Source organism: Arachis stenosperma, chromosome 5 (genome assembly GCF_014773155.1).
Source record: "Arachis stenosperma cultivar V10309 chromosome 5, arast.V10309.gnm1.PFL2, whole genome shotgun sequence".
Taxonomy (NCBI): domain Eukaryota; kingdom Viridiplantae; phylum Streptophyta; class Magnoliopsida; order Fabales; family Fabaceae; genus Arachis; species Arachis stenosperma.
In genome coordinates, this window is record NC_080381.1 from 42839607 (window position 1) to 42983785 (window position 144179).

At 38.0% G+C, this 144179-nt stretch overlaps 4 protein-coding genes and 4 non-coding genes across 9 annotated transcripts; 3 read left to right on the plus strand and 5 right to left on the minus strand.

The window, feature by feature from the left end:
- Window positions 1-8875: 8875 nt before the first annotated feature.
- On the minus strand, window positions 8876-56435 carry LOC130980743 (uncharacterized). Its single transcript, XM_057904393.1, has 3 exons — window positions 55581-56435; window positions 11308-12033; window positions 8876-9311 (listed from the first exon to the last, which is right to left on the minus strand). The coding sequence occupies exons 1-3, from the start codon at window positions 56433-56435 to the stop codon at window positions 9159-9161; spliced, it is 1734 nt and encodes a 577-aa protein (XP_057760376.1). The 3' UTR covers window positions 8876-9158.
- LOC130984504 (small nucleolar RNA R71) lies at window positions 18684-18787 on the minus strand. Its single transcript, XR_009088439.1, has one exon. It is a non-coding gene; the product is annotated as a small nucleolar RNA R71 (small nucleolar RNA).
- Window positions 39575-39682, minus strand: LOC130984490 (small nucleolar RNA R71). The gene has a single exon (XR_009088426.1). It is a non-coding gene; the product is annotated as a small nucleolar RNA R71 (small nucleolar RNA).
- LOC130984709 (small nucleolar RNA R71) lies at window positions 46522-46629 on the plus strand. The gene has a single exon (XR_009088624.1). It is a non-coding gene; the product is annotated as a small nucleolar RNA R71 (small nucleolar RNA).
- A 6535-nt stretch (window positions 56436-62970) lies between the features above and the next one.
- On the minus strand, window positions 62971-63074 carry LOC130983560 (small nucleolar RNA R71). The gene has a single exon (XR_009087544.1). It is a non-coding gene; the product is annotated as a small nucleolar RNA R71 (small nucleolar RNA).
- Window positions 63075-68332: 5258 nt separating this feature from the next.
- On the plus strand, window positions 68333-69481 carry LOC130980744 (uncharacterized). Its single transcript, XM_057904394.1, has 2 exons — window positions 68333-68664; window positions 68749-69481. Exons 1-2 carry the CDS (start codon window positions 68333-68335, stop codon window positions 69479-69481), a joined length of 1065 nt encoding a protein of 354 aa, XP_057760377.1.
- A 25001-nt stretch (window positions 69482-94482) lies between these two features.
- On the plus strand, window positions 94483-108251 carry LOC130981849 (uncharacterized). Of its 2 annotated transcripts, XM_057905579.1 has the most exons (26): window positions 94483-95083; window positions 95585-95697; window positions 95807-95933; window positions 96374-96472; window positions 96545-96613; window positions 96711-96845; window positions 96919-96987; window positions 97727-97782; window positions 97902-98061; window positions 99092-99256; window positions 99674-99758; window positions 100026-100259; window positions 100383-100477; window positions 100592-100634; window positions 101507-101658; window positions 103457-103567; window positions 103979-104047; window positions 104161-104304; window positions 104581-104655; window positions 104740-104916; window positions 105051-105136; window positions 106073-106127; window positions 106393-106518; window positions 106629-106742; window positions 107333-107449; window positions 107683-108251. In XM_057905579.1, exons 1-26 carry the CDS (start codon window positions 94979-94981, stop codon window positions 107746-107748), a joined length of 2847 nt encoding a protein of 948 aa, XP_057761562.1. In that variant the 5' UTR covers window positions 94483-94978; the 3' UTR covers window positions 107749-108251. The 2 variants fall into 2 exon arrangements, with proteins under 2 accessions (XP_057761562.1, XP_057761564.1); XM_057905581.1 differs by lacking the exon at window positions 94483-95083 and having other exon boundaries at window positions 95815-95933.
- Window positions 108252-108548: 297 nt separating this feature from the next.
- Window positions 108549-114002, minus strand: LOC130981850 (SEC12-like protein 2). The gene is made up of 10 exons (XM_057905582.1): window positions 113518-114002; window positions 113071-113165; window positions 111136-111286; window positions 110291-110382; window positions 110030-110129; window positions 109829-109904; window positions 109624-109744; window positions 109287-109403; window positions 109128-109192; window positions 108549-108838 (listed from the first exon to the last, which is right to left on the minus strand). Exons 1-10 carry the CDS (start codon window positions 113815-113817, stop codon window positions 108753-108755), a joined length of 1203 nt encoding a protein of 400 aa, XP_057761565.1. The 5' UTR covers window positions 113818-114002; the 3' UTR covers window positions 108549-108752.
- Between the last annotated feature and the right edge of the window lie 30177 nt (window positions 114003-144179).

A 144179-nucleotide genomic window follows, 5' to 3' on the forward strand; every position in this document is an offset into this window, starting at 1 on the left:
AGGTACGGTTCTTGGTCAAAAAGGAAGTTCACAAGTCTTTGAAACTAACACATGGGAAAAGGAAGTGCTGCATGAAAAGATAGCTACATGTACAACCTAATGCACCCAGAATACTTCCAAGAAAGTGAAAAGCAATTCGTCCTTCTCCCTAATTCATATATTTACCATCAAGCCATACTTCACAAATCACCCTAGCCATCCATTTTTCACTTGCATGCACTATAAAGAACCACTTGAGGAACGAGTTCCACACCACCAAATCTCCTTCTTGCACATTTTCTTTCATCATAGCATAACTATCTCTTGCCGAAAACAACCTCACCACACTTCTAACAACACTTTCTTACTTCACCTTGTCAACTTTAGCTTGTCACTTGCCAAAACTAAAGAACCAATGGCAACCTCATCTAGCCACAAAAGAAGAAAGGATAAGGAGCCAATGGAGGAGGAAAGGGAATTTGATGCATGGAAATACAAATCAGTTTTCCATGAGATTCAAGCCGAATGGATGAGACCTAAAAGGGTACTAGCTGAGGTTCCCTTTGACCTTGAAAAGGATGAGTTCCCAGGTGTTTGGGAGAAGATCAAAAAGAGGAAGTGGGAGCTCCTGACTAAGCCAATCACTAAAATCAACATCAACTTGGTGAAGGAGTTCTATGCAAATGCAGTGAGGGAAGACTCAACCAAGAAACCCACATACAAAAGCTATGTGAGAGGGGTGGAAGTTGACTTCAGTCCCAAAGCAATCATGAAAACTCTTGGCCTGAAAAACATACGTTTCAGCCAAGCAAGTTATGAAGAAAGGATGATAGGAGAACCTGACTATACAACTATTGCTGAAGACCTTTGTGCCATCAGAGCTGAATGGGTGAGAAAAACAAGAGGGGCTCCAAGAGTCTTGAGAAGGGGAGACCTAACACCTGAAGCTAAAGGGTGGTATGCAATAGTTAGGAGATCCATCCTACCCACTGCAAACTCTTCAGAAATAGTCCCTAAAAGAGCCATCTTGCTACATTGCATTATGGTGGGAGGGGAGATCAAAGTTCATAAACTCATTGCTGAACAGATACAAGAGTTTAGTGAGAAAAGTGACCATGACTCCTGGCTCCACTTCCCTAGCACCATCATTAGACTATGCATCGATGCCCAAGTACCACTTGAAGATGAAAGACCTAATTGGCTATATCCTGGAATGGCCATAACTGCGTACAGAATGACTCTTGGCCCAATTGCTCCAAGACATACAAAAAGAAGAAATGAAGAAGGGCAACAAGCAGAAGCAGAGCAAGAAGAAGGAGAAGAAGGAGAAGAAGGAGAAGAAGAGCAAGAAGAGCAAGGAATTCCAGGAAGAAGGCAACAAGTTCCCAGAGACCCCATGGATATGAGCAGAATGCAGGAAATCATAGAAGGAATGTCTCAACAATACATGAGGTCTCAGGAGAGACAAGAGGACTTTCACCTAAAAATGATGGATATGCAAAGGAACTTTGAATCAAGATTCCTAGATCTGCAAAGGGAACAGAATTCACAATTACAGGAATCCCTCAGCCACATATGCCAACACCAAGATGCCAATATCTTGGCAATCAAGGAAGCCACCACTTTACAGAATGCAAGATACTCAGTTCAAGCTGATTACAACATCAGTTCTCAAATCAAGCTTAACTACATAGGGGAACATCTACACAAGATGGACCCAGCATTCCCAGCTTTTGATGAGTATTTCAAAGGGAGAAAAGAAGGAGAAATAAACAAGGCAATGGTCCTTGAAAAAGGAGTGGAAGAAACAATGAAAAAGGCTGGATTCTGGAAAAAGCTCATAAGAAAAGACAAGGGAAGTACAAGTGGTCAAAAAGAGGTAAGAAGCAAGAAGAAGCAGGATCCCAAGAATCAAGAAGAACCAAGCAATAAATAAGAGGTGGTCTCGTTCTTTAATAATCAAATGATAGTTTGTGAATTGTCTTTATGAGCTTTCTTTCATTATAAGTCATTTAAGTTTTATGTGAAATTTCTAGTATGTTTGTCTGTTTATTGCTTTGAATAAAGTGAATGCCTAGATGTTTGGATATAACTTCACCTTCTTAAACAAATGCTTGCCATACTTGTTCTGTTTCCAAAAATAAAAGAAAAGTTTGAACAAAAGTAACTTGGCTCAATTAGTGACAAATCAAGTAGAATTAAGTGGTGGTATGCATGCTTGATTGTTTAGTCAGCTCACTGGAAATTGAGTGTAGAATTATCATCTTTGTGTAGAAGTTGAATACTGTCTATGGATCTTGATGAATAAATGTCTTTGGCCATGAAAAAGAAAGAAAAAGAAGAAGAAAAAGCCACTGAAAAAGGGCAACCAAAAAGCAAAAAAATTGAGAAAATAAGCTAGGCACCAATGGTTTGAACTTCTGAGACATATGCCTGTGGTGTTTATGTATTAAGGATCTGCTTGGATGAATAGATTCTGTGGAGTGTTTCAACACTTGGTAACTTGGGTTAACTAACCCGGGATTATCAACCAAAAGTCCATTATCAAGAGCAACCTAAATACAAAACATTTAGTCACACAAAGAGGTGCTGGGCACCAATGTCTCAAGAAGAAATGTGAACTAAAATGCCTGTAGTGGATATGTGTAATGCACTGATAAGAAAAAGAAAATGCCAAAGGCTTGTGCAACACATGACACTGAGCAAACAAGGAGCAAAAGAGCTCTAAGAAAAAGAAAAACAAAGAAAGGAAAAAGTGCCAAGGACATAAGAATAACAAGAGGCCATAGCAGTGTTTGATGGATGCAATGAAAAAGTGATAATCCTACCTGATAAGAATGAAAAAGTGATGCTGCAACTTTCTGAATAAAACCCTTCTGATGAACTTCAAATGCTTTCTGTTTCATACTTTCTTCTCAAATAACTCAGGACTTGCTTAGGGACAAGCAAGTATTAAGTTTGGTGTTGTGATGCCAAGGCATCTTAGGCTAGTTTCACTAGCATTTTTCTGTTAGTTTTAGTTGTTGTATGCATTTTCTTGAGCTTAAAGTAACCAAGAATGGTTAAATGAACAACAAAGCAATGAACCATCCAAACAATATGATTTTGATGCAAATTCCATGAGTTTTTAGTTATATTACTTGAATGCTATGAATGGATGATTTCTCATGAAATTTTGCAAGACTTTGATGCAATTGTTTGGATGATTTCAGGGAAGAAGAGGCTAGGCAAGGAAGCAACAAAATCAATAAAGGAAGCTTGAATATCAAATGTGGAGTTTAAGCTCCAGTTTAAGCCTAAACTGGAGCTTAAACGCCAGAATCATGAGAAAGGAGGAAATGCTGTAACTGGCGTTTAACCTCCAGTTTAACCTTAAACTGGAAGTTAAACGCCAGAATGAGAAAGGCACTAAGAAGCATTTCCACGTTTAACCTCCAGTTTAACCTTAAACTGGAGGTTAAACGCCAGAATGAGAATTGAACCAAAGGAGCATTTCCACGTTTAAGCTCCAGTTTAACCTTAAACTGGAGCTTAAACGTGTTCGACACTTTTTCTCACCAAGGAGCAATTCCACGTTTAACCTCCAGTTTAACCTTAAACTGGAGGTTAAACGTGTTCGACTATTTCTCTCCTCCAGGGTTGCTTTCTCATTTTCCACGTTTAACCTCCAGTTTAACCTTAAACTGGAGGTTAAACGTGTTCGACCCAATTGCTCCTCCAGGGTTGTTTTCTTCATTTCCACGTTTAAGCTTCAGTTTAACCTTAAACTGAAGCTTAAACGTGTTTGACATTTTACACCCCTGGGTTGCTTTCTTCCAATTCCACGTTTAAGTTTCAGTTTAACCTTAAACTGAAACTTAAACTTCAACTTAAACGCCACCTTTTGAAAGGGTTTCTGGGCCAAATATATTGAAGTTTAAGTTAGCATTTGAGCACAGATATTAACTTAAACGTATTATGGTATGAAACCCAATTGAATATCATGGTTTATGGGATTGGGCCGGAAGAATTGATGAGTCTGGAACTTCAATTTGTTGAGTCTTGTGTCATTACTTGTTTATCACTAAGTTTGCTCAATGAATGTTACAGAATTGGATCACAGCCTCATCAGGATTATGGATCATAAACCCAAAGCAAAAGGAAATCAAGAGAAAGCCTCAAAGCCCAAGAAACTCAACAGAAGCTCAATTTAGAAAGTGTATAAATAGGATAGAAGTGAAGTTAGTTGGCACTTTGGACAGGAGGGAACTTTTTGATCATTTGCTAGTTTTCATACTCTTTGTAATTGAATTCAGAGCTATGACTCACTAAACCCCTTTCATTGGGTTAGGGAGCTCTATTGTAATTCAATGAATCAATAATAGTTTTATCTTCTTCTTCAATCTTTTCTCTTGAATTTTGTTAGAAAGCTTCTCGATCTAATTCCATTGGGTAGTTGTCTTGGGAAAGAAACTACCCATAATTGGAATCCTTCGGAACCTTGGGAAAGGAATGATGGATTTATGCTAGAGAAGCTTTCTCACAGTGAATTGGATTGAGGTTTGGATGGATATTGTGACATGTAATCCTACCAAATTGTGATTCATGAAACTGTGTGGTATAATCAGTGATCGAGCATCATCTCTTCTTATGAACATTTAAACCAAGGGATTGGGAATTTGTTTGTTTTTAGAGAGAATTGGTGAGCCAAGGAATTGGGATCCAATCATATAAGATTGCCAAGCAAGATTCAATGAATGCATTGGTTGAGGAAGAGATGAAAATGTTTAGATTCGGCGATTTCAATATCTCCTGACCCCAATGAATTCCCCATCTCTGATCTATCCTTTTCTATTTACATTCTGCAATTTCAATTCATGCAATCACCCCAATTCCCTTTTACTTTCAGCAATTTACTTTCTCGCACCTTAATTCTCGCAATTTAAGTTTATGCAATTTCAATTCCTTGCAATTTACGTTTCCTGCCACATTTACTTTATACAAATTCACATCCAAAAGTTGATTTCGCTCAACTAAACAAACTTTTAATTCGAATTGCTCATTCAACCAATCCTTGTGGGATTTGACCTCACTCTATTGTGAGTTTTTACTTGACGATAATCGGTGCACTTGCCGGAAGGAATTTTGCCGTTCGTGCAATTTCCTAAAATCGTAGCTATCAAGTTCATAGCTAGCATCACCCCTGCTTGAGTTCAGACCTTTCCGTGAGATCGTGCTTTCAGAGTTTCGATCTCTTTGGGGAGGTCGTGCTCAAGCATCCTGACTTTGGCCAATCTTGAGTAGTTTTTCCTTGTGCGAGTCTGGTATTGCCCTTTTTAGTTTGTTGAGAGGACTTTTTAGCCTTCTTCTAACTTTCTTTGTCTTTATTGCTCGGGTTTTTTAGTCATAATCCAACAACTTTTCAGGTAGTGTTCCAATGGGGAATCTTTTTATAGTTTGTTTGGACAACTTTTTAGCACCGTTTTGATTTTGCTTTTGCCTTTTAAGTAGTGTCTTTTTTCAAGACTTCATACCTTTCAGCAAAGCATTCCTAGCCTTCCTCTGGCCGTTGCGGGATGTCTTTGTCCCTTTTGTGGATCTTTGTAGAGTGTTGGTACTTTGTTGTCTGACCTCTTTTTGATCACTTCTTTGTTTTGTCCACTCTCTGCTTGGTCGAGGTGGTCCCTGGGGCTAACTTGTCCGACAAATTTTTAGTGTTCTCGTAGAACCTTTTTAGTTAGTCTGGACAATTTTGATAGCCTTGTCGTGGAGTCGTAGCTTTTTTGGCAGAGTTGTGTCCTTTATAGCGCACGCTTTTTGTCTGTCCGACTTCTCTTGTCGATTCTTCTTAAGTTATTTTTAGTAATCCATTTTTAATCAGACCTCGTCAGGCCTCTTTTTATGGATTACTTTTTATAACTTATGTCGACCTTGTCGTGATCGAGCGATGAATTTGGTTTTCATCGTGCCGGCCTGGTCGTGATCGGGAGGTGATTTTGGTTTTCACCTTGCCGACCCTGTCGTGATCGGACGATGAATTTGGTTTTCATCTTGCCGACCTGTTGCTTTGTACTCAGACGATGAATTTTTGCACTCAGATTAATGCGTCTTGATTGGAAACTTTTTTAGGAAATCTGCAAACTTTTAAACAATAAAATGAAGATATGAATAAGAGTGTGTACATGTTAGTGCTTACCCTTCTAGGTCGGGCAATCTTTTAGACCTCGGCCTGGCGCCCTTCTTAGATTGCAGGCATGCCATGACCTTGGTAGCTCTCGCCCCTCGAGGTTGGACACTTTGTGGTGACCTTTTCCCAATACTTCTGAACAACTTAGTATGGTCCTTTTCAGTTGGCTGCTAGCTTCCCTTCTCCTGACCGACCTTAGGTCCATTCGACGCTTTAGTGCTTCCTCTCTAATCTGAGCTCTTTCTCGGACTTCTGGAAGTAGGTCGATCTCTTCCCTTTGAGTTTGGTATCTTCATTGTAGAGGATCACTCTAGGGGATCCCTCTTCTACCTCCACAGGAATCATTGCCTTCATTCTGTAAGCAAATCGAGACGGTAATTCTCCAGTGGTTGAGTGTGGTGTTGTCCGATATGCCCCGTGGACTTGTGGGAGCTCTTCTGGTGGGGCTATAGGGAAGTTGGCATGCTTCTGGCATGGTGGGCATGTCTTGGATGAGGCTTCTATTATTGCCCCCTGGTTTGGTGCTGGCTAGTTTTGAAAGTGCATCAACTCGGGCATTTTGTTCCCGAGGTATATGTCCGAGGGTTACCTGAAACTAAAAGTCGATCTTGGATGAGATCTGCTGTGGTGGTCGGTGCTGCTATGTCCGACCTGTTTAGAGCTGGTGGCCGGAGCTGTCGTGTCCGACTTGTTGGATCTGGTGGCCGAAGCTGTCGTGTCCGACTTGTTGGATCTGGTGGAGCTGCTGATCCTTCGTCACCGGAGGGTGGTGATACTTGCAAGAGACTCCGATGCTTAAGTTATCACGTGCTTTAGGCAGGTTTTTAGTAGAATCAGAGTATAAGTTATACTTGGGTGCTCCAATGTATTTATAATAGTGTGGAGTGACCTTTCTGGAGATAAGATAATTATCTTATCTTATCTTTGAGTGAAGTCGTCTTATCTTTAAGGGGAACCGCCTTTATCTTTCTAGGGTTTGGCTGCCTTTAGATTGGGCTGTGTCCTGTCGTTTGGGCCTGCTTGGGCCTCTTATGACGATTTAGCCGAACTCTTTGTGAAGAGGTCGGTCATGGGCCAACCTTCTAAGAGGTCGGCCAACCCGATCCTTTATTGCTCGAACCGATGTATGAACACTATCTACATGCAATCTATCTAAATGAATGCAACTACTTGGTCAAAATAAATCAATTTCCAAGAAAACATATATAAACATAAGGGCTAAAGTAATAGCAATCAAATCAAATCTACAATTGAATTGAGTTATCAAAGATTTTTACAAATTTGCAAGAAAAGTGATGATTCTAGGTGAAAATATGTAATTGAGCAATCGAACCCTCACCGGATGTGTATCCGCTCTAATCACTCAAGTGTTTGGGGTTGATTTACTCAATTCTCCCCTAATCTTGCTTTTCATCTAACAATCAACAATTATTTCATTTTTGCATACAAATATCATGAGGTATTTCCACAAGGTTGTAATGGGACTAGGGTCAAAGTAGGATGCATGGTCAAGTGAGCTTGAAATTTGAATCTTTGATTAACTTAAAATTCCTACCTAACCTATGACAACCTATACAATTTAAGTGCTAACCTAACTACCCATTCTTCATTTTTTCACATACTCATGCATTCTCTTTTTTTATCACAACCCATATGCATTGATTTTTATTGAACTTTACTTTAGAGCATTTTCTCCCCTTTTTATTGCATTTGAATCATTGATTAGCCTAAATTATCACCTAACACACACAACCTATACAATTATAATATCAAACTTAGCTACCCATGATCTCACTTTTACCAATACACACACTCATGCATCAAATTCACTCACACATGCATTGATTATTATTGAATTTTCTCATTGAGGTGATTTTGTCCCCTTTTCATTATTTTTTTTTTCTTTTTTTTTTTTTTTGAAACATAATATATATACCAACTCATCAATGCATATGGTTCTTATAATATTACATGAGCATGTATCCAAATTTCCAATATTTTTCAACAAGAATAAAACACCTATCCATCAACCCAAGTTTTCCACATATTCCCCACACTTAAACATCATACACACTCACTAACTTAAGCTACTCAAAGATTCAAATAAAAGACATTTCATTATTTTTCGCTTAAGGTTAATGATGTGGTAAAATAAAGAACAAAAAGGGGGCATTCATAGGCTCAAAGTGGCAAACAAAGGTGAATGAAATAGTAGGCTATTTGGGTTAAGTGAGCTATAATGAAGTAATGGCCTCAATCATATAATTGCATAATCATACATTAAATAATGGATATATAGAATTAAACAAACTAAAGATTGCAATCATAAAGAAGAGCAACACACAAGAATGAAATAAGTGGTCAAATAATGTAACCACACAATAAAGCTCAAAAACTCACAAGTTGTATGTTCTTCAACTCAAAAACCATATTCCACAATGTATAAATCATGCAAGTTTCAATGAAAATGTTTTAACTCAATTCAATTTGAATTTCAATGCCCTTTATAAAAAATAAGTTTCCTGGAAATTTCATTAATTTGACTAATATTTATTCTATATATGTATATAGTGTGATTAGATGAAAAAGGTCAAAAATCCTAAGTTTAATTCCCAATTTCAATCAAACCAAAATAACAAGTGTATAGGAAATCAAACTAGGTGCAATCATCACATCATCCCAAATCACAATCAAGCAAAGAACCAAAAAGAACATATGTACAAGCCAAAATTAAGACCAAAATATCAAAATATGCATAACTACTATATAATACTAAGTTATGTACAAGCAAAATTAGAAAGTGTAATGAACTAAGAAAGTGCAATAAACTAAGTAAAAAGGTTTTCTAAAGATAAAATATATACAAAACAACTAAAAAGTATAAAAAGAAACTAAACTAAAGAGTTCGAAATGAAGCTTGTCACCCAAAATGCACTGCTGAAGTTGCACAACCTCCCCACACTTAAAATGTAACACCGTCCTCGGTGCTCAAGATCATACGGAGCGGAAAGAGTCATCTCTGTGTCACCTCTACTGTCCCAGGCCTCCTCCGGCTCATCACGCTAGGCCTCCTCCTCCTTAGATGCTCGGAGGGAGTGTCAAGCTCAGGCAAAATGTAGGTGCCATCGGAGAGGATGATACTCCTCAAGTGAACAGAAGCTGAAAACTGATTCACCAAACAGCATATATATGAAGTGAACAAATAATGTAAATTTGAATGGAAGCATACATGAGATTCAAGTTAAAAACAAACAGAAGCAACTTCCAATCAAATAAAGGAATCTAAGAAAGCTATCTTGCTTGTTTATCAAAGAATAAAAGAAGGAAGGAGCATTGTTACTATGCACAAAGAGAAAGAAAACAGCTAAAAGTTAATGTTAGTTGAAAAATAAAAAGAAAATTAAAAGTTAAAGTTATGTTAGTAAAAAGGAAAATGGTTAATTGAAAGTGAAAAGAAATGTTAGATGAAAAAGAAAAGCAAAGTTAAAAGTTAGGCAAAGAAAAAGAAAAATTAGTTTAAAAGGAAAAGAAATAGAAAAAAAAAAGTTAGTTGAAAAAGAAATCAAAGCATAAAAGTTATGTAAAAAGAGAGAAAAAGTTAGTAAAAGAAATGGAAGAAAAATCAAAAGTTAGGTGCATAGTCACAAGTTCCTTAATTCCAAAAAGTTTCTAAAGTTTCAAAGCAAGCAAGTTTGTATTCACTTCTCAACAATTCAAAATGTCAAAACAAGTGATGCAAATGTATGTGTAGAGCACATAATCAAATAAGTATTAATCACAAGCAATTTGGCATAAATTGAAATAATGTGGTGTTGACAAAGTTAAAACCTTGATGAACAAGGTAAACAAGGAAAATTTAAACACCAAATTCCAATGATGCATAAAAGTCACAAGTTGAAACAAGAATTGAAAACCTCATCATCTAAGTGACTTAATGTGAATTAAGTATGAATAAAATTAATCAAATCAGCCACATAGATTTAAAAAACTTTAAACTTGTGAGTTTATGCAAAAGAGGCTCAAACTCTCAAAAGAATTTCAAGTTTATGGTCAATTGGGAAAAAAAATTCGCTTGAACTACTCAATGCATAGAAGTAAATTAGCATTGCAAACAAGCAAAGACTGTTAGAAGCATGACCAAAACTTGCAAAGAAGTTCTTGAGGAAATCAGAAATCATGTAGCAAACAAGGGTCTATTTTGACACAGAAATTCGTCAAATAGAACTTGTTTGCTCCAACAACACAGTGCAGTTTAATCGAGCAACCAAATAGGACAGCAACCAAATGGTGACTAACAAAACCCGAAGAAGCTTCCAGCAACCAAGACAGTGAAGCACCTAGCCGGATAATCAATCAATTGAGCTTAGCACAGTTGAAAACTAAAAGCAATGCAATATCAACTCAATCAATTAATATTGAAACAGATTAAGATAAATGCCAGCATCATTTCAGCAGTAAATTGGCATATTTCCCACTTTCAATCAATCAATTCAAACTTCCTATGAATTCATTGACAATTAAACTCAAAAACCAGATGTGAATTCATATGAACTAAGCAAATAAGCCAACATTGATTCAACAACCTAAGCAATTAAGCCATAAACAATCAAGGAACCAGCAGCAATGAGCAAATAATGGCCTAAGATGCAGCCCCAAAACAGCAATAATAAACAATCCAGCAGCAATAACAACTCGAGTTCAGAAATTTATCAAAATCATCACCACTGCAACAGCTATATCTTGGAATTGTTTGTTTCAAAAACCAGCCACCAACAAGAAAAAGCAATAACTAACAACAGGGCAGCATTCTGTTCCTTGAATTTAATAACCATTCCAGAAGCAGCATAAGTTTAACAATTAAGTATAACTGAATCCAACAACCGAGTGCAAATTTACCCAAGAACTCAGCCAACAGCACTCAGCAAAAACAAAGCATAGATAGATAACCAGGCAACAGCATCAAGCAAGCCAGTTACAAACAAAGAAGAATTACTCATTCCCAAACAGCAGCAGTAATCAAAGACACCTAAATCCACTAACCAGTCCAGATTCTCTAACCACCTAATCAACTAAGCATGCATAAACTAACTGAACTAAATTAACAAAAATTAACTAACTAGCTATAGTAAAAAAACGAAATAAAACAGGGGAAAGGCAGAAACCTGGAATGCAGAGAATGAACAGGGCAGAAGGGAAAGGGATGTATGTGTTGCAGCAGTGATGGACGGGGGACGTACGGGGTGACGATAATCAGAGGAGAGGAGAAGGGCTTCATACGAAGGGGAGGGAACAGGGGTGTGGCACGACGGTGTTGAGATCGAAGGAAAGGGGCTCTGATGGTTGCGATAGGTCAAGGGTTCGGACGTGGGAAGGAGGGGCTCTGGCGGCGCTACTGTAGCACGAAGAGGAGGGTCGGGAGCTGGAGGTGATGGTGAAGCAGGGGTTGCGACGGACGATGACGACAGTGAAGAAGATGGAGCTGCGTTGTGGAAAGGGAAGAAATGGGAAAAGAGACTGGGAGAACGAACAGGAAGAAGAAAAGGGGAAAGGGCTGGGGCGGTCGCCGGCGGTTGTGAGCGGCGGTGGGAAGGCGAGGGGAAGAAGAAGAAAGAGAGGAGGAGAAAGCCGCGGTTGCAGAGCGGATGGACAATGATGGAGATTTGAAACAGAAGTAGAGAACTTCGCGGTGGTGATAAGGAAGATGGTGGGTGTTGAAACGGAGAAGGAGAGGATAGGGATGAACGTTGGGGAAGGAGGAGAGGGTACTGAGGAGTCACAAGGTTCTCATCTAAGGGGGGGAATGCGGACGCACCAACCGTGCGGGTGCTCCCAGTAGAAGGGGGTGGACTGGGTGTGCGTACGCACAACGGATCGGAAAATGGGCAACGCTGTGAGCAGAAGCCTTGAATTGAAGTGTGCGTGCGCAAAGTTGACTTTTTTTTTTTTTTTTTAAACAAGAATTCACCCAACAATACAAAATGAATATAAATAAGAAATTAATAAAAATATGCTATTATTTACATTAATTTTAAAATTAATTTAAAATTGTATTTTTTAAATTAAAATTATGGACTATTCAAAGTATTTGTAATATGTACAAATAAAATTCTTTTTAAATTCAATCATCCAAAAACTAATTAAAAATTTGTAAACATACAATTCAAGTAAAAAAAAAAAACAATTTAAACAAGAATACTAACTATTCACATATGTATTTTAAAACAAAAATTTATTAAAGCAAACTAACAACTAAGAGACATATTTACAAATAAAAACAAGTAACCAATCAAAAACAAACTATTCACATATTTACATATTAATAATAGCCAATAATTTAACACTACTGCAATTCTCGACAACGGAGCCAAATTTGACAACGGCCAAATTGCATAGGTTAAGAATTTTATCTTAAAATAGAATTGTCGTTGTAAGTATAGTCCTAACCTGACAATTTGACCATCAATCAAATGAATAGTCACAATCCAAAACAAAATATAAACCGGGAGTTTTAAATCCTGGGTCGTCTTCCCTAGGAGTTGCAAATGAAGTGCATATTATTGGCTACGAGGGATTGGGGGTTGTGATGGCATGAGATTGCAAGAAATATAAAGTGCAATGAAATAAGAAGGCAAGGAAATGTAAATGGCAAGAAAGGTAAATAACAAGAAAGTAACTTAACATGTAAGTAAAAGCAATGCAAATAGAATTTAAATGCCAAAAAGAGCTCTTGGTGAGAATTGGGTAATTAGGGCTTTTTATCCTAATAGTGGACCACAAGTATGGTAATTGTGTGTGAATTAATCCTAATTAGTCAATCTTACATCGAGGATAAGTCAACTAGGCATAATTAATCTCAATCCCTAAGTCCTAAGTCAACACTAAGGGGGTCACTTAGAGTCAAGGGAGACCAAATTAATTAACAACCCACACACAATGTGGAATGGACATCCACCACTCAAGCTCACCCAAACCATTCAATTTCTCAACCAAGAGTGAGAAAAACTATGTAAAAACTCAACCAAGCATTTTATAAAACACTTGGTGAGTATGAAAAGAAAGCATGGTAAATGACAAGGAATAATAAATGCTACAACTATCAAGTAAGGAAAATAAAGATAGCAACTCAATAAAGCAATAAAAGAGGCATGAAACATAAAATTGCATTAAATTTAAATTAAAGTAACAAGAGTGCAAATACATAAAAGTTGCAAAATGGAGAAAATGATAAGATAAAGTAATGAAATTAAGACAATAGAACAATGAAAGATAGAAGAAATTAGATTAAAGCAAGAATTAAAACAAGAAATTACAAAGCAATTAAACTAAAAACCCTAGGTTCTAGAGAAAAGAGGGAGCTTCTCTCTCTAGAAAAACTAAACAAAAACATGTAAAAACCTAAATCTAAGTGCTCCCCCTTTCATTCCTCTTTATTTTGGCCTTAAATATCTTCAGAAAATGAGTTGGACTGGGTTTTGGAGGCCCAGAAATTGCCCCCAACGATTTGTATTAATGACCTCACGTGCATACAGACGTGCGTACACACGACCTACGGTGCGTACACATCCTTGCGCAAAAATTCCATCGTGCGTACGCACGACATTTGGTGCGTACGCATCCTTGCATGAAGTCACCATTGTGCGTACGCACACATCACTGTGCGTACGCATCTTTGCAGCAGCTTTCAAACTCCATTTTCTTCATGATTTCTCCCCTTTTGGATGCTCTTTCTTCACTTCTTCAACCCAAACTTGCCTTGAAAACCTGAAATCACTTGACAAATACATCAAGGCACCAAATAGGATCAAAGTGAATAAAATTTAGCAATAAAGGGGCCTAAAGAGCATGTTTTCACTTTCAAGCACAAATTAGGAAGATATCATGAAACTATACTATTTCAATGGATAAATGCAAGAAAAGCCAATGAAATCCACCTAATTAAAGCAAATAAATACCATAAAATGTGGATTCATCACTCCCACTTAGTTAACCTCTAACTATGAAGAAAAGTCAAGTGGATACAATTAACTTGAGTCCACAAGTCCTAGTCAAATCCTAAGGAAAGACTAGCTTTAGTGGCATTCAAGCCAATAAGCAACTTTCAATTATCAATCAACAAGAGGGTTTGATAACTCAAGTGTCTCCAATTACTCAACTCAAGCCAAGAGGAGAACAATCTAACTCATGAATAAAAGAAACATTTCATCAAACACATAAAAGGCAATAAAAGTAAACATCATAAATTGCAAGAATTAAAGAAAGTTATAACTACAAAGGCAAGAGATCAACAACAAGAAACTAAAGCAAGCATTAAAAGACATGAAAATAATAAATTCATTGAAGGAAATAGAGATCAACAAAAGTGTTCATAAACTAACATTAACAAAATAAAGGAAACAACAAGAGAAGTAAAGTACTAGAACAAGTAAAGATAAAAGAAAAATTAAAGTGAATGAGAGAATTCAAATCTAGATCTAAAAAGAGTAAAACTAAGAATCCTAATCTAGAGAGAGGAGAGAGCCTCTCTCTAGAATTCTACATCTCTCTCTCTCTAAAACTAAAGTCTTTGAATGATCCCCCTTGACCCCTCTTGAATTCTGCATGTAATAGCCTCGTAAATGAGTTGGATCTGGGCTTGGGAAGCTCAGAAATCGCCCCAAGCATTTTCACTTTAAGGAGGTCACGTGCGAGTTGCGACGCGTACGCATGGGTCCCGTGTACGCGTCGTTTGGCATTTTCCTTCTCGCGTGTACGCGTCATGTCACGCGTATGCGTCGCCTTGCGACTTGATATGGGATGAGCGGATAATTTATTAGCTTTTTGGCATTGTTTTTAGGTATTTTTAGTAGGATCTAGCTACTTTTAGGGATGTTTTCATTAGTTTTTATGTAAAATTCACATTTCTGGACTTTACTATGAGTTTGTGTGTTTTTCTGTGATTTCAGGTATTTTCTGGCTGAAATTGAGGGACCTGAGCAAAACTGTGATAAGGAGGCTGACAAAGGACTGTTGATGCTGTTGGATTCTGACCTCCCTGCACTCAAAATGGATTTTTTGGAGCTAAAAAACTCCAAATGGCGCGTTCTCAACGGCGTTGGAAAGTAGACATCAAGAGCTTTCCAGCAATATATAATAGTTTATACTTTATTCGAATCAAGACGACGCAAACTGGCGTTCAACGCCAGTTCCATGCTGCATTCTGGAGTCAAACGCCAAAAACACGTCATAAACCAGAGTTAAACGCCAAAAACACGTTACAACTTGGCGTTTAACTCCAAGAGAAGCCTCTGCACGTGTAAAGCTCAAGCTCAGCCCAAGCACACACCAAGTGGGCCCCGGAAGTGGATTTCTGCATCAATTATTTATTTCTGTAAACCCTAATAACTAGTTTTAGTATAAATAGAACTTTTTACTATTGTACTAGGTGTCTTTTGACAGTATAGTCTCTTGACCATTCGGTCTTTTGATCATTCATGGGGGCTGGTCATTCAGCCATGCCTGGACCTTCATCACTTATGTATTTTCAACGGTGGAATTTCTACACACCATAGATTAAGGGTGTGGAGCTCTACTGTACCTCGAGTTTTAATACAATTACTACTATTTTCTATTCAGTTCAGCTTATTCTTGTTCCAAGATATCCGTTGCACTTCAACCTGATGGATGTGATGATCCATGACACTCATCATCCATCCTTATGAACACGTGATTGACAACCACTTCCGTTCTACCTTAGAACGAGCGCATATCTCTTGGATTCCTTGATCAGAATTTTCGTGGTATAAGCTAGAATTATTGGCGGCCATTCTTGAGAATCCGGAAGGTCTAAACATTGTCTATGATATTCCGAGTAGGATTCAGGGATTGAATGACTGTGACGAGCTTCAAACTCGCAATTGTTGGGCGTGATGACAAACACAAAAGAATCAATGGATTATATTCCGACATGATCGAGAACCGACAGATGATTAGCCGTGCTGTGACAAGAGCATTTGGACCTTTTTCACTGAGAGGATGGGAAGTAGCCATTGACAACGGTGATGCCCTACATACAGCTTGCCATGGAAAGGAGTATGAAGGATTGAAAGTAAGAAAGCAGTATGTTGCAAAGATTCAACAGAGACAAAGCATCTCCATACACTTATCTGAAATTCCCGCCAATGATTTACATAAGTAACTCTACCTTTATTTTATGCTTTATTTATTATTATTTTCGAAAAATCCATAACCATTTATTAATCCGCCTAATTGAGATTTACAAGATGACCATAGCTTGCTTCATACCATCAATTTCCGTGGGATCGATCCTTACTCACGTAAGGTTTATTACTTGGACGACCCAGTGCACTTGCTGGTTAGTTATGCGGAGTTGTGACAAAGTGTGATTCATGTTTGAGAGCGCTACCAAGTTTTTGGTGTCATTGTTGATGATCACAATTTCGTGCACCATGTTTTTGGCACCGTTGCTGGGATTGTTTGAGTTTGGACAACTAACGGTTCATCTTGTTGCTCAGATTAGGTAATTTTCTTTTCAAAAAGTTTTCAAAAATCTTTCAAAAAATTTTCTTCTTTTTTGTTTTTCAAAAAGTATATAATTTTCAAAAAAATTAATAAAATCATAAAAACCAAAAATATTTTGTGTTTCTTGTTTGAGTCTAGTGTCAATGTTTAAGTTTGGTGTTAATTGCATGTTTTTAAAATTTATTCATTTTTTCGAAAAATTCATGCATGGTATTCTTCATGATCTTCAAGTTGTTCTTGGTAAGTCTTCTTGTTTGATCTTCATATTTTCTTGTTTTGTGTCTTTTGTTGTTTTTCATATGCATTTTTGCATTCATAGTGTCTAAGCATGAAAAATTTCTAAGTTTGGTGTCTTGCATGTTTTTCTTTTCTTGAAAATTTTTCAAAAATAAATTTTGATGTTCATCATGATCTTCAAAGTGTTCTTGGTGTTCATCTTAACATTCATAGTGTTCTTGCATGCATCATGTGTTTGATTCATAATTTTTATGTTTTGAGTCATTTAGTTGTTTTTCTCTCTCTTCATTAAAAATTAAAAAAATCAAAAAAATATATTTTCTTTATTTTACTCATAAATTTCGAAATCTTTGGGTTGACTTAGTCAAAAATTTTAAAATAAGTTGTTTCTTGTTAGTCTAGTCAAGATTTTAATTTTAAAAATCTTATCTTTTCAAATTCTTTTTCAAAAATCAAATCTTTTTCATTTTTTTATTATTATTTTCGAAAATTTTTAAAATTGATTTTCAAAATCTTTTTCTTATCTTTATTTCATGATTTTCGAAAACTTTACTAACAATTAATGTGATTGATTCAAAAATTTGAAGTTTGTTACTTTCTTGTTAAGAAAGGTTCAATCTTTAAATTTTAGGATCATATCTTTTAGTTTCTTGTTAGTCAAGTAATCAATTTTAATTTTAAAATCAAATCTTTTTAATTTCTTTTTCAAATCTTTTTCAAAATATCTTTTCAATCTTATCTTTTTAATCATATCTTTTTTAAATCATATCTTTTTCAAAATCAATTTCAAAAATCTTTTCTAACTCCTTATCTTTTCAAAATTGATTTTCAAATTTTTTTCAACTAACTAATTAACTTTTTGTTTATTCCTTATCTTTTTCAAAACCACCTAACCACTTTTCTCTTTCTAATTTTCGAAAATCATCATCCACTTTTTCAAAATTCTTTTAATTAACTAATTGCTTTAAATTTTAATTTTAATTTTATTTCTTCTCTTAATTTTCGAAAATCACTAACTATTTTTCAAAAACAATTTTCGAAAACTCTTCTCTCTCATCTCTTTCTATTTATTCATTCATTTACTAACACTTCTCTTCATATTAAAATTCGAACCCTCTCTTCCTCTGTGTTCGAGATTTTTTTCTTCCCCTTCTTCGATTCTTATTTTCTTCTACTCACATTAAGGAATCTCTCTACTGTGGTAAAGAGGATCCCTATTATTATTTTTTGTTCCCTTCTTTTTCATATGAGCAGGAGAAAGGACAAGAACATTCTTGTTGAAGCAGATCCTGAATCTGAAAGGACTCTGAAGAAGAAGCTAAGAGAAGCTAAAATACAACAATCCAGAGAAAATCTTACAGAAATTTTCGAACAAGAAAAGGATATGGCATCCGAACCCAACAACAATAATGCAAGGAGGATGCTTGGTGACTATACTACACCTACTTCCAAGTTTGATGGAAGAAGCATCTCCATTCCTGCCATTGGAGCCAATAATTTTGAGCTTAAGCCTTAACTAGTTGCTCTAATGCAACAAAACTGCAAGTTCTATGGACTTCCATCTGAAGATCATTATCAATTTTTAACTGAGTTCTTGCAGATCTGTGAGACTGTAAAGACAAATGGAGTTAATCCTGAAGTCTACAGACTCATGCTTTTCCCTTTTGCTGTAAGAGACAGAGCTAGAATATGGTTGGATTCACAACCTAAGGATAGCCTGGACTCCTGGGATAAGCTGGTCACAGCCTTCTTGGATAAATTCTTTCCTCCTCAAAAGCTGAGCAAGCTGAGAGTGGATGTTCAAACCTTCAAACAAAAAGATGGTGAATCCATCTATGAAGCTTGGGAAAGATACAAGCAGCTGACCAAAAGATGTCCATCTGACATGTTTTCAGAATGGACCATATTAGATATATTCTATTATGGCCTATCTGAATTTTCGAAAATGTCATTGGACCATTCTGCAGGTGGATCTATTCACCTAAAGAAAACGCCTGAAGAGGCTCAAGAACTCATTGATATGGTTGCAAACAACCAATTCATGTACACTTCTGAGAGGAATTCCGTGAATAATGGGATACCTCAGAAGAAAGGAGTTCTTGAAATTGATGCTCTGAATGCCATATTGGCTCAGAACAAAGTGTTGACTCAACAGGTCAACATGATCTCTCAAAATCTGAATGGATGGCAACATGCATCCAACAGTACTAAAGAGGCAGCTTCTGAAGAAGCTTATGATACTAAAAACCCTGCCATGGCAGAGGTTAATTACATGGGTGACCCTTATGGAAACACCTATAACTCATCATGGAGAAATCATCCAAATTTCTCATGGAAGGATCAACAAAAGCCTTAACAAGGCTTTAACAATGGTAGACGCAATAGGCTGAGCAATAGCAAGCCTTTCCCATCATCTTTTCAGCAACAGACAGAGAATTCTGAACAAAACACTTCTAATTTAGCCAATCTAGTCTCTGATCTGTCAAAGGCCACTTTCAGTTTCATGAGTGAAACAAGATCATCCATTAGAAATCTGGAGGCACAAGTGGGCCAGCTGAGTAAGAAAGTCATTGAAACTCCTCCCAGTATTCTCCCAAGCAATACAGAAGAGAATCCAAAAGGAGAGTGCAAGGCCATTGATATAATCAATATGGCTTAATGCACAAGGGAGGAGGAGGACGAAAATCCTAGTGAGGAAGACCTCCTGGGACATCCTTCAAGCAAGAGGGAGTTTCCTATTAAGGATCCAAAGGAATCTGAGGCTCATACAGAGACCATAGAGATTCCATTAAATCTCCTTCTGCCATTCATGAGCTCTGAAGACTATTCTTCCTCTGAGGAGGATGAAGATGTGACTGGAGAGCAAGTTGCTCAATATTTAGGAGCTATCATGAAGCTGAATGCCAAGCTGTTTGGTAATGAGACTTGGAAAAGTGAACCTCCCTTGCTCATTAATGAACTAGATACCTGGATTCAGCAAATTTTACCTCAAAAGAGACAAGATCCTGGCAAGTTCTTAATACCTTGTACCATAGGCACCATGACCTTTGAAAAAGCTCTATGTGATCTAGGGTCAGGGATAAATCTTATGCCACTCTCTGTAATAGAGAAGCTGGGGATCATTGAGGTACAACCTGCCTTGTTCTCATTACAATTGGCAGACAAGTCATTGAGACAAGCCTATGGAATAGTAGAGGACGTGTTAGTAAAGGTTGAAGGCCTTTACATCCCTGCTGATTTCATAATCTTAGACACTAGGAAGGAAGAGGATGAATGCATCATCCTTGGAAGACCTTTTCTAGCCACAGCAGGAGCTGTGATAGATGTCAACCGAGGTGAATTAGTCCTTCAATTGAATGGGGACTACCTTGTGTTTAAGGCACAGGGCCATCCCTCTGTGACAAAAGAGAGCAAGCATGAAGAGCTTCTCTCAGTTCAGAGTCAAGAAAAGCCCCCACAGTCAAACTCTAAGTTTGGTGTTGGGAGGCCACAACCAAACTCTAAATTTGGTGTTAAGACCCCATATCCAAACTCTAAGTTTGGTGTTGGGACTATACAACATTGACCTGATCACTTTGTGGCTCCATGAGAGCCACTGTCAAGCTATTGACATTAAAGAAGCGCTTGTTGGGAGGCAACCCAATTTTATTTATCTAATTTTAATTTTATTTTATTTTATTGTTATTTTGTGTTTTATTAGGTACATGATCATGAGGAGTCACGATAAAAATATAAAAATTAAAAATAGAATCAAAAACAGCAGAAGAAAAATCACACCCTAGAGGAAGCACAGGCTGGCGTTCAATGCCAGTAAGGAGCATCTGGCTGGCGTTCAACGCTAGAACAGAGCATGAATCTGGCGCTGAACGCCAGAAACAAGCAACATTCTGGCGTTTGAACGTCAGGAATGTGCCTAGAAGAAAAGCTGGCGCTGAACGCCAGTAACAAGCATGAAACTGGCATTCAACGCCAGAAACATGTTACATATGGGCATTGAACGCCCAGAATGTGCACCACTCGGCGTTTAAACGCTAGATTGGTATGCAAAGGCATTTTACATGCCTATTTGGTGCATGGATGGAATTTCTTGACACCTCAGGACCTGTGGACCCCACAGGATCACCTTAGGATCTGTGGACCCCACAGGATCCCCACCTACCTCGCCCTCTCTCTCTCCATTCATGGTCATCCCTTCTGTTTTTCATTCACCACCTACATCTATCCACTCTTCCCCATACACCACCTACCTTTAAAATTCAAATTCTCTTTCCCACCCAATCCCACCCATATAGCCGAATACACACATCCCTCAATCTCCTCCATATCTTCTTCTTATTCTTCATCTTTTCTTTCTTCTCTTGCTCGAGGGCGAGCAATTTTCTAAGTTTGGTGTGGTAAAAGCATAGCTTTTTGCTTTTCCATAACCATTAATGGCACCTAAGGCCAGAGACATCAAAAAAAAAGGAAAAAAAAAGAAAAAGAAGAAGAGAAAAAAGGGAAGACAAAAAGCTTCCACCTCCAAGTCATGGGAGATGGAAAGATTCATGTAAAGGGTCTATAGCTCAGTGGTAGAACATTTGACTGCAAATCAAGAGATCCCTGAGATACCTCAGGGATAAATTGTCCTCCACACAATTATTGGGAGCAACTAAGGATAGGAACACCAAAATTACTAGGGATCATGCAACAGAAGCAAGGAAGAGACATAAAGGAGCTCAAAAAGCACCATTGGACCTTCAAGAAGGCGCCACCCTCACTCAGGTGGATTCATTCCTTGCTTTTATTTCTTTCTGCTTTTCGGTTTTTATGTTGTGTTTATCTATGTTTTGTGTCTCTACTTCATGATCATTAGTAGTAGTAACTATGTCTTAAAGTTATGAATAATTCCATTAATCTTTCACCTCTCTTAAATGAAAAATGTTTTAATTCAAAAGAACAAGAAGTACATGAATTTTGAATTTGTCCTTGAATTTAATTTAATTATATTGATGTGGTGACAATACTTTTTGTTTTCTGAATGAATGATTGAACAGTGCATAATTTTGATTTTGTTGTTTATGAATGTTAAAACTATTGGCTCTTGAAAGAATGATGAACAAAGAGAAATGTTATTGATGATCTGAAAAATCATGAAATTGATTCTTGAAGCAAGAAAAAGCAGCGAAAAAGAAAGCTTGAAAAGAAAAAGAAAAAGAAAAAGAAAAAGCAAGCAGAAAAAGCCAATAGCCCTTAAAACCAAAAGGCAAGGGTAAAAAGGATCCAAGGCTTTGAGCATCAATGGATAGGAGGGCCCAAGGAAATAAAATCCAGGCCTAAGCGGCTAAATCAAGCTGTCCCTAACCATGTGCTTGTGTCATGAAGGTCCAAGTGAAAAGCTTGAGACTGAGTGGTTAAAGTCGTGATCCAAAGCAAAAAGAGTGTGCTTAAGAGCTCTGGACACCTCTAACTGGGGACTTTAGCAAAGCTGAGTCACAATCTGAAAAGGTTCACCCAGTTATGTGTCTGTGGCATTTGTGTATCCGGTGGTAATACTGGAAAACAAAATGCTTAGGGCCACGGCCAAGACTCATAAGTAGCTGTGTTCAAGAATCAACATGCTTAACTAGGAAAGTCAATAACACTATACGAAATTCTAAGTTCCTAGAGAAGCCAATCATTCTAAACTTCAAAGGAAAAAGTGAGATGCCAAAACTGTTCAGAAGCAAAAAGCTACAAGTCCCGCTCATCTAATTAGAATTAATATTCATTGATATTTTGGAATTTACAGTATATTCTCTTCTTTTTATCCTAATTGATTTTCAGTTGCTTGGGGACAAGCAACAATTTAAGTTTGGTGTTGTGATGAGCGGATAATTTATACGTTTTTTGGCATTGTTTTTAGGTAGTTTTTAGTAAGTTCAAGCTATTTTTAGGGATGTTTTCATTAGTTTTTATGTTAAATTCACATTTCTGGACTTTACCATGAGTTTGTGTGTTTTTCTGTGATTTCAGGTAATTTCTGGCTGAAATTGAGGGACTTGAGCAAAACTCTGAAAAAGGCTGACAAAAGGACTGCTGATGCTGTTGGAATCTGACCTCCCTGCACTCGAAATGGGTTTTCTGGAGCTACAGAACTCCAAATGGCGCGCTCTCAACGGCGTTGGAAAGTAGACATCTAGAGCTTTCCAACAATATATAATAGTTCATACTTTATTCGGAAATTGACGACGTAACTTGGCGTTGAACGCCAAGTACATGCTGCTGTCTGGAGTTAAACGCCAGAAACACCTCATGATCCGGAGTTGAACGCCCAAAACATGTTATAACTTGGAGTTCAACTCCAATAAACGCCTCAGCTCGTGGATAGATCAAGCTCAGCCTAAACATACACCAAGTGGGCACCGGAAGTGGATTTATGCATCAATTACTTACTCATGTAAACCCTAGTAGCTAGTCTAGTATATATAGGACATTTAACTATTGTATTAGACATCTTTTGACATTTTAATCTCTTGACTGTTTAGCCTTTGATTATTCGGTCTTTTGATCATTCAAAGGGGCTGGCCATTCGGCCATGCCTGAACCTTTCACTTATCTATTTTCAACGGTGGAGTTTCTGCACACCATAGATTAAGGGTGTGGAGCTCTGCTGTACCTCAAGTTTCAATACAATTACTGTTACTTTCTATTCAATTCTCTTTTATTCTTATTCCAAGATATACATTGCACAACACTTTGATGAATGTGATGATCCATGACACTCATCATCATTCTCACTTATGAACGCGCGTGACTGACAACCACTTCCATTCTACCTTAGGCCGGGCGCATATCTCTTAGATCCCCCAACAGAATCTTCGTAGTATAAGCTAGAATTGATGGCGGCATTCATGAGAATCCGGAAGGTCTAAACCTTGTCTGTGGTATTCCGAGTAGGATTCCGGGATTGAATGACTGTGACGAGCTTCAAACTCCTAAAGGCTGGGCGTTAGTGACAGACGCAAAAGAATCAAGGGATTCTATTCCAACCTGATTGAGAACCGACAGATGATTAGCCGTGCTGTAACAGAGCATAGGACCATTTTCACTGAGAGGATGGGATGTAGCCATTGACAACGGTGATGCCCTACATACAGCTTGCCATGGAAAGGAGTAAGAAGGATTGGATGAAAGCAATAAGAAAGTAGAGATCCGAGAGGAGCACAGCATCTCCACACACCTATCTGAAATTCCCACTATTGATTTACATAAGTATTTCTATCCCTTTTATTTTCTAGTATTATGATTTTCGAAACCCATAACCATTGAATCTGCCTAACTGAGATTTACAAGGTGACCATAGCTTGTTTCATACCAACAATCTCCGTGGGATCGACCCTTACTCACGTAAGGTATTACTTGGACGACCCAGTGCACTTGCTGGGGATCACAACTTTATTTTTATTTATTATTTTATATATATATATATATATATTTTTGAATTTTGTATTCACTGCTTTTTCTTGCTTCAAGAATCAATTTGATGATTTTTCAGATCCTCAATAACAGTTTCTCCTTTTCCTCATTCTTTCAAGAGCCAACAATTTTAACATTCTTAAAACACAAATTCAAAAGACATATGACTGTTCAAGCATTCATTCAGAAAACAAAAGTATTGTCACCACATCAAACTATTTTAACTAGTTTCAAAGATGAATTCGAAATCCTGTACTTCTTGTTCTTTTGTGATTAAAGCATTTTTCATTTAAGAGAGGTGATGGATTCATAGGACATTCATAGCTTTAAGACATGAACCTTAAATTTTATTAATCATGAATTAAGAACAAGACTAAAAAATAGATATAAGATAAGACTAATAGTAATAGAAAACAAAAATTTAAATAAGCTCCTAATGATAGAGGTTATCACAGAGTTAGGACTCAACAACCTTGATTTTGAGAAGTGGATGCTCCCTCAACTTGAGGGGAGAGCTTTTGGCGTTTCAACTCTTGAAGTTCACGCCCCTGTTTCTCTTGTTCTTTCAGCAATTTGCAAAGCATGCAGTTCTGATTCTGCTATTCTTCCTTAAGTTGTTCCATAGTTTCTTGCAACTTGGTGATAGATGCTTCTAGGCTGGCCCAGTAGTCAATTCAGGAAATTCAGGGAGGAACCTCCTACGCCCTCTTTTTGATAGAATTGTCTTGCATTTGTCCTTCCATTGACTTCTTGGTGATTGGATGTTCAATTGGTATGAATTCATCTACTCCCATCTTCACCCCAGCCTCTTTACAGAGCAAGGAGATCAAGCTTGGGTAAGCCAGTTTGGCTTCAGTGGAATCTTGTTTGCAATTGTGTAGATCTCACAAGCAATCAGATGATGAACCTCCACTTCTCTTCCAAGCATAATGCAATGAATCATCACTGCTCTCTTAATAGTGACCTCAGAACGGTTGCTAGTGGGCAATATGGAATGTCCAATAAAGTCTAGCCAGCCTCTTGCAATTGGTTTGAGGTCTCCCCTCTTGAGTTGGTTTGGGACACCTTTTGAATTGGTTATCCACTTAGTTCCAGGGAGGCAAATGTCCTCTAGAACTTGATCCAACCCCTTATCTACTCTCACCATTCTCCTATTAAAGGATTCAGGATCATCTTGCAGTTGAGGCAATTTGAAGACCTCTCTTATTTTGTCCAGATGGAAGTAGATAACTTTCCCTCTGACCATGGTTCTGTAAGTATGGAAAGCAGTTCCAGTCATTCTCTGCTTATCTGTCAGCCACAGATTTGAGTAGAATTTCTGAACTATATTTCTTCCAACCTTTATCTCAGGATTGGTTAGAACTTCCCATCCTCTGTTTTGAATTTGCTCTTGGATCCCTGGATATTCATCTTCTTTTAGATCGAATTTGACTTCCGGGATCACTGACCTCAGACCCATTATTTTGTGATAATGGTCTTCATGTTCTTTGGTTAAGAATTTCTCTTGATTCCAAAGACTCTTTGGATTATTCTCTTTCTTGCCTCTTAAATTGGTTTGTTTTCCCTTAGGAGCCATGATCTTGATGAATCTTGGCTTAGTGATCACGGAAAAGCACACCAAACTTAGAGGTTTGCTTGTCCTCAAGCAAAAGAAAGGAAAGAGGGGAGATAGGAGGAGAGCAAATTCGAATGGTGGGGAGAAAGAGGTGGCCGAACGTGTATTTATAAGGGAGGGGTAGAGATTTCGAAAATTTTGAAGGAGATTTGAGAAGATATAGAAAGAATTTGAGAAATATTTGAGTTTTTGAAGAAGATTTGGGAAGGATTTGAGAGAGATTTGAAGAATGATCTTAATTTTTGAAAATTTGAAGGTGAATGATGAAAGTTTGAAAAGTGTTTATGTAGAAAATTATGGATCAAAATAGGAAAGTTTGAAAAAATTTTGATTAGAAAGCGAAATCTCTGTCCCCCACCTTTCTGGTGTTAAACGCCCAAATGCTGGCCATTGTGGGCGTTTAACGCCCAGCCAGGTACCCTGGCTGGCGTTAAACGCCAGAATTCCCTTCATCACTGGGTGTTTTGCTAAACGCCCAGGATGCTGCACACCTGGTGTTAAACGCCCAGAATGGTGCCCATTCTGGCGTTTAACGCCCAAAATGGCACCTTTACTAGCGTTAAACGCCCAGAATGGTGCCCATTCTGGCGTCCTTAACATTTTGCGATTCTGATGTCAAATCATACTATATTTCTGTAAAAAAAATGGTCGATATCAAATAGAACCAATATAATATCATGAATAACAATATCTAAACTAAGCTATCAAATCGATTCATCGTCGAGAATGGAATAGTATAACATAGGAAGATCTTTTATCCATACCAAATTTAACGCCCAAAGTACCCTTTACTGGCGTTTTTTCGCCAGCAAGCTCTTTTTCTCTGCTTTTTGCACTGAATCCTTCTGTAACTCTGTGAATTCTTTCAATTTTGATATTTGCCCTTTGAGAATATATATCAAACTTTGATTAAACAAAACAGATAACCTGCTAATGACTGGGTTACCTCCCAGCAAGCGCTTCTTTATTGTCTTTAGCTGGACCTTCACTGAGGATCATTCAAGCCTCAGTTTTGAGCATTCTTGCTCAAAATTGCTTTCAAGATAATGCTTGATCCTCTGTCCATTAACAATGAACTTTTTGTCAGAATCAGTATCCTGAAGCTCAACATATCCATATGGCGACACTCCTGTAATCACATACGGACCCCTCCACCAGGATTTAAGTTTTCCTGGGAACAATCTGAGCCTAGAGTTGAAGAGCAGAACTTTTTATCCTGACTCAAAGACTCTGGATGACAACTTCTTGTCATGCCACTTCTTTGCCTTTTCCTTATAAATCTTTGCATTTTCAAAGGCACTGAGTGTAAATTCATCTAGCTCATTTAGCTGGAGCAATCTTTTTTCACCAGCTAACTTAGCATCCAGGTTTAGGAATCTGGTCGCCCAGTAGGCTTTATGTTCCAGTTCCACGGGCAGATGACAGGCCTTGCCATACACAAGTTGGTATGGAGAGGTTCCTATTGGAGTCTTGAATGCTGTTCTGTATGCCCACAGAGCATCATCCAAGCTCTTTGCCCAATCCTTTCTACGGGCAATTACAGTCCGTTCTAGGATTCTTTTTAGCTCTCTGTTAGAGACTTCAGCTTGCCCATTTGTCTGTGGATGATACGGGGTTGCCACTTTGTGGCTAATTCCATATCGGACCATAGCAGAGTAGAGCTGTTTATTACAGAAATGAGTACCCCCATCACTGATTAGGACTCTGGGAACACCAAATCTGCTGAAGATGTGTTTCTGGAGGAATTTCAACACGGTCTTAGTATCATAGTGGGTGTAGCAATTGCTTCTACCCACTTAGATACATAGTCCACTGCCACCAGAATGTAAGTGTTTGAGTATGATGGTGGGAACGGACCCATGAAGTCAATCCCCCCATACATCAAACAATTCAATCTCTAAGATCCCTTGTTGAGGCATGGCGTATCCGTGAGGTAAGTTACCAGCTCTTTGGCAGCTGTCACAGTTACACACAAACTCTCGGGCATCTCTATAGAGAGTAGGCCAGTAGAAGCCACATTGGAGGACCTTAGTGGCTGTTCGCTCACTTCCAAAATGTCCCCCATATTGTGATTCATGGCAGTGCCATAGGATCCTTTGTGCTTCCTCTCTGGGTACACATCTGCGGATCATTCCGTCTGTACATCTCTTAAAGAGATATGGCTCATCCCATAGGTAGTACTTGGCATCTGAAATTAATTTCTTTCTTTGCACCCTGCTGTACTCTTGGGGTATGAACCTCACAACTTTGTAATTTGCAATATCTGCAAACCATGGAGCTTCCTAAATGGCAAAGAGTTGCTCATCTGGGAAAGTCTCAGAGATCTCAGTAGAAGGAAGGGACGCCCCAGCTACTGGTTCTATTCGGGACAGATGATCAGCTACTTGGTTCTCTGTCCCTTTTCTGTCTCTTATTTCTATATCAAACTCTTGCAGAAGCAACACCCATCTTATGAGCCTGGGTTTTGAATCCTGCTTTGTGAGTAAGTACTTAAGAGCAGCATGGTCAGTGTACACAATCACCTTTGATCCTACTAGATAGGATCTAAACTTGTCAATGGCATAGACCACTGCAAGTAACTCTTTTTCTGTGGTTGTGTAATTCTTCTGTGCATCATTTAGAACACGGCTGGCATAATAAATGACATGCAGAAGCTTGTTATGCCTCTGTCCCAACACTGCACCAATGGCATGGTCACTGACATCACACATTAGTTCGAATGGCAATGTCCAGTCTGGTGCAGAGATGACTAGTGCTGTGACCAGCTTAGCTTTCAGGGTCTCAAATGCCTGCAGACATTGTGTGTCAAACACAAATGGTATGTCAGCAGCTAGCAGGTTGCTCAGAGGTTTTGCAATTTTCAAAAAATTCTTTATAAACCTTCTGTAGAATCCTGCATGCCCCAGAAAGCTTCTGATTGCCTTAACATTGGCAGGTGGTGGTAATTTTTCAATTACCTCTACCTTTGCCTTATCCACCTCTATTCCCTTGCTTGAAATTTTGTGTCCAAGGACAATTCCTTCAGTCACCATAAAGTGACATTTCTCCCAGTTTAAAACCAGGTTAGTCTCTTGGCACCTTTTCAGGACAAGTGCTAGATGGTTAAGACAGGAGCTGAATGAGTCTCCATATACTGAGAAGTCATCCATGAAGACTTTCAGGAATTTCTCCACCATATCAGAGAATATGGATAGCATGCATATCTGAAAGGTTGCAGGAGCATTACACAGACCAAAAGGCATCCTCCTGTAGGCAAACACGCCAGAAGGGCAAGTAAATGTTGTTTTCTCTTGGTCTTGAGGATCTACTACAATTTGGTTGTAACCTGAATAGCCATCCAAAAAGCAGTAATAATCATGACCAGCTAGTCTTTCTAGCATTTGGTCTATGAATGGTAAAGGAAAATGATCCTTTCTGGTGGCTGTATTAAGCCTTCCGTAGTCAATACACATACGCCACCCTGTGACTGTTCTTGTAGGAACCAGTTCATTTTTTTCATTATGAACTACTGTCATGCCTCCCTTCTTGGGGATAACTTGGACAGGGCTCACCCAGGGGCTATCAGAAATAGGATAAATAATCCCAGCCTCTAGTAATTTAGTGACCTCTTTCTGCACCACCTCCTTCATGGCTGGATTTAGCCGCCTTTGTGGTTGGACCACTGGTTTGGCATTATCCTCCAATAGGATCTTGTGCATGCATCTTGCTGGGCTAATGCCCTTAAGATCACTTATGGACTACCCAAGAGCTGTCTTGTGTGTCCTTAGCACTTGAATCAGTGCTTCCTCTTCCTGTGGATTTAAAGCAGAGCTTATGATTACAGGAAAGGTATCACCTTCTCCTAGAAATGCATATTTCAGGGATGGTGGTAATGGTTTGAGCTCGGGTTTGGGAGGTTTCTCCTCTTCCTGAGGGATTTTCATAGGTTCTATTATTCTCTCTGATTTCTCCAAATTAGGCTGAACATCTTTAAAGATGTCCTCTAGCTCTGATTCGAGACTCTCAGTCATATTGATCTCTTCCACCAAAGAGTCAATAATGTCAGCGCCCATGCAGTCATTTGATGTGTCTGGATGCTGCATAGCTTTTACAGTATTCAACTTGAACTCATCCTCATTGACTCTCAAGGTTACTTCCCCTTTTTGTACATCAATGAGAGTTCGTCCAGTTGCTAGGAAAGGTCTTCCTAGAATGAGAGTTGCACTCTTGTGCTCCTCTATTTCCAGCACTACAAAGTCAGTTGGAAAGGTGAATGGCCCAACCTTGACAATCATGTCCTCAATTATGCCTGATGGATATTTAATAGAGCCATCAGCAAGTTGGAGGCATATCCGGGTTGGTTTGACTTCTTCAGTCAACCCAAGCTTTCTGATAGTGGATGCAGGTATTAGATTGATGCTTGCTGCACCATGATAATGAGTAGAGGATTTAGCTCAAAGCTGCTTGCTTTAATGGGAGGTATACAGATGCTACTCCCATATGCAGCTGTAATGGAGTTAGCATATGACCCCAGAGTCCTTCTGGACTGTTCAATTCCACTTAGGTCCATGATGGAGAAAGGGAATATGATATGAATTCACAAGTAAAGTAATTTTTTTAACTAAAAGTGACCGAAAAAAAAAATAAACGGAAATTAAATAAAATTTCGAAAATTAAAAGAAAATAAGATCAAAGCAAAATGAGAACCAAATCAATTAGTTAATTGAAAAGATTTTGGAATTAGCAATTGAAAATATATGATTAAAAATTATTTTGAAAAAGATTTGATTTTTGAAAAGAGGAAAGAGAAAAACAACAAAATGACACCAAACTTAAAATTTTTAGAAAATCAAACACAAATTTTCGAAAATTTTAAAGGAAAAACACAAAGAGGACACCAAACTTAGAATTTTTAAAGAACAAGAGAGGACTAAGAACATGCAAATTTGAAAAATTAAAAGAAAACAAAAGCATGCAATTGACACCAAACTTAAAATATGAAACTAAACTCAAATAAAAGACTCTAAACCAACAAAAACAAAACAGTCCTAATCTAAGCAACAAGATAGACCGTCAGTTGTCCAAACTCAAACAATCCCCGGCAACGGCGCCAAAAACTTGGTGCACGAAATTACAATCACACTTTTGCAATCCCGCACAACTAACCAGCAAGTGCACTGGGTCGTCCAAGTAATACCTTACGTGAGTAAGGGTCGATCCCACGGAGATTGTCGGCTTGAAGCAAGCTATGGTTATCTTGTAACTCTTAGTCAGGATATCAATAATTATCAGGGTTGATTGTAAAAAGCAAAAGAACATGAAATAAGTACTTGTTTTGCAGTAATGGGGAACAGGTTGAGGTTTTGGAGATGCTCTGTCTTCTGAACCTCTGCTTTCTTACTGTCATCTTCTTTAAACACGCAAGGCTCCTTCCATGGCAAGCTGTATGTAGGGTTTCACTGTTGTCAATGGCTACCTCCCATCCTCTCAGTGGAAATGTTCAACGCACCCTGTCATGGCACGGCTATCCATCTGTCGGTTCTCGATCAGGCCAGAATAGAATCCAGTGATTCTTTTGCGTCTGTCACTAACGCCCAGCCCTCAGGAGTTTGAAGCTCATCACAGTCATTCAATCCTTGAATCCTACTCAGAATACCACAGACAAGGTTTAGACCTTCCGGATTCTCTTGAATGCCGCCATCAATTCTAGCTTATACCACGAAGATTCCGATTAAAGAATCCAAGAGATATCTACTCAATCTAAGGTAGAACAGATGTGGTTGTCAGGCACACGTTCATAGTTGAGAATGATGATGAGTGTCATGGATCATCACATTCATCAGGTTTAAGAACAAGTGATATCTTAGAATGGAAGCAAGCATGATTGAATGAAAAACAGTAATAATTGCATTAATCCATCAAGACACAGCAGAGCTCCTCACCCCCAACCATGGGGTTTAGAGACTCATGCTGTAGAAGATACAATGAGAAACGTGTAAAGTGTCATAAGGTGTAGATACAATGTCAAAAGATCCTATTAATAGTGAACTAGTAACCTAGAGTATACATAAATGAGTAAATGACGTAAAAATCCACTTCCGGGGTCCACTTAGTGTGTGCTTGGGCTGAGCATTGAAGCTTTCATGGATAGAGACTTTTTCTGGAGTTAAACGCCAGCTTTTATTCCAGTTTGGGCGTTTAACTCCAATTTTTATGCCAGTTCCGGCGTTAAATGCTGGGAATTCTGAAGCTGATTTGCAACGCCGGTTTGGGCAATCAAATCTCGGGCAAAGTATGAACTATTATACATTGCTGGAAAGCCCAGGATGTCTACTTTCCAATGCCATTGAGAGCGCGCCAATTGGGCTTCTGTAGCTCCAGAAAATCCACTTCGAGTGCAGGGAGGTCAGAATCCAACAGCATCTGCAGTCCTTTTTAGCCTCTGAATCAGATTTTTGCTCAGGACCCTCAATTTCAGCCAGAAAATACTTGAAATCACAGAAAAACACACAAACTCATAGTAAAGTCCAGAAAAGTGAATTTTAACTAAAAACTAATAAAAATATAAAAACTAACTAAAATATACTAAAAACATATTAAAAACAATGCCAAAAAGCGTATAAATTATCCGCTCATCAGAAAGTCAAATGAGCTATATCAATCCTAGTCCATAAGTCCTAACTCTCCACTAATCCAATTAGTGAGAACTAGAGTCAATGGCTCCCAATCATCAATCACTTGGACATTAGTAACTCAAGAGGTCCTAAGTTACCTTTCCAAGCCAAGAGTATAAAATTCTACTCTAAAATCCAACCAAGCATTTCATCAAACACTTGGAAGGCACAAAAGAAAAGCATAGTAAATTGACAACAAGAATTAATTCTAACTACAATTGAATACAAAGAATTAACAACAACAATCAAGGAAATCACAATTATCATGAATTACCTCAAATTGCATTATTGAAAGAAAACAAATGAACAACAATCTATCCAAAAAAAAAATGAAGAATTACAATTATTAAAGCATCTAACTAGAAAGAGGAAGAGGAGAAGATTAAGATTTGATAAAGGAGAAGTGAATTAAAGCATGAATTAAACCTAGATCTAAGAAGAGAGATTAGCCTAAACCTAATCCTAATTCTAGAGAGAAGTGAGAGCTTCTCTCTCTAAAACTAACTCTAAACTAATCCTAATTATGCTATATGATAGATTGATCCTTTTCCCTCAATCCTTGATCCTTTTATTCCTTTCTATCAGTAATTGGCGCCAAAATGGGTTCAGAAACCCTTCCAAATCGCCAGGCACGTGTTGCTTTAATGAAGTCATGTGCGGGCTTCGACACGTGCGCGCACGGTACGCGTGCGCGTCCCTGGCCGATTCTGCAATGTGCGCGCGGGCGCCTTGTGCGCGTGCGCGTGCTTGGCCGAGATCAATTCTTTGTCTTTTGTGCTTCTCTCCACTTGCATGCTTCCTTCCTTGCTCCTTTGATCCATGTCTAGCCTATTTCAACCTGAGATTACTAGCAAACACATCAAGGCATCTTATGGAATCAAAGAGGAATTAGAATTCATCAAAACAAGGCTTAAAAGGCATGTTTTTACACTTAAGCACAAATACGGGAGAGATTACAAAACCATGCTGATTCATAGGCTAAATGCGAGAAAAGGTTATCAAAATACTCTAAATTTAATACAAGATAAACCCTAAAAATGGGGTTTATCAACCTCCCCACACTTAAACCTTAGCATGTCCTCATGCTAAAATAAGAAGGAACTAAGGGGTATGACATTTATTGAATGCAACTAAGCTATATGAACTTATCTAAATGCAACTACCTAAAGCAATTGGAAATGCTTAGTTCAAACAAATCAATTCCCAAGAGACATGCATAAGCACAATAGCTAGGGCAATAGGAGTTAAGTCCCAACCACAATCGTATTGAATTATCAAAAGAAATTCAAGCTTGCAAGAATATAGATAATATGGGTGAACACATGTGATTGAACTTTTGAACCCTCATCAGATGTGTATCCGCTCTATTCACTCAAGTGTTTAAGGGTTAATTCACTCAATTCTCTTCTAATCAAGCTTTCCAAAATTTGATTTTCTTCTAACAATCAACATTTATTCAATGCATGCATACATTCATCATGAGGTCTTTCATTTAGGTTGTAATGGGGTTAGGGTCAAGGTAGGATCATTTATGGTTAAGTGGACTAGAGTTTAGATCTTTGATTAGTATAGACTTTCCCACCTAACTATATAGTGACCTATACAAATTCAAACTATTCTAACTACCCATTCTTCACTTTTTCTTACATGTTCATGCATTCTATTCCTTGATTCATAACACTTATGCATTGATTCCTTTTTATTGACTTCTCTTTGGGGCGTTTTGTCCCCTTTTATTATTATTTTTCTTCTCTTTTCATTTTTTTCTATATTCATTTTTTTCTTTTTTTTTCATTTTATTTTCCTCCTCTTTTTCTTTTCTTTTTATACTTTGTGCAAGGACATCAATTGCATAAGGTCTTATACATTCAATCAAGACATGAATATGTTCCCAATTCCTAAATATGAAAGTGTACTACCCTTTTTATCCCATCCAATATTCCCACGCCTCACCAACTTTGAATAATAAATACTCTCACTAGCCTAGGCTAATCAAAGATCCCAACAAGGACTTTCATTGGTTTTCCGCCTTGGGCTTGTAATGTGCTAAAATGAGAACAAGTTGGTTAAGCATAGGCTCAAAATTGGCTAACAATAGAGAGTAAAAGGTAGTCTATTTGGGTAAGTGGGCTAATGAAATAATGGCCTCAATCATACAAATACATGAATACACAAAATAATGGACATAAAGAGTCAAACAAATCAAGGATCACAATCATAGAAAGAGAACAATTTCACACAAGAATGGAAAATAAGTGGTTATAAAATGTAACCACATCAATAGGCTCAAGTCTCACAAGCTTGTGTTCTTAATTCAATACATGCTTCACAAAATAAGAATTCAAGCAAGTTTCACCAAAAATTTTCTTCAATCAATTGGGTTGGTGCCCTATAATTAAATTTCTTGAAAAATTCTCAATATTTGACTAAGCATTGAAAAATTCAAAAATTTTCCTTAGTTTACCCTTTTCCTTCCTTTTTCACTTAAAACCAATTCCTTTTGCAAAAAGGGTAACTAAGTTTTTGCAATTCAAAATATGGTTTCTAATCACAACCACAAACTAAAAAGAAAGATATGCAAAAATGTATAAAGAAAAATCCCACTGAAAGTATGGAATCTATCATTTAAAACATCTAAAGATATCCAAAAGCATCAAAATATCTAAAATCCAAAATAAGCAGTAAAGGTATCCAAAATGAGCCAAAATAGCAAGAGTATCCAAAATAAACTCGAACTGCATCAAATATATACAAAAGATATGCAAGATAAGATAACTAGGAAAGTGGCCAAAATGTTCACTGGTCCTCTAATGATGCTACCGGTGACCTCCCCACACTTAAGATCGAGCATCATCCTCGATGCTAAACTGGAGGATCAGTGGGAGGTACAACGGTAGGTGCTGAATCTGTCTGAGGCTGTGGGGTCGGCTCCTCATGGGTCTGTGGAGTCTCTGTAGTGTCAGGAGTGGCTGGAGGTGCATCCTGCTGAGTCGGCGCATCCGCATCCTTCTACTGATGATCCTGCTCATCGGAGGCCGGGGAGTCTGGAAGCGGAGGTAACTCAGCGTCGAGGGAGATGAGTGTCTGATCCATCCGATCCAGTCGGTGCCTGACATGGTGCCTCTCGCACTCCAAGAACCGAAACAGACGCTGGACCAGTAGGTAAGTGGGATCAGGTGCTGAATGAGGAGCTGTCGAAGAAGATGGAGCTGCTGCTGTAGAAGAAGACGGGGCTGCTATAGGGGCTGAAGGTCCAGCTGTCCCTACTACTGCTCTAGCCCGAGACCGGTGATGAGCGGATAATTTATACGCTTTTTGGCATTATTTTTAGTGTGTTTTTAGTATATTTGGTTGAGTTTTTAGTATATTTTTATTAGTTTTTAGTTAAAATTCACTTTTCTGGACTTTACTATGAGTTTGTGTGTTTTTCTGTGATTTCATGTATTTTCTGGCTGAAATTGAGGGACCTGAGCAAAAATTTGATTCAGAGACTAAAAAGGACTGCAGATGCTGTTGGATTCTGACCTCCCTGCACGCGAAGTAGATTTTCTGGAGCTACAGAAGCCCAATTGGCGCGCTCTCAACGGCGTTGGAAAGTAGACATCCTGGGCTTTCCAGCAATATATGATAGTCCATACTTTGCCCAAGATTTAATGGCCCAAACCGGCGTTCAAAGTCACCCTCAGAATTCCCAGCGTTAAACGCCGGAACTGGCACCAAAATGGGAGTTAAACGCCCAAACTAGCATAAAAGCTGGCGTTTAACTCCAAGAAGAGTCTCTACACGAAAATGCTTCAATGCTCAGCCCAAGCACACACCAAGTGGGCCCGGAAGTAGATTTTTATGTCATTTACTCATCTCTGTACACCCTAAGCTACTAGTTCTCTATATATAGGACCTTTTACTATTGTATTTTCATCTGTGGATCTTAGATCATCTTTAGGTCTTTGAATCCTTTGATCATGTTCTGGGGGCTGGCCTCACGGCCATGCCTAGACCTTGTTCTTATGTATTTTCAACGGTGGAGTTTCTACACACCATAGATTAAGGTGTGGAGCTCTGCTGTACCTCGAGTATTAATGCAATTACTACTGTTCTTCTATTCAATTCCGCTTGTTCTTATTCTAAGATATTCATTCGCACTCAAGAACTTGATGAATGTGATGATTATGTGACGCTCATCATCATTCTCACTTATGAACAAAGTGACTGACAACCACTTTTGTTCTACAAGCAAACGAGGCTCTAATGTTTATCTCTTGGATTCCTGATACACGACGCATGGTTGATCGCCTGACAACCGAGTGCTCGCCTGACAAATGAGCCAGCCATTCCGTGAGATCAGGGTCTTCGTGTTATAGGCAAGAACTGATGGCGGCATTCAAGAGAATCTGGAAGGTCTAACCTTGTCTGTGGTATTCTGAGTAGGATTCAATGATTGAATGACTGTGACGTGCTTCAAACTCCTGAGGGCGGGGCGTTAGTGACAAATGCAAAAGAATCACTGGATTCTATTCTGGCCTGATCGAGAACCGACAGATGGATAGCCGTGCCGTGACAGGGTGCGTTGAACATTTCCACTGAGAGGATGGGAGGTAGCCACTGACAACGGTGAAACCCTTGCATAAGCTTGCCATGGAAAGGAGTAAGAAGGATTGGATGAAGACAGTAGGAAAGCAGAGAGACGGAAGGGACCAAGCATCTTCATACGCTTATCTGAAGCTCTCACCAATGATATACATAAGTATCTCTATCTTTATCTTTATGTTTTATTCATATATCATCTATATCCATTTAAGTCTGCCTGACTAAGATTTACAAGGTGACCATAGCTTGCTTCATACCAACAATCTCCGTGGGATCGACCCTTACTCGCGTAAGGTTTATTACTTGGACGACCCAGTGCACTTGCTGGTTAGTTGTGCAAAGTTGTGTTTATGCCCTGGTATTGAGCACCAAGTTTTTGGGGCCATTACTAGGGATTATTTGAGTTGTGAAAAGTAGTGATCACAATTTCGCACACTAAGTTTTTGGCGCCGTTGCCGGGGATTGTTTCGTGTATGGACAACTGATGGTTCATTTTGTTGCTTAGATTAGGTGTTTTTCAGAATTCTTAAGAATGAGTTCTAGAGTTTCATGATGATCTGTTGAAGTCTGGCTGGCGGTAAAGCCATGTCTAATCATATTGGACCGAGGTTTCAACTTATCATCACAAGAGCTTGTTGATTTCTATCAATCTTGCTATTGGAGCAATGATCTGCTAAGGCTTGGCTGGCATTTACCATGTCTAGTATTTTGGACCGAAGCTTTCTTTGAAAGCTTGGCTGGTTGTGAAGCCATGTCTAATTCCTGGACCGGAGTCTTAGACTAGCATTGCAATGATTCCTGGAATCCAAATTAAGAATTCTGAAACCTTTATTTTCTATTTTCATATAATTTTCGAAAAAGCACAAAAAAAATTACAAAATCATAAAAACCAAAAATATTTTATGTTTCTTGTTTGAGTCTAGTGTCTAATTTTAAGTTTGGTGTCTTGCATGCATTGTTTATATAATCTTGGTTCTATTTTCAAGTCAATAGTACAGGGAACTGAAGATTCAGAACATGCAGCAGAAGAATTTCACAGAAAAAGCTGGGCGTTCAAAAACGCCCAGTGAAGAAGGACAGACTGGCGTTTAAACGCCAGCCAGGGTGCCTGGTTGGGCGTTTAACGCCTAAAAAGGTAGTGCATTGGGCGTTAAATGCCAGAATGTGCACCATTCTGGGCGTTTAACGCCAGGATGGCACAAGAGGGAAGATTCTGTTTTTAATTCAGATTTTTTTCAAGTTTTCAAAGTTTTTCAAAATCAAATCTTTTTCAAATCAAATCTTTTCAATCAAATATTTTCAAAATCAATTTCTTTCCTTTTTCAAAGATACTTGCTAACAATTAATGATTTGATTGAACATTTCAAGTATGTTGCCTTTTCTGTTGAGAGAGGTTTAATGTTTGAATCATATCTTTTCTTGTTAGGCAAGTCATTAATTTTTAAAATCAAATCTTTTTAAAATTATTTTCAAATCATATCTTTTCAATCACATCTTTTTCAAAATAGTTTTTAATCATATCTTTTTGATTTCTAATTTCAAAATCCTTTTTCAAAAATCACTTGATTTCTTTCCCACTTTTAGTTTTCGAAAATTATCAATCAATTTTTCAAAATGTTCTGAAAATCTTTTTAACTTAATTTTCAAAAAAAAATCTCTTCCCCTCTTCTCACATCCTTCTATTTGTGGAGTACCACTCCTCCTCAATGCACAATTCGAACTCTATCTCACTGAGTTCGAATTCTTCTACCTCTTTCTTCTATTTTTCTGTCCCTCTGACACCTCAAGGAATCTCTATACTGTGACATAGAGGATTCCATATTTTCTTGTTCTCTTCTCTTTCATATGAGCAGGAGCAAAGACAAAAGCATTCTTGTTGAGGCTGATCCTGAACCTGAAAGGACCTTGAAGTGAAAGCTAAGAGAAGCTAAGGCACAACTCTCTGTAGAGGACCTAACAGAAATCTTCAAAGAAGAAGACATGGCAGCCGAAAACAACAACAATGCAAACAATGCAAGGAAGGTGCTGGGTGACTTCACTGCACCTACTCCCGACTTCTATGGGAGAAGCATCGCTATCCCTGCCATTGGAGCAAACAACTTTGAGCTTAAGCCTCAATTAGTTTCTCTAATGCAACAGAATTGCAAGTTCCATGGACTTCCATTGGAAGATCCTCATCAGTTTTTAGCTGAATTCTTGCAAGTCTGTGACACTGTCAAGACTAATGGGGTTGACCCTGAGGTCTACAGACTTATGCTATTCACCTTTGCTGTAAGAGACAGAGCTAGGACATGGTTGGACTTACAACCTAAAGAAAGCCTGGACTCATGGGAAAAGCTAGTCAATGCCTTCTTGGCAAAGTTCTTTCCACCTCAAAAATTGAGTAAGCTTAGAGTGGAAGTCCAAACCATCAGACAGAAGGATGGAGAATCCCTCTATGAAGCTTGGGAAAGATACAAACAATTAATCAGAAAATGTCCTTCTGACATGCTTTCTGAATGGAGCATCATAGGTATTTTCTATGATGGTCTCTCTGAACTATCCAAGATGTCTTTGGATAGCTCTGCTGGAGGATCTCTTCATCTGAAGAAGACGCCTACAGAAGCTCAAGAACTAATTGAAATGGTTGCAAATAACCAATTCATGTACACTTCTGAAAGGAATCCTGTGAACAATGGGACAAATCAGAAGAAAGGAGTTCTTGAGATTGATACTCTGAATGCCATTCTGGCTCAGAATAAGATATTGACTCAACAAGTCAATTTGATTTCTCAAAGTCTGTCTGGAATGCAAAATGCACCAAGCAGTACTAAGGATGCTTCATCTGAGGAAGAAGCTTATGATCCTGAGAACCCTTCAATGGAAGAGGTGAATTACCTGGGAGAACCCTATGGAAACACCTATAATTCTTCATGGAGAAATCACCCAAATTTCTCATGGAAGGATCAACAGAGACCTCAACAAGGTTTCAACAACAATAATAGTGGAAGAAACAGGTTTAGCAATGGCAAGCCTTTTCCATCATCTTCTCAGCAACAGACAGAGAATTCTAAGCAGAACCACTCTGACTTAGTGGTCGGCGAAATTGTGAACTATACTTTTTCACAACTCTCATAATCCCTGGTAATGGCTCCAAAAACTTGGTGCGCTTAATACCATGGCATTACACAACTTCGCACAACTAACCAGCAAGTGCACTGGGTCGTCCAAGTAATAAAACCTTACGTGAGTAAGGGTCGATCCCACGGAGATTGTTAGTAATGAAGCAAGCTATGGTCATCTTGTAAATCTTAGTCAGGCAAACTCAGATATATATGGTGATGAACGAAAATAACATAGAAGATAAAGATAGTGATACTTATGTATATCATTGGTGTATGAGCTTCAGACAAGTGTATGAAGATGCCTTCCCTTCCGTCTCTCTGCTTTCCTACAGCCTTCATCCAATCCTTTCTTACTCCCTTCCATGGCAAGCTCGTATAGGGTCTCACTGTTGTCAGCAGCTACCTCCCATCCTCTCAGTGAAAGCGATTGCATATGTCCTGTCACGGCATAGCGGAATTCATCTGTCGGTTCTCAATCAGGCGCGGAATAGAATCCAGTGATTCTTTTGCGTTATCACTAACGCCCCCGCCCTCAGGGTTTGAAGCACGTCACAGTCATTCAGTCATTGAATCCTACTCAGAACACCACAGACAAGGTTAGACCTTCCGGATTCTCTTGAATGCTGCCATCAGGTCCTGCCTATACCACGAAGACTCCGAAGAATCCAAGATATTCACTAAGCCTCGAATGCTTGTAGAACAAGAATGGTTGTCAATCACCTTGTTCATAGGTGAGAGTGGTGATGGGCGTCAATCATCACCATCATCATGTTGAAGAACAAGTGATATCTTGGTAAAAGAACAAGCGGAATGAATGGAAGAACAATAGTAATTGCATTAATACTCGAGGTACAGCAGAGCTCCACACCCTTAATCTATGGTGTGTAGAAACTCCACCGTTGAAAATACATAAGAACAGGGTCTAGGCATGGCCGAATGGCCAGCCTCCCAGAGGTCTAAGATAGCATAAAACAAAGATAGCTACCAAAGTCTCGATACAAATACAATAGTAAAAGGTCCTACTTATAGATAACTAGTAGCCTAGGTGTACAAAGATGAGTAAATGACATAAAAATCCACTTCCGGGCCCACTTGGTGTGTGCTTGGGCTGAGCAATCAAGGAAATTCGTGTAGAGAACTTTTCTGGAGTTAAACGCCAGCTCCCATGCCAGTTTGGGCGTTTAACTCCAACTTTTATTCCTGTTCCGGCGTTTAACGCTGGAATTCCTGAGGCCGGATTGCTTTGCGGGTTTGGGCCATCAAATCTTGGACAAAGTATGGACTATTATATTGCTGGAAAGCCCTGGATGTCTACTTTCCAACGCCGTTGAGAGCGCGCCAATTGGGCTTCTGTAGCTCCAGAAAATCCACTTCGAGTGCAGGGAGGTCAGAATCCAACAGCATCTGCAGTCCTTTTTGGTCTCTGAATCAGATTTTTGCTCAGGTCCCTCAATTTCAGCCAGAAAATACCTGAAATCACAGAAAAACACACAAACTCATAGTAAAGTCCAGAAAAGTGAATTTTAAATAAAAACTAATAAAAATGTACTAAAATCTAACTAAAAGATATCAAAAACATACTAAAAACAATGCCAAAAAGTATACAAATTATCCGCTCATCACAACACCAAACTTAAATTGTTGCTTGTCCTCAAGCAACTGAAAATCAAATAAGATCAAAAGAAGAGAATATGCAATGAATTCCAAAAACATCTGTGAAGATCAGTATTAACTAGATGAGCGGGGCTTTTAACCTTCTGTCTCTGAACAGTTTTGGCATCTCAATCTATCCCTTGAAATTCAGAATGGTTGGCTTCTTTAGGAACTCAGAGTCCAGATAGTGTTAATGATTCTCCTAGTAAAGTATGATGATTCTTGAACATAGCTATTTATTGAGTCTTGGCTGTGGCCCAAAGCACTCTGTCTTCCAGTATTACCACCGGATACATACATGCCACAGACACATGATTGGGTGAACCTTTTCAGATTGTGACTCAGCTTTGCTAAAGTCCCCAATTAGAGGTGTCCAGGGTTCTTAAGCACACTCTTATTTGCCTTGGATCACAACTTTATTTCTTTTCTTTTTCTTTCTTTTCTTTCTTTTTTTTTCGATTTTTTTTTTTTTTCGGTTTTTTTTTTTCTTTTTTTTTTTTTTTGAATAGCTTTTTCTTGCTTCAAGAATCATTTTATTGATTTTTCAGATCCTCAGTAACATGTCTCCTTTTTCATCATTCTTTCAAGAGCCAACATTCATGAACCACAAATTCAAGATACATATGCACTGTTTACACATACATTCAGAGAACAAAAATATTGCCACCACATCAAAATAATTAAACTATTATAAAATTCAAAATTCATGCAATTCTTCCTTTTTCAATTAAGCACATTTTTATTCAAGAAAGGTGATGGATTCATAGGACATTCATAACTTTAAGGCATAGACACTAAGACACTAATGATCATAAGACACAAACATGGATAACATAAAGCATAAAAATTTCGAAAAACAAGGGAATAAAGAACAAGGAAATCAAGGAATGGGTCCACCTTAGTGATGGCGGCTCTTCCTTGCTTTTGAAGGTCCTATGGAGTGCTTGAGCTCCTCAATGTCTCTTCCTTGTCTTTGTTGCTCCTCCCTCATGATTCTTTGATCTTCTCTAATTTCATGGAGGAGAATGGAGTGTTCTTGATGCTCCACCCTTAGTTGTCCCATGTTGGAACTTAATTCTCCTAGGGAGGTGTTTAGTTGCTCCCAATAGTTTTGTGGAGGAAAGTTCATCCCTTGAGGAATCTCAGGGATTTCTTGATGAGAGGGGTCTCTTGTGTATTCCATCCTTTTCTTGGTGATGGGCTTGTCCTCATCAATGGGGATATCTCCTTCTATGTCAACTCCAACTGAATAACAGAGGTGACAAATGAGGTGAGGAAAGGCTAACCTTGCCACAGTGGAGGTCTTGTCCGCCACCTTATAGAGTTCTTGGGCTATAACCTCATGAACCTCTATTTCCTCTCCAATCATGATACTATGGATCATGATGGCCCGGTCTATGGTAACTTCGGACCGGTTGCTAGTGGGAATGATTGAGCGTTGTATGAACTCTAACCATCCTCTAGCCACGGGTTTGAGGTCATGCCTTCTCAATTGGACCGGCTTTCCTCTTGAATCTTGCTTCCATTGTGCGCCCTCTTCACATATGACTGTGAGGACTTGGTCCAACCTTTGATCAAAGTTGACCCTTCTAGTGAAAGGATGCTCATCTCCTTGCATCATAGGCAAGTTGAACGCCACCCTCACACTCTCCGGACTAAAATCCAAGTATTTCCCCCGAACCATAGTAAGATAATTCTTTGGATTCGGGTTCACACTTTGGTCATGGTTCTTTGTGATCCATGCATTGGCATAGAACTCTTGAACCATCAAGATTCCAACTTGTTGAATGGGGTTGGTGAGAACTTCCCAACCTCTTCTTTGGATCTCATGGCGGATCTCCGGATATTCACCCTTTTTGAGTAAAAAGGGGACTTCGGGGATCACCTTCTTCAAGGCCACAACTTCATAGAAGTGGTCTTGATGCACCTTTGAGAGGAATCTATCCATCTCCCATGACTCGGAGGTGGAAGCTTTTGCTTTCCCTTTCCTCTTTTTAGAGGTTTCTCCGGCCTTTGGTGCCATAATGGTTATGGAAAAACGAAAAAACGCTTTTACCACACCAAACTTAAAATGTTTGCTCGTCCTCGAGCAAAAGAAGAAAGAAAGGAGTAGAAGAAGAAGAAATGAGGAAGAGGGGGAGGGTAGTGTGTTCGGCCAAAGGGGAAGAAGTGGTCTTTAGGTTGTGTGAAAATGAAGGGTTGAAGAAGGGTATTTATAGGAGAGAGGGGGTAAAGGTTCGGCCATTTGAGGGTGGGTTTGGGAGGGAAAGTGGTTTGAATTTGAAGGGTGAGGTTGGTGGGGTTTTATGAAGGATGGATGTGAGTGGTGAAGAGAAAGATGGGATTTGATAGGTGAGGGGTTTTTGGTGAAGAGGTGTTGAGGTGATTGGTGAATGGGGGAAGAAGAGAGAGAGTGATGGTAGGGTCCTGTGGGGTCCACAGATCCTGTAGTGTCAAGGAAAAGTCATCCTTGCACCAAATGGCATCAAAATCCACGTTTTGACCCATTTCTGGCGTTAAACGCCGGGCTGGTGCCCATTCCTGGCGTTTAACGCCAGGTTGTTGCCCTTTACTGGCGTTTAACGCCAGTCTGGTGCCCTTTTCTGGCGTTAAACGCCCAGAAAGGTGCCAGACTGGGCGTTAAACGCCCAACTGCTAGGCTGACTGGCGTTTGAACGCCAGCAGCATCTTCCTCCAGGGTGTGCTGTTTTTCTTCCTGTTTTTCATTTTGTTTTTGCTTTTTTCATTGTTTTTGTGACTTCTTATGATCATCAACCTACAAAAAAGATAAAATAACAAAAGAAAATAATTAATTATAAAACATTGGGTTGCCTCCCAACAAGCGCTTCTTTAGTGTCATTAGCTTGACAGAGGACTCCCATGGAGCCTCAGAAACACTCAGAACCGTGTTGAAACCTCCCAACACCAAACTTAGAGTTTGAATGTGGGGTTTCAACACCAAACTTAGAGTTTGGTTGTGGCCTCCCAACACCAAACTTAGAGTTTGACTGTGGGGCTCTGTTTGGCTCTGTTTTGAGAGAAGCTCTTCATGCTTCCTCTCCATGATGATAGAGGGATATCCTTGGGCCTTAAACACCATGGATTCTTCATTCACTTGAATGATCAACTCTCCTCTATCAACATCAATCACAGCCTTTGCTGTGGCTAGGAATGGTCTGCCAAGGATGATGGATTCATCCATGCACTTCCCAGTCTCTAGGACTATGAAATCAGTAGGAATGTAATGGTCTTCAATCTTCACCAAAACATTCTCTATAAGTCCATGAGCTTGTTTTCTTGAATTGTCTGCCATCTCTAATGAGATTCTTGCAGCTTGCACCTCAAGGATCCCTAATTTCTCCATTACAGAGGGGGGCATGAGGTTTACACTTGACCCTAAGTCACACAAGGCCTTCTTGAAGGTCATGGTGCCTATGGTACAAGGTATAGAAAACTTCCCAGGATCCTGCCTCTTTTGAGGTAGTTTCTGCCTAGACAAGTCATCCAGTTCTTTGGTGAGCAAGGGAGGTTCATCCTCCCAAGTCTCATTTCCAAATAACTTGTCATTTAGTTTCATGATTGCTCCAAGGTATTTAGCAACTTGCTCTTCAGTAACATACTCATCCTCTTCAGAGGAAGAATACTCATCAGAGCTCATGAATGGCAGAAGTAAGTCCAATGGAATCTCTATGGTCTCATTTTGAGCCTCAGATTCCCATGGTTCCTCATTGGGGAACTCACTGGAGGCCAGTGCACGCCCATTGAGGTCTTCCTCAGTGGCGTTCACTGCCTCTCCTTCCTCCCAGAATTCGGCCATGTCTATGGCTTTGCACTCTCCTTTTGGATTTCTTCTGTGTTACTTGGGAGAGTGCTTGGAGGAAGTTCAGTAATTTTCTTGCTCAGCTGACCCACTTGTCCTTCCAAATTCCTAATGGAAGATCTAGTTTCAGTCATGAAACTTTGAGTGGTTTTGATCAGATCAGAGACCATGGTTGCTAAGTCAGAATTATTCTGCTTAGAGCTCTCTGTCTGTTGCTGAGAAGATGATGGAAAAGGCTTGCCATTGCTAAACCTGTTTCTTCCACCATTATTGTTATTGAAACCTTGTTGAGGTCTCTCTTGATTCTTCCATGAGAGATTTGGGTGATTTCTCCATGAAGAATTATAGGTGTTTCCATAGGGTTCTCCTAGGTAATTCACCTCTTCCATGGAAGGGTTCTCAGGATCCTAAGCTTCTTCCTTAGATGAAGCATCCTTAGTACTGTTTGGTGCATTTTGCATTCCAGACAGACTTTGAGAAATCAAATTGACTTGTTGAGTCAATATCTTATTCTGAGCCAATATGGCATTCAGAGTGTCAATCTCAAGAACTCCTTTCTTCTGACTAGTCCCATTGTTCACAGGATTTCTTTCAGAAGTGTACATGAATTGGTTATTTGCAACCATTTCAATCAGTTCTTGAGCTTCAGTAGGCGTCTTCTTCAGATGAAGAGATCCTCCTGCAGAGCTATCCAAGGACATCTTAGATAGTTCAGAGAGACCATCATAGAAAATACCTATGATGCTCCATTCAGAAAGCATGTCAGAAGGACATTTTCTGATTAATTGTTTGTATCTTTCCCAAGCTTCATAGAGGGATTCTCCATCCTTTTGTCTAAAGGTTTGGACTTCCACTCTAAGCTTACTCCATCTTTGTGGTGGAAAGAATTTTGCCAAGAAGGCATTGACTAGCTTTTCCCATGAGTCCAGGCTTTCTTTAGGTTGAGAGTCCAACCATATTCTAGCTCTGTCTCTTACAGCAAAGGGAATAGCATCAGTCTATAGACTTCAGGGTTAACCCCATTAGTCTTGACTGTGTCACAGATTTGCAAGAATTCAGCTAAAAACTGATGAGGATCTTCCATTGGAAGTCCATGGAACTTGCAATTCTGTTGCATTAGAGAAACTAATTGAGGCTTAAGCTCAAAGTTGTTTGCTCCAATGGCAGGGATAGAGATGCTTCTCCCATAAAAATCAGGAGTAGGTGCAGTAAAGTCACCCAGCACCTTCCTTGCATTGTTTGCATTGTTGTTGTTTTCTGCTGCCATGTTTTCTTCCTTGAAGAATTCGGTCAGGTCCTCTAAAGAGAGTTGTGCTTTGGCTTCTCTTAGCTTTCTCTTCAAAGTCCTTTCAGGTTCAGGATCAGCTTCAACAAGAATGCCTTTGTCCTTGCTCCTGCTCATATGAAAGAGAAGGGAACAAGAAAATGTGGAATCCTCTATGTCACAGTATAGAGATTCCTTTAAGTGTCAGAGGAAAAGAGAAATAGAAAGAAGAAGGAGAAGATAAATTCGAACTTTAGTTAGATAAGGTTCGAATTGTGCATTGAGAAGGAGTGGCACTCCATAAATAGAAGGATGTGGGAAGGAGGGAAGTTTATTTTCGAAAATCAAGTGAAAAATTTTGAAGTTATTTTGAAAACATTAATTAATTTTCGAAAATAAAAGTGGAAAAGAAACCAAGTGATTTTTGAAAAAGATTTTGAAATTAGAAATTAAAAAGATTTGATTGAAAACTGTTTTGAAAAAGATGTGGTTAAAAAGATTTAAAAAAATGTGATTGAGAAGATATGATTGAAAACTATTTGAAAAGATATGATTTTAAAAATGAATGACTTGCTTAACAAGAAAAGATATGATTTGAAACATTCAAACCTTTCTCAACAGAAAAGGTAACAATCTTGTGATGTTCAATCAAATCATTAATTGTTAGTAAGTATCTTTTAAAAAGGAAAGAAATTGATTTTGAAAACATTGATTGAAAAGATTTGATTTGAAAAAGATTTGATTTTGAAAAATTTGAAAAAAATTGATTTGAAAACAAATCTTCCCCCTGCACCATCCTGGCGTTAAACGCCCAGAATGGTATACATTCTGGCGTTTAACGCCCAAAATGCACCCTTTTTGGGCGTTAAACGCCCAACCAGGTACCCTGGCTGGCGTTTAAACGCCAGTCTGCCTTCTTCACTGGGCATTTTTGAATGCTCAGCTTTTTCTGTATAATTCCTCTGCAGCATGTTTTGAATCTTCAATTCTTTGTATCATTGACTTGAAAGGACACAAATTAAAAATATTTTTGGATTTTTTGATAATCAAAATGCAAAAGGAATCAATTAACAATGCATGCAAGACACCAAACTTAGCAGTTTGTGTACTACTGACACTAACAACATGAAAATGCATATGAGACACACAAATACTTCAAGTCAATAGAATTCAAAGATCAAAACAAAGAAATATATGCATGGATTCGAAAAATATAACAAAAACATGCATTTGACACTAAACTTAAGATGAGACTCTAGACTCAAACAAGAAATATTTTTGGGATTTTATGGTTTTGCAAATTTTTTTGTATTTTTCGAAAATTAAGTGAAAAAAGTATCAAAATTCTTAATGAGAATTCCAGGAATCAGTGCAATGCTAGTCTAAGGCTCCGGTCCAGGAATTAGACATGGCTTCACAGCCAGCCAAGCTTTCAAAGAAAGCTTCGGTCCAAAACACTAGACATGACCAAGGTCAGCCAAGCCTTAGCAAATCACTGCTCCAACAGCAAGATTGATACGAAATCAACAAGCTCTTGTGGTGATAAGTTGAAACCTCGGTCCAATCAGATTAGACATGGCTTCTCAGCCAGCCAGATTTCAACAAATCATCATGAAACTCTAGAATTCACCTTCAAGAATTTCGAAAAAAAAATACCTAATCTAAGCAACAAGATGAACCGTCAGTTGTCCAGCCTAAACAATCCCGGGCAATAACACCAAAAATTTGATGTTGTTGCCGGATCTTGGCTCTGATGTTACCAAAAGCTTGCTCAAAACATGAACAATCCCCGGCAACGGCGCCAAAAACTTGGTCGGCGAAATTGTGAACTATACTTTTTCACAACTCTCATAATCCCTGGTAATGGCTCCAAAAACTTGGTGCGCTTAATACCATGGCATTACACAACTTCGCACAACTAACCAGCAAGTGCACTGGGTCGTCCAAGTAATAAAACCTTACGTGAGTAAGGGTCGATCCCACGGAGATTGTTAGTAATGAAGCAAGCTATGGTCATCTTGTAAATCTTAGTCAGGCAAACTCAGATATATGGTGATGAACGAAAATAACATAGAAGATAAAGATAGTGATACTTATGTATATCATTGGTGTATGAGCTTCAGACAAGTGTATGAAGATGCCTTCCCTTCCGTCTCTCTGCTTTCCTACAGCCTTCATCCAATCCTTTCTTACTCCCTTCCATGGCAAGCTCGTATAGGGTCTCACTGTTGTCAGCAGCTACCTCCCATCCTCTCAGTGAAAGCGATTGCATATGTCCTGTCACGGCATAGCGGAATTCATCTGTCGGTTCTCAATCAGGCGCGGAATAGAATCCAGTGATTCTTTTGCGTTATCACTAACGCCCCCGCCCTCAGGGTTTGAAGCACGTCACAGTCATTCAGTCATTGAATCCTACTCAGAACACCACAGACAAGGTTAGACCTTCCGGATTCTCTTGAATGCTGCCATCAGGTCCTGCCTATACCACGAAGACTCCGAAGAATCCAGAGATATTCACTAAGCCTCGAATGCTTGTAGAACAAGAATGGTTGTCAATCACCTTGTTCATAGGTGAGAGTGGTGATGGGCGTCAATCATCACCATCATCATGTTGAAGAACAAGTGATATCTTGGTAAAAGAACAAGCGGAATTGAATGGAAGAACAATAGTAATTGCATTAATACTCGAGGTACAGCAGAGCTCCACACCCTTAATCTATGGTGTGTAGAAACTCCACCGTTGAAAATACATAAGAACAGGGTCTAGGCATGGCCGAATGGCCAGCCTCCCAGAGGTCTAAGATAGCATAAAACAAAGATAGCTACCAAAGTCTCGATACAAATACAATAGTAAAAGGTCCTACTTATAGATAACTAGTAGCCTAGGTGTACAAAGATGAGTAAATGACATAAAAATCCACTTCCGGGCCCACTTGGTGTGTGCTTGGGCTGAGCAATCAAGGAAATTCGTGTAGAGAACTTTTCTGGAGTTAAACGCCAGCTCCCATGCCAGTTTGGGCGTTTAACTCCAACTTTTATTCCTGTTCCGGCGTTTAACGCTGGAATTCCTGAGGCCGGATTGCTTTGCGGGTTTGGGCCATCAAATCTTGGACAAAGTATGGACTATTATATATTGCTGGAAAGCCCTGGATGTCTACTTTCCAACGCCGTTGAGAGCGCGCCAATTGGGCTTCTGTAGCTCCAGAAAATCCACTTCGAGTGCAGGGAGGTCAGAATCCAACAGCATCTGCAGTCCTTTTTGGTCTCTGAATCAGATTTTTGCTCAGGTCCCTCAATTTCAGCCAGAAAATACCTGAAATCACAGAAAAACACACAAACTCATAGTAAAGTCCAGAAAAGTGAATTTTAAATAAAAACTAATAAAATGTACTAAAATCTAACTAAAAGATATCAAAAACATACTAAAAACAATGCCAAAAAGTATACAAATTATCCGCTCATCACTTAGCAACCATGGTCTCTGATCTAATCAAAACCACTCAAAGTTTCATGACTGAAACAAGGTCCTCCATTAGGAATTTGGAGGCACAAGTGGGACAGCTGAGCAAGAAAGTTACTGAACTCCCTCCTAGTACTCTTCCAAGCAATACAGAAGAAAATCCAAAAGGAGAGTGCAAGGCCATCAACATGGCCGAATTTGGAGAGGAAGGAGAGGAAGTGAACGCCACTGAGGAAGACTTCAATGGGCGTGCACTAGCCTCCACTGAGTTCCCCAATGAGGAATCATGGGAATCTGAGGCTCAAAATGAGACCATAGAGATTCCATTGGACTTACTTCTGCCATTCATGAGCTCTGATGAGTATTCCTCCTCTGAAGAGGATGAGTATGTCACTGAAGAGCAAGTTGCTAAATACCTTGGAGCAATCATGAAGCTAAATGACAAGTTATTTGGAAATGAGACTTGGGAGAACGAACCTCCTTTGCTCACCAAAGAACTAGAAGACTTGTCTAGGCAGAAATTACCTCAAAAGAGACAAGATCCTAGGAAGTTTTCAATACCTTGTACCATAGGCACCATGACCTTCAAGAAGGCTCTGTGTGACTTAGGGTCAAGTGTAAACCTCATGCCTCTCTCTGTAATGGAGAAGCTAGGGATCTTTGAGGTGCAAGCTGCAAGAATCTCACTAGAGATGGCAGACAATTCAAGAAAACAAGCTTATGGACTTGTAGAGGATGTTTTGGTGAAGATTGAAGACCATTACATCCCTGCTGATTTCATAGTCCTAGAGACTGGGAAGTGCATAGATGAATCCATCATCCTTGGCAGACCCTTCCTAGTCACAGCAAAGGCTGTGATTGATGTTGATAGAGGTGAACTGATCATTCAAGTGAATGAGGAGTCCTTTGTGTTTAAGGCTCAAGGATATCCCTCTGTCACCATGGAGAGGAAGCATGAAGAGCTTCTCTCAAAACAGAGTCAAATAGAGCCCCCACAGTCAAACTCCAAGTTTGGTATTGGGAGGCCATAACCAAACTCTAAGTTTGGTGTTGAACCCCCACATTCAAACTCTAAGTTTGGTGTTGGGAGGTTCCAACATTGCTCTGAGTATCTGTGAGGCTCCATAAGAGCCCTCTGTCAAGCTACTGACATTAAAGAAGCGCTTGTTGGGAGGTAACCCAATGTTATATTTTATCTATTTTTCTTTGTTATTTTATGTTTTCTGTAGGTTGATGATCATGAGAAGTCATAAAATCAATTGAAAAAGCAAAAACAAAATAAAAAAACAGGAAGAAAAACAGCACACCCTGGAGGAAGAACCTACTGGCGTTTAAACGCCAGTAAGGCTAGCAGGTGGGCGTTTAACGCCCAGTCTGGCACCATTCTGGGCGTTTAACGCCAGAAAGGGGCACCAGACTGGCGTTAAACGCCAGGAAAGGGCAAGAACCTGGCGTTAAACGCCAGAAATGGGCACCAGCCCGGCGTTTAACGCCAGAATTGGCTCAAAACGCATTTTTGCATGCCATTTGGTGCAGGGATGACTTTTCCTTGACACCTCAGGATCTGTGGACCCCACAGGATCCCCACCTACCCCACCACCCTCTCTCTTCTTCTCTACCCATTCACCAATCACCTCTACCACTTTTCCCCAAAAACCCCTCACCTATCAAATCCCACTATCCTCTTCACCACTCACATCCCTCCTTCATTTTCACACACCCTAAACACTACTTCTTCCCCCTTTGGCCGCAACATAAGCCTCCTTCATATCCTCCATTTTCTTCTTCTTCTACTCTCTTCTTTCTTCTTTTGCTCGAGGACGAGCAAACCTTTTAAGTTTGGTGTGGTAAAAGCATTGCTTTTTGTTTTTCCATAACCATTTATGGCATCCAAGGCCGGAGAAACCTCTAGAAAGAGGAAAGGGAAGGCAAAAGCTTCTACCTCCGAGTCATGAGAGATGGAGAGATTCATCTCAAGGGTGCATCAAGACCACTTCTATGAAGTTGTGGCCATGAAGAAGGGTCAACTTTGATCAAAAGGTTAGACCAAGTCCTCATAGATATCTGTGAAGAGGACGCCCAATGGAAGAGAAGTTCAAGAGGGAAGCCGATTCAACTGAGAAGGCATGACCTCAAGCCCATCACTAAGAAAAGGATGGAGCAAACAAGAGATCCTCCTCCTCATGAAGATGCCTCAAGGGATGCACTTTCCTCCACAAAACTATTGGGAGCAAATCAACACCTCCCTAGGAGAATTGAGTTCCAACATGGGACAACTAAGGGTGGAGCACCAAGAACACTCCATTCTCCTCCATGAAATTAGAGAAGATCAAAGAATCATGAGAGAGGAGCAACAAAGACAAGGAAGAGACATTGAGGAGCTCAAGCACTCCATAGGATCTTCAAGAGGAAGAACAAGCCGCCATCACTAAGGTGGACCCGTTCTTTAATTTCCTTGTTCTTTTGTTTTTCGAAATTTTCATGCTTATGTTTGTCTATGTTTGTGTCTTATGATCATTAGTGTCTTAGTGTCTATGCCTTAAAGTTATGAATGTCCTATGAATCCATCACCTTTCTTAAAAGAAAACTGTTTTTATCACAAAAGAACAAGAAGTACAGGATTTCAAATTCATCTTTAAAACTAGCTTAATTAGTTTGATGTGGTGACAATACTTTTTGTTTTCTGAATGTATGCTTGAACAGTGCATATGTCTTTTGAATTTGTTGTTCATGAATGTTAAAATTGTTGGCTCTTGAAAGAATGATGAAAAAGGAGACATGTTACTGAGGATCTGAAAAATCATAAAAATGATTCTTGAAACAAGAAAAAGCAGTGAATACAAAAAAAAACGAAAAAAAAAGAAGGAAAAAGAGAAAAAGAGAGAAAAAGAGAGAAAAAGAAATAAATAAAGTGTGATCCAAGGCAAAAAGAGTGTGCTTAAGAACCCTGGACACCTCTAATTGGGGACTCTAGTAAAGCTGAGTCACAATCTGAAAAGGTTCACCCAATTATGTGTCTGTGGCATGTATGTATCCGGTGGTAATACTGGAAGACAGAGTGCTTTGGGCCACGGCCAAGACTCATAAAGTAGCTGTGTTCAAGAATCATCATACTTAACTAGGAGAATCAATAACACTATCTGGATTCTGAGTTCCTAAAGAAGCCAATCATTCTGAATTTCAAAGGATAAAGTGAGATGCCAAAACTGTTCGGAGGCAAAAAGCTACTAGTCCCGCTCATCTAATTTGGAGCTAAGTTTCATTGATAATTTGGAGTCTATAGTATATTCTCTTCTTTTTTATATTATTTGATTTTCAGTTGCTTGGGGACAAGCAACAATTTAAGTTTGGTGTTGTGATGAGCGGATAATTTATACGCTTATTGGCATTGTTTTTAGTGTGTTTTTAGTATATTTAGTTGAGTTTTTAGTATATTTTTATTAGTTTTTAGTTAAAATTCACTTTTCTGGACTTTACTATGAGTTTGTGTGTTTTTCTATGATTTCAGGTATTTTCTGGCTGAAATTGAGGGACCTGAGCAAAAATCTGATTCAGAGACTAAAAAGGACTGCAGATGCTGTTGGATTCTGACCTCCCTGCACGCGAAGTAGATTTTCTGGAGCTACAGAAGCCCAATTGGCGCGCTCTCAACGGCGTTGGAAAGTAGACATCCTGGGCTTTCCAGCAATATATGATAGTCCATACTTTGCCCAATATTTGATGGCCCAAACCGGCGTTCAAAGTCACCCTCAGAATTCCCAGCGTTAAACGCTGGAACTGGCACCAAAATGGGAGTTAAACGCCCAAACTGGCATAAAAGCTGGCGTTTAACTCCAAGAAGAGTCTCTACACGAAAATGCTTCAATGCTCAGCCCAAGCACACACCAAGTGGGCCCGGAAGTGGATTTTTATGTCATTTACTCATCTCTGTACACCCTAGGCTACTAGTTCTCTATATATAGGACCTTTTACTATTGTATTTTCATCTGGGGATCTTAGATCATCTTTAGGTCTTTGAATCCTTTGATCATGTTCTGGGGGCTGGCCTCATGGCCATGCCTAGACCTTGTTCTTATGTATTTTCAACGGTGGAGTTTCTACACACCATAGATTAAGGTGTGGAGCTCTGCTGTACCTCGAGTATTAATGCAATTACTACTGTTCTTCTATTCAATTCCGCTTGTTCTTATTCTAAGATATTCATTCGCACTCAAGAACTTGATGAATGTGATGATTATGTGACGCTCATCATCATTCTCACTTATGAACAAAGTGACTGACAACCACTTTTGTTCTACAAGCAAACGAGGCTCTAATGTTTATCTCTTGGATTCCTGATACACGACGCATAGTTGATCGCCTGACAACCGAGCGCTCGCCTGACAAATGAGCCAGCCATTCCGTGAGATCAGGGTCTTCGTGGTATAGGCAAGAACTGATGGCGGCATTCAAGAGAATCCGGAAGGTCTAACCTTGTCTGTGGTATTCTGAGTAGGATTCAATGATTGAATGACTGTGACGTGCTTCAAACTCCTGAGGGCGGGGCGTTAGTGACAAATGCAAAAGAATCACTGGATTCTATTCTGGCCTGATCGAGAACCGACAGATGGATAGCCGTGCCGTGACAGGGTGCGTTGAACATTTCCACTGAGAGGATGGGAGGTAGCCACTGACAACGGTGAAACCCTTGCATAAGCTTGCCATGGAAAGGAGTAAGAAGGATTGGATGAAGACAGTAGGAAAGCAGAGAGACGGAAGGGATCAAGCATCTTCATACGCTTATCTGAAGCTCTCACCAATGATATACATAAATATCTCTATCTTTATCTTTATGTTTTATTCATATATCATCTATATCCATTTGAGTCTGCCTGACTAAGATTTACAAGGTGACCATAGCTTGCTTCATACCAACAATCTCCGTGGGATCGACCCTTACTCGCGTAAGGTTTATTACTTGGACGACCCAGTGCACTTGCTGGTTAGTTGTGCAAAGTTGTGTTTATGCCCTGGTATTGAGCACCAAGTTTTTGGGGCCATTACTAGGGATTATTTGAGTTGTGAAAAGTAGTGATCACAATTTCGCACACCAACCGGCGTCTGGCTGGGGGCTTCTCGTGCACCCAACCACCCCAAGGAATAGTAACCTCCTTGTCATCGTCATCTGGGGGTGGTGGTGTCACATCATCATCCAACCAGGGGACCTCAGCTAGGGCGGCCATACTGGTGACCAAAGTAGGGAATGGAAGTAAGCCACGAATATGCGCCCGCCACATACACTGCCGGATCAACTGAGGAAAATAAACTTCCTTCCCCTCCATAACACACCCAATCAGAAGTAGCATCTCCATAGGGATCTCAGAGAAGTGAGTGGTGGGTAAGACATAGTGGGCAAATATCATCTGCCAAGTCTTGGCCTCTCTAGTCAGCTGAGCAAAGAGCATCTCTTTAGGCTTAGTGTTGTTCGCATCCATGACCCAAGTAGCATCTGGTAAACCGATTACCCGCCTAAGCACCTCATAGTCAAAGGTCATGCTGTGAATAGCTAACTCAGCCTGTTGATGGGCGCAGGTGCCATCAGGAAGATGTCTGCACTGCAATGCCTCCTCAATAGCAGTCTCAGTGATCATAACCTCTCTACCCCTCAACTGAACTGAATCCAAAGTGGGACGGAAGAAGTTGCAATAGAATTTCTTCACCCAAGAGATGTTGATATCTCCCAAATCCCTATCAACAAAGTCCATACCCAACTCTAGGATCCGACTAGTAATTGATCGTCGTACATCATTAGGAAGGACAAGCTTCTTCTTAGTATTCAGTTTCTTCGTCCAATACTTAGAAAGGCGAAGGTCACAGTAAAGATTGGGAAACTTGGTTGCATCAGTAGAAGGTAGCAACTGATTTTCCTTTTCTTCATCATTCAATGGATTCTTAGCATAATTCATGTAAATGGAATGAATAGAGGGTGTAGAATGTTTTCTTTTCTTGGAGGTAGTGGCTATAGCTTTTTCTTTATCCGACATCCTGAAAAGTATGATAGAATATAAGCAATGAAGCACTTAGCACAAAGCAAAGAAAGCATGTTCAGGATATCACTTGGCCAATAAACAATCATGATGTGAACTGAACTTGATAGGTAAATTGGTAAACAAGTAAGCATAAGCGAACAAGTAAACCAAGAATGCAATGTCCACTAAAGTCAACAGCTCTAATTCATTAAGCAATGCTATCATCATACTTTTTTTGAAAGAATGGTTAAAGAGGGTTAAATGTGAGTGGAAGTCAAATGGTTAAAGAAATTAGTAAGTTAGAAAAGTGAATTAGTGGTATGATGATATTTAGGCTCAATAAAAGAGGGGTTGTGGCTAGACATAGAAATCAAGTTCACAATGTTTAATGTAAATCCCGGAAGTCGAAAGTAACGGGAATTAGCCCAAAATTATAATAAAGACCAAAATAAAATTAAATTTCTTGAAAATTGGGCAGCATCTCGGCTTAAAAGTGGATATTCCCGGATAGCAAAATAGCACAAACAGCATGATTACAACATCAATTAAGCACAACGGCAATGAGATAGCATTCAGCAACACAAATTGCAGAAAAGAGCAACCCAAAACCAATCATACAGCACCCAAGGAAACAAACAGCAGATTATGCACAAACGGAGCACTTATCAGGCCTAGAATCCTCTATCCAGTCCTAGCTACCTAACAGTAGATATATCTATCTAACCTAGCATGCAGAAACTACATTCTAATTAACTAAAATCAATCAGTAAAGAAAATTAAAGGAAACAGAGTTGAGGCCAGTAACCTGGGGCAGAGCAGAAAATGGAAATGGAGCTGGGATGGATGAGGGTTGAATCAGCAGCAGAGTCGCCGCCTTAGAAGGTGGTGACGGCAGAAAGAATGACAGGAAGTGAGGAGGACCTCACGGCGGCGGAGCAGCAGAGGCGCGCCGGTGGGGGAGGAGAGCAGCGGGGCAAGTGAGTGGGTGGTTGTGTGTGTGTGAACGAGGGAGTGAGGTTAGATGGGAGAGTGAGATCAGCGGCGGTCGGAGGGTGGTCGACGGCGGCGTGTGGTTTGTCCGAAAAGAGAAAGGGAAGAGAGGTAGAGGATGGTGACAGGGAGAAGAAGAGGGATGATAGGGAAAGGCAGAGGGGGTGGGTGACGACGGCGGCGCCACTGTTAGCGCCGCTGTTAGATTCATAGGCTCATGCTTTTCCCTTTTACTATAAGAGACAGAGCTAGAACATGGTTGGACTCACAACCTAAAAATAGCCTGGACTCTTGGGATAAGCTGGTCACGGCCTTCTTGGCTAAGTTCTTTCCTCCTCAAAAGCTGAGCAAGCTTAGAGTGGATGTTCAGACCTTCAAACAGAAAGATGGTGAATCCCTCTATAAAGCTTGGAAAAGATATAAGCAGATGACCAAAAGGTGTCCTTCTGACATGCTTTCAGAGTGGACCATTTTGGATATATTCTACTATGGTCTATCTGAGTTATCTAAGATGTCACTGGACCATTCTGCAGGTGGATCCATTCACCTAAAGAAAATGCATGCAGAAGCTCAAAAACTTATTAACATGATTGTAAATAACCAGTTCATGTACACTTCTGAGAGGAATTCCGTGAATAATGGGATGCCTCAGAGGAATGGAGTTCTTGAGATTGATGCTCTGAATGCCATATTGGCTCAGAAAAAAATGTTGACTCAGCAAGTCAACATGATTTCTCAAAGTCTGAATGGATGGAAAAATGCATCCAACAGTACAAAAGAGGCATCTTCTGAAGAAGAAGCTTATGATCCTGAAAATCCTGCAATGGCAGAGGTGAATTACATGGGTGAACCCTATGGGAACACCTATAATTTCTCATGGAGAAATCATCCAAATTTCTCATGGAAGGATCAACAGAAGCCTCAACAAGGCTTTAACAATGGTGGAAGAAACAGGCTCAGCAATAGCAAGCTTTTTCCATCATCTTCTCAGCAACAGACAGAGAATTCTGAGCAGAGCACCTCTAACTTAGCAAACATAGTCTCTGATCTGTCTAAGGCCACTTTAAGTTTCATGAGTGAAACAAAGTCCTCCATCAGAAATTTGGGGGCCAGCTGAGTAAGAAATTCATTGAAACTCCTCCTAGTACTCTCCCAAGCAATACTGAAGAGAATCCAAAAAGAGAGTGCAAGGCCATTGACAAAATCAAAATGGTCAAACCTAGAGAGGAAGGGGAGAACATGAATTCCAATGAGGAAGACCTCATGGGACATCTCCCAGACAAGAAGGAGTTCCCTATTGAGGACCTAAAGGAATCTGAGGCTCATATTGAGACCATAGAGATCCCATTAAACCTCTTTCTACCATTCATGAGCTCTGAAAACTATTCTTCCTATGAAGAGGATGAAGATGTAACTGGAGAGCAAGTTGCTCAATATCTAGGAGCCATCATGAAACTGAATGCCAAGTTGTTTGGTAATGAGACTTGGGAAGGTGAACCTCCCTTGCTCATTAGTGAACTAGATACTTGGGTTCAGCAAACTCTACCTCAAAAGAGACAAGATCCTGGTAAATTCTTAATACCATGTACCATGGGCACCATGACCTTTTAGAAGGCTCTGTGTGACCTAGGATCAGGCATAAATCTTATGCCACTCTCTGTAATGGAGAAGCTGGGGATCATTGAGGTATAGCCTGCCATATTCTCATTAGAGATGGCAGACGGATCATGATGAGCGAATAATTTATATGCTTTTTGGCATTGTTTTTAGGTAGTTTTTAGTAAGATCTAGTTACTTTTAGGGATGTTTTCATTAGTTTTTATGCTAAATTCACATTTCTAGACTTTACTATGAGTTTGTGTGTTTTTCTATGATTTCTGGTATTTTCTGGCTGAAATTGAGGGACCTGAGCAAAACTCTGATAGGAGGCTGACAAAGGACTGCTGATGCTGTTGGAATCTGACCTTCCTGCACTCGAAATGGATTTTTTGGAGCTACAGAACTCCAAATTGAGCGCTCTCAACGGCGTTGGAAAGTAGACATCCAGATCTTTCCAGAAATATATAATACTTCATACTTTATTCGTGATTAGATGACGTAAACTGGCGCTCCACGCCAGTTCCATGTTGCTGTCTGGAGTCAAACGCCAGAAACACGTCACAAACCGGAGTTGAACGCCCAAAACATGTTACAACTTGGCGTTCAACTCCAAGAGAAGCCTCAGCTCGTGGATAGATCAAGTTCAGCCCAAGCACACACCAAGTGGGCCCCAGAAGTGGATTTATACATCAATTACTTACTTCTGTAAACTCTAGTAGCTAGTTTAGTATAAATAGAACATTTTACTATTGTACTAGTTGTCTTTTGACCACGTTAGATCTTGGGACGTTTAGTTCTCAGATCATGGGGGCTGGCCATTCGGCCATGCCTGGACCTTTCACTTATGTATTTTCAACGGTGGAGTTTCTACACACCATAGATTAAGGGTGTGGAGCTCTGCTGTACCTCAAGTTTCAATGCAATTACTATTATTTTCTATCCAATTCGATTTATTCCTGTTCTAAGATATTCGTTGCACTTCAACTTGATGAATGTGATGATCTGTGACACTCATCATCACTCTCACCTATGAACGCGTGTGACTGACAACCACTTCCGTTCTACCTTAGACCGGGCGCATATCTCTTGGATTCCTTAATCAAAAACTTCGTGGTATAAGCTAGAATTGATGGCGGCATTCATGGGAATCCAGAAAGTCAAACCTTGTCTGTGGTATTCCAAGTAGGATTCCGGGATTGAATGACTGTGACGAGCTTCAAACTCCTGAAGGCTGGGCGTTAGTGACAGACGCAAAAGAATCACGGGATTCTATTCCAACCTGATTGAGAACCGACAGATGATTAGCCGTACTGTGACAGAGCATTTGGACCATTTTCACTGAGATGATGGGACGTAGCCATTGACAACGGTGATGCCCTACATACAGCTTGCCATGGAAAGGAGTAAGAAGGATTGGATGAAAGCAGTAGGAAAGTAGAGATTCAACAGGGACAAGCATCTCCATACGCTTATCTGAAATTTCCACCATTTATTTACATAAGTATTTCTATCCTTTATTATTTAAGCAAGTATCTCTTTATATTTCCCATAACCAATTATTATCCGCCTGACTGAGATCTACAAGATGACCATAGATTGCTTCATACCAACAATCTCCATGGGATCGACCCTTACTCACGTAAGGTATTACTTGGACGACCCAGTGCACTTGCTGGTTAGTTGTGCGGAGTTGTGACTAAGTGTAATTCACATGTGAGAGCTACCAAACTATTGGAGCCATTGTTGATGATCACAAATCCGTGCACCAAGTTTTTGGCGCCGTTGCCGGGGATTGTTCGAGTATGGACAACTGACGGTTCATCTTGTTGCTCAGATTAGGTAATTTTCTTTTCAAAAAAAAAAGTTTTCAAAATTCTTTCAAAAATTTTTCTTTATTTTCGTTTTTCAAAAATATAATTTTCGAAAAAAATAATAAAAATACAAAAAAATCATAAAATCATAAAAATCAAAAATATTTTGTGTTTCTTGTTTGAGTCTTGAGTCAATTTTTAAGTTTGGTGTCAATGGCATGCTTTAAAATTTTTTCTTGCATTTTTTGAAAATTCATGCATTCATGGTGTTCTTCATGATCTTCAAGTTGTTCTCGACAAGTCTTCTTGTTTGATCTTGATGTTTTCTTGTTTTGTGTTGTATGTTGTTTTTCATATGCATTTTTGCATTCATAGTGTCCATGCATTAAAGAATTCTAAATTTGGTGTCTTGCATGTTTTCTTTGCATAAAAAATTTTTCAAAAATATATTCTTGATATTCATCATGATCTTCAAAGTGTTCTTGGTGTTCATCTTGACATTCATAGTGTTCTTGCATGCATCATGTGTTTTGATCCAAAATTTTCATATTTTGGGTCATTTTTATGTTTTTCTCTCTCATCATTCAAAATTCAAAAAAAATAAAAAATATATTTTCCTTAATTTTCTCATGATTTTCGAAAATTTGAGTTGACTTAGTCAAAAAATTTTTAAAATTAGTTGTTTCTTACAAGTCAAGTCAAATTTTCAAATTTAAAAATCTTATCTTTTCAAAATCTTTTTCAAAAATCAAATCTTTTTCATTTTTTTATAATTTTCAAAATTTTTAAAATTTATTTTCAAAATCTTTTTCTTAATTTTATTTCAAATTTTCGAAATTACACTAACAATTAATGTGATTGATTCAAAAATTTGAAGTTTGTTACTTTCTTGTTAAGAAAGGTTCAATCTTTAAATTCTAGAACCATATCTTTTAGTTTCTTGTTAGTTAAGTAATTAATTTTAATCTTAAAAATTAAATCTTTTTCATTCCTATCTTTTTATCATATCTTCTTATCTTATCTTTTTATCATATCTTTTTCAAAATTTTATCTTTTTCAAAAATTTGATTTCAAAATATCTTATCTAACTTCTTATCTTCTTATCTTTTTAAATTTGATTTTAATATTTTTTTCAACTAACTATTTGACTTTTTGTTTGTTTCTTATCTTTTTCAAAACCACCTAACTACTTTTCCCTCTTTAAATTTCGAAAATATCTCATCTCTTTTTCAAAAATTCTTTTTAATTGTTTTAAATTTTAATTTTAATTATATCTTATCTTTAATTTTCGAAAATCATTAACTACTTTTTCAAAATTATTTTCGAATTCTCCCACTCTTCTCTTCTTCTATTTATTTATTTATTTATTAACACTTCTCTTCACCTCTCTTCATCTCCAATTCACTACCCCTATCCTTACCCTTCTGTTTGGATTCTCCTTTCTTTATTCCCTTTCTTCTTCTACTAACAATAAGGAACCTCTTTACTGTGACATAGAGGATTTCTCTTCCTTTTCTTGTTTTTTTCTTCCCTATATGAGCAGGAACAACGAAAAAGGCATTCTTGTTGAAGCTGATCCAGAACCTGAAAGGACTCTAAAAAGGAAACTAAGAGAAGCTAAATTACAACAATCTAGAGGCAACCTTTCTGAGATTTTCGAACAAGAGAAGGAGATGGCAGCCGAACCCAACAACAATAATGCAAGAAGGACGCTTGGTGATTTCACTAAACCAACGTCCAAATTTGATGGAAGAAGCATCTCAATTTCTGCCATTGGAGCAAACAATTTTGAGCTGAAACCTCAATTAGTTGCTCTAATGTAACAGAACTGCAAGTTTCATGGACTTCCATCTGAAGATCCTTACCAGTTTTTAACTAAGTTCTTGTAGATTTGTGAGACTGTAAAGACGAATGGAGTAGATCCTAAAGTCTACAGGCTCATGCTTTTCCCTTTTGCTGTAAGAGACAGAGCTAGAACATGGTTGGACTCACAACCTAAAGATAGCCTGGACTCCAGGGATAAGTTGGTCACAGCCTTCTTGGATAAATTCTTTCCTCCTCAAAAGCTGAGCAAGCTTAGAGTGGATGTTCAGACCTTCAAACAAAAAGATGGTGAATCCCTCTATGAAGCTTGGGAAAGATACAAGCAGATGACCAAAAAGTGTCCTTCTGACATGTTTTCAGAATGGACCATATTAGATATATTCTATTATGGTCTATCTGAGTTTTCCAAAATGTCATTGGACCATTCTGCAGGTGGATCCATTCACTTAAAGAAAACGCCTGCAGAAGCTCAAGAACTTATTGATATGGTTACAAATAACTAATTCATATACACTTCTGAGAGGAATTCCGTGAATAATGGGACGCCTCAGAGGAAGGAAGTTCTTGAAATTGATGCTCTGAATGCCATATTGGCTCAGAACAAAGTGTTGACTCAGCAAGTCAACATGATCTCTCAAAGTCTGAATGGATGGCAAAATGCATCCAGTAGTACTAAAGAGGCAGCTTTTGAAGAAGCTTATGATCCTGAGAACCCTGCAATAACAGAGGTAAATTACATGGGTGAACCTTATGGGAACACCTATAATTCATCATGGAGAAATCATCCAAATTTCTCATGGAAGGATCAACAAAAGCCTCAACAAGGCTTTAATAATGGTGGAAGAAACAGGCTAGGCAATAACAAGCCTTTTCCATCATCTTCTCAGCAACAAATAGAGAATTCTGAGCAGAGTCCCTCTAATTTAGGAAAATTAGTCTCTGATCTGTCTAAGGCCACTTTAAGTTTCATGAGTGAAACAAGGTCCTCTATCAGAAATTTGGAGGCACAAGTCGGCCAGCTGAGTAAGAAAGTCACTGAAACTCCTCCCAGTACTCTCCCAAGCAATACAGAAGAGAATCCAAGAGGAGAGTGCAAGGCCATTGATGTAATCAATATGGCCGAATGCACAAGGGAGGAGAAGGACAAAAATCCTAGTAAGGAAGACCTCCTGGGACGTCTCTCAAACAAGAAGGAGTTCCCTATTGAGGACCTAAAGGAATCTGAGGCTCATATAGAGACCATAGAGATTCCATTAAATCTCCTTTTGCCATTCATGAGCTCTGAAGATTATTCTTCCTCTGAAGAAGATGAAGATGTAACTGGAGAGCAAGTTGCTCAATATCTAGGAGCCATCATGAAGCTGAATGCCAAGTTATTTGGTAATGAGACTTGGAAAGGTGAACCTCACTTGCTCATTAATGAACTTGATACATGGGTTCAGCAAACTCTACCTCAAAAGAAACAAGATCCTGAGAAATTCTTAATACCCTGCACCATAGGCACCATGACCTTTAACAAGACTCTGTGTGACCTGGGGTCAGGCATAAATCTTATGCCGCTCTCCATAATGGAGAAACTATGGATCATTGAGGTACAGCCTGTCTTATTCTCATTACAGTTGGCAAACAAGTCAGTAAGACAAGCTTATGGATTAGTAGAGGACGTGTTGGTAAAGGTTGAAGGCCTTTACATCCCTGCGGATTTCATAATCTTAGACACTAGGAAGGAGGAGGATGAATGCATCATCCTTGGAAGACCTTTCCTTGCCACAGCAGAAGCTGTGATAGATGTTAACAGAGGAGAATTAGTCCTTCAATTGAATGAGGACTACCTTGTGTTTAAGGCACACGGCTATCCTTCTGTAACAAGAGAGAGTAAGCATGCAGAGCTTCTCTCAATACAGAGTCAAACAGAGCCTCCACAATCAAACTCTAAGTTTGGTGTTGGCAGGCCACAACCAAACTCTAAGTTTGGTGTTGAACCCCCATATCCAAACTCTAAGTTTGGTGTTGGGTGTGATGACAAGTCATCTTAGCCTAGTTTCACTAGTCTTTTTCTTTTGTTTTCACTTGAATTATGCACTTTCTTGAGCTCTAAGCAAGCCAATTTGGGTAGATTTTTATGCTTCCTTTGATTGAATCAACCATAGATGAATTAATGCAATTTCATGAGGTTTTATGCTATATTTGTTGCATATTGTGAAAGAATGAATATCTCATGATTTTAAGCATAGCTTTGATGTGTTTGGTTGATTAATGATAGGTGAAGAAAGCTTGGAGAAAGGTTGAAGCAAGAAGGAATGGCTAGGAGTAAAGAGAGGATAATGGAACAAGTGAAAATGAACCAGGAAGCAAAAAGCTGGACCAAAAGTTAGCCTCAAACTTTTGCACAAACTTTTGGGCGAAAAGTTTGCCCTAATGTTAGCCCCTAACTTTTGGGCTAACGTTGGCACATGCAAAACACTCCCTGGGGCACCAAAAGTTTGCGCCAACGTTAGCCTCTAACTTTTGGGCTAACGTTGGCGCATGAGAATTTCTCCCTGGGCACCAAAAGTTTGCGCCAACGTTAGCCTCTAACTTTTGGGCTAACGTTGGCGCCATAAGTACACATAAGGAGGCCAACGTTAGAGCAAAAGTTAGACCCCTAACTTTTGCCCCAACGTGGATAGCAGCAAAGCATGGAGACTGATAGTAAAAGTTAGAGTAAAAGTTAGCCTCAAACTTTTACTCAAACTTTTACTCAAACTTTTGCAAAACTTCAACCCGGTTTAATTGGTTCACTTTGATTCCTCTCCAAACTCCAAGAGCAATCAACCAAGGCCTCTCTCAACCCAATTCCACCAAGAGCAAAGGCCCAACTCAAGGCTTGAAGATCATTTGAAGAAAGTGTATAAATAGGATAGAATTCAAGTTATTAGGGGAGCTTTTTCTTTAGAGCTTTTTCTTTTGAGCTTTTTCTTTTGAGCTTTTTCTTTGATGTTTTCAGAATAGTTTTTTGGGTATTGAGTGATTTTGAGTTTCTTAGTCTCGGGGAAGGAGAATTCACTTCTCTTCCTCTTAGTTTTATTGCTTTCAATTTCAATTACAATTGCTTGGATCTTGGGTTGGAGAATTGAAGAAATTCTGTTTCAATCTCATCCTTGGATCTCTCTGTCTCTTTACTGCTTAATTGAATTTAAATTTTCTGTTAATTGCTCTTCATCTACTTTCTTTGCAATTTACATTTCCCTTGCAATTGTTCTTGTTGGATCAAGGAAGGTAGTGAGATCTAGACTTGGTTTTCTAGTCTCTGGACCCCTGAGATCTGAATTTCCCACTTCAATTCTCTGTTTACTGCTTGCTATGTTCATTTACTTTTTTGCTTCATATCCGATTCAATCCCAAACCCCTTTTACTCTTCTGTTTGATGCAATTTACTTTTCCTCGTTTAATTTCTGCAAATCCAACTCCCAATTCCCTTTACAATTCAAGCCATTTACATTTCTTGCAATTTAAGATTCTGCAATTTACATTTCTTGTGTTCTAAGTTTCTGCCATTTAATTTCTTGTTCTTTAAGATTCAGCACTTTAATGTCTTGCCCTCTTTAATTTCTTGCAATTTACACATTCCCTTTACTTTCAATGCAATTTAATTTCTGCAAATCACAAATCACTCAACTAAATCTTGATTCGCTTGACTAAATCAACCACTAAACTAAAATTGCTCAATCCTTCAATCCCTGTGGGATCGACCTCACTCCCGTGAGTTATTATTACTTGATGCGACCCGGTGCACTTGCCGGTGAGTTTTGTGTCGGATCGTTTTCCGCACATCAAGTTTTTGGCGCCGTTGCCGGGGATTGAATAGATTGACAATGATTAAGTGAGGTGGTAGTTTAGATCAAGCACTTTTACTTTTCTGTCTTTTAATTTTCAATTAACCCACTAACTGTTTGATTTTTTGCTTAAACTAACTAAAACTTCAATCCAGCATTAGATTGAAGTGTCACTAGTTTAGTGTGTTTCTTATGCTCTACTTGTATGTCAGGTACAAGAAGAACCACACCCAATTTTCATGAACAAGACGAAAGAACTCTCAGGAGGTTAAGAAGAGCTGAAAGAGGGAAAAATATTGTTGGAGAAGAGGAATCCGAAGAAGAATTCCAAGATATGGAGGAACATTCAACCAATCCACTTGGTAGAGCAGACAACAACAATAACAACCCACCCCAGAGGAGAGTTTTGGCCTCCTATACCTTTGCAAATCCTAGACATTGTGGAAGCAGCATCTTAGCTCCAAATGTCAATGCAAACAATTTTGAACTAAAGCCACAACTCATCACTTTGGTTCAAAACAATTGTTCTTTCGGTGGAGGACCACTTGAAGACCCGAACCAACACCTATCCACTTTCTTGATGATTTGTAACACTGTCAAAACTAATGGTGTGCCCCCTGACAGCTACAAGCTATTGCTATTCCCATTTTCTCTCAGGGACAAGGCCACTCAATGGTTGGAATCTTTTCCAAGAGACAGCATCAACAATTGGGATGATTTGGTAACCAAGTTCCTTGCCAAATTTTACCCACCTCAAAGGATCATAAGGTTGAAGACAGAGGTACAAACATTTACACAAATGGAGGCTGAACCCATCCATGAGGCATGGGAGAGATACAAGGCTCTAATCAGGAAATGTCCTCCTGAAATGTTCACTGAGTGGGATAAGCTGCAGAATTTCTATGAGGGCTTAACATTGAAATCCCAGGAAGCTTTGGATCATTCAGCTGGAGGTTCTCTGCAACTCATGAAAACTGCAGAGGAGGCTCAAAATCTCATTGATATGGTGGTTAACAACCAATATTTCTTTGCTCATCAAAGAAACCGCCAACCATCACAAAGGAGAGGAGTAATGGAGCTAGAAGGAGTGGACTCAATCTTGGCTCAAAACAAGATGATGCAACAGCAAATTCAACAACAATTTGAGCAAATGACCAAGAGGATTGATAGCCTCCAAGTTGCAGCAGTTAACACTAGCCAACCATCAACTACATGGGGGCAAAATGAAGAAATTCAAGAGGAGCAACAGCAAGAACAAGTCCAGTACATGCATTCTAGTCCAAATGAAGTCTATGGTGATACTTACAACCCTTCATGGAAGAATCACCCCAACCTCAGATGGGGAGACACTCACAACCAAAACCAACAACCATGGCAGAGGAACTCAAACCAAAACAACCCAAGAAACAACCAAAATTACAACCAGCAGCAAACTAACCAAAACACTTACAGAAAACCTCAAAACAACTACTCCAATCTCAACCAGTACCAATCCAATAACCAACCCACTAACCAAAATGCCCACCATCCACCACTCACATCTCACAACCCACCACAAGCACCACCTGAATCCCAAAGACTCACTAACCTGGAGACCTTGATAGACAAAATGATGAAATACCAGGAAATGACAACCAAAAACCATGAGGCTTCCATGAAGAGCCTAGAGAGGCAAATCGGGCAAATCTCCAAGCAAATTTCTGTTGAGAGACCTTCAAGCTCACTGCCCAGTGACACAATCCCAAATCCCAAGGAGGAATGCAAGGCAATACAATTAAGGAGTGGAAGAACGTTGATGAGCAACAATGACACTACAAAGAAGCAAACAGAGAGCATCAAAGAACCAACAGAGAATGAGAAGCAAACAAAAGCAGATGAAGCTAAGGAGCAAGTTGTGATGCCAAGCAAGAACACTGAGAAACTCAAAGAGAAGGACAACCAGCCACATAGCTCAAGGGAAATGACTCTGGGACAGCAGCGAATAGGAAAGAGCATCGCACCTCCACTGCCATATCCTCAGAGGTTCAACAAAGATGTTAAGGACCAGCATTTCCACAAGTTCCTTGAGACCTTCAAGAAGCTGGAAATCAATATTCCCTTGGCTGAAGCACTAGAGCAAATGCCTCTGTATGCCAAGTTCCTGAAGGAGCTTATCAATAAGAAAAGAAGTTGGGATGAGGAAGAAACCATACTGCTTACTGAGGAATGCAGGGCCTTGATTCAAAAAGGGCTTCCTCCCAAGCTTAAGGACCCAGGGAGCTTCTTGTTGCCCTGCACCATTGGGGAAGTGACCATCACTAAAGCTATGTGCGATCTCGGAGCAAGTATTAATTTGATACCATCCTCCCTGGTGAAAAAGCTGCATATAGAAGAAGTCAAACCAGTACAAATGTCTCTGGAGCTGGTAGATAAGTCAATGGTATACCCCAGGGGTGTAATTGAAAATCTTTTGGTCAAGGTGGACAGTTTTATATACCCCGCTGATTTTGTGGTTCTGGATTCAAACGAGGATGATGGTGACTCTGTTATACTGGGAAGGCCATTCTTGGCTACTGCTAGAGCTATTATAGACATAGAGGAAGGGGAATTAATTCTCAGGATGCATGATCAGAGTGTCACTCTGAAGGTATTACCAGAGGCACAATTTAGCAAGGAGAAGAAAGACTATATGAAAATTGACAAGGGAGAATCACAGTTGAAGGAAGAAAATGACAAGGAGAGTCACAGCAACATCCCAAAGATAAGAATTGTGCAGACTGATGAAGGAGCCCAAGAGGATATTGGAGTATTAGCCACTGAGAAGAGAGGTCCCCAAGGGAAGCCTACGGCCAGAAAAGAAAGGTCAACAAAAGGAAAGATAAACGCAGAAACAAAACAAAAAGGGGTTGGAAGAACAGGAAGATCCCAACAGAGGGGCTTTCCAAAGGTGACAAAGTGCAACTGATATATCAACAGCTGGGGGCAAACTAACAAACTGAGGACTACTACACTGTCAGCAACATACTCTCATTAGAGCATGCTGAAATTGAACACCAGAGAACAAAGAAGAGGATCACAGTCAGGGGAGACAAATTGAGGCTCTACAAGCACCAACCACCATAAAAGAAAGCCTCAATGTCAAGCTAATGACAATAAACGAGTGCTCCATGGGAGGCAACCCATGATTTAAGATTCATGTCATTTTAAATTCAATAAGTTATGATCATTTGAGCATGAATTCTTTTCCCTTTTCATGAACATGTCCATTGACTGCATGCACTGTTTTGAAACATATGTTGGGAATTCTAAGTTTGGTGTGCCTTCAAGCACACTAAACCAATGTTACAAATAATTCTGTTTTACATGCTTAAAGTGTCTTGACAAAGCATATGGCCAAACACTAAGTTTGGTGTACACATAGGTTCATGAAAATTGGAAATTCATGCATCAATAATCATACAATTGTTATTTTCCAAAATCTTATAAATGGAAAAATTCTTTTTCAGTAATGAAGGCATCAATTGTGATGTACCCTTGACAAGAAACAAGTTTGGTGTTCATCAAACTTTGATGCACCGATTTAGGGACACAATTGATCCTTCATGAAAAAAAAAAGAGAAAAAAAAAGGAAGTGTGATGAAAACAATTCTTATAAACATTTAACTAAGTGTGACATTGGGATTTCACTAATTGGAGGAAGGGACATAATTTTTGTTATGACCAAACATTAAGTTTGGTGTCCTCCAAGGAGAGTCACGGTTCAAATGAATATAAGGATTGATGATTAGTATAATGTTAATAAAAGAAACACTCTAGCCACGGTTGGATGAAGCTAATGTATGTGTCTTGTTGTGATGACTAGGTAGTCAAAGAATCTTCAATGAAAGAGACAAGACAAAGGAAAGCATAGCATGAGGACAAAATCTCATCACATGCATCAAAAAAAAAGAGAGAACCTGCTACTCCCTGAGATGATATGATCACGGCAAAGACAATTGAAGAAGCAAGCTTTGTCTTCATTCATCCTTACTTGAACACCTTTGATTCACACAGTACCTAATTGCATCCTAGCCCCTCATTGTTCATTTAAATGACACACCACCTTCAAGCCATGCATATGACCGAATCCTTGCACTCTAACCTTTTAAACTTCATTCCCTTCATCACTTCTCAACATAATAAGCTCAGCCTCGAACTTTCTCTTGCTCCATACACACATCAAAATTTCCAACATTCTTCACTCCTTCTAACTTCAAGAAGCTCAATCGGTCAAGTGATCATGGCCTCTTCCTCAAGAACCAAACGAAGAAAAGGAAAAGAGCCTGTGGTGGAGGAGAGCACCCCTGAATATGACCAATGGAGATTCAAATCTTCGTACCATCAAATGCAAATTGAATGGATGAACGAGAAAAAGATCTATCTTGAAATTCCACTCTTATTGCCGGATGATGGATGCCAAGAAATGAGGAACAAAATTCGAAAGAGGAGGTGGGAGGAACTTGCATCACCAGCCACCCGAATCAATGCCAATATCGTAAGAGAGTTTTATGCAAATGTCTCAAGGCTTGACATGCGTGAGCCCCCAACGTACAAGAGCTATGTGTGGGGAGTGGAAGTAGACTTTAGCGCGGATGCAATCAAGAAAGTCTTGGGACTAAAGTCAGTCCGCTTTAGTGAACCGGGATACCAACAAAGATTGAATGAAGATCAGGATTATGATGAGATTGCTAGAGATATTTGTATGGAGAACTCAGAGTGGGAAGGGGATGACAAGAACAAATATAAGTATCTGAAGAGATGTAACCTCACCCTGGAAGCAAAAGGATGGTATGAGTTGATGAAAAGATCAATCCTGGGCACAGTGAACACCTCAGAAGTTAACAGGGAGAGAGCTGTGATGTTGCATTGCATCATTGTGGGAGGAGAGATAAGAGTTCATGAAATCCTTGCAAAAGATATCCAAAGGATTGCTGAGAAGAATTCGGCCGGGTCTTGGTTATACTACCCAAGTACCATTTGGAGGTTGTGTGCAAAGGCTAAAGTGCCAATGGAAGATGAGAATCCAATGTGGTTAAACCAAGGTATGCCCATAACCATTGAAAGAATGACAATGGCTCCCGAAGCACATCAAGGCCGAAGGCCACATGGAAGAAGGGAAAGAGAAAAACCAATGGAAGAAGATGAGCTACACCTAGAAGAAGGGCCACAAGAGGAGGAGGAACAGTCGCACTTTTTCCCGCATGGCAATATGGATATGACTCAAATGCAAGAAGCAATTGGAAGATTGTCACAACAATACACAAGAATTCAAGAAAGGCAAGAAGAGTACCATTCACAATACTTGAAGCATCAACAAGAGCAAAAAGAATGGCAGCTGAAAATGATGAACCAACAAAGTGAGTTTGAGTCAAAATTCCTTGTGATGCAAGAAGAGCATGCCTTTCAATCTCACGAAGCATTTGGGAAGTTGGCACAAATGCAAGCCGAAACTATGAGGGCTCTCAATGAGTTTACAACCCTCCAAGATGCAAGATATGAAGTCCAAGCCGATTACAACATTAATAGTCAAATCAAACTGAACTACATTGGAGAACATCTGCACAACATGGATCCGGCATTCCCAATTTTTGATGAGTTCTTCAAAAAGAAAAGTGAGGTAGAAGTAAACAAAGCTATGAGCCTTGAAGATAGAGTAGAGGAGGCGATGAATAAAGCTGGGTTCTGGCGGGGTCAACAGACAACAAACATGGACTCAGGGAACACCAGCAACCAAGTATATGAAAGAAGAAAGAAAAAGCATGACAAATGAAAGGTGGACTTGCTCCTTATTCATCACTACAAAGAAAAAGCATGCATTCTATCTGTTTGAAGTGTCTTTGCATCTTTAAGAAGTTATTTTAATTAATAGTCGTTGCATTATGTTTGTTTATCTTAAAATAAATAAGCTAGTTTAAGTATGTGCTTGTGTGTTTACTTGCACTTGACTAAAAGCATGTTTGTCCCCATGCATCTTTAATTCAATAAAAGAAATGTTTGAATGTGAAGTAAGATAGTCTCTGTCAGATAGAAGTATAATAAAAGTAAGTGGTGGTATGTGTGTGATTGTATAATAGTTCACTTTTAGTGAATAAAGAGCTAGGATATCTCCTTCCAAGTGTAAAGTGACCTACTGTCTATGAATTTTGATTAAATAAAAATCCTTGGTTAGAAAGAAAAACAAAAAGAAAGAAAGAAAAGAGATATCCAAAAAGTGGCAGAGAAAAAAAAAAGGGAAACAAAAAGAAACAAAGCTGGACACCAATAGCTTGAACCTTAAAATATATGCCTGTGGTGTCTTTGTACTAGGATCTGCTTGGATTAGTAAGCTCTTTGGAGTGCATCAACACTTGGTGACTTGGATTAACTAATCCGGGATCATCAGCTGAAAGTCCACCATCAAGAGCAACCTAACTACAAGGCATTTAGTAACCCAAAGAGGTGCTGGGCATCAATGTTTTAAGAAGGAATGTGAGCCAAGTGTCTATGGTGAATAATGTGTCAAGTTTAAAGAAAAGAAAAAGAACTTGCTACACATGACACTCAAATAAAGCTTTTGAACAAAGTAATAGCCAAGGATAAAAGAATAATGAGAGGTCATAGCAGTATGGTACTTGAAGCTTGAAGAAGACTTTCTAAGCCTAAGAGTCAATAAGAAGTGAGTGTTTGCATATCCACACAATACCCCATGAACTACCAATAATACTCTGCTAGCATGAACATCTTATTCCATCTCATTCTTTCTTCTTAATAGTTCATTTCTTGCTTGAGGACAAGCAAGCTTTAAGTTTGGTGTTGTTATGACAAGTCATCTTAGCCTAGTTTCACTAGTCTTTTTCTTTTGTTTTCACTTGAATTATGCACTTTCTTGAGCTCTAAGCAAGCCAATTTGGGTAGATTTTTATGCTTCCTTTGATTGAATCAACCATAGATGAATTAATGCAATTTCATGAGGTTTTATGCTATATTTGTTGCATATTGTGAAAGAATGAATATCTCATGATTTTAAGCATAGCTTTGATGTGTTTGGTTGATTAATGATAGGTGAAGAAAGCTTGGAGAAAGGTTGAAGCAAGAAGGAATGGCTAGGAGTAAAGAGAGGATAATGGAACAAGTGAAAATGAACCAGGAAGCAAAAAGCTGGACCAAAAGTTAGCCTCAAACTTTTGCACAAACTTTTGGGCGAAAAGTTTGCCCCAACGTTAGCCCCTAACTTTTGGGCTAACGTTGGCACATGCAAAACACTCCCTGGGGCACCAAAAGTTTGCGCCAACGTTAGCCTCTAACTTTTGGGCTAACGTTGGCGCATGAGAATTTCTCCCTGGGCACCAAAAGTTTGCGCCAACGTTAGCCTCTAACTTTTGGGCTAACGTTGCCGCATGAAAATCAAAAAGGGAGGAGCAAAAGTTTGCGCCAACGTTAGCCTCTAACTTTTGGGCTAACGTTGGCACCATAAGTACACATAAGGAGGCCAACGTTGGAGCAAAAGTTAGACCCCTAACTTTTGCCCCAACGTGGATAGCAGCAAAGCATGGAGACTGATAGTAAAAGTTAGAGTAAAAGTTAGCCTCAAACTTTTACTCAAACCTTTACTCAAACTTTTGCAAAACTTCAACCCGGTTCAATTGGTTCACTTTGATTCCTCTCCAAACTCCAAGAGCAATCAACCAAGGCCTCTCTCAACCCAATTCCACCAAGAGCAAAGGCCCAACTCAAGGCTTGAAGATCATTTGAAGAAAGTGTATAAATAGGATAGAATTCAAGTTATTAGGGGAGCTTTTTCTTTAGAGCTTTTTCTTTTGAGCTTTTTCTTTTGAGCTTTTTCTTTGATGTTTTCAGAATAGTTTTTTGGGTATTGAGTGATTTTGAGTTTCTTAGTCTCGGGGAAGGAGAATTCACTTCTCTTCCTCTTAGTTTTATTGCTTTCAATTTCAATTACAATTGCTTGGATCTTGGGTTGGAGAATTGAAGAAATTCTGTTTCAATTTCATCCTTGGATCTCTCTGTCTCTTTACTGCTTAATTGAATTTAAATTTTCTGTTAATTGCTCTTCATCTACTTTCTTTGCAATTTACATTTCCCTTGCAATTGTTCTTGTTGGATCAAGGAAGGTAGTGAGATCTAGACTTGGTTTTCTAGTCTCTGGACCCCTGAGATCTGAATTTCCCACTTCAATTCTCTGTTTACTGCTTGCTATGTTCATTTACTTTTCTGCTTCATATCCGATTCAATCCCAAACCCTTTTACTCTTCTGTTTGATGCAATTTACTTTTCCTCGTTTAATTTCTGCAAATCCAACTCCCAATTCCCTTTACAATTCAAGCCATTTACATTTCTTGCAATTTAAGATTCTGCAATTTACATTTCTTGTGTTCTAAGTTTCTGCCATTTAATTTTTTGTTCTTTAAGATTCAGCACTTTAATGTCTTGCCCTCTTTAATTTCTTGCAATTTACACATTCCCTTTACTTTCAATGCAATTTAATTTCTGCAAATCACAAATCACTCAACTAAATCTTGATTCGCTTGACTAAATCAACCACTAAACCAAAATTGCTCAATCCTTCAATCCCTGTGGGATCGACCTCACTCCCGTGAGTTATTATTACTTGATGCGACCCGGTGCACTTGCCGGTGAGTTTTGTGTCGGATCGTTTTCCGCACATCAGGGAGTCCACAACATTGACCTGATCACCTTTGTGGCTCCATGAGAGCCTACTGTCAAGCTATTGACATTAAAGAAGCGCTTGTTGGGAGGCAACTCAATTTTTATTTATCTAATTTTATTCTTATTTAATTGTTATTTTGCGTTTTAGTAGGTTCATGATCATGTGGAGTCATGAAAAAAATATTAAAATTAAAAATAGAATCAAAAACAGCAGAAGAAAAATCACACCCTAGAGGAAGGACTTACTGGCGTTTAAACGCCAGTAAGGTGCATCTGGCTGGCGTTCAACGCCAGAACAGAGCATGGATCTGGCGCTGAACGTCAGAAACAAGCAACATCCTGGCGTTTCAACGCCAGGAATATGTCCTGAGGAAAGCTGGCGCTGAACGCCAGTAACAAGCATGGAACTGGCGTTCAATGCCAGAAACAAGCTACACATGGGCGTTGAACGCCCAGAACGTGCACCACTTCGGTGTTTAAACGCCAGAATGGTATGCTAAGGCATTTTACATGCCTAATTGGTGCAGGGATGTAAATCCTTGACACCTCAGGATCTGTGGAACCCACAGGATCATCTCAGGATCTGTGGACCCCACAGGATCCCCACCTAACATATTCCCACCTTATCTTCTAATTAATCCTATAACACACTTTCCCAAAAACCCTTCACCAATCACCTCAATCTCTCTTCCCAATTACCCCCTTCACCACTCACATCCATCCACTCTTCCCCATAAACCCCACCTACCTTCAAAATTCAGAAATCTTTCCCACCCAAACCCACCCTAAATGGCCGAACCTACCCTCTCCCCCCTCCCTATATATACCCTTCCATTCTACTTCATTTTCACACAACACAACCCCCTCTTCTATACCTTGGCCGAATCCTATACCTCCTCTTCTCCTCCATATTTTCTTCTTCTTCTTCCTCTCTTCTTTCTTATCTTGCTCGAGGGCGAGCAATATTTTAAGTTTGGTGTGGGAAAAGCATAAGCTTTTTGTTTTTTCATTACCATTGATGGCACCTAAGGCCGGAGAATCCTCTAGAAAAGGAAAAGGGAAGACAAAAGCTTCCACCTCCGAGTCATGGAAGATGGAAAGATTCATCTCCAAAGCCCATCAAGACCACTTCTATGATGTTGTGGCCAAGAAAAAGGTGATCCCTGAGGTCCCTTTCAAGCTCAAGAAAAATGAGTATCCGGAGATCCGACATGAGATCCAAAGAAGATGTTGGGAAGTTCTAACCAACCCCATTCAACAAGTCGGAATCTTAATGGTTCAAGAGTTCTATGCCAATGCATGGATCACTAGGAACCATGATCAAAGTATGAACCCGAGTCCAAAGAATTATCTTACAATGGTTCGGGGGAAATACTTAGATTTTAGTCCGGAAAATGTGAGGTTGGCATTCAACTTACCCATGATGCAAGGAGATGCACGCCCCTACACTAGAAGGGTAAACTTTAATCAAAGGTTGGACCAAGTCCTTATGGACATATGTGTGGATGGAGCTCAATAGAAAAGAGACTCCAAAGGCAAGCTGGTTCAACTAAGAAGACTGGACCTCAAGCCTGTGGCTAGAGGATGGTTGGAGTTCATTCAACGCTCCATCATCCCCACTAGCAACTGATCTGAAGTTACTGTGGATCGGGCCATCATGATTCATAGCATCATGATTGGAAAGGAAGTAGAAGTTCATGAAGTCATCTCCCATGAATTCTACAAAATAGCCGATAAGTTCTCTACTTTGGCAAGACTAGCTTTTCCTCATCTTATTTGCCATCTATGTTACTCAGCTGGAGTTATCATAGAAGGAGACATCCTCATTGAGGAGGACAAACCCATCACTAAGAAAAGGATGGAGCAAACAAGAGAGCCCACTCATGGAACCCAAGGGACGCATGAGGAAGCTCATCACCAAGAAATCCCGGAGATGCCTCAAGGGATGCACTTTCCTCCCAACAACTATTGGGAACAACTCAACACTTCCTTAGAAGATTTGAGTTACAATGTGGAACAATTAAGGGTGGAACATCAAGAGCACTCCATCATTCTCCATGAAATAAGAGAAGATCAAAGAGTAATGAGGGAGGAGCAACAAAGGCAAGGAAGGGACATAGAAGAGCTTAAGGACATCATTGGTCCTTCAAGAAGAAGTCGCCACTAAGGTGGACTCATTCCTTGTTCTTATTTCTCTGTTTTATCGATTTTTATGCTTCATGTCTATTTATGTTTTGTGTCTCTACTTCATGATCATTAGTATGTAGTAACTATGTCTTAAGGCTATAAATAATTCCATGAATCCTTCACCTCTCTTAAATGAAAAATGTTTCTAATTCAAAAGAACAAGAAGTACATGAATTTTAAAATTATCCTTGAATTTAGTTTAATTATATTGATGTGGTGACAATACTTTTTGTTTTCTGAATGAATGCTTAAACAGTGCATATTTTCGATCTTGTTGTTTATGAATGTTAAAATTTTTGGGTCTTGAAAGAATGATGAACAAAGAGAAATGTTATTGACAATCTGAAAAATCATGAAAATTGATCCTTGAAGCAAGAAAAAGCAGTGAAAAAGCAAAAGCTTGCAAAAAAATTTTACAAAAAAAATAGAAAGAAAAAGAAAAAGCAAGCAAAAAAAGCCAATAGCCCTTAAAACCAAAAGGCAAGGGTAAAAAGGATCCAAGGCTTTGAGCATCAATGGATAGGAGGGCCCAAGGAAATAAAATCCAGGCCTAAGCGGCTAAATCAAGCTGTCCCTAACCATGTGCTTGTGGCATGCAGGTCCAAGTGAAAAGCTTGAGACTAAGTGGTTAAAGTCGTGATCCAAAGCAAAAAGAGTGTGCTTAAGAGCTGTGGACACCTCTAACTGGGGACTCTAGCAAAGCTGAGTCACAATCTGAAAAGGTTCACCCAGTCATGTGTCTGTGGCATTTATGTATCCAGTGGTAATACTGGAAAACAAAATGCTTAGGGCCACGGCCAAGACTCATAAAAGTAACTGTGTTCAAGAATCAACATACTTAACTAGGAGAATCAATAACACTATCCGAAATTCTAAGTTCCTAGAGAAGCCAATCATTCTGAACTTCAAAGGAAAAAGTGAGATGCCAAAACTGTTCAGAAGCAATAAGCTACAAGTCCCGCTCATCTAATTAGAATTAATATTCATTGATATTTTGGGATTTATAGTATATTCTCTTCTTTTTATCCTAATTGATTTTCAGTTGCTTGGGGATAAGCAACAATTTAAGTTTGGTGTGGTGATGAGCGGATACTTTATACGCTTTTGGCATTGTTTTTAGGTAGTTTCTAGTAAGATCTAGTTACTTTTAGGGATGTTTTCATTAGTTTTTATGCTAAATTCACATTTCTAGACTTTACTATGAGGTTGTGTGTTTTTCTGTGATTTCAGGTATTTTCTGGCTGAAATTGAGGGACCTGAGCAAAACTCTGATAAGAGGCTGACAAAGGACTGCTGATGCTGTTGGAATCTGACCTCCCTGCACTCGAAATGGATTTTTTGGAGTTATAGAACTCCAAATGGTGCGCTCGCAATGGCGTTGGAAAGTAGACATCCAGAGTTTTCCAGCAATATATAATAGTTTATACTTTATTCGTGATTAGACGACATAAACTAGCGCTCAACGCCAGTTCCATGTTGCTGTCTGGAGTCAAACACCAGAAACACGTCACGAACCGGAGTTGAACGCCCAAAACACGTTACAACTTGGCGTTCAACTCCAAGAGAAGCCTCAGCTCGTGGATAGATCAAGCTCAGCCCAAGCACACACCAAGTAGGCCCCGGAAGTGGATTTATGCATCAATTACTTACTTCTGTAAAACCTAGTAGCTAGTTTAGTATAAATAGAACATTTTACTATTGTACTAGTTGTCTTTTGACCACGTTAGATCTTGGGACGTTTAGTTCTCAGATCATGGGGGCTGGCCATTCGGCCATGCCTGGACCTTTCACTTATGTATTTTCAACGGTGGAGTTTCTACACACCATAGATTAAGGGTGTGGAGCTCTGCTGTACCTCAAGTTTCAATGCAATTACTATTATTTTCTATCCAATTCGATTTATTCCTGTTCTAATATATTCGTTACACTTCAACTTGATGAATGTGATGATCTGTGACACTCATCATCATTCTCACCTATGAACGCACGTGACTGACAACCACTTCCGTTCTACCTTAAACCGGGGGCATATCTCTTGGATTCCTTAATCAGAATCTTCGTGGTATAAGCTAGAATTGATGGCGGCATTCATGGGAATACGGAAAGTCTAACCTTGTCTGTGGTATTCCGAGTAGGATTCCGGGATTGAATGACTGTGACGAGCTTCAAACTCCTGAAGGCTGGGCGTTAGTGACACACGCAAAAGAATCACGGGATTCTATTCCAACCTGATTGAGAACCGACAGATGATTAGCCGTGCTGTGACAGAGCATTTGGACCATTTTCACTGAGAGGATGGGATGTAGCCATTGACAACGGTGATGCCCTACATACAGCTTGCCATGGAAAGGAGTAAGAAGGATTGGATGAAAGCAGTAGGAAAGTAGAGTTTCAACAGGGACAAGCATCTGCATACGCTTATCTGAAATTCCCACCATTAATTTACATAAGTATTTCTATCCTTTATTATTTAAGCAAGTATCTCTTTATATTTCCCATAACCAATTATTATCCACCTGACTGAGATCTACAAGATGACCATAGATTGCTTCATACCAACAATCTCCGTGGGATCAACCCTTACTCACGTAAGGTATTACTTGGACGACCCAGTGCACTTGCTGGTTAGTTGTGCGGAGTTGTGACTAAGTGTAATTCACGTGTGAGAGCTACCAAACTATTGGAGCCATTGTTGATGATCACAAATCCGTGCACCAGATCACAAAGACAAGCTTATGGATTAGTAGAAGACATGTTAGTGAAGGTTAAAGGCCTCTACATCCCTGCTGATTTCATAATCTTAGACAATAGGAAGGAAGAGGATGAATGCATCATCCTTGGAAGACCATTCCTAGCCACAGCAGGAGCTGTGATTGATGTTGACAGAGGAGAGCTAGTCTTTCAATTAAATGGGGACTACCTTATGTTTAAAGCTCAAGGATCTTCTTCTGTAACCAGGGAGAAGAAGCATGCAAAGCTTCTCTCAATACAGAGTCAAACAAAGCCCCCACAATCAAACTCTAAGTTTGGTGTTGGGAGGCCACAACCAAACTCTAAGTTTAGTGTTAAACCCCCACATTCAAACTCTAAGTTTGGTGTTGGGAGTCTACAACATTGACCTGATTACCTGTGAGGCTCCATGAGAGCCCACTGTCAAGCTAGTGACATTAATGAAGTGCTTATTGGGAGGCAACCCAATTTTTATTTATCTAATTTTATTTTTATTATTCTTTTATGTTTTATTAGGTTCATGATCATGTGGAGTCACAAAACAAATACTAAAATTAAAAACAGAATAAAAAACAACAGAAGAAATAGCACACCTTGGAGGAAGGGCTTACTGGCGTTTAAACGCCAGTAAGGAGCATCTGGCTGGCGTTCAACACCAGAACAGAGCATGGATCTGGCGTTGAACGCCAGAAACATGCAGCAATCTGGCTTTTAAACGCCAGGATTACACACTGAGGAAAGCTGGCGTTCAACGCCAGAAACATGCTGCAGACTGGTGATGTGCGGAAAACGATCCGACACAAAACTAACCGGCAAGTGTACCGGGTCGCATCAAGTAATAATAACTCACATGAGTGAGGTCGATCCCACAGGGATTGAAAGATTGAGCAATTTTAGTTTAGTGGTTGATTTAGTCAAGCGAATTAAGTTTTGGTTGAGTGGTTTGTATTTAACAGAAGCTAAATTGCTTGGAATGTAAAGGGAGAGGGGAGAATTGCAGTAAATTAAAGAGCAGGAAAGTAAACTTGCTGAATCTTAAAGAACAAGAAAGTAAATGACTGAAACTTAAAGTGCAAGAAATGTAAATTGCAGTAACTTAAAATGCAAGTAATATAAATTGCTTGAATGTAAAAGGGATTTGAGGACTGGGATTTTAGAATCTAAACAAAGAGAAATTGAATTGCAACAATTAATAGAGCAGAAATTGAATTAGAAGCAATTAGAACTCAAACAGTAAGGAAATTAAGTGCAGCAAAGGTTCACAGAAGAACCAACAGGAAATTGGGATCTCAGGACTCCAGAGACTAAGTAGCAAAGCCTAGATCTCAATTGCCTTCCCAGATCCAAGTTCTCAAAGCAATTGACAAGAAATTGAAGAAGAAGCAGTAAAGGGAATGTGTTTGAGTTCAATTATGCAGAAATGAAATCAAAGAGATCTTGAGTGGAGATTGAGACAGAATTTCCTCAATTCTTAACACCCAAGCTCAAACAAGAAAAATAGAAAATGCCCAAGCAAGAACGAGGAAGAAGAGAGATCAATTCTCCTCCCTAATTCTCTGAAATCTCGGTCAAGTCTCCCAAAGAAAAGTTGCAAAATTCAAAAGTCAAGTAAAAGGTGAAAGTAAAAGTCCTAATTACATCAAACTAACTCCTATTTATACACTTTCTATTCTTGGATCTTGGGATTTGGATGGGCTTTTGATTTGGTGAAGAATTGAATTAAATTGGATTTTTAATTCAATTTTTGGCCCATGAAAAATTGCTTCCAGGAGGCTGCCCTGCCCTTGTGGAGGGCAGGGCAGAAAATGGTGCATCTGGCCCATAGTGCGTGCGTGTGGTGCGAGTTTGGTGCGCAGGATGCTGCCCTGCCCTCGCGGAGGGCAGGGCGGAACTTTTTGGCGCGCCAGAATGGTGCCTGTGCGTGCTGCTGGTGCTGCCGAGTGATGCCTTGGTGCGCCAGTTTGGTGCGCTGGCCGTGCCACAACAAAATGCTGCCCTGCCCTTGCGGAGGGCAGGGCAATGTCTCCAAGTTGAAGCCCCGTGTTCGATCCCTGTGTGACGCGCACGCTACTTCTTTTCTTTGATTTTCTTGGCACCAAAGTGAGGCTTAAATCCTTGCTTCCTCATGGTGCCATGTTCGATTCTTGTAGCAAGCTTAGGTGAACTTTTTCCTTTGATTTATTCCTCTAGTGAGCCCGATACTGCCCTTGTGGAGGGCAGGGCAAGGTTTTTCTCTTCTTTGATCCAAGGCACAATTTTGTGCTCTGCCCTTGTCGTGGGCAGGGCAGAGTTGCCTTTCAAGCTTTGTTCCCTTATGTTGCCCTCCTATAGGGCAGTGTGCCCTTGTGGAGGGCAATGCTTGCTTCCTCCATTATGCGCCACACTTCTCCTTCCTTTGACCATGTTTTCTTCTCCTTGGGCCACGCTTTCTTAGGCCACGTTTTTCCTTTTTTCTTTCTTTCTTCACCTACAATAAACCAAAACAACCACTCCAAGTATCACTAAATTCACAAGGCTTATAAATCAATTAAAAATCAATTAAATTTAGCTTAAACCTTATGAGTTAGCATTAATTTCATGGTGGTTGTTTGTTTTAAAGAAGTTATGCATTTTCACTCCAAACCACTTACTTAGGATGCAAGAAAGTGCATAAAGACTAACAAAACAAGTGAAATTAGCTTGAAAAATGGGTATATGATGACCAGTCATCAACTGGCGTTGAACGCCCAAAACAAGCATAGAACTGGCATTTAACGCCAGAAACAAGCATCAATCTAGCGTTAAATGCCAGGATTGCATGCAGAGGACGATTTACACGCCTCATTGGTGCAGGGATGTAAATCCTTGACACCTCAGGATCTGTGGACCCCACAGGATCCCTACCTACCTCAACTCACCCTCTCTCTCTTTTTCACACAATCCAATAAACACTCTTCCCCAAAACCCTTCACCAATCACCTCAATCTCTCTTCCCCATCACATCCATCACCTCTTCACCACTCATATCCATCCACTCTTCCCCATAAACCCCACCTACCTTCAAAATTCAAAATTTCTTTCCCATCCAAACCCACCCTAAATGGCCGAAACTACTCCCTCTCCCTTCACTATATAAACCCCTCTATCCCTCTTCATTTTCACACACCACAACCCTCTCTTCTTAACCTTGGTCGAAACCACACACCTCTCCCTTACCTCCATATTTTCTTCTTCTTTTTGTTCTTCTTTCTTCTTTTGCTCGAGGGTGAGCAATATTCTAAGTTTGGTGTGGTAAAAGCATAGCTTTTTTATTTTTCCATAACCACTTATGGCACCTAAGGCCGGAGAAACCTTTAGAAAAGGGAAAGGGAAGACAAAAGCTTCCACCTCCGAGTCATGGGAGATGGAGAGATTCATCTCTAAAGCCCATCAAGACCACTTCTATAAAGTTGTGGCCAAGAAGAAGGTGATCCCTGAGGTTCCTTTCAAGCTCAAGAAAAATGAGTATCCGGAGATCCGACATGAGATTCAAAGAAGAGGTTGGGATGTTCTTACCAACCCCATTCAACAAGTCAAAATCTTAATGGTTTAAGAGTTCTATGCCAATACATGGATCACTAGGAACCATGATCAAAGTATGAACCCGAATCCAAAGAATTATCTTACAATGGTTCGGGAGAAATACTTAGATTTCAGTCCGAAAAATGTGAGGTTGGCATTCAACTTGCCTATGATGCAAGAAGATGCACGCCCCTACACTAGAAGGGTCAACTTTGATCAAAAGTTGGACCAAGTCCTTATGGACATATGTGTGGAAGGAGCTCAATGGAAAAGAGACTCAAGAGGCAAGCCGGTTCAATTGAGAAGACTGGACCTTAAGCCTATGGCTAGAGGATGGTTGGAGTTCATCCAACGCTCCATCATCCCCACTAGCAACCGATCTGAAGTTACTGTGGATCGGGCCATCATGATCCATAGCATCATGATTGGAGAGGAAGTAGAAGTTCATGAAGTCATCTCTCTTGAATTCTACAAAATAGCCGAAAAGTCCTCCACCATGGCAAGGCTAGCTTTTCCTCATCTTATTTGCCATCTATGCTACTCAGCTGGAGTTATCATAGAAGGAGACATCCTCATTGAAGAGGACAAGCCCATCACCAAGAAAAGGATGAGGAAGCTCATCATCAAGGAATCCCTGAGATGCCACAAGGGATGCACTTTCCTCCCAACAACTATTGGGAACAACTCAACACTTCTCTAGAAGACTTGAGTTATAACATGGACCAACTAAGGGTGGAACACCAAGAGCACTCCATCATTCTCCATGAGATTAGAGAAGATCAAAGAGCAATGAGGGCGGAGCAACAAAAGCAAGGAAGAGACATAGAAGAGCTCAAGGACATCATTGGTCCTTCAAGAAGAAGGCGCCACCATCACTAAGGTGGATTCATTCCTTGTTCTTATTTCTCTGTTTTTCAGTTTTTATGCTTCATGTTTATCTATGTTTTGTGTCTTTACTTCATGATCATTAGTAACTATGTCTTAAGGCTATGAATAATTCCATGAATCCTTCACCTCTCTTAAATGAAAAATGTTTATAATACAAAAGAACAAGAAGTACATGAGTTTCGAATTCATCCTTGAAATTAGTTTAATTATATTGATGTGGTGACAATACTTTTTGTTTTCTGAATGAATACTTGAACAGTGCATATTTTTGATCTTGTTGTTTATGAATGTTAAAATTGTTGGCTCTTGAAAGAATGATGAATAAGAGAAATGTTATTAATGATCTGAAAAATCATAAAATTGATTCTTGAAGCAAGAAAAAGTAGTGAAGAACAAAGCTTGCGAAAAAAAAGTGGCAAAAAAAATTATAGAAAGAAAAACAAAAAGCAAGCAGAAAAAGCCAATAGCCCTTAAAACCAAAAGGCAAAGGTGAAAAGGATCCAAGGCTTTGAGCATTAATGGATAGGAGGGCCCAAGAAAATAAATCTAAGCCTAAGCGGCTAAATCAAGCTGTCCCTAACCATGTGCTTGTGGCATGCAGGTCAAGTGAAAAGCTTGAGACTGAGTGGTTAAAGTCGTGATCCAAAGCAAAAAGAGTGTGCTTAAGAGCTCTGGACACCTCTAACTGGGGACTTTAGCAAAGCTGAGTCACAATCTGAAAAGGTTCACCCAGTCATGTGTTTGTGGTATTTATGTATCCGGTGGTAATATTGGAAAACAAAGTGCTTAGGGCCACGGCCAAGACTCATAAAGGTAGCTGTGTTCAAGAATCAACATACTTAACTAGGAGAATCAATAACACTATCTGAACTCTAAGTTCCTATAGATGCCAATCATTCTAAACTTCAAAGGATAAAGTGAGATGCCAAAACTGTTCAGAAGCAAAAAGCTACAAGTCCCGCTCATCTAGTTAGAACTAATATTCATTAATGTTTTGAGATTTATAGTATATTCTCTTCTTTTTATCCTAATTGATTTTCAGTTGCTTGGGGACAAGCAACAATTTAAGTTTGGTGTTGTGATGAGCGGATAATTTATACGATTTTTGGCATTGTTTTTAGGTAGTTTTTAGTAGGATCTAGCTACTTTTAGGGATGTTTTCATTAGTTTTTATGTAAAATTCACATTTCTGGACTTTACTATGAGTTTGTGTGTTTTTCTGTGATCTCAGGTATTTTCTGGTTGAAATTGAGGGACCTGAGCAAAACTCTGCTAAGGAGGCTGACAAAAGACTGCTGATGCTGTTGGATTCTGACCTCCCTGCACTTGAAATAGATTTTCTGGATCTACAGAACTTCAAATGGCACGCTCTCAACGGCGTTGGAAAGTAGACATCCAGAGCTTTCCAGCAATATATAATAGTTTATACTTTATTTGAATCAAGAAAACGCAAACTGGTGTTCAACGCTAGTTCCATGCTGCATTCTGGAGTCAAACGTCAGAAACACGTCATAAACCAGAGTTAAACGCCAAAAACACGTTACAACATGGCGTTTAACTCCAAGAGAAGCCTCTGCACGTGTAAAGCTCAAGCTCAGCCCAAGCACATACCAAGTGGGCCCCGGAAGTGGATTTCTGCATCAATTACTTATTTATGTAAACCCTAGTAACTAATTTTTATATAAATAGAACTTTTTACTATTGTACTAGGTGTCTTTTGACAGTATAGTCTCTTGACCATTCGGTCTTTTGATCATTCATGGGGGCTGGCCATTCGGCCATGCCTGGACCTTCATCACTTATGTATTTTCAACGGTGGAGTTTCTACACACCATAGATTAAGGGTGTGGAGCTCTGCTGTACCTCAAGTTTTAATGCAATTACTACTATTTTCTATTTAGTTCAGCTTATTCTTGTTCCAAGATATCCGTTGCACTTCAACCTGATGGATGTGATGATCCGTGACACTCATCATCATCCATCCTTATGAACGCGTGATTGACAACCACTTCCGTTCTACCTTAGAACGAGCGCATATCTCTTGGATTCCTTAATCAAAATCTTCGTGGTATAAGCTAGAATTATTGGCGGCCATTCTTGAGAATCCGGAAGGTCTAAACCTTGTCTGTGGTATTCCGAGTAGGATTCAGGGATTGAATGACTGTGACGAGCTTCAAACTCGCGATTGTTGGGCGTGCTGACAAACGCAAAAGAATCAATGGATTCTATTCCGACATGATCATTAACCGACAGATGATTAGCCGTGCTGTGACAAGAGCATTTGGACCCTTTTCACTGAAAGGATGGGAAGTAGCCATTAACAACAGTGATGCTCTACATACAGCTTGCCATGGAAAGGAGTATGAATGATTGAAAGTAAGAAGCAGTATGTTGCAGAGATTCAACAGGGACAAAGCATCTCCATACACTTATCTGAAATTCCCGCCAATGATTTACATAAGTAACTCTATCTTTATTTTCTGCTTTATTTATTATTATTTTCGAAAACTCCATAACCATTTATTAATCTGCCTAATTGAGATGTACAAGATGACCATAGTTTGTTTCATAACAATAATCTCCATGGGATCGACCCTTACTCACGTAAGGTTTATTACTTGGACGACCCAGTGCAGTTGCTGGTTAGTTGTGCGAAGTTGTGACAAAGTGTGATTCATGTTTGAGAGCGCTACCAAGTTTTTGGCGCGATTGTTGATGATCACAATTTCGTGCACCAATATGCACGTGTGCGCGTCTGTCACGCGTGCGCGTCGATGTATGCACTCCAAATCCTTGATTTTCTATGAATTCTCCACTTTACATGCTTTTCTCTTCACTCCTTTGATCCATGGCTAGCCTTTTCAACCTAAATTCACTAACAAACACATCAAGGCATCTAGTGGAATCAAAGGTGGATTAAAATTAGCAATTAAGGGCCTAAAAAGCATGTTTTCACTCTCAATCACAAATTGGGAGAAAATCATGAAACCATGCCATTTCATTGAATAAATATGGAAAAAGTTGATAAAATCCTATAAATTAAGCACAAGATAAACCCTAAAAATGGGGTTTATCAGCTGGCCGACTAGTGAAATGGTCGATTGAACTCTCCAAATTTGACATCAGATACTAGAGCTGAGGTCCAATAAAGTCTCAATATTTGGCAGATTTCATTGCTGAATTCACGATCCTGCCAATTTCCATGGATAATCCAACTCAATGGACTTTGTATGTGGACGGGGCATCCAACCCTCATGGATGCGATGCTGGGGTCTTACTCGAAGATGGCAATGGTTATGTCATAGAGCAATCCTTACACCTTTCTTTCAAAGCGAGCAACAATCAAACTGAATACGAAGCTTTAATCGCCGGGCTAAGACTTGCAGTCGATCTAAAGATCTTGGACTTACAGGTATACTGTGACTCCTTGCTTGTTGTGCAACAGGTAAATAATCTTTTTCAAGTAAAAGAACCGTTATTGGCAAAATATTTGGAAGTTGTCAAAACCCTTATCTCTAATTTTTTAAAATTTGAAATTTTACATATACCTCGTGAACATAATAGCCGAGCTGATACCCTATCTAAGCTCGCCAGTACATAAACACCAGCCTCTTCCCTATACTAATTTACACTGCTCAAACCAAGCATAGATCTAACCGAAGTTTTAAGTGTAACACAGGATGTGGATTAGCGGACACCCTATATAAAATATCTCAAAACTGGAATTATACCGGACAACATTGATAGTGCTCGGCAATTTTGCTGACAAGCCTCCTTTTTTACCATATATAACAACTGCCTATATAGACGAGGATTCTCTCGGCCTCTGCTTAAATGTCATTCCAGGTCGGAAACCAAAATTGCCCTTGCAGAGGTGCATGAAGGAATATGTGGAACACACCTCGGAGCCTGAAGTTTGTCCTCAAAGATACTCCGGGCTGGTTTCTTTTGGTTAACATTACAATAAGACTGTAAAATAAAGGTAAAAAGATAAGACAATTGCCAAAGGCATAGCCCAATTACACACTTACCAGCAAGGTAAGTTAGCCCTTCAATCAGTGGGGGCTCGACATCGTCGTCCCTTTTCCTTTGGCGGCAGACCAGGTAAAATTTTTAATATTGGCAATTGATTACTTCTCCAAATGGATAGAGGCACAACCCCTAGCAAAAATCACATCACAACAAATGGTCTCCTTTGTATGAAAAAAATTTATCTGTAGATTCGGCATACCTCGCACATTATCACCGATAATGGTAGCCAGTTTGCCGATCATAAATTTACTTCCTTTTGCAAGATTTAAAGATCAGATAACATTTTTCATCGGTCGAACACGCACAAACAAATGGCTTAGCCGAGGCTGCAAACAAAGTTATCTTACATGCTCTGCGAAAGAAGCTTGATGATGCCAAGGGTCTCTAGGCCGAATTAATACCAGAAGTCATCTGGGGGTACAACACAACCATCCATTCTACAACAAAGGAAACACCTTTTCGTCTAGTATATGGTTCGGATGCAATGATACCTATCGAGATCTCCCAAGCGTCACTCTGGACACAACTTGCCGATCATAACACAACAGATACAGCTTGCCAGCATGACCTAGACACCATTGAAGAAACTCGATCTTTGGCAGCTATCACACACCGAGCTGTGCAACAGCATATAGCTTGGTGATACAACCAGAAGCTCCACTCGAGATCTTTCCAAATAAATGACTTGGTGCTCAGAAGAACCGAACAGGCACGATGACCCCCAAATTAGGGAAAGTTAGCAGCAAATTGGGAAGGTCCATTCCGAATTATTGAAGTGCCCGGCAACGGGGCCTACCGGTTACAATCGCTCAATGGTAACACTCTACCAAATATATGGAATGCATCATCTTTAAAGTTATATTACAGTTAAAATTTGGGCCAGGCGAGTACTCTTTTTCCTACTCACATGATTTTTCCCGAAAAGGGTTTTGCTTGGAGAGGTTTTAACGAGGCTCGCCTACCTGCACCTTTGTAAGCAAAGGTCTATTAATAGATATATAATCATATATTTTAGTCTACTCCATATTCCTTTAATACTTTTAAATTTTTTCAAATTCAAACTGTTATCCTACCGACTTCTACTCAGAATCAGATTAATCGGATATCAACGATTAAATTAACACAACTCCGATCTTTGCTAAGCAGTCTTATTATCCTGATTATATCATTCTAAGGTATAACAATCAAACATACTATTGACTAAGGTCAGGCAAACACAAATATAATCAAATGTACTACTATCAGGCAAACAATGCAAACGCCTTTACCAAACAAACATCAATAAAAAGCAACTTTGATGCGTGAGTATCTTTTTCTAGTGAATTTGCATTTGAATTTGTAAGTTTAATCAAGATTTAAGTACCTTTGAGCCACTATAAATGCTACTTTGAGTTGTGTGAAATTTTATTTATTTCAAGTAGCATCCAGATGGATTGGACAAGTTTGTGTAGCAAAAAAGGGAGAAAATGAATGGTGCTGTCAATCCTGACCTCCTTGCACTCTAATAAAAATAAATTAAGCTATAGAGGTCCATTTAATGCGATTTTAGTGGTATTAGAAAGCTAACTTTCAGAGCTTTCCAAAGATATATAATAGTTTACACTTCCTTCAAGGACACACGGACATGGTGGCGCCTAACTTGGAATTTCCCAAGTTAGGCGCCATGATCATAAAATGCTCAAAGTTCATTCAGCCAAGGTGGCGCCTAACTTGGAATTTCCCAAGTTAGGTGCCATATGAAAAGGAGAAGCTTCAAGTTCCGTTCGGCCAAGGTAGCGCTTAACTTCACTTTCTTGAAGTTAGATGCCAATTCAAAGGGAACGCTGGTCCCCACATCCATCAAGCATTGGCACGAAGATTTTATTTATTTTTTTATTAAAACTTTTATTTTAATTACAAATAGAAAAAGATATTATTTAGTTTTAGAAAATATATTTTACATTAATTAGAATTAGATATAAAAGGAAAAAGATTTAGCCCTTCGGGCTAACTTCTTTTTTTACGCACCTCATTCTACAATTTACAGTTTTTCTAAATCCTTATTTTCTCTAAGCCATGAGCAACTAAACCTCCACTGTTAAGGTTAGGAGCTATGTTTATTGTATGGATTGATACTATTACTCTTCTATTTTAATTAATATTTTGATTTCAATTTCAAGAATTTATTTTCGTTCTTCATCTTAAGGATTTGGGTAGATCGGAAGAATAACCCCTATTCTAATTGAGTTCTTGTAAACCTTGGAAAAGCAATTTACTTGAACAACAACTTAAAAATAATTTCTCCTAAATAACTAATTATCTGGACTTAACGGGATACATGACATATAATCCTCTTATATTTGGACAATTAGGGTTTTTGTGGTACATAAATTAGTTTTGAACTTAACCCTCTAATCGGAATCAAGTGACCAAGGAATTGGCAGTTGATGAAAGTTAGAGGAGACTAAAAAGGTCTAAAAAATTAGGGTTTAGTCACATATAATTTGCCATGAATTGAATCTTGCATGATTAAAATAGTTGGTAAGAAAAGTTAATCTGGAAGATAAACATCTCTGAAACCTTAACTGTTTTCTCCCATATTCTTTACATCAATTTATTGTTGCCTTTTATTTCTCTGAATTACTGTTTTAGCTTTACAACACTAAAACACTATTTTCTGCTTGTCTAACTAAGTAAATCACTCAATCATTATTGCTTAGTTTATCAATCCTCGTGGGATCGACCCTCACTCACCTGAGGTATTACTTGGTACGACCCGGTGCACTTGCCAGTTAGTTTGTAGACTTTAAATTCCGCACCAAACTTCCACAAACGCATCTAAACATTTATTTGGTTTTTAGACATCAAAATAATATAAAGTCCAAAATGGCTCAATAAAGAGTACACCAACTTCTAAACAAAAAAAGCCAAGGTCAAGAAATATACAGATCCAAAACTCAAACTACTCAACATTCTCATCCTCTTCTTCAGCTGCGCCATCATCCTCCACCATAGATCCATCTTGGATTATCTTCCCTGGATCCATCTGAGAAAAGTCGAATTCAGGAGCAAAAATCTTCGCTTGTAATAAGGCTTGTTCAAAACCTTCAACAAAGGAATCGAGAATCTCTGCCTCCTTGCTTTTCTCCATCTCCTTTAATTTTGTCGTCACCTCAATCATCTGAGCACTCATGCTAGAAAGGTCGACTTCCTTTTTCTTGAGATCCTCTACCTCATTAGCATAATTATCTTTCATCAGCTTCAACTCCTTCTCAGTCTCGGACAAATTGGTTTCTAACTCGGTTACCCTGGAATTCTTTAAGGCCAACTCCTCCTTCAATTTAGGGTCTTCCTTTTGCTCGGCAAGTTTGCGATGCTTAGTTTCTTGGCTTCGCCCTAAGCTCGCCAGTGATAAACCAAGTACCTGGCACAACCAAATAGACAACCATAAAAAAAACTTAAAAGCCAAACCACAGTTAAACAAATACCTGCATATATTGATCAATGACGACATCCCCAACCTCGTTCGCCAAAGATACATTTGCCGACGATTGGCAAACTTTGTCGGCCACGACCATAAAAGGAAAATCCTTACACCATAAAGACGAGCCGTCACTTTGATCGGCAACGTCATGCAATTTCTTTTGGTTCTCGAAAAAACTTCGAATTTCCTCAATCGGAATCTCCTCCCTCTCTTCCTCAGAACCATCCGATAAATCCACCACATCAATCTTCCTCTTTTTCAATCTGACCTTTTTCCTTCTCGGCTTAGGCTGGTTAACCTCGCCAGCACCAGCAACTCTTTCAGCTTTTAACGTCGATCCCTTCTTTTCGAGATTCTTGCTTTTCATTCGAGCTCTCAAGGTGGCAGCAAATACCCTGGGATACTTTCCCCCTGAAACAAAAACACCAAGTTAGCAAAATACAAGTTCGAAAGAAATAACCTCAACACTTCAAAAAAATCTCACCTAAATATTCTATAACGGCCTACCTATTTTCTTCCCATTGAAGTAAATAAAAAACTGAAATCAACTCCTTTCGATCAACAACTTCAACTAAGTACTCTATGATGCATTCGTCTCTTGCACTAATGGTTTCTGGCCCGAGAATATTCCGAGGCTTCGAACACCACCAAAGGGAAAATTTTTCCCCCAAATGCTCGTCCACAGAAAAAGGAAAATCACCTTCAGCATTAGAAACCTTCACATACATCTCCTTGACGTCTTTAAATGACGACTTATACAATTTAAAAATAGCAAACCCAGGCAAACTATTCAAGTTCACCCAACCCCTTTTTAGACACCTTTGGCCTAGAATAAGGAAAAGAACAACTTCGCAGAAGGGGTCTCTTCCAAAAACTCCATCAGAATTTCAAAATTACGCAGAAACGCCCACCCATTAGGGTGGAGTTGGGAAGGTGCACAGTTCAATTGCCTCAACACCTAACATTCAAAATCCGTGAAGGGAAGCTTCACCCTCAACTCCTTTAACACACAACTATACATATAAAAAAACTCAAACCCTTCCCTCTTATGAAACACACGGTCACTAGGAACACAGGGAAGTAGCTCCAATCGGAGGCCAAACCCGATCCTCACAATCTTACTTCTATCTATCTCCTTCACAGCTTCCTAATCTAAGAATAGTGAGGAATCCTTCCTAACGTTGTCATTTACCCAATCATATGACCACTCAACTCTCTCTTTTTTATCTTTTTCAAAATCCATTAGAAGGACCCAAACGAAGAAGAAGGAGAACAGAAATTACAAATACTAGAGAGAAAATGCAATGTACCTCTTTTAGTCATGATTTCTCAAAATGCCTTTGATAACAAAGAAAACCTTGTGCAATCAACACAACCTTTTTGGATTCCAAAAGTTTTTAATTAACACTACAAAAACTGCTTTGAATTCCACTAAACCATCCCATCAGTTACATTGAAGGGAATGACGTGCACTGGAAACACGCATGTTCATTAAATGGCTATTTAAACTTCTTCTCTCTCCTACTCATACCAATTAAATAATGTTTAATAAAGCATCTTGAACTGGAGGCTCCAAGGCTAACTCAATGGTCGAGTTATGACGCATCAAAAGCTCAACCTGCTTCATTAAAATGCATTTCCAGGCCAAGTTTAGGCGATATGATATGACTGTTACAAATCCAAAGCAATAACTCAGCATTATGCGTCATAACTCGGCATTATACGTTACAACTCGACATCATGTGTTATAACCAGACTCAATAGACTACATCTTGGAATAAAAACGTCCGATCAGGCACTATCACCTACTAAAATCTAATAACCGCTCTTTAATTCAGATGATTAGCAGAAGCATAACCGACTTATTATACTCCACCTATAAAGGTATGATATTTTATCCTCAAAGGATATACTGAGTTCACAATACTAACTTAAGCATCAGAGTGCCTTTTGCAGGTACACTCTCCCTTTATTCATACTCACCGTGACGTGATATCTCTTTGAACGAAGAGCTTGAATCTTCCTAGCCTATAAGCTCGGCATTGGAGGCAACAGCTCGGCATCAACTCCCAAAATCCAAGTTATGCCCAGGTTACTCACACAAGAACAACTTGTGTGGAATTGTATGATAAAATAGCTTGTATGTGGAGAATAATTGATATAAATATATGTATCTTTTAATATGTATTTTAAATTATAACCATGTTCCGTATAAAAAAATAATTATTTATATATATATATTAAAAATTATAAAAAAAATATAAATATATACAAATACATGATAAATATTTGGTATACATGTAAATTTTTTTATAAACAATAGTTTTTTCTTTTTCATAATTCAATTTTGGTGATTTTTGGCCGTTGGTTCATTATTTAGGGCAATGCAACACTGCAACACCTTTTCCCGGAAAAAAAAAAAAAAGAAAAAAAGTGAATTCCTATTTTTCCATCTCCTTCTCTGTCCATTCTTTTCTTCCCCACCTAAACCGTGCTATAGAAGAAAGGCTGGACGAACTAAACAAAAGTGCGAAGGAATTCGGAATTCGGAATTCCGGTATGTAATTAACTAATTACTAATGTATCGAACTTAAAAGATGCGATTAGGTGAAAATGAGAAGCATGTAGCAAGTAATAAGCAAAGACGTGCAGAAGAAGGTGGGAGAGACGGGCACGCTCACTCACCCAAAACTGAAATTCCAAGCACACTCAACATATATATAATCAGAAAAAAAAAAAAAAGAAGAAAAGAAACGAGGAAATTATAATATTTAAGATTTAGATTATTCTCGCACCAACCGCAAAATAAATATATATATATATTTTCACACCCTCGCACCTATCCATCACATCACACTACACAGTGGTTGGTTGATTCCTCTCTCGCAACTCGCAAGCAACAACGAAGAACGAAGAAGAATGGATGATGAAGTTATTCAGCGAGTGTTCCACGAAGGAGGACGCGATTTCTACCAGCAGCAACCTTCAACTTCCTCCATCCTTCAATCTCTCCCTCTCCATGTGGTAACATATACATGCATCTTCATCTTCTGTTGTTTTGTAATTTCTTTTATTTTTTGTTGCGTTTGATTACCTAATTCTGTATTTTATCGTTTCTCGCCGATAGTGAATTGACTCTGCTTCGCAGCTCTGCCTTGCGGATTGCAATTTGGATGAAATTGAACTTAGTGTGTACAAAAATATGTTGACATTTATCCGTTTCTTCACTTCAATTTTAGGGTTCGAAGTTTAATTTTAAAGGTTGAGTGAATTTTTTTTTCAGCATATGGTAATTGTACTTATAGGTAACTATACGTAATAGCTGGAAAAAGTTAACTATCGTTGCTGATCATCCTATAGCTGAACTTCCGCAGCTTAAGGACCTCTTTGCACGATCTTTAAAAAAAATAGAGAACATTGAAAGTGAAAATAGGAAATGAAAGTAGAAACCAAGCGGACTCTTAATTTTACTGATTCATGAAATTGTGGAGTGTGTTGCTAAGATACGGATGTCAAATTGTGCAGTCTTTTGATCATGGCTATTATTTACTGGTAAAATCTATCCAAGAACTACGTGAGAAAAAGGAAGGCCTTGTTACAGTTGGAATTGGTGGTCCTAGTGGCTCTGGAAAAACAAGGTATTGATATTGCTGTCAATTGATTGCTTTGGATGTGTTCTGTTGAAGTGAACTAAGGTGTGTGTTGCTTCAGTTTCCTCTTAATTGTTGCTTCTCATTGTTCTTGAAGCTTAGCAGAAAAGGTGGCATCCGTTATTGGTTGTACTGTTATATCAATGGAGAATTATCGTGATGGAGTTGATGAAGGGGGTGATCTGGATTTTATAGATTTCACGAGCTTGATCAAGAATCTTGAGGTATGCATTCTCTTGAGCATGTCTCAAATGCTGGTCTGTTGTTACATAATTATTATCTTGTAGATGGCTTTAATGAATTTGCAAGGCTGACCTTCTACTAAATCCTTGAGTTTTATGCTTTACGTTTAGCCTTTTCAAGCTATATTCTTATTGAGATCTGACCAACACTAGACAAATCAGAAAAGAGAAAGAGAAGAACAAGAATAAGAAACAATGGATTTCATAGAAATGTTTTAGCAAATTTCATGTTAAGAGTGTTGGTGGCGATTATATGGCTGTTTTCTTTTGTGCTGAAACTGATTAGCGTATGTATTGCACATCAATTATTTAGAATTTAATTTTATACTCTTATGCTGCTAGCCGGAAAGCTGCTGTTCTTTCTTTGTTCAAAGATTTTTATCATTTGATACTTTGTTGATTGGCTTATCTATTTCAATCAGGATTTGATAAAAGGTGATGATACATTAGTCCCAGTGTTTGATTATCAGCAAAAGAGACGTGTTGGCTATAAAGCTATAAAGAGTACTGCATCTGGGGTGGTAGGCAAAGCTCATTTTGTCCTTTTGAGGAATTCCTTTATTTATTTATTTATTTATTGTCATTGGTTTCAGATAATAGTTGATGGAACATATGCATTACATGCAAAACTGCGTTCTTTACTGGATATTCGAGTTGCTGTGGTAATTTCTAGCATTATAATATCTTTATGGCCTTTGTTAAGCAATAAGTTGCTTATGAATTTCAATTAATGCGTGCCATTTGCTTTTGATATGACAGGTTGGCGGTGTTCATTTTAGTCTGCTTTCTAAAGTTCGCTATGACATTGGAGATTCTTGTTCACTGGATAGCCTTATAGACAGCATTTTTCCATTATTTAGGAAGCATATTGAGCCAGATCTTCATCATGCACAGGTTGTTCTCTTTCATATTCTAACTTCCATTTTTTGCCACTAATGCTTTTACTTCCTCTGCCTTTTTTTGGCAGATCAGAATTAACAACAGTTTTGTATCATCATTTAGAGAGGCAATCTACAAGGTTAAATGCAGAAGTGAGGTATGTTTTTCGTTGATGAAGTTTTTACTGATGCATGTCTTCCTGTATGAATTTTTGAGTTTTCTCTTTGCTTCATTTCCAGTCTGTCTATTTTCATTTTTCCTTCCATGTACATTGGAAGACCATCAATTGCTTGAATTTTTCAGCTGGTACTCATACATCATACACCACATGCATCCTTTGACTTTTTAAAATAAAAAGGGACAAGTGACCCTGGTGAAAGGGAGCTCAAAACATTAGCCTTTTTGTTCAAATGTTCCTTACTTCGTTCCTACAATGGCGGGAACCTTGTGAAGCGTGCAGCCATTTTCTTCTGTTCTTTATCTAGCTGGTTAATTGTCTAATGGGGTTGTGTATTGTTAGATTCCGTAAAATTAAGACTGTTGATTTCCTAATTTTTCTATTGTCCATGCCCCATATTAGAAATTAGCTATTATTTTATGGTCTGTTCCTTAGTTATTTCACCATAAATGAGCAGAAATGGAAGCTGAGAGAGGAAGGTTTTATTGGCATTAAGTTCCCTTTTGGTTGTTGATATTGATATAAAGCAAGCATGGTTTATTTAACTATGTGCATGCCCCTTTATAGTTTGCTTCTTCGATTTCTCCTTGAGCCCCCCCTTTCTCTCTTCATAAAAAAACCAAAACAATGGCACTCCGTTAATTTTGTCTCGAATTGAATATAGTTTTCAGCTACTATAGAATGTTATGGTTTGACTAAATTTTATATTTTGTGACAGTCTCCAGAGGGATATTCAAGTACTGCCTTTCAAGGGAATGAAGCCCAAACAGATAAGTGAGTGTTTCAGATGTTGGAATAAAAAGATTGTATTCGTCATTAGTTTCATTTTTATCTCACTGTTTCTTAGACGAGAGATTTTAAAATTTAAACTAGAGTATATGTCTTGCTTTCAGTTGTATTGAAATGTACCTTAGACCACCTTCCACTAGTGAAGAAGCAAGGATAAATGATTGGATCAAAGTGCGGCAGTCTGGAATTAGATATTATTTATCACTTGGTGACCAGAGGATTGTTGACAAAAATTTTATTATCAGGCCTAAAGCAGAGTTTGAGGTATGACTATTTTCAGTTTTTCTCATCTTATGCTTTTCCTATAATAAAACAATAATAAACACTAGTGCAGTGTATCTCATATGTACAGCATTTAGTTAAAAGATATATCTGTAAAGGACTCTATCTCTGTAGTAGTGTAGTTGTAGTTTAAAACTGCTAATTGCTACCGAAGGCTTGTGTTAAATAAGAGGGTTTGGAATTTCATTCCTAGTCGATCTTTTCAAACATACAATGAGGTTTGTGGAAGTTATAATAGTGCCCCTCAAGGCCTGTAGACAAGATGAGAAAAAAAATTTAGTAATTGACTTGCTAATCCCATATAAATGTGTATGTGTATATTGTGAGAGTGACTGCAGTCCAACTGACTGGGGCAACGGAAGTATCTTTGTATTTGTTTTAGGTATGATAGGAAATATGTTTTTGGGAGGTATCTTGAACTATGTGCTTTGGTAATGGTGTTTGGTTGTTTTCAGAATTAGAAGAAAACTTGGAAGCTTTGACCACAAGGTTTTTTGTGCTATTAAGCCTAATAGTGTTAAACAGAGAAGAATATGAATTGTATATTTTGAATCACTAGTGAGCTTGAGCACAGTTCAGTGATTATATGCATAGAGGAGTAGCTTGTTCAGAAAGCTAGTTCAAGGGGTAAAAGAGACTTTTCATGCTTAAGTTATTTATGAAGTCTATCACTCTATCCTAGATGGCCCTTACTTTAACTGCCTAACATATTAGCTTCAACTGATTTTGATCGCTTTTAGGCTCTTACTCAGTTCACTCTATTAAAGCTCAAGTAAAATATTTTGTCTGAACTAGAAAGAAACTTGAAATCTTTTGCCTGCTAATAAGGCTGAAGAAAATATTTTATTTAGTCTTAGATGCCTTGTACTCTAGGTAAAACTTCTAATGTACCTCAAATTATGGCTCTTTTGTCCTTTTCCATCAGAAAAATGTGTTGTTATTGGAGTAGAAAATAAAAATGCTCTTCTTTTAGAATTTTTTTTGGGTTCTTTTCTGATTATAATGGTGGCAGGTTGGACGAATGACATTGGGTGGATTGTTGGCTCTTGGATACACAGTTGTCGTTAGTTATAAACGCTCATCCACAACTGTTGATAATGGCAAGGTTTTGGTGTCTTTTGAAACCATTGATGCCCTTGATGAGACATTCATGGTGATGAGAGGAACTAATAGGAAGGTATTCGGCCTTTTTTCTTTACGACTCTTGGTCATATTCCCTTTCAAAATGCAATCTTCTTAACCTGCATTTATTGTTCATTGTTGAGCTTGAACATTTTGAGCATGATTTTCCTGGGCTCTATCAAGAGTTTCCGAGGCTCTTAATTTTGTTTTATCTTGTAAATCTTAGCCATCTAGGCTTCAAATTACTTAAGAGCTTTCTAGCAGATATATCTTCTCCTATTGTCATTTTTAGGACAGCTCCCTATCATCCATACTATATTGTTTCTTACCTTCTCTTTCACTTTATATTAAGAACCTTGTTTGGCTAGGGATTTCTATGTATATCCTTGCTGCCTAATCTAATTATGCTTTTTTTTATTAATAATATGCTGAGTTACTTATCCAAAAGAGGGGGAAAAATAATTTTCTGCAGACTGTTGGAACAGAAGCAATGAGGCTTGGTATCAATGGACCTTGGATTACTAAATCATATCTTGAAATGATCCTTGATAAAAAAGGTTGGATTTGGATGCACTTTGACTGTCTTTTTGCACTCTATGACTTCTCAATTAATTAAGTTATTTTTTATTGTTTGATATTATTTCTTGTTATATATGCTGATGACTGCTCGAATAGGATAATTCTTTTGAGGATAATGAGCCAATTGCCTAAGCATAGCTTAACAAAAGTAGATTATATTAATTATCAAGATAAGAAGAAGCTCAATTTCCTTGATGATCTGACTCATTCTGAACCTGATATTGTTTTCTTTTTACCACTTACAGGTGTTCCTCGTCTTAGTACACCACCACTGGTGACTAATACATCTGTGCCTGGAAGTCAAGACACTGCAATCATTGCACCAAAACCAATTCGCGTGACTCCTGACCTTGTTACGGGATTGGAGGATTTGTCTCAGCCATGGACTCGGTCCCCTACAAAATCTAAAATGGAACCTGTTATGGCAACATGGCATTTCATATCTTCGGACTGTTCCCACCCTGACAACTCAGTCCTAGGTATTTTTCCTCAAATGGGAGGATATTAATGTCTAAAGTCTTTTTTATATATCTTTTGACTGGTTCCTCATATCTACATAAGGTTTCTTTTAAATTGAGACTTCTCTCATGAAGCAACCACAGATCCTTCATCTTTCAGGGATACCATTAGGCTTGCTCCAATGCCTGAGTCATGTGACCTGGATAGGGGATTGCTTTTGGCTGTTCAAGCCATACAAGTAAGGGAAAGCGTGGAATTACTTTAGAGCCTTATGTTCTGAAGATTACAATTCCTTATAAATTCAATATTATATGTTTGATTGAATCCTAGCTTCCTATTTATCTTGTTTCAGGCTTTGTTGGAAAATAAAGGTTTCCCAGTCATAGTTGGAATTGGTAACATGAATTTTTCCTAATACCATATCCTTTCCCCTTTTTATGTGTGTGTGTGTGTGTGTTCATTTACCCTTGCAAACATTCTTCCTACATATATTGCTGTCTTTCATGCCACATGGAACAATGCATACAACTAGCTGCACTCAGAAAATCAGAATAAAAAATTATATATTTGTGTAAAACATCTAGACGAGGCATTTTGGAATATGCAGAATACGTGGAACCCTTGTAAATATGTGATTGCTTTCAGAATCTGAAAGTGATATGTTAATAATGAATAATCTGAGGTTTTTCTGGATAAAAATAATCTAGGTCAATTTAGGTATTATCTTATTGACGATACCTAGTTAGTTTATCAGATGCTGACATTAGTTCCGTAACATGTTGTAGTTTACATAAGTTATGATGTATGTGTTTTTATCTTGCTCTGGATACTTGTTTCTCAAAAATCAATCTTGAGTTCTGAATAAAGCAAGAGCACAACTATTTTTATGTTTGAGAACCTTCCTTTGCTGTAATTCAGTCACCCTATGTTCCTTTCACTCTTTATACTATTAAACATAAAAAACACATTAATGGTTTGTCTGAAATTCTAACAGTACTTGTTGGTAAATCTTCATTGTTGTTTCTGAAATGTTCTTAAAGTATTCTCACTTTTAATTATGAGTAACACATATTACTCCATGGTTACATATTCATTTGTACTCTTCTCATCCACATAATGCAACTTTCTCTTTTTCTTCTGCTTCATATTTTGGTTCTGCTCCATTGAACATTGTCAAATCAATTGATGATGAGCAAATACCATTCATACATCTAACAGCTGCTGTTTTCAAAAAATTATTGACTCTGAGGGCAGTTATGCATTGCAGGAGGTCCAAGTGGTTCTGGAAAGACTAGTTTGGCTCATAAAATGGCGAATATTATTGGATGTGAAGTGGTATCCCTGGAAAGCTATTATAAACAAGTAAAGGATTTCAAATATGATGACTTCAGCTCTCTTGACTTATCTTTGCTATCAAAGGTGAAGTAACTGAATAGCTAATATGTATTTTATTGGGTTATTTGTTCTTGTGTAACATCCTAATAATTTTCAGATTATGCACAAGTCATAACATGAATTTATTAATAAATTTAATTGTCCACTGACTTTAACCTTTAACAAAAAAAATAATACATCAGTGTAACTAACAGTTTGTTTTCAAATAAAATAATTGAAATCATGGGCCATGAATGATGATTTTAGTGGGACCCTTATAAGATAATAAAAGGGCTGGTGTACAAGCATCTTGCGTTAACGCAGGATCCGGGGAAGGGCCGCACCCTTATAAGATAATAACAAATAAAAATAAAGTAATCACTCAAGACTAACATGAATTCTCACACTTCTTTTATGAATAATTTACCATTCACAAGAGTTTATTCATAGGACTTTTACATATAGTTGAATGGAAGAACACTAAAATTCAAGACTTATTTCTAATAACTGTGATCTTTTCCACACCCTCTCTAATGTCTGGCTGCTCACCAAACTACCCAAAACTCCTAATAGTAGATGCCTAAAAGTGGAAACTTCGGAAGCCGAATCTCAGTTGGATGACCCTTATGACAGATCCTCATCCTCCTCATGATCTGATTGGACTACATTGAGTTGCTGGAAGTGCACAGGACTGCCATTTTGTCCCAGGTGAGCAGTGTGGATGTATATGTCTGTATGGGTCAGGTGGAGCAAAGTCTTGATCTACCACTGAGACATTAAAACCTCTAAGAAATAGCAGTAGTATTGGTTATCGAAAGATTGTGCAAATCCAGATTTTAAAGAACATTGAACCCCGTTATTCCATTTAAAAATTACAGAGGTCATTCTTTCAAGTCTGATGAATACATACCAGTCTATTGAGTAAATTTATTGTCACTTCCTTTTTCTGATGTTTATCTAGATTTGAAAAATGACCTTTGTAATTGTAAATGGGATATCAATGATTTCAATGTTCACTAAAATATGGAATTCTACTCTGTTTTGATTATCTCTATTGCTACCTTTAGGATATATGTACTTTTTTGGGTAAAAATCTCAATATTGGTGCTAGATCAAGACTCTGCTCTAAATTGACCCATGAGGAAACATCTATGTCCACACTGCTTAGTGGGACAGAATGGTACCCAAGTGGACTTCAAGCCACTCAACATGGTTCAACTAAGCCACAGATTGAGGAAGAGGAATTGTCAAAATGTTCCTATGATCCACTAGCCAACTGGAAGTGATTTCTGAAATCTCCGCTTTTTTTGAGTTGTCTGCTGTAATGAGTAGTGGGAGCTCAGTGAGCTGCCGCAGACATAAGAGAGGGTGTAGAAGTTGTCATTGTTATCAGAAATAGTCTTGAATATTCTTGTAAATGAGTATTCATGTTAGTCTTGAGTGATTACTTTATGCATGTTTGTTATCATATAAATCTTTCACTGAACCATTTATGTGTTGTGCTTTTAACTATTTTGTTTGTGAAAAAAGTTCATTTGCTAATTCACTAAAATATTTTTTTCCCCTTAAAAAGTTAAAAGTCAAGCAGAGCACAAGTAACATTGCTGATAAAATTCATGTTATGACTTATGCATAATGTGAAAGTTATTTGAATGTTATATTTTGCATAACTGTGAAGCTTTGAAATTTTCCTCTCTTTTTCTTTCTTTAAATAAGATGGTAATATATTTAGATCGTCTGTTTGCCAAAATAAAGGATATCATTTTATTTAAATTCTATATAGTAAAGGGTTCTGGATACTTTTCAGCCACTGTATAGTGTACTTATAGGTAGTTCCTTGCAGAATATTAGTGACATAAGAAAAGGCCGAAGAACAAAAGTACCAATATTTGACTTGGAAAGTGGTGCTCGGAGTGGCTTCAAGGAACTTGAAGTTTCAGAAGATTGTGGAGTGGTCAGTCATAAACTAGTTTCCCAACGTCTTGATAATTTCTTGATTGCATTTTCTTTTACATATATGCATTTAAATATGCACAAATGGTGTAGAAGATTTTGAAATGAGTGCTGGTCTGAATATTGACATGCTAAAGGGATTAATGTGACATGGAATTGCCATCGCCTACCTTTCTCAACATTTGTGCTTAACTTCTGAAAACCCATATCCACTTTTTACATGTTCCCTGTTTTCTCACAACTACAGGACACTTGAAAAGCGAAGTACATATATGCACCAGTACTCAACAAAAATATATATCTTAGTTTGTATGTCCAAATATTTCCGAACATAGTTGCTAGTCAATATTATGCTAGTTTGTTCAGTTTCCTTTCTGTTGTGTTTACTGAGAGCTAATCTATTTCTTACCAGATAATTTTTGAAGGTGTCTATGCTTTGCATCCTGATATCCGAGTATCACTTGATTTTTGGATTGCTGTTGTAAGCATGAGTCCATCCATCTTTTTTCTATTATCCATTAATATTTGAATCCGTATTTGTTAGGGCTAAGAAATTTGTAGTAACTTCCATTTTGATTTCCTTATTGAAAACAGGTAGGAGGAGTTCATTCACATTTGCTTTCACGAGTTCAAAGGGATAAGAGTAGAGTGGGTTGTTTTATTTCCCAGAATGAGATCATGATGACGGTGTTTCCAATGTTCCAGCAGTACATTGAACCTCATCTCGTTCATGCACACGTTAGTTGATAGCATGCTCTCTCTCTCTCTCTCTCTCTCTCTCTCTCTCTCTCTCTCAGGAATGATGGTTTAAATGATTATTTAATGATTTCCCTCTTAACGCCAAGTACTGTACTACTTATTCATGCCTGATTTACAATGTACTTGTGTAAAATCTTAAGAAATACTATGGTTGTAATATTTTTCTATGCATGATCACTGGTACTAGAGCAGCAATATAGAGCTTGATGATTTTACTTAATGGTGATGATACATTCGTTTAATGCTGATTTGCAGCTTAAAATTCGAAATGACTTTGATCCTGTGCTTTCTCCTGAGAGTTCATTGTTTGTGTTGAAGAGCAACAAGAAAGTAAGAATTTATCTTAACTTTAAAATTATATTGGGTGACAAGGTTTGTTCAAACATGGATACTAAAGATAACAACAAACAACAGGTAGCATATCAAGATATTCTTGCAATTCTTGACCGAGCGAAATTTTGCAGTTCTGTTCAGAAATTTATTGATATTTATATAAGGCTGCCTGGGATCCCTTCTAATGGGCAGTTGACAGAAAGTGATTGTATTCGAGTCAGAATATGTGAAGGAAGATTTGCCTTGCTGATACGTGAGGTTGAGAATATTTTGTTTCTTCTCTATTTGCTTGCTGATATAGTTCACACATTTATATATCGATTTATGATACTTTTGCAGTTTTTCTGGTTTGTTTTATTTGAAAATGAAGCATATTGTCTTGTACTTGGCAGCCTATTAGAGAAGGAAACTTCATCATTCAGCCTAAAGTGGATTTTGATATTGGCATTAGTACAGTTGCTGGTCTTCTTAATCTTGGGTAAGCCACATTTTCAATGCAAGAAAATCTTCTCTATCTATATATCTTTGGTGTATACAACTATACAAGACTGTACTATATCTAAGGAAAGTGGTAAACCACACCTTAAAAGCTAGCTGCCATAATACCCAAGTCCCTAACAATACACCGGCCCTGGAGAGCCGACGTCCATGGCGGCTACGGTCTGGCGGCTTCACTCTATCGACACTGACCCAACGGTAGCCACTTTGCTACGGTCTATCAGTATTCGGTATTCACCTTAATCCAGCCTATAGGTAGCCCTTTCCATGACGCTGACAACCACGCTCTGATACCATTGTTAAGTATCTAAAGAAAGTGGGAAGCCACACCTTAAAAGCTAGCTGTTAAGGGGGAAGAACCACTCTCCTTATATACAACATCAAGCATCCCATACTACTCGATGTGGGACTTTGAGCACCCCATAATACCCAAGTCCCTAACACCTACCTTTTCGAAAATTTGAAGTTAAAATGTGTTTCTCAAGCATGCATTTCACATTATTGTGCATCACAAACTAACTTGGGAATGAAATACTAAGAGGGGAGAAAGCAGATAAATTTAGCGATAACTCCTCAAAATGAAGGCTGGTTTCTTTAATGGGCTATGGTGTTTGTTTTGCCCACCATTCTTTGTCAATTAGCATGGACAAACTGACAGGTGACATTCAGGGAAAATGAGAATGATTTTTAGTATTAATGCTATTCCTTAGAATAGATATTGCTCAGGAGTATACTAGAACTACTCTTCTCTCAATTTTTAACTCTATTTAATTCCTTATTCGGTTTATGCTATGTTTGTCCCAACAATATTACCTCTTGTAGATATTTTCTTTTTATCTTCTATTTTTTATGAAGTTTGTGTATCTTTGTAATATTATTGTTATTCATCTATTAATTGGTACCACTTTTCTGTCAGGTATCAGGCAGTTGCTTACATTGAAGCCTCTGCATTCATCTATCAGGATGGAAAGGTCACACGATAAATCTTATGGCTTAAATTTGACCCAAAATAATAGTATTTAATTTATTTATGAGTTACAAGGCTGAAAGGAGTTTGTTCTCGACTTCCTTCTTCCCTGAATGTAAAACTCTCCTGATCGGAGTACTTCTGTGCAGTAAGATATATCATTATATTATTGCACAGAAGGATGTTCACTTGTCAAGATCATCTCCAGGCTTATTTCTGTTAATTAGTTTAACTTGCTGTTAAAATTCTTGTCTCATTTTGTCCCATAGATTCTAATTGAGGTTGATCATCTACAAGATGTCCCTGGCCCATATATTCAGATCAAGGGTGTTAATAAAGATGCAGTGGCAGCAGCGGGTTCAATGCTTGAATTGGATGGCTCATATACAACTAAGGTTCAACTTGTTTTATTTTAGTTCCTTTTCCCCTTTTGTGCATAATGCTGGGGCTGGATATATCTGGATGGTGGTCAACTTATTATTATTCTTGTTCATTATTTTGGTAGAGTTATCTTGAAATAATTTTAGAAAGACTACCAACAATAGAAAGAACTTCTGGTGGGATTAACTCTCAGCAATCAGCAAGGCTGCTAGAGATTATTGAATTTATTCAATCTCAGGTATACCTCTTTGGCTAGATATTAGTGTATCTTTTTGGGGCACCATTTAATATTAGCCATTTATGTTACCCATTTTCTTTGTGCATACATTGTATAAACCTCATACCTAAAATGCAGCAACTTGTGGAATTCAGATTTTAAAGTTCGGTCATGGTAGAGACTAGTCTGGTTTTTCATTTATAGTAGTTGTATTGGATTCACACATATTTCAATTGATGAAGATCAACGTATGCCTTGAAGTAATTTAGTTTATCAGTGCACCAATATCCATGTCTTTATATGTATGTATATGTATATCTTTGTATATATAGGTTAGGTGCATAGCTGTTGCTTCAAAATCTTGAAGCTTGATATTTGATGCATAATATTGTATCGAATAATAATAAAGGCACAGTATACTGTGTCTGGAACATGAGGGGTAATACAGCCTTCCTAGGATCTTTTTTCTATTCAAAACATTGGACGATTACTTTGATAAAAAAGTTAATGCATTCCTGGTCGTACTAAACCTCTCTTTTCTGCATTTGTGAAGCAATTTTTGTTTCTTTTTGCACATTATCATTTAGTGTCAGTTTTGTTGGAATGATCAGGGGTGCAGCTCTCCTTCAGAATCATCACCAAGTAGGGGAGTCTCTCCAATTGAAGGGGCTATTGAGGAGATGCAATCAAGGATTAGAAGGCTTGAGAAGTGGCTTGCTATAAATACGGTACTCCCAAAACACTATTCCCTCTTTTCTAAATAAGCACTTTCATTTTTTATATTCATTGAAAAATTGATATACTTGGACAAACATTTTATCCAGATATATTAATCTTTCAATGAATCAAAAAAGTAAAAGACCCTTTTTTGAGAAGGAAGGTGTTTCCGAAGTTCTTAGTGACTTTTGAGCTCATTGTAACTCTTGTTTTTGTTAATCTCTTTATTTGATACCGTGGGCAGGTTCTATGGACATTTCTAATGTCTGCCCTTGTTGGTTTTTCACTGTATCAAAGGAGGCGTCAGTGATGGTCTTGCAAGTTTTCAAGATCATGCATTGGCATTATTGTCTAGTAACCTAAAAATATAAACAGGGCTCAGTTTTTTGAATGGTGAGTCCATGCAAACTAAATGGTCACTAACCCCTTTAGTTCAATTTAGAATGGAACGCTGTTCGTCAATTTCAAAGAGTGAGAAAAGTGTTGATTGATTAATATGCACATTATTTGTTGGCAGAAATGAGATACAGGTTATTCAATAATAAGTAATGTAGATAGACAAACGCGAAAAAGAATATATTGTAGATATATATTTAAGTACTGCTTATGCGTCCTAAGTTGAACTTCATTTTATTATTCGGTATGGTACAATTTAACTTAAGTCACTCCCTAACTTCAATTTTTTCTTGTCGAATGGCAAATAGGTTTCAAATCCTACCATTGGGTTAAGTAAACTTGGTTCATCTAAAAGCCAACAATTTTCTGATTTATTGGCGAGTTAATCCATTTTAAAACCATTTAGAAATTATATTACCTAGGATTATTGTAATTATAATAAAAATTTATTGAGTAAATAGTCATGTTGGTATTTGAAAGATTTTTATTTTGATGAAATGAGCTCCAACTTTTATTTTTGACAATAAATTTTCATATATCAGATGTTTGACAAAATAGCCTAATTGTTAACCCATTTACTTTAGTGGTTAACGAAATTGTGTGTGTGGCATGTTAAGTGTTGATATAGGTTACTAGTGAAATAACATAAGTAGTGGAATAAGAACGTTGTTCAATGGTAAAACAATAAATATGCTCATAATACCAAGCAAGAGGGGATCAAACCAGGATTGCAATAAATATGCTCATAATACTGTAAAAAATTGTACACAACATGCGACAGTATTACAGTCCATGATACAAGGCACTATATGGACAAAGGAAAAACGCCATGAAGATCAGGTAAACGGGAAACACCCCCCGAAAAAAAGATGAAAATTGGTTTATGTCTAAATAAAGTACTATTGAAATTTGAAACCTTCACTTTAAAATTCCATGAACCTTTAGGAAGTAAATGGCTATTGCAACCAGGATGATAAACATTGCAATCCACAAGTTAAATCCTCCTGGGCAGAAGAGGAAAAGAAAAAGGGGAAGAAAGTTAGATGCTAAACTATAGATAGATGATAAATACAAAGTCCATATGACAAATCATACATCTAAACTATAGATCCATAATTTCATTTATAGTCTCTCAGTTTATTATATATAAACTCTTTAAATTACTATATTTTCCCAGATTATTCTTAAATTGTTGGATCAACTTTTTCCTTGATAAGTTCAGCTATTACAAAAGTGTCTCAATTGGACAATAAATTTTAAGGCTAGCCGCAGGTATTATTATGAAATACATACCTTCTTTCTTCTCTTCAATTTTCGTTACTCTTGCACTTGAATCCAAGGATATGGAAGCCAAGGTCCTAAAATGAACCCACAACAATGAACCAACTACCTCCAAAATGGCATAAAATTTCTTGTAGCAGGAAGAAAAATATAAATGCATCAACTTCAAACCTTGAATCAGGGGAGAAAGCTAAAGCAGTTACGATGCCAAGGTGAGCCTTTTTAACCATAGTATGAATCCTCATATTTGTAGAATTTACAATGACAATGTCTCCTGAAGGTGTTCCACTGCATGTCAACCCATCAAAAGAGAAGCAATAAGTTCTTGCAAATAAAAAAAAGTCATATCCTTCCCTGCAAACACTGCTCTCAGCTTTCTTTTCCCTCATGTATCTTTCTCTCGTTTCATATATAGCATTAAAACCCAAAACAAAGCCACCATTGGTTTCCATGTAGCACAGTGGTGTCATCCTTTAAGTACTAAAAAGGTACAGATTAGAGTATGTACCATGCAAGGTATTTCCCATCAGCTGAGACATTCAACGCAGAGATTGTATCGCGAGTAATATGCTTTGAGCTCATCCTTTCCCATGTCTTCGTATTCCAAGTCAGAATGCTTCCACCTTTATCTATATACAATAACAAAATACTTGTGTCAGACAAATACAGAAACAACAGGGGGGAACAACATCTTTGTTATGGATATTAATTACCTGTGACCACAGCAATATATAGAACCTGGGTTCCATCGCTTATTTGAGAAAATCTACAACAGCTAAAAGTTTCACGCTGTATGAAAACAAAATATGATTAGCATATACCCAAAAGACCAACCAATCACCAATTAACCTGGTTAAGATTTCAACCAATATCTGCCCAACCAAAGTTTTAAAGTAAAAAAATCAGCAGCTCACATTTTCATTTGGTAGAGAAGTTAATACTATTGACGAAGAAATATCCCAGACCCTGCAGGGGCCACCACTTCCCAAAGAGACTAGCAATTTACCATCGGAACTGCACAACAAACACAACAGACTATAAGGTACAATCCATCAGAAATAATAGGGTATAGAGCAGATCTGTCTGTCTTTTCTTTGTTAATTATTATTCCTTTTTTTGATTTGTAGAGTCAAATAATAACATCAATGTAAAATGAGCTTCTATCTGGAACAAACCTGAAATGTAAGTCCTTCACAGTAGAATGAGATTTAGACTCATTGAGAATAATTTCCATGCTAGGCCACTTAAAAACCCTTAGATTGCCATCCTGTACTGCAAAACAGTTACAAGATTATATGGCATACCACTCCCTCAGAAAGAAAAAGAAATTCTATACATATTAACGACTATTTGGCAAATGAATTAAAGCAAAAATTCCTGTACTTTAGAAATTCAAAGCATCATATAGCTACCAAGTGCAACTACTGTCCCAAAAACATAAATCCTTCACCATTACATATTAGTTTGCCAAAAGTAAGAAGCAAAAACCATGGATACAAGGCCATGTAACACAAGGAAAATTGAATCAAATAGATGCAGCTAAAACAATGTTTACATTTTGACAGCTTTTCAAGCTACAAGTGGTATGTTGGATTTGATGTTATAGTCATCCTTGCAAGGTGAGTCTCTTGCAACACGTCTCTAGAGAACAATATTTTTGGGTTTATGTTACATGGTACAAGAAATAATATTTGTACCAAGGATGAATGGTTACATCTATAAGAAAAGAACTCATTCTATTGGGTTTACCATTATAGTACATAACCATCACCTTTCATATATTAAGTGAATGTGTTCAATTAACCCTGGGATATCATCTTGTATCAAATCTTTTCTCAACTAACAAGAGCTTGAATCATCATATCTAGGTAAATATAACTTGGTTGAAGAAGTGCGATAATGCCCAAGGAGTGGAGATGTTTCCCCAGAAACCATTTTATTTTTGGTCAAGCTACCAAATATTATCATTGGTAATATAAGATAGTTTCTTTTAATCATTCAATGTAAAAGAAGACTATACCTCCCCACCAACAGCTAGTTCTGTTCCATCACTGCTGAATGCCAATGCTAACTGTTGTCCAACGTCCTGCAACTGAGTGAGCTCTTTCTCTGATGTCTTCAGACCCACCTTATGAGATTCAGAACTCTGGTCTTGGTCCCAGTCAAACCATCTGGATAAACAAAGTATAATAACTTTAGCTAGATGTAATAGAGCAAAAGAAAAATCAAATTTTGTTTTTCAAATAAGAATGAATAAAGCCTGTAAAGGATAGACTGACAAAATAACATCAATTATCTCTCATACATTGAGCAATCAGTAGCAGCACTGTAAACCACCATACACCAATCAGCTAGATGTCAATCCAATAAAACCAATTTAAAATTAGGAAAATAAAACAAGTGTTCGTCAAATATTTTTGCACACTCAATTTAAGGTTCCCTCAGAGAGATACGTAGTGTACTGTGGCAATCTCAGTGCTATTATATTAGCACACAGTCCAATTTTGCTTAATAGAACCAAACACATGGAATTGAACCTCGCTTTTGTAAGATAAAGAGTGATGGATGGCAAGCTGCTGGTTGCACACATTCCCACAGCAGATATTCTTACTAAAGTTGTGTCTAAAGAGAAGATTTTGAATATAAGAGGTAAACTATTAGTAACGGATTTTCAGAAAGGTAGAGAGGCCAGTTTCAGGGGGCATAATAGAGTGAGTTAGATAAGTGATAGTAGAGCCTAGAGAAGCGAGAATAGAGGCTGCTAGTTATAAGCTGAGCCAGATAGGATATGACAGCTGTATGGTAGTTGTAGCTGTCATAACTAAAGATAGAAAGGACTACTGTGTCCTTTAGACTAGTTTGCACAGCAGCTATTCCTCCTTGGATATAAGCATATATTAGTGCTAAACTCAGTCATAATGAGCATTACACATTTCTGAAACTTCTCTCAATATCTGAATTCTCTTCTCTTGCAAAACACTAATATTTCACAATGTGCTTATTGCTCTAATAACAAGATCTGACAACAACAAACAACAACAAAGCCTTGTTCCACTAAGTGGAGTCGGCTACATGAATCAAGCGACGCCATTGTGCTCTGTAATAACAAGATCTGACAAATAGAAACAAAATTTAAAAATGAGACAAAAAGTAAATCATAAAACTCCTCATATATACAAGTTTCTTCCATTAATTAGAATGCTCATGAACAGTTCCTCGTTGCCTCATTTTGTCAATCTAACTTCATAACTTACAACATTGATGCTAGCCATGATAAAATCAAGTTCTTGAATTTGTTGTGTTTCACATGCTATGGTTGGTATTACTGAATATCATCTTGCATACTTGGTATCTATTCTATTCCCAATTTAATCTTCCATCCAAAATTCAGGACTAGAAAGATAACCTATCAGAGTTTAAATTACTATACATAGGGTAATAAGAATCAAGTATGAATAACTTCAATCCTTATGCAGCTAACATAACCACTGAAAGATCTGTCTAACTTAAGAATGCCCCTGCGTACTTGGTCAACATGAAAATGATTATATTTTGGATAAATTACACATAAGCAACTATATAGAGCTCATCCAGTTCCTCATACTTCTGGAAATGTTTCATTCCTTATTTTGAATAAATTAGCATATAAAATTAACAGCTATCGAATCATGAAGTCACTTTCTATCTTTATCCCTCTTCTTAGCTCACTGACGCATGGTTGAGTGAGTAGAAAATGGAAAGGCATTTAGAAGTGATATTCTAGACAAAAATGAAAATGCTTCCATTTTCTACCTGCTCATCTTCAACTACGTGTATGCTCAAACCCGCCAGGGTTCTCTCATCTATAATATACGCCATGAAGATTTCAATAGATAAATGAATCCTACATATATTTTCTTCCCAGCAAACAGAACCAAACTTCAATAAAAGAAATAAGAGGTGGGAAGAAAAAGACCTGCAACTGTTTGGCATTGCACAAATAATGCCATCTCCATTGGGGTGAAGAGCCATTCTATAAGGCAACTCAGAACCGGTTCCTAGCTTATTCACCTGAAAATATTCATAAGTTTACTCAAATAATAGAACAATCCAATCATCCTATCAATTGCTACCAAAAATAATAAAAAATAAAATCCAGCTACTCTACAATTCATGCATTCCAAACAAAATCTACCACTATAAATCAGCCATGCAGCTAAATGAAGAAAAACCTCGCATTCTAACACAAGCAAATGAAGCAACTGCATCAGAATCACACAACAATATCCGAATAAAAAACTAGATCCGGTCCCTCCAGCTTCGGAACACACAAAACTAATACATGAAATAAAAATCGAACAACAAATCAAAGCTGCTACGAATTCCAGAATCGAACAAGAAGCACAAGGAATTAATGACATACCGGTTGATCGGAGAGAGAATTCGACGCAACATCGAAGTGCGCAAGCAGCACCGTATTGGGGATACCGCTGCGGCCTTCTCCACCGCCACCGGCGAACACGAGGTAGTTTCCGGAGGCAAGCTCCTCTGTCGGCGGCTCTGCCTCCTTCGTCGGCGTTGAGCTCTGATCGGCGGCGGAGGATTCATCGGAGGTTTGGTTGTGGCGAGATTTGAGAACGCGGTGGGGAATCCAAGCAACGGAGTAGAAGGGAACACCGTATTTCTTCAAGTTCGGAGGGTCTGAGATTTGGCTCTTCCCCATTCTTCCTCTCTCTAAAACACACACACACACACTCTCTCTCTCTCTCTCTCTCTCTAAGATTCAGCAATGAATTGATTAGAGTCTCATCTGTGATATGCTATCTGGATCCCCGTCTTGTTATTGTGAATGTCAAGAGAGTTTTGGAGTTGACGCGCGGTGATTAAGCTCAAATCATTGATGTTTAGAGAGCGAATATGTACTCTGTCTAGCCCAATTTGATTAAACAGTTTAAATTAAAAATAATTTATAAATATATTATTTTATATTTAGTATTTTAATTTTAAAAGTATTTATTTTTAAAAAAAATGTGATAAAAAATTTTTGAGTAATTATCCAAATCAGTCTCTTTAGAATCGGACATTTTAGTTTTCAAGGAAAATTAATACACAGATCAATTCTCAAGAATTTACTCCGACAGACAAATCAGTTCCAGTTCATTTTTCGGTAGAGTAATTATCCAGATCAGTCCCCAAAAAATTTAAAAACGGATATTTTAGTCCCAAAAAAACTAATGTACAAATCAATCTCCAACGTTTCTCTCTATTAGACATAATATCCTCCGTTTAAAAATAAAATAAAATAAAATAATTATTATTATTAATTACACAATAATATTGTACTATATTTTTTGTATTTTTGGACAAAAATAATGATAAATTTATTCATTAAATTATATATATATATATATATATATATATATATATATCCACTCAATAATAATAATAATAATAAAATTATTCGAGATTATTTTACAAGAAATTTAACGTTAAAATTGTTTGATATTTTTGTATTTAATATAATCAAAAGATGTCCTATGTAAAAAAATATATGTTTATATTAAAAAAAAGCTTTTAATTTGGATTTATATTAAATACATATTTTTTTAATACAAACATATTTTTAAAAAATAGTACATCTTTTGATTATATTAAATAAAAAAATATCAAAAAATTTTAACTTTAAATTTTTTATAAAATAATCTTTAATAATTTTATTTATTATTATTATTATTATTATTATTATTATTATTATTATTATTATTGAGTGACTATATATATATATATAAGAATCTAATAAATAAATTTATTATTATTTTTATCTAGAAAATACAAATGATTATGGTACAATATTATTATGTAATTAATAATAATAATAATAATAATAATAATAATAATAATAATAATAATAATAATAATAATCAATAAAATTTTTAGAGATTATTTTATAAAAAATTCAAAATTAAAACCATTTGATATTTTTGTATTTAATATAATCAAAAGATGTACTATTTTAAAAAATATGTTTGTATTAAAAAATATGTATTTAATATAAATCCAACTTAAAATCTTTTCTTGTAATATATATTTTTTAATACAAATATATATATATAGGACATCTTTTGATTATATTAAATACAAAAATATCAAATAATTTTAACCTTGAATTTCTTGTAAAATAATCTCTAATAATTTTATTATTATTATTATTATTATTATTATTATTATTATTATTATTATATAAAAATTTAATGAATAAATTTATTATTATTTTTGTCCAAAAAATATAGCACAATATTATTATGCAATTAATAATAATAATAATTTTATTTTATTTTATTTTTGGACGGAGGACTATTATGTCTAATAGAGAGAAACGTTGGGATTGATTTGTACATTAGTTTTTCTTGAGGACTAAAATGTCCTTTTTTTAAAATCTTTGGGGACTGATCTGGGTAATTATTCTGTCGAAAAATGAACTGGGGACTGATTTGTTTGCCGGAGTAAATTCTTGGGGATTGATCTGTGTATTAATTTTTCTTAAAAACTAAAATGTTCGATTCTAAAATCTTTGGGGACTGAGTTGGGTAATTACTCAAATTTTTTTATTATGAAAGAAGTTATTTTTTTTTAACTTCTCTATAAGCACTTAAATAGCTTTTTAAAAAGCTATAACTTAGTTTTGAAAATTGCACTAGACATTAATATTATTATTTTTCATAAGTCAAAAACTCAAAAAAGTAGCGTTCAAAACTTCTCAAAGGGATCCTTATTCAAAATTGTTATTTGTATACCAAAATCAGATATTAAAATCAGCAATCAATGTATTTGTATATAAATAATTGTATAGTTTAGTTTATTTTAAAATGTATTTATATTTTATATTGGTGACTGATTTTAGTGTACACATAACATGAATGATATTTATTATATTGGTTTTGCTAACCAAGTAGGATACCAGACAATTTGTGCTATCTTTTTAAATTTCAAAAAACTTTTATATATAAAAAAAGCGTGCCATCGCGTCCTTCTTTTCCCGGAAAAAAACATCTAATAACCCATACAAAAAAATCATCCATTTACATAGAAAAAAATATCTAAAATCCAGTAAAAAAAACATCTTTTAATCGAAAAGAAATATTCGAAATAATAGTTAAAAGAAAAAATCAAAGAAAAAGGAATGCTGCTCCAAAAAGAAACATTCCAAAATCTAGAAAGGAAACATCCAATAACCCACAAAAAAGATCTTTGGAAACAAACATCCGAAACCCTCTAAAAGAAACATCCATTTTATTGAAAAAAAAGACATCCGAAAAAAATAGGCACGCACTGCGAGAGGCCGCTGCGTTCGTGAAGGGGAGGGTACTGTCGTGGTCGGCGACATTGTGAATCGCGAGGGGGAGACAGAAAGAAAAAGAGATAAAACCCTTGAATGGCGTTGCATGGACGTGGTTACCGTTTTAGTGGGTGTGATCCAAAGAGGAGGAGGAGAACGATTGGATGCAGGGTTGCTGGCGAGGAGGTGGTCAACGACGTTGGATGGACAGCGCAAGTAGCGTTTCCTCGTTGTTTCTTCCTTCGCGAGTACCCCTGGGTGAACGGCAGTAGAAGCAGTAGTTGTGGCTGAGACCTTCACGGACGAGGGGTGAGCGGACTCCGAACGGTGCAGCGACAGCACGGTGGTGTCTTTCTTCCTTCACGAGCTCCCCTATGTGAACGACAGACAAGGCAGAGTAATTGTGATGGAGGACGTGTAAAGAGAGGTGGCAAGAGACAGCAAGGGGGAGAAGTGACTGCACGCGAGTGAGGATGGACAAGGATGGCACACTGGAGACACGATGATGGCGTTACGGAAGGTAGGAGGACAGACGTCGAAGGCGCGATGAACGGGAGGAGAAAAGGGAGAGAAAGGACAGAAGATGCATATAGTGAGTGATTTGTGATTTAGGGTTAATATGGAAATGGCGCAAAACTAAATTTTTTGAATTTCAAAATTAGGTTAGAAAGGGGAGTTAGATGAGTTGGCTTATACTATAGTTGACCTTCTATATTTTTCTCTTATTCTGTTTAATTTATATATGTTTTTATATGTATTTTAAAGATATGTGTTAAAAAAATTACAAATAATATTTTATTAAAATTATTTATTTTTTGAAATATTGTTAATACATTAAATATATTAAAAACTTAAAAAATATATTATTATATTTTTAAAATATGTCTTCAAAGCATAAGTTAGTTATATACAAAATGCAAAACACAAAACTCGTCAATTTATTCGTGGAGACTCGTATGTAGTCGTCTTCACGTGAAGTTCAAAGTTAAGAACTATTAGATGATTTGACAGGTTTGAATAAATTGTCATCTAATAGTTTTCAACTATTAATTTTATATGAAGATAACTACATGTGAATTTTCAACTAATTTATTTGTTATTTCTAATAATGTTTTTTTGTTTTGTTTTGTATTGTATGTTATTTCAAATTGTTTTTATATTAAAATTATATTTATGTTACATAAAAAAATGTGATAGTATTAAATAATATTTTTTTCTCTAATTCTTTTTCTATATCTTAATCCTTGCTCATTTTTTATTTTGTTAGTTTGTTTATAATTAAAAAAGGTAATGTAACGACTCAACTCCTAGCACGATGATCATTGATAGTTGCTAGGTGCTACTATTTAGCTTACCTTAGGGACTCTAGACAAGTTATACTAAGCATATCATTATGAGTCTGTATCGCTTATCGAGATCATGAGTTAGCCATTATATGAGGTATAAACTCAAAACATGTAGTATACAAATATAACAGAAAAGCATGTAAAGGTCATATCATTATCCGAAGGCTTAGTTTAGTACATCATGGAACTTTAAAGACTACCTATCCATATACTACGGACTTATTTATATGTACAGAATTTGTAGCTTATTATCAGGCTCCGCCTCACACGAGAGTGACCCTAGGCTGGAACTTATCTAGCTTATATATATAAAAGATACGAGTCCTCTAAAAAGTCTATACAAAATGAAGGACAAAGAATACTACTACTAGCCATAAGTCATTCATAGCTAACGGAATAAGGAACATTATGCTGAGGTAGAAGGAGTCATTCTGACAAGACAGTAATATTGCTGCTGCTTGCTTCCCCGACGGCTCCTGCCTCTCCTAACTCGAGCGAACTAGAATATAGATATGTCATCATCTGAGAGTTCTCCCTTGATGAGGATGAAGACGATCCAAAGCCCTTGAGAACCACCAATCCGTTAGCCTCTTCCCAACGACTGTCAAATGGCTCGGCTGTAGGAGATGGTGGTGGAGTGATGAGTATTGGTACATCTGGGAACATTGGCTCCTAAGCAGGCTCGAACCCTGGAGGATACTTTGGTTGGGGGTGTATTGGCAACTCTGGCTTGGGTTTCGCCATGTTCAGAGGATACGTTGGGAACGGGTACTGGCCTCCGCCAAAGTGAAGCTCGGATAGAGCATGTCATATGACATGTCGGGATTGAGATCTGGGCTAAGAAAGGGATGAGAGAATGGGCGATCCGGAAGGTAGTATGTACGAGTATGTGGCATGCCCAAAAACACTGCGTCTCCCTTTGTAGCTTCCACATATCGTCCAAGTGTCGGGTATTCAAAGAATATCACGCATGTTCCCATTTGTAGATGGGAACAATAAGGGGATGAGAACCTAACGTTTCTACCAGGGTACTACATACGAAACTTAGGAGGTCCGCAGCCTAAGTCTATTAATTCGCAAAGTTACATTGGAAGTCTCACAAACAAATACAAGCACAAGTATATAGAATAATTAAAATCACAGGTACAAGTAGGCAATTACACATACAAGAAAATACAACAACCAATTATGATGCATGTCTAGTCCTACGCAGACCATAAGCTCATGCGTCGGTTGACTACTCACAATTTTGAATTGATGAATCCATATTTGACGATATATCTTGGATTGATTTGAGTGGATTTCATCATATAAACCGACATTTATTCATGCAAATAGCATCCTTTTGTGTTCTCTCCCTAAATTGAGCTTAATTGTGAAAACATGCTATTTTGTGCTTAATTTAACCAATTTTATTCCACTTTCATTCCATTCGATGCCTTGATGTTTTTTATGAGTGATTTCAGGTGTAATAGGTTGGAATGACTTGAAGACAGTGGAAGAAAAGCATGGAATTGGGAGAAAACATGAAGAAATCAAAGGAGAGAAGCATTTCAAAGTGTGCTCATGCACACCGTCTGTGCCCACGCACAAGGGTCAAAATCAGCACCTGTGCCCACGCACAGACCTGTGCGTACGCACAGAATAAAAATCAAGTGTGCCCATGATCAACTCCTATGCGTACGGATAGGAGGAAAATCAACATGTGTGTGTACGCTGAAAGAGCATTTTCGTATGGTTAGGAATTTTCACACAAAATATAATCTCGTTGGTAGTATAGTTCCCAACCAACAAGTAATTCTCAAATCAAAGTTTTAATGTTTGGTTTTGTCACATGTACAAACCCAATGAAAAGTTTATCGAAGTATTCAAACCTCGAGTCGTCTCACAAGGAATTACAATGAAGTGCTCAATTATTGGCTATAAAAGGGGCAAAGGGGTTTGATTTATAATGGGCAAGAAAAGTCAATAACAAGAAATAATAAAGGAAGGAAAAAAATTTTGGCTAAGACATGGGAGATTGAGATCACCATCCTTGTCAACAAACCATATATTGACAATTATGAGAGACCAACCCATTAAGTCTACTTCTAAAAGCTTTAAGTACGTACAATATCTACTCCTAAGCTTGAAGTACGTCAAATAGACTTGATCAACATCAACCCATAAGTCTCAACCTACCTACTAATTAGATTAGTAGTGGGTTGGCATTAATGGGTGATGAGTTGAGATTTGCACCGATTTGGATTTTCACACTTAAGATAACTTCCGTTGTAAGTATAGACCAAACCGACAATTTAAATCCCAAATATCAAAGTTTAAAATTTCTAATAAACCGAGAGTAATGAAACCTCGGGTCGTCTTCCCTAAGAACCAGTGACAACAAGTGTATACAATTTTGGTTGCAAGAACAAAGGGGATTTTCAATGATTGAAGGCAAACAAATAAAGGAATTAAAAGAACAATTTAAAATTGCAACTAATAAAGTAATAAAGGAATAAAAGAACTATATATGTAATATGAACAAGTAAAGCTTTAAAGTGATGAAAATGTGATTTAAAACATAAATGAAACCTTGACTTGAGATGAGTTATGGAATCCCTTCCTTGCCATAACCACAACTATGATAATTATGATGGATTAATTAACTAAGTCAACCGTTAACATTGGAGGATAAGTTAAGTGAGCATAATTGTAATTAATCCATAAATCTTAGCTAACTTACCAAATTAATTGGTAAAAAGTTAGCGTTAGTGGAAACAATAACAAGTAACAACCCAAGAATTATCACTAAATGTTGGATATTATGGCTCTAGTAATCCATAAACTCATTTTTCCCAAGTCAAGGTGTGGAAATTATCCCATAACTAAAATTGCCATTTTATCAAACACATAGAAGGCATAAACACAAAACATGGCAAAATTGGGAAAATGATAAAAACTATGAACCATAAATGATCAAAATCCATAAAAGCAACTCAAACAAACATATAAAAGCAATCAAACATCAAATTCAACAACTAGAAATCCAAAATTGTAAAACTATATAAATTGGTAAGAGAAATGAAAATATAAGAAAGTGTAGAACAAGTGTAGTAATTAAAAGAGAAATTAAAGAAATACTTACAATGTAAGATGCAAAATCCAAAAGCAAGACTTGAAGTATAAAATTCTACAAAACCCTAATGAAAACTCTAAGAGAGAGTTGAGAGAAAACCTAACCTAAACTACACTAAAACTATTCCTAAAATGTGTTGTATAAAGTATGGTAGTGTATGGTATGATATATAGTTGCTTCCCCCTTCAAATATGCTCCAAAGCCTTCAAAAATGGGCCAAAAAGTCCCCAAAACGCGAGTCCACATTAAATTTTAATGGAGGCCAGGCATGCGCTGGTACCTGTGCGTGGGTACAAACCTGTGCGTGGGCACAGGTGCTGATTTCCATTTTGTTCTGAGCATGGTCACACCCTATGCGTGGGCACAGGTGCTGTTTTTAATCCCTGTGCATGGGCACAGAAGCTGTGCGTGGGCACAGGTCCTGATTTTTCATTCTGTGCATGGGCACAGAAGCTGTGCGTGGGCACAGGCTGAGATGCTTTTCTCCTTTATTTTTTTCATGTTTTCTCCCTTTTTACTTGCTTTCTTCCACTTCTACTAAACCATTCTTGCCTCTAGGACCTGAAATCACTCAATAAACATATCACAACATCGAATAGAATAAAAGTGGAATTAGATTGCTCAATTTAAGCACAAAAATGCATGTTTTCACATTTAGGTTCAATTTAGGGATGAAACACAAAAGTGTGCTATTTTAGTGAATAAGTGAGTTTATATGATGAAATCCATCCAATTCAAGCTAAAATATATCGTCAAATATGGACTCATCAGTGGATATCAAATTGACCACAAAGAATTCTCAAATCACCAATTTATTGAGACCCAATGACTCAAGGTCACTCAATTCCCTTAGCCTAGGCCAAGAGTAAAGAAAACTACTCAAAAACTAGTGAAAACATTTTATCAAACACCTAGAGTGCAATAAAAGTAAACATCACAAAATAAAAGAATTAATAAAAACTACAACTAATACAAGTAAGGAATCAATAATAGCAATTAAGATAAACATAAAAAGAACATAGAAACACAAAATTGTATTAAAAGTTTATTAAAATCAACAAGAGTGCAAGAATATAAAAGAGAGCAAAATAGGGAAATTAACAAGTAAAACTAGAAAGGTAAAGATATATCAATAAGAAATTAAAAGAGGAAAACTAAATCAAAACAAGAATTAGAAATTGAATCTAAGAGAAATTAACCTAAACTACTTTAAATTCTAGAGAGAAGGGAGAGCTTCTTTCTCTAGAATTCTAACCTACAACATGATGTAAAACTACACTAATGGATTTTCCCCCAATCCCTTGCAATCCTTGGGTTCAAAAGCATTAGAAATTAGTTGGATTGGGCTTCAGCAGGTCCAGAAATCGCCCCAGCATTTTCTGTTAAGTTGGTCACGTGCTGCTTGTCACGCGTACGCGTGGGTGATGCGTACGCGTCGCTGGCGACTTTTTCTTCCACGCGTACACGTGGGTGACGCGTGCGTGTCTCTAGCGAATCTCCTTCTCATGCGTACGTGTAGGTGACGCGTGTGCATGGCCTTGAGTTCGGCAAATCCTCATTTCTTCATGAATTCTCCATTTTTGCATGCTTTTTCTTCATTCCTTCAACCTAATCTTTGCCTTCTAAATCTGAAATCACTTAACAAACATATCAACGCATCAAATAGAATTAAAGTGAATTAAATTTATCAATTTTAGGGCCTAAAAGGCATGTTTTTACTCTTAAGCACAAATTAGGAGAAATTCACAAAACCATGCTATTTCATTGAATAAATGTGAGAAAAGTTAATAAAATCCTCCTAAAATCAACACAAGATAAACCACAAGATTGGAGTTTATCATACGCACACACTTGTGAGTACATACAAGTCCTTGCGCGCGACTTCATTAAAAGGTCACATGGCTCGCGATTTGAGGGGCTTTTTGGCCCATTTATGAAGGCTTTGAAGCATATATGAAGTGGGAAGCAACACCAAATCATACCATTACATACCATACATTATAGAATACACTTAGGAGTAGTTTTAGGTTAGATTTTCTCTCAAGTTTCTTAGGGGTTTTTATTAGGGTTTTGTAGAATTTTATAGTTGAAGTTTTGATTTTGGATCCTAGCTATCTCATTGTAAGTATTTCTTTAATTTCTCTTTTATTACACTACTTGCTCTATATTTTCTTACACTTTAATTTTCTTTGTCAATATATACATTGTTTTGCAATTTTGGATTTCTAGTTGGTTAATTTGATGATTGATGATTATTACATGTTTGTTGAGTTGCCTTTGTTGGTTGTGATCATTTGTGGTTCATAGTTTTCATCAATTTTTCAATTTTGTCATGTTTTATATTTATACCCACTATGTGTTTGATAAAATGCCAATTTTGATTATGGGGGTAATTTTCACCCCTTGCCTTGGAAAAAATGAGTTTATGGATTACTAGAGCCATAATGTCCAATATTTAGTGATAATTCTTGGGTTGTTAGTTGTTATTGTTTCCACTAACGCTAGCTTCTTACTAAAGTAATTAGTAAGTTAGCTAGGATTTGTGAATTAATAACAATTATGCTCACTTGACCTATCCTTCGATGTTAAGGGTTAACTTAGTGAGATTAATCCATCATAATTATCATAGTTGTGGTTATGGTAAGGAAGGAATTCCATAACTCATCCCAAGTCAAGGTTTCATTTATGTTTTAACCACATTTCCCTTCATTTTATAGTATAACTTGTCAATATTACATTCATAGTTCTTTTATTCCTTTATTACTTTATTAATTACAATTTTAGCTTGTTCTTTTATCCCTTTATTGTTTGCTTCTTTATTGAAAACCCCATTTGCTTTCTTGGAACCAAAATTGTATGCACTTATCGGCATTAGTTCCTAGGAAAGACGAGTCGAGGTTTGATTACTCTCGGTTTATATTTGATTTGAATTTCCGGATTGGACTATGCTACCGACGAAGTAATTCTTGTTTTGCTAAATTTCCAAACCAGTACAAATCCAAACTCATCACAGCACTTGATAGCAATAGTTTGCACACATGTTTACAAATGTTTTCACATAAGAAACATATCATTTTCACCTATATTTACCAGAGTTTGCACACATGAATCAATATAATTTGCACCCATAGTTTTTAGAATTTGCATACATAAATAATAATTTAGTATTTATGATGGCCAAATGATGCTCTAAATTATAAAAACTCTTATGCACGATTTCTCTTTTCTAAGTACTCTAAGCCTTTAGTCACAATTAACCACCTTGTCCCTATTACTTTACGAAATTTCCATCTTACCTTCGTTACATTAAGCTTCTCTTTAGATATCTTTCGTATGTTTTACAGAGACACTTTTACCCCTATGGTTGCTACTTTACCATTTTATCTTTATATTTTACCAAAAGGACTATTTTACTCTCTAGTAAGTTAACTAACCAGTTTTAGATATAACTTTTTCAAAAATTACTATTATGCCTCTAAGTGTCTTAAATAATATTTTTTAGTCTTATTTAGTGTCAAAATTACCGACTTGACCTTATGACTCCTCATTTACCAATTTAATGCCAGTTTTACTCTTAATGACACAAAAGACTATTTCACCCTTAAATTACTTTTCTTACTTTATTAATTTATCGCACTTCTTCTTTTAACCCTAATTTTACTAAAGCTTTTATTTAGGGCCGTCAATTTTTCTTAGTTATAATTTTAACCCGACTCTTTTATATAATTACAATTTTATCCTTAAGACTACTAAGACCATAATTCTAAGTCTAATTTGTTTTAATTATATTTTTAGCCCTCTATTTGTCCTTAATGACCGAGTTACTCCTTATGTTGCATCATACTAATTCTATAAGACTAAAACCTAAATTCTAGCATCTTTTTAATCTTTTTACTCCACACTTTTTACACTGCTTCATGAATTTTCAGGAGCATTTTTCCATGTTTCTCTCCACTTTTTAGTGACTTTTTAAGGTTTGAAATTTAAACTCCAAGTGCTACAACTTTTTGGCCCTTTAATACAAGCAATATCGGCATCAAAATATTTATATTTCACATATATATAAGTCAAAAATAGCTGTACATCATACAATTTCCATAATCAGCTTTTATGCACAAAATCATCACAAATGACTCATATGGATGCAAAATCAGGCATAAGGATAGTCTAACTAATCTTAACCCTTACCTCTTGTCGAAATGAGTCCTTAAACACTTAAAACACCAAGAATCACCTAGACAAAAGTAAGAAGACAATTAATGAAAATTAACTCTCCTTGGCCGAACTGGGTGCTGAAAAAGTAATAAATTTTCACGAACTCTTAACGCCAGGTTTACTGTGCACCCAACCTGAATGAGGGTGAAGCTCCTGCAGTTCATCCCCTTGATGATCCTACTCAAAACACCACAGACAAGGTCAAATCTTCCGGATCAGAGAATGCTGTGTGATAGTGAGCAAAATCGTCGGCTAGGAATTTCACCTCAAGATAAGATTGGCGTTGTATGTATAGTTCTAAACAACAAGTAATGCTCAAATCAAATGTTTTAAAATTCAAATCAAGTATAAACTGAGAGTAATCAAACCTCCGATCATTCTTCCCTAGGAGTGCAATCGAAGTGTTATACGCTTTAGGTTGATGGGACAAAAAGGGGTTTTACAAAATCGAAAAAGAACAAAAGATTAAAAGAACTAAGGGATGCTCAAAATTGGGAATTAATGCACGTAAAAAGGAAACAAGATCAAAACTAGTGAAAATGCATAAAAGAAGCCTTGACTTGGGATTGAGGATCCAAGGAATCCTATCATTACCATAACCACAACTATGGTAATTATCACGAGTTCGTCTCGCCTAGTCAACCCCAACCATCGAGGAGTAAGTGAAGTAAGCATAATTGACCTTAATCCATAAGTCCTAGCCAACTTACCAAACTAGTTGATAAAAGGCTAGATTTAATGGAAACAAGAGTCAACTAACTCCCCAAGAATTACCACTAAATGTCAGATGTTATGACTCTAGTATCCTAGGAACTCAAACTACAAGCCAAGGTGTGAAAATCTACATAAAATCTAAAGTTGGCATTTTCACAAATACCTTGTGTGCATAAAAGTAAAACATGGAAAATTGCAAGAAAAATGATAAAACTATAACCAACTATCAACAAAACCAATCATACACAAGAAGTCAAACATAAATGAAGCATGAAACATAAAATTCATTGATCAAAACTTCAAGAAACACAAAATTGCAATATGAACAAAGTAACATGAACCAAAAGGAAGTAAAGGTAAAAGTGCTTAAATTAAAGAGGAAATTGAGAGTACATACAATTAAAGAAGCAAAATTAAAGATCAAAGCTTGCTATAAAATGCTACAATTGAAATAGAAATGAAACCCCTAATAGAGCAATCTACTCTACACTACTCCTACTCCTAATACTATGAAATTAAGCTATCTAAGTGAGCTAAAGCCTCATGCCTTCCAATGTGTTGACATCCCCTTTATATAGCACTTCCATTCAGCATTTCAGCCTTCCAAAAATGAGCCAAGGGCCTTTAAATTCGCACAACATGTGTTTCATTAATGCAATAATGTGCAGGGACCTGTGCGGATGCACAGATGTGTACGTCTGCACACTCGGCTAAAAGTTGACCTGTGCGTACGCACAAGCCACACACACATGAAAATCCTCGCTTGTGCGCACGCACACTTCGCTGTGTGTGCTTTTCCTTGTTTTCTTCATGTTTTCTCCCTTGTACATACTTTCTTCCACTTTTGGCCATCCATTCTTGCCTCCAAGGTTTGAAATCATCACAAACCATATCACGGCATCGAATGACATAGAAGTGGAATTAAAAATCACTAATCCAAGCATTAAAACGCATGTTTTCACATTTTGGATCAAATTAGGGATCAAACACAAAAGTATGCTATTTTGATACTTAAGTGTGAGTTCATATGCTAGAATCCATCCAAAATCAAGCCAAAATATATCGGAAAATATGGACTCATCAATTCTCCCACACTTAAACAATAGCATGTCCTCATGCTAAACTAACAAGGAGAATGATCAAAGGGGTAATCAACTTATTAAATGCAACTATCTATATGCATGGAAGTATGTATATACTATATATCTATCTATCTATCTATCTATAGTTTCCTATATGATTGGTGAAAACAAACAAACAATCCATACTAATTTGTTTAGGGCTAAGTAGAGAATTAATTCAGTGCAAACAAGATCTAGAAAATTGATTCAAATCATCAAAATGAAGTAACTTGCAAGAATGCATGATAAGAGAAGTGGAAACATAGAATTGAGTAATTGAACCCTCACTAGGTGTGTATACACTCTAATCACTCGGTATCTAGGGCCAATTCACTCAAATCTCCTTCCAATCATGCTTTCAAGGATTTGCTTTTCGTCTAACAATCAACAAACAAGTGATGCATGAATGCAACTATCATGAGGATTTTTTGGGGTTGTAACGGGGTTAGGGTAAGGTGGGATAGATATGGCCAAGTGGACTAATTCAAATTGAATTCTTGATTAGTTTAAGTTTCCAACTCAACCTATACCAACCAAATAAAAACAAAATGCAATCCTTACCTTCCATCATTTCTTGTTCACTAACACTCATGTATGCTTTTCACAAAGACATCACATATGCAATTCTTTTATTCATTTTTTTTCTATTTAGGGTGACTTTTACACCCTTTTAATGATGAAAGTTTTTTTTTTCAAATCAGAATTGCATATGGTCTAATTAATTCATACATGAATGTTCCCAATTTCTAAAATTTTCAATAAATACCGAAATTAAACATTTTCTTTCACTACCAATATTTCCCAAAAGATTCCCCCACACTTAAATGCAACACACTCCTTTAACCTAAGCTAATCAAGGATACAATCTAAGGTAATTCATGGTTTTCCACTTAGGGTTGTGATGTGCTAATATCAAGAACAATGGGGTAAATAAAGCTCAAAGGGGTTTAACAATGGTAATTGCAAAGGGTAGGCTATATGGGAAAAGTAAGCTTTTGAACAAAGATGGCCTCACTCATACACAATGCAATTCAAAACATCAATCTTTGGAAATAAAGAATCAAGCAAAACCAAGATTACAATCATAGATGAGATATAACACCCAATGAACAACGTTAGTGGTTAAAGTGTGTAGCCACTCAATATAGCTCAAAATCTCACATGGTATTTGTTATTTACTCTTCTGTGTTCTAATAAATTCATTCAAGCAAGTTTGAAAAACAATTTTCCAATCAATTCAATAGAAAGCCCATAATTTTTGGAGAATCTTGTTGTTTTTCACAAAATTAGTTCTTATATGTATGTATGTATGTATGTATGTTGTGATGGATGCAAAATTTTCAAATTTTTCTAGTTTCTTTTCTAATTTTCAACGAGTAAAAAGTAACATGAACAATTAGGATCAAAATGGACTAGGCATAAGCTATTCACATCATCCAATCACAATCCATATCTATACTATGTACCATGCAATATAAAATGCAATATGTATGTATATACCAAAATGAAAGTGCAATACTAGATATAACTAGAAGCAACACACACACACACACACACACACACACACACACACACACACACACACATATATATATATATACCAATGTAAAATATGTATAAGTGAAAATACTAATGGTATTCACAAAAAGCATAATAAAGACAAAAAATAACTAAATGACAAGTGTTTGGGAGAGAATATTTACACCCAAAAATAGTATATCCTCCCCCACACTTAGATGATGCACGATCCTCCGTGCTAAAACGGACCGGGGTGATCGACTCTACGAAGCTCCACCGCCTGGAGGTGGTGGATGGTGATGACGGTGGTAGACAATGATGGCGCTGGACGGCCGTGTGGTAGGCTCAGCTTTATGCTCCTCAAGTGCTTGGCCAGCTGGCTCTACTGCTCTCTCAGCTCTCGGCTCGGCTATAGCTGTTGGCTCCTCAACTATCTGAGCTGCTGCCTCGTCTATCATCTGATCTGCTACCTCCTCAACCGTGGTCTCTGCTGCTGGTTGCTCATGGGGCTCGTCTGCCTGGCCAGCTTTAGCAGCTGGCTCCTCTAGTACTGGCTCATATGTCTTGGGCTCAAGCTCTGATGTATCCGAAGGTGGTGGTTCAGGATCTCGGCCGTCAAACTTTGCCACAATTCACTGGAAGCGGCGAGCGTTACAGCGTTCTAAGCGGTGCAGAGCCTCCAAGATCTCCCGGCCCAGCTCATAGGGTGTCTGGAGTCGGGGTATGGACACAGGAGGTGCTGAAGGTACTAATGGCTCTGCTGAGGATGATGGCGGCTCAGTGGTCTTCCTTTTCTTTTGTGGTGGTCCATCATAATCACCGTATGGTAGAAACAACTGCTTGCTAATGAAGACGAACATCCGGTCTGTCGGCCATCTCACCACTCCAGACATAGTAGCCAATCTGGTGACCAACGATGGGAAGGGAATATTGTACTTCTGCTATTGTGTCACCTTCCACATCGAATCTCTGATAAGGGGAAGAACAGAGATCCTCTTTCCCTCCAGAATGGCCCATAACAAAACCGCCACACGGACCTTGATGTGTGTGGCATGCGTTCTCAGAAGGATGTAATCGGTGATGATCTACTGCCAGATCCTCGCCTCCGGGTTGAGACTAGTGCACGTAATGCTCTGCGGGACCGCGGTTTCTCCCTTACTGTACTCTCATCTGGCATCAGGTGTGCCATTCTTCTTCAAAATGACATCCAATGATAGCTTGCTCGATAACAAATCCTTAACTGTCTGAGTGTAAGCGTCACGAGCTGGAGGAATATGCAGAATATCTAAGATGGCCTCTAAAGCAGTATTAGAGGTGTCCAGAGTGACACCTCTGAGAAAAATAGTTGGGCATCCATCCTTAGGAGATTTGCGTAAAATTCCTTGACCTAGTGTTCATTAACTTCCATCGGATCGAATTTTATGAACTCCCAATGGTAAAAATTTAATCTGTCCAAAACTTGGTCTGCATATTTCTCAAGCAAGTTTAGCTTTCGCTCATAGGGAAAGGGTTTGTTTTCCACTTTTTTGTATTGTTATTGGGCTTCAGCATTTATGAATGTATCAAGTAAAATGCTCGGAGGCGTAGGAAGAGAGCGAGCCAAAGGATTGGCTTTCTCTTTTCCTTTGTGAGTCATCCTGAAAAAGATAAAAACAGAATACAACTCAAGAGAAAAAGATAGAAGTCACAGAATTCAGAGGACATAATCAAACAATTCAAGTAAGAGCCAATAAGGTAGACAAATACTCAATCAAGGAAAAACATGTATACAATAGCCAATTGTTTAAAAAGAAATGTGTTTTTCCAAGATCAAGCAACGTAAGTGACATAAAAGATAATGAACAACAAGTAAAGCATATATATGACTTAGGTGTGCGATGCAAGTGAATTGAATTGAGAGAAATTGATTATTGCAATTGTGCCTTAGAAATTGAAAGAGTTTGCAAAAATTGGCACAAAAGACAAAAATCAAAACCACAGTGAAAGCATGTACAAATTCATGTTGAGAAGATAAAAAATGACCACATGTACATAGCTCCTTGTCCAAAGCAGTACTTGATTGAAAAACAAAGCGCATTGCTCAAAAACATAACGGACAAAGTGGCTATGTATTTGTAACATTTCATGAATACGCAACAGCATCAATTTACTCACAAAATTCAGGCTATGCACTTAAAAGTACCAAATAGAATTATCAAAACTATAAATTTCAATCCAATTTGGTTTAAAGAACAAAAACAACAATGAAGTGCATAGTTGGCAGGTTAATTATTAAAGGATGATATGCACAACCAAAAATTGACATCAAACAAGATATTACAAAGGTGAAATCCAGTTCAGATTGATGTTTTAGCAAAATAAATTCGCAAAGTGCATGACTAATAAATTTTAGGCAGCATCGATAATCATCAGAAAATTTGCACAATTAGAAAGTAACAATGCAAAATCGGAACAAAATTCAAAATCTGTGTTGATCAGATATAGCAGATGAGTCAAAAAAATCCATTCAAGCATTTCAATCAAGCATAATATGTGTAGAAATTAGAGGCAACAATCATAGTTCAATATACATTGCAGCAGTCACAGTTCAACTAAGAACAGCATTCAGTCTTAGCGAAACTCAACAATAATCAGCCAGCATCACATATTCAATTCAAAAAATGGAAGTCATCTAGCCTATAACCATCTAGTTACTAAAACAAAATGAAAAAATAGAAATCAAAAGCAAGCAAAATACAGCAGAAAAGAAATGAAACATGGTAGGGAACATGGTAGGAAATGAAACCTGTAATGCAGAGGGAAGAAAGGAAGTAGATGGAGATGGGGAGGTGGTGCACGGTCGCTGCGGCACAGAAGCTCGACGCCGCTAGTGGCCGTTCACCAGAACTGGGAGACACGACTAGGGCTGGCGCGGAGACTGGGCACAGAGGAAAGGAAGAGAAGAGAGAGGGAAATGTAGAAGAGAGAGAAGAAGGAAAAGAAAGAGAGAGAGAGAGTGGGACGGCGGCGGCGTGGTGGTCACCGGCGGTGGTCGCATGGTGGACATGGTCGCTGGGAGGGGTAGGAGGTTGGGGCAGGGTTTAGAGAGAGAGAGGGATAAGAAGAAGAAAAGGGGTTTGGAAACTGAAGCGTGACACTCTCTCTCTTTTCGAATTAACGTTCGAAAAGTGACTTGTGCGGACGCACACAAGGAATAGAGGAGGAGGAGTATGCGAGCGCACATGGTCGTGCGGACGCTACGAGTAGAAGGTGTATCGCATCCTGTGCGGGCGCATAAGGTGGTGTGCGGGCGCACAGAAGAGGAAAAAGGGGGTTATGTGCGCATGCACAGGCTGTGCGTGCGCTGCGGCCAGGGGGGTGTTCAAGATTGTGCGTGCGCTCAGAGCTATGCGCATGATAAACCCATATTTTGTGATATATTTTGTGCTTAGTTTGAGTGATTTATTCAATCCTTCACCCACTTATTCATATTAATTGCATGGTTTTACTTTCCCTTCCTTATTATGTGATGTATGTGAAAAACATGTTTCCTATGCTTTAAAATTAATTATTTTAATTACCTTTATTTCCATTCGATGCCATGATTAGTGTGTTGAGTATTTTCAGATCTTCTAAGGCAGGGATGACTTAAAGGATGGAAAAGGAAACATACAAAAATGAAAGGAAAGCATAAAATGGAGTTTTGGAGAAACTGGCATCCACGCGATCGCATGGACGATGCGACCGCGCGCCAAGAGCAAAGAAGCAGCGACGCAGCCGCATGACTGACGCGACCGCGCACCTAAAGAAGAACACCTATGACGCGGCCGAATGACTGACGCGACCGCGCGATAAGGAAAACTGCAATTGACGCGACCGCGTGACCCATGTGGATGCGTGACAGAGGCCACGCACCGGAAATTGCAGAAAATGCTCATAGCGAATTCTGAAGCCCTTTTTGGCCCAAATCCAAGTCCAGAAGGCATAGACCAGAGGTTATGAAGTGTGGGAATGCATCCATTCAGGGACTCTCGAATTTTTTAGTCACTTTCCATGATTTAGGTTTAGATGGAGAGATGTTCTTTCCTCTCTCTTTAGGATTAGGATTTAGATTTAGGATTTTATTTGCTTGAGGATTATCTTTTTATCAGGTTCAATATCCTTTTTTCATTACTTGCTTTTCAATTTAGTTTATGAATTCTTCTATGTTACAGATTACTCTTTCGAATTAATGTTATTTGAGGTATTTCAGTTAATATTGCTTTCTCTTATTTATGTTATTGATTAGTCCCAATCTGAAGACGTTTTTATCCAGTAGATTTAATCCTTTCCCTTTTGGTCTTGGTTAAGAAATCAGTAACTCAGGAGTTATCTTAGCTCAACATAATTGATAACCGTTATCTTTGCTAATTGAACTGAACTTCAATAATCCCAAGTTTCTCTTAGGAAATAAATAGGATTCGAAGGTCAAACTAATTAGTCCCTTGAAGCAAAGGTTAACTAAGTGGAATTAAAATTCAACTTTCATTATTATTGATAAGAATAACTAAGTCTGGACTTCCAATTTCTCATACCTTGCCCAAGGGTTTGCTTTACAGTATTTATTTATTTTAATTGCCATTTAAATTATTTGCCATATTCATCCTTCATTCTCAAACCCCAATTTACAATCTTCATAACCAATAATAAGAACATACTTCCCTGCAGTTCCTTGAGAAGACGACCCAAAGTTTAAATACTCGGTTATAAATTTTAAAGGGGTTTGTCACTTGTGACAACCAAAATGTTTGCACGAAGGAATTTCTGTTGGTTTAGAATCTATATCTACAACGCAACTATTTTTATAAAATTCTTTACTAGCAAAAATCCTAACGTCAAAATGGCGCCGTTGCCGGGGAATTGCAAACGTGTGCCTTATTATTGGTTATTGTAAATATTTTTCGAAAAAAAAAATTCTTTTACTTGTTTATTTGTTTTTTTTCTTCCCCCTTATTTCTGATAACTACTATGAATTCTCACCCCTCTCGCTTTGAGTTTGGTTCTAACTTTGTTGAAGGAAATAGAAACCACAGCAGGAATATGCATCAAGGTCAGACCAATCAAGGATGGATGGAGCCAAGAGGATCTAATCAACCCTTTAGGCAACAACATCCTCCTAGATATCATGGACAGAGACCATTTTACAATGCATGCCCAACTGATAGATTTGGTGGACCGCCTTGTAACTACCAACAAGCCCCACCTTGTGCTCAGAGACCATCCTCTCGACATAACTTCGAACCATCACACTCACAAGCTTCTTTTCACCATTCACTACCACAGGATCCTTATCCACCCCAACGCCAATCCAATTACTCCCAAGAACCACCACTCCCTTATGCACCATGTCCATATCCATCAAGCCAAGAATCATAGGTTCGCTTCAAGGAATCAGTAAACCAGTTCAATGCAACCATTCATCAATTGGAGCAAGCAATAAGTCAGTTATCTTCTAGATGTTCAGACACTCGACAAACTCCCATGGCTTCATGTGGAGAATTTAATGAAGAACGCAGCACGAAGAAGACACTAGAGACTCCAGTGGACAACATAGAGCATAACTTCGTACTGAAACAAGTAGAGGGCGCTGTCATTGCAGAAGAAGAAGAGTTGGTTGAAGATTTAGGAGATGCCGAACCGCCACCTGAATCCAGAGTTGTGGAGAACTCCGTCAAGGATGTTACAATTGATGCTAAAGAGGATGTTGCGCAGCCCCCAATGCAGATATCTTATGAAGAACTAGACGAAATTACCCAAGACACATGTTTCCTTGATGATGATGATCACCAGTCAAGTCCTCCTAGTGATGAACTTGCATCCGCAAGTGAATTCTTTGTGACAGAAGAATCTTCTCCAAGTGAATACGAAGATGATTGGTGGACGAAATTGTGATCACATCAATGTAGTACTCTTTGTTATTGTATGGAATCATTATTATGGCTCTTGGCTATGTGTGGACACAACTCCGTTCAACTTAACCAGCAAGTGTACTGGGTCATCCAAGTAATACCTTACGGGAGTAAGGGTCGATCCAACAGAGATTGTTGGTATGAAGCAAGTTATGGTCACCTTGTAAATCTCAGTTAGGCAGATTAAATGGTTATGGGTTTCAAAAATTAATAATAAATAGAAAATAAAAAGGGATAGAAATACTTATGTAAATCAATAGTGGGAATTTCAGATAGGCGTGTGGAGATGCTAGAATCCTTTCGAATCTCTACTTTCTTATTGCTTTCATCCAATCCTTCTTACTCCTTTCCATGGCAAGTTGTATGTAGGGCATCACCATCATCAATGGCTACTTTTAATCCTCTCGGGAAAATGGTCCTATGCGCTGTCACTGCATGGCTAATCGTCTGGAGGCATCACCCTTGTTGATAGCTACATCCCATCCTCTCAGTGAAAATGGTCCAAATGCTCTGTCACAGCACGGCTAATCAGCTGTTGGTTCTCGATCATGTTGGAATAGGATCCATTGATCCTTTTGCGTTTGTCATCACGCCCAGCAATTGCGAGTTTGAAGCCCGTCACAGTCATTCAATACCAGAATCCTACTCGGAATACCACAGACAAGGTTAGACTTTCCGGATTCCCGGGATCCTAGTCGGAATACCACAGACAAGGTTAGACTTTTCGGATCCCCATGAATGCTGCCATCTATCTAGCTTATACCATGAAGATTCTGTTGGGAAATCTAAGAGATATGCGCCCGGCCTAAAGTAGAACGGAAGTGGTTGTCAGTCACGCGCGTTCATAGGCGAGAATGATGATGAGTATCACGGATCATCACATTCCTCAAAGTGTTGTGCAACGTATATCTTGGAATAAGAATAAAAGAGAATTGAATAGAAAGTAATAGTGATTGTATTGAAACTTGAGGTACAGCAGACCTCTACACCCTTAATCTATGGTGTGCAGAAACTCCACCGTTGAAAATACATAAGTGAAAGGTTCAGGCATGGCCGAATGGCCAGCCCCCTGAATGATCAAAAGACCGAATGATCAAAGACTAAACAGTCAAGAGATTAAACTGTCAAAAGATGTCTAATACAATAGTAAATTATCCTATTTATGCTAGACTAGCTACTAGGGTTTACATGAGTAAGTAATTGATGCATAAATCCACTTCTGGGGCCCACTTGGTGTATGCTTGGGCTGAGCTTGATCTATCCACGAGCTGAGGCTTCTCTTGGAGTTGAACTCCAAGTTATAACGTGTTTTGGGCGTTCAACTCCGGATCATGACGTGTTTCTGGCGTTTAACTCCAGACAGCAGCATGTACTAGGCGTTCAATGCCAATTTACATCGTTAATTTCCGAATAAAGTATGAACTATTATATATTTCTGGAAAGCTCTGGATGTCTAATTTCCAACGCCATTGAGAGCGCGCCATTTGGAGTTCTGTAGCTGTAGAAAATCCATTTCGAGTGCAGGGAGGTCAGATTCCAACAGCATCAGCAGTCTTTTTGTCAGCCTTTTTCAGAGTTTTGCTCAAGTCCCTCAATTTCAGTCAGAAATTACCTGAAATTACAGAAAAACACACAAACTCATAGTAAAGTACAGAAATGTGAATTTAACATAAAAACTAATGAAAACATCCCTAAAAGTAGCTTGAACTTACTAAAAACTACCTAAAAATAATGCCAAAAAGCGTATAAATTATCCGCTCATCACAACACCAAACTTAAATTGTTGCTTGTCCCCAAGCAACTGAAAATCAATTAGGATAAAAAGAAGAGAATATACTGTGAATTTAAAAATATCAATGAATATTAATTCTACTTAGATGAGCGGGACTTGTAGCTTTTTGCTTCTGAATAGTTTTGGCATCTCACTTTTTCCTTTGAAGTTTAGAATGATTGGCTTCTCTAGGAACTTAGAATTTTGGATAGTGTTATTGACTTTCCTAGTTAAGCATGTTGATTCTTGAACACAGCTACTTAATGAGTCTTGGCCGTGGCCCTAAGCATTTTGTTTTCCAGTATTACCACCGGATACATAAATGCCACAGACACATAACTGGGTGAACCTTTTCAGATTGTTACTCAGCTTTGCTAGAGTCCCCAGTTAGTGGTGTCCAGAGCTCTTAAGCACACTCTTTTGCTTTGGATCACGACTTTAACCACTCAGTCTCAAGCTTTTCACTTGGACCTTCATGACACAAGCACATGGTTAGGGACAGCTTGAATTAGCCGCTTAGGCCTGGATTTTATTTCCTTGGGCCCTCCTATCCATTGATGCTCAAAGCCTTGGATCCTTTTTACCCTTGTCTTTTGGTTTTAAGGGCTATTGGCTTTTTCAGCTTGCTTTTTCTTTTTCTTTTCTATTTTTTTCGCCATTTTTTTTTCACAAGCTTTTGCTTTTTCACTGCTTTTTCTTGCTTCAAGAATCAATTTCCTGATTTTTCAGATTGTCAATAACATTTTTCCTTGTTCATCATTCTTTCAAGAGCCAACAATTTTAACATTCATAAACAACAAGATCAAAAATATACACTGCTCAAGCATTCATTCAGAAAACAAAAAGTATTGTCACCACATCAATATAATTAAACTAAACTCAAGGACAATTTTCGAAATTCATGTACTTCTTGTTCTTTTGAATTAAAACATTTTTCATTTAAGAGAGGTGAAGGATTAATGGAATTATTCATAACTTTAAGACATAGTTATTACATACTAATGATCATGAAGTAGAGATACAAAACATAGATAAACACAACATAAAAACCGAAAAGCAGAAAGAAATAAGAACAAGGAATGAATCCACCTTAGTGGCGTCTTCTTCTTGAAGGACCAACAATGTCCTTAAGCTCTTCTATGTCCCTTCCTTGCCTTTGTTGCTCCTCCTTCATTGCTCTTTGATCTTCTCTTATTTCATGGAGAATGATGGAGTGCTCATGATGTTCCACCCTTAATTGTTCAACATTGTGGCTCAAATCTTCAAAGGAAGTGTTGAGTTGTTCCCAATAGTTGTTGGGAGGAAAGTGCATCCCTTGAGGCATCTCAGGGATTTCTTGATGATGAGCTTCCTCATGCATCTCTTGAGAACCGTGAATGGTCTCTCTTGCTTGCTCCATCCTCTTCTTGGTGATGGGCTTATCCTCTTCAATGAGGATGTCTCCTTCTATGATAACTCCAGCTGAGTAACATAGATGGCAAATAAGGTGAGAAAAAGCTAGCCTTGCCGTGTTGGAGGGCTTGTCGGCTATTTTGTAGATTTCATTGGAGATGACCTCATGAACTTCCACTTCCTCTCCAATCATGATGCTATGAATCATGATGGCCCGATCCACAGTAACTTCAGATCGGTTGCTAGTGGGAATGATGGAGCGTTGAATGAACTCCAACCATCCTCTAGCCACAGGCTTGAGGTCCAGTCTTCTTAGTTGAACTGGCTTGCCTTTGGAGTCTCTCTTTCATTTAGCTCCTTCTACACATATGTCCGTAAGGACTTGGTCCAACCTTTGATTAAAGTTGACCCTTCTAGTGTAGGGGCATTCATCTCCTTGCATCATGGGCAAGTGGAATGCCAACCTCACATTTTCCGGACTAAAATCTAAGTATTTCCCCCGAACCATTGTGAGATAATTCTTTGGACTCGGGTTCATACTTTGATCATGGTTCCTAGTGATCCATGCATTGGCATAGAACTCTTGAACCATTAAGATTCCGACTTGTTGCATGGGGTTGGTTAGGACTTCCAAACCTCTTCTTCGGATTTCATGTCGGATCTCCGGATACTCATTTTTCTTGAGCTTGAAAGGGACCTCAGGGATCACCTTCTTCTTTGCCACAACCTCATAGAAGTGGTCTTGATGGCTCTTGGAGATGAATCTTTCCATCTTCCATGACTCGGAGGTGGAAGCTTTTGTCTTCCCTTTTCCTTTTCTAGAGGATTCTCCGGCCTTAGGTGCCATTGATGGTAGTGGAAAACAAAAAAGATTGTGCTTTGACCACACCAAACTTAAAATATTGCTCGTCCTCGAGCAAGAGAAGAAAGATGAGAAGAAGAAGAAGAAGAGAATATGGAGGAGAAGGGTAAGTGTAGGTTCCGCCAAGGTATGGAAGAGGGGGTTGTGTTGTGTGAAAATGAAGTAGAATGGAAGGGTATATATAGGGAAAGGGGAGAGGATAGGTTCGGCCATTTAGGGTGGGATTGGGTAGGAAAGAAAATTTGAATTTGGAAGGTAGGTGGGGTTTATGGGGAAGAGTGGATGGATGTGAATGGTGAATAGGGTAATTGGGAAGAGAGAGATTGAGGTGATTGGTGAAGGGTTTTGGGAAGGAGTGTTTATTGGGAAGAGTAAAATAGGATTAGGAGGTAAGGTGGGAATATGTTAGGTGGGGATCCTGTGGGGTCCACAGATCCTGAGGTGATCCTGTGGGGTCCACAGATCCTGAGGTGTCAAGGAATTCCATCGCTGCACCAAATAGGCATGTAAAATGCCATTGCACACCATTCTGGCGTTTAAACGCCGAGTGATGCACATTCTGGGTGTTCAACGCCCATATGTAACATGTTTCTGGCGTTGAACACCAGTTTCATGCTTGTTACTGGCGTTCAGCGCCAGCTTTTCCTCTAGGCACATTCCTGGCGTTCAAACGCCAGAATGTTGCTTGTTTCTGGCGTTCAGCGCCAGATTCATGCTCTGTTCTGGCGTTGAACGCCAGCCAGATGCTTCTTACTGGCGTTGAACGCCAGTCTGTCCTTCCTCCAGGGTGTGATTTTTCTTCTGCTATTTTTGATTCTGTTTTTAATTTTTATATTTTTTTCGTGACTCCTCATGATCATGTACCTAATAAAACACAAAATAACAACAAAATAAAATAAAATAAAAATTAGATAAATAAAATTGGGTTGCCTCCCAACAAGCGCTTCTTTAATGTCAATAGCTTGACAGTGGCTCTCATGGAGCCACAAAGGTAATCAGGTCAATGTTGTATAGTCCTAACACCAAATTAGAGTTTGGATATGAGGTCTTAACACCAAACTTAGAGTTTGGTTGTGGCCTCCCAACACCAAACTTAGAGTTTGACTGTGGGGGCTCTTCTTGACTCTGAATTGAGAGAAGCTTTTCATGCTTACTCTCTTTTGTCAGAGAGGGATGGCCATGAGCCTTAAACACAAGGTAGTCCCCATTCAATTGAAGGACTAATTCACCTCTGTTGATATCTATCACAGCTCCTGCTGTGGCTAGGAAAGGTCTTCCAAGGATGATGCATTCATCCTCTTCCTTCCTAGTGTCTAAGATTATGAAATCAGCAGGGATGTAAAGGCCTTCAACCTTTACTAACACGTCCTCCACTATTCCATAAGCTTGTCTCAATGACTTGTCTGCCAATTGTAATGAGAACAAGGCAGGTTGTACCTCAATGATCCCCAGCTTCTCCATTACAGAGAGTGGCATAAGATTTATCCCTGACCCCAGATCACACAGAGCTTTTGCAAAGGTCATGGTGCCTATGGTACAAGGTATCAAAAACTTGCCAGGATCTTGTTTCTTTTGAGGTAGAGTTTGCTGAATCCAGGTATCTAGTTCATTAATGAGCAAGGGAGGTTCACTTTCCCAAGTCTCATTACCAAACAACTTGGCATTCAGCTTCATGATAGCTCCTAAATATTGAGCAACTTGCTCTCCAGTCACATCTTCATCCTCATCAGATGAAGAATAGTCTTCAGAGCTCATGAATGGCAGAAGGAGATTTACTGGAATCTCTATGGTCTCTATATGAGCCTCAGATTCCTTTGGATCCTTAATAGGAAACTCCCTCTTGCTTGAAGGACGTCCCAGGAGGTCTTCCTCACTAGGATTTTCGTCCTCCTCCTCCCTTGTGCATTCGGCCATTGTGATTATATCAATGGCCTTGCACTCTCCTTTTGGATTCTCTTCTGTATTGCTTGGGAGAATACTGGGAGGAGTTTCAATGACTTTCTTACTCAGCTGGCCCACTTGTGCCTCCAGATTTCTGATGGAGGATCTTGTTTCACTCATGAAACTGAAAGTGGCCTTTGACAGATCAGAGACTAGATTGGCTAAATTAGAAGTGTTTTGTTCAGAATTCTCTGGCTATTGCTGAGAAGATGATGGAAAAGGCTTGCTATTGCTCAGCCTATTGCGTCCACCATTGTTAAAGCCTTGTTGAGACTTTTGTTGATCCTTCCATGAGAAATTTGGATGATTTCTCCATGATGAGTTATAGGTGTTTCCATAAGGTTCACCCATGTAATTAACCTCTGCCATGGCAGAGTTTTCAGGATCATAAGCTTTTTTAGAAGCTGCCTCTTTAGTACTGTTGGATGCATGTTGCCATCCATTCAGATTTTGAGAGATCATGTTGACCTGTTGAGTCAACACTTTGTTCTGAGCCAATATGGCATTCAGAGCATCAATTTCAAGAACTCCTTTCTTCTGAGGTATCCCATTATTCACGGAATTCCTCTCAGAAGTGTACATGAATTGGTTATTTGCAACCATGTCAATGAGTTCTTGAGCCTCTTCAGGCATTTTCTTTAGGTGAATAGATCCACCTGTAGAATGGTCCATGACATTTTCGAAAATTCAGATAGACCATAATATAATATATCTAATATGGTCCATTCTGAAAACATGTCAGATGGACATCTTTTGGTCAGCTGCTTGTATCTTTCCCAAGCTTCATAGAGGGATTCACCATCTTTTTGTTTGAAGGTTTGAACATCCACTCTCAGCTTGCTCAGCTTTTGAGGAGGAAAGAATTTATCCAAGAAAGCTGTGACCAGCTTATCCTAGGAGTCCAGGCTATCCTTAGGTTGTGAATCCAACCATATTCTAGCTCTATCTCTTACAGCAAAAGGGAAAAGCATGAGTCTGTAGACTTCAGGATCAACTCCATTTGTCTTTACAGTCTCACAGATCTGCAAGAACTCGGTTAAAAACGGATAAGGATCTTCAGATGGAAGTCCATAAAACTTGCAGTTCTGTTGCATTAAAGCAACTAGTTGAGGCTTAAGCTCAAAATTATTGGCTCCAATGGAAGGAATGGAGATGCTTCTTCCATCAAATTTGGACGTTGGCTTTGTGAAATCACCAAGCATTCTCCTTGCATTATTATTATTTTCGGCTGCCATCTCCTTCTCTTGTTCTAATGTTTCTGAAAGGTTACCTTTAGATTATTGTAACTTAGCTTCTCTTAATTTTCTCTTCAGAGTCCTTTCAGGTTCTGGATCAATTTTAACAAGAGTGCCTTTTTCCTTGTTCCTGCTCATATGAAGGAGAAGAAAACAGGAAAAGAAGAGGAATCCTCTATGTCACAGTATAGAGATTCCTTTATGTTAGTAGAAGAATAAAAGGGAGAAGAATGTAGAAGAGTTGGTTCGGATATTTAGATGGAGAGAGGTGAAGAGAAGTGTTAGTAATTAAATAATTAAATAGAATAAGTGAGAAGGGATAGAAAATTCGAAAATAATTTTAAAAAGGGTTTAGTAATTTTTGAAAATTAAATATAAGATATAATCAAAATTAAAATTTAAAACAAAAAGAATTTTTGAAAAAGAGATGAGATATTTTCGAAAATTAGAGAGGGAAAAGTAGTTAGGTGGTTTTGAAAAAGATAAGAAACAAACAAAAAGTCAAATAGTTAGTTGAAAAAGATATTAAAATCAAATTTGAAAAGATTAGAGGATAAGAAGTTAGATAAGATATTTTAAAATCAAATTTTTGAAAAATATAAAATTTTGAAAAAGATATGAAAAAAAGAGATAAGATAAAAAGATAAGATAGAAAAGATAAAAAAGGTTTTAATTTTTAAATTTAAAATTACTTACTTCACTAACAAGAAACTACAAGATAAGATTCTAGAACTTAAAGATTGAACCTTTCTTAACAAGAAAGTAACAAACTTCAAATTTTTGAAATAATCACATTAATTATTAGTGAATTTTCGAAAATATGATATAAAGACAAGAAAAAGATTTTGAAAATATTTTGAAAAAGATTTTGAAATTTTCGAAAAAGAAGAAAAATTGGAAAAGATATGATTTTTGAAAAAGATTTTGAAAAGATAGGATTTTTAAATTTTTGAAAATTTGACTTGACTTGTAAGAAACAACTAATTTTAAAAATTTTTGACCAAGTCAACCCAAAATTTCGAAAATTTGGAGAGAAAAAAAGAAAAGATATATTTTTGATTTTTGAATTTTTAATTATGAGAGAGAAAAACACAAACATGACCCAAAACATGAAAATTTTGAATCAAACACATGATGCATGCAAGAACACTATGAATGTCAAGATGAACACCAAGAACACTTTGAAGATCATGATGAACATCAGGAACATAATTTTAAAATATTTTTGATGCAAAGAAAACATGCAAGACACCAAACATAGAAATCTTTAATGCATGGACTCTAACAAACGAAAAATGCATATGAAAAACAACAAAAAACACAAAACAAGAAAACATCAAGATCAAACAAGAAGACTTACCAAGAACAACTTGAAGATCATGAAGAACACTCTGAGTGCATGAATTTTCGAAAAATGCAAGAAACAATTTTTAAAGCATGCAATTGACACCAAACTTAAAACATGACACAAGACTTAAACAAGAAACACAAAATATTTTTGATTTTTATGATTTTATGATTTTTTTGGATTTTTATTAATTTTTTTCGAAAAAAATTTTGGAAAAACGAAAAAGAAAAATTTTGAAAAAGTTTTTGAAAAGAAAATTACCTAATCTGAGCAACAAGATGAACCATCAGTTGTCCATACTCGAACAATCCCCGGCAACGGCGCTAAAAACTTGGTGGACGAAATTGTGATCACATCAATGTAGTACTCTTTGTTATTGTATGGAATCATTATTATGGCTCTTGGCTATGTGTGGACACAACTCCGTTCAACTTAACCAGCAAGTGTACTGGGTCATCCAAGTAATACCTTACGTGAGTAAGGGTCGATCCAACAGAGATTGTTGGTATGAAGCAAGCTATGGTCACCTTGTAAATCTCAGTTAAGCAGATTAAATGGTTATGGGTTTCGAAAATTAATAATAAATAGAAAATAAAAAGGGATAGAAATACTTATGTGAATCAATAGTGGGAATTTCAGATAGGCGTGTGGAGATGCTAGAATCCTTTCGAATCTCTACTTTCTTATTGCTTTCATCCAATCCTTCTTACTCCTTTTCATGGCAAGCTGTATGTAGGGCATCACCATCATCAATGGCTACTTTTAATCCTCTCGGGAAAATGGTCCTATGCGCTGTCACTGCATGGCTAATCGTCTGGAGGCATCACCTTTGTTGATAGCTACATCCCATCCTTGATAGCTACATCCCATCCTCTAAGTGAAAATGGTCCAAATGCTCTGTCACAGCATGGCTAATCAGCTGTTGGTTCTCGATCATGTTGGAATAGGATCCATTGATCCCTTTGCGTTTGTCATCACGCCCAGCAATCGCGAGTTTGAAGCCCGTCACAGTCATTCAATACCGGAATCCTACTCGGAATACCACAGACAAGGTTAGACTTTTCGGATTCCCGGGATCCTACTCGGAATACCACAGACAAGGTTAGACTTTCCGGATCCCCATGAATGCCGCCATCTATCTAGCTTATACCACGAAGATTCTGTTGGGGAATCTAAGAGATATGCGCCCGGCCTAAAGTAAAACGGAAGTGGTTGTCAGTCACGCGCGTTCATAGGTGAGA

Excerpts from the sequence above, each read along its gene's own strand:
- LOC130980743 (XM_057904393.1), bottom strand. The coding sequence starts at position 56,435 with ATGAATTATGCTAAGAATCCATTGAATGATGAAGAAAAGGAAAATCAG. Across the intron at positions 12,034-55,580 it reads CCCCAGCCAGACGCCGGTTG|CGTTGCCCATTTTCCGATCC; the intron begins GTGTGCGAAATT and ends TTCTGCTCACAG. Across the intron at positions 9,312-11,307 it reads GTTCATTCTCTGCATTCCAG|TTTTCAGCTTCTGTTCACTT; the intron begins GTTTCTGCCTTT and ends TTGGTGAATCAG.
- LOC130980744 (XM_057904394.1), top strand. The coding sequence starts at position 68,333 with ATGAGCAACAATGACACTACAAAGAAGCAAACAGAGAGCATCAAAGAA. Across the intron at positions 68,665-68,748 it reads GCACTAGAGCAAATGCCTCT|GGCCTTGATTCAAAAAGGGC; the intron begins GTATGCCAAGTT and ends TGAGGAATGCAG.
- LOC130981849 (XM_057905579.1), top strand. The coding sequence starts at position 94,979 with ATGGATGATGAAGTTATTCAGCGAGTGTTCCACGAAGGAGGACGCGAT. Across the intron at positions 100,635-101,506 it reads CCCAGTCATAGTTGGAATTG|GAGGTCCAAGTGGTTCTGGA; the intron begins GTAACATGAATT and ends TATGCATTGCAG. Across the intron at positions 107,450-107,682 it reads AGTGGCTTGCTATAAATACG|GTTCTATGGACATTTCTAAT; the intron begins GTACTCCCAAAA and ends TACCGTGGGCAG.
- LOC130981850 (XM_057905582.1), bottom strand. The coding sequence starts at position 113,817 with ATGGGGAAGAGCCAAATCTCAGACCCTCCGAACTTGAAGAAATACGGT. Across the intron at positions 109,905-110,029 it reads CTTCTCTACCAAATGAAAAT|CGTGAAACTTTTAGCTGTTG; the intron begins GTGAGCTGCTGA and ends GTTTTCATACAG. Across the intron at positions 109,404-109,623 it reads GATGGGAAATACCTTGCATG|TGGAACACCTTCAGGAGACA; the intron begins GTACATACTCTA and ends GTTGACATGCAG.